The sequence below is a fragment of the Mesoplodon densirostris genome, chromosome 11, assembly GCF_025265405.1.
Source record: "Mesoplodon densirostris isolate mMesDen1 chromosome 11, mMesDen1 primary haplotype, whole genome shotgun sequence".
NCBI lineage: Eukaryota > Metazoa > Chordata > Mammalia > Artiodactyla > Ziphiidae > Mesoplodon > Mesoplodon densirostris.
In genome coordinates, this window is record NC_082671.1 from 105,924,462 (window position 1) to 106,068,640 (window position 144,179).

The 144,179-nt window shown below is 46.5% G+C and overlaps 1 protein-coding gene, 1 long non-coding RNA gene and 3 pseudogenes across 3 annotated transcripts; 4 read left to right on the top strand and 1 right to left on the bottom strand.

Annotated features, from left to right (window-relative positions):
* The first annotated feature begins 35,279 nt into the window (after positions 1-35,279).
* On the top strand, positions 35,280-37,230 carry LOC132499595 (phosphoethanolamine/phosphocholine phosphatase-like; annotated as a pseudogene).
* Positions 37,231-40,158: 2,928 nt separating this feature from the next.
* Positions 40,159-98,032, bottom strand: LOC132498676 (uncharacterized). Of its 2 annotated transcripts, XR_009533787.1 has the most exons (5): positions 97,838-98,032; positions 49,712-49,788; positions 49,059-49,298; positions 42,575-42,709; positions 40,159-40,417 (listed from the first exon to the last, which is right to left on the bottom strand). It is a non-coding gene; the product is annotated as an uncharacterized LOC132498676 (long non-coding RNA). The 2 variants fall into 2 exon arrangements; XR_009533786.1 differs by lacking the exon at positions 42,575-42,709.
* LOC132498674 (probable ATP-dependent RNA helicase DDX28) lies at positions 51,747-53,820 on the top strand (annotated as a pseudogene).
* Positions 56,568-58,719, top strand: LOC132499161 (DPEP2 neighbor protein-like). Its single transcript, XM_060113551.1, has 2 exons — positions 56,568-56,634; positions 57,760-58,719. Exons 1-2 carry the CDS (start codon positions 56,568-56,570, stop codon positions 58,014-58,016), a joined length of 324 nt encoding a protein of 107 aa, XP_059969534.1. The 3' UTR covers positions 58,017-58,719.
* On the top strand, positions 59,899-61,610 carry LOC132499018 (dipeptidase 2-like; annotated as a pseudogene).
* Positions 98,033-144,179: the final 46,147 nt, after the last annotated feature.

Genomic DNA, 144,179 nt, shown 5'->3' on the forward strand with positions numbered 1-144,179 from the left:
TCTTGCTTTGGCTGTTGAGAGCTTTTTCCATTTGCTCCTGTTTTCATTTTACATAATTTTCCTTTTGTGGGTTTTTAAATTTTTGGGTACTTCTTTACTTTCTGATATTTTAAGATTACGCTGCTTCATATATTTACTGTCTCAGTCCTAGCATCAGCCCTTTCTTCAAAGAGCCCTTGTTCCTTTTATTAGAGAAAGGTATTAAAAACTTACATGTGGGAGCTCAATATGCTCAGCTGACAGTACATAGAAATACATGCATGTATCCCAGCCTATGCACATACACATACTTATAAAGATATCCATATGGAACTATGTGTAGGCTAAAGATAGTTTATACCGATGTCTCCAACCGGATCTGTTATGACATGGATATCGTAACCTTTTCCCTTCGTTTGACTGTAACATCCCACTCCAGTGGTAAGAAACCTGGCTTCCACCATTTGTCATTTATGAAATTCAGTGCTTGTTCCTTTCGATTACTGATATAGTTGTTTCAGTACTGTTAGCTACTACCCCTCATGGGAAAGAACTTAGAGTCCACTGTGTATGTATGGCACATTTTGTCTTTGGCCTACAGATTCTGTACATTTCCAAAGTTAACTTAGGTCAGCCCATTTGTCCCACTACCAACAGTGAGTTTTTCCATACATTTCTGAAACAGTTAGATTCTTTGTTACATTGTGTATTCCAGTCTTTGACACTCCCATATCCTAAGTAGCTAAGTTTGAATAGATTGTAAATTACTTGTTGTGTTGTAAAAATCTGTGGGTGTAGACAAATGCATACTTTAGTGGTATTCACCACTAAAGTATCATATGGACTATTTCAACCACATATTCCTTAAACTGTTTACCAGTGTCAGTTTTACCTTTTCTAGAATGTCATATAAATGAGGTCATACAGTGTGTAGCACTTCAGACTGGATTCTATCACTTAGCAATGTACGTGTTAGTTGCATCTATATGTATCTATATATATTTGCATGGGTTGATGATCCATTCCTTTATATCTCTGAATACTATTGCACTGCATGTATATGAGAGGAAAAATAATTTTCCCTCTACACTTCTATGTTCTTTATTGAGATCTCCCTTGTAATGCAAAAGAGACGAGCTGGAGAAAACAATCAGAAGTTTAATATATACCATGCGTACTTCCTGTATACTTGAAAGATACCCAGGAAAACTGAGTCACTCCCTGAAATGGCCCAAGCCATTACCTTAAATGCTAGCTTCTGCTGAGAACAAAAGAAAGATGTTAGGGAATGGAGGAAGCCATTTAAGGGATGTTATTAGTCAAAGCCCAGTAAACAAGGGTATGGTTGTTACACAGATTTACATCCAGGCCTATTTCATTGACAAGCGTTGTTGGTTTTTTTTTAAACATTTATTTATTTGGCTGTACTGGGTCTTAGTTGCAGCCTGTGTAATCTTTAGTGGCGGCATGCGGGCCCTTAATTGCAGCATGTGGGATCTAGTTCCCTGACCAGGGATTGAACCCTGGTCCCCTGCATTGGGAGTGTGGAGTCTTAACCACTGGACCAGGAGGGAAGTCCCAACAAACTTTTCTTGATATTTAGTCATCTTGCAATACCCTTACAAATGGAGATATCCTTAATAAATGGAAATTTACCTCCTAAAAGGGCATTTTCTACTTTATTTATTTATTTATTTATTTATTTGCGGTACGCGGGCCTCTCACTGTTGAGGCCTCTCCCGTTGCGGAGCACAGGCTCCGGACGCGCAGGCTCAGCGGCCATGGCTCATGGGCCCAGCCACTCCGCGGCATGTGGGATCTTCCCACACTAGGGCACGAACCCGTGTCCCCTGCATCGGCAGGCAGACTCTCAACCACTGTGCCACTAGGGAAGAAATCTACTTGGTTTTGAAAGATTCTCCTGGGTCTGCTATTTCTTAAATTAGTCAGTCCAAAATAATCCTTTTGTGAAAAGGGCATATTTTGGGGTGGTGTATTCTGCTCCCCTTGACATGTATGTGCCCTAATTTGCTTATGAATTCATCTACAGAAGGAAATCCTATATTAAGTTTTTAGCCATTATGAATAGAGCTGCTGTGCATTACTTGATGCTAGTTTTGGTTTGAACACAGTTTTTCAAAGCAGTTGTCTAAATACAACAGGTACACTTCTTGGATCCTAAGGTGAGACTTTTTAGATTTGGAAAAAACTGCCAAACTGTCTTCCAAAGTTGGTTGTACATGCATTCCACCAGCATCTTGAGTATATTCTGGTATGCTTATTTACTGCCTGTTTATCTTCCTGGGCTAGGTGTGTGTTTCAATCTTTACTAAATTTTAATGGCGTTGTTGGCATAATTTGAGTACAAATCCTTTATCAGATATGTGTTTTGGAAATAGTTTCTTGCAGTTTGTGGTTTGTCTTCCTGTTTTCTGAATAAGGTCACCAGACCCAAAGTCATGTAGATTATCTTTTTTTTGTCTAGGATTTTTATAGTTTGGTAATTTAAATTTGTCTATGGGCAATTTTGAGTGAATTTTGGTTTAAGTTGTAAAGTTTCTGTCTACATTCATTTCATTACATATGGTTTGTAATTAATTTCTCCTTAACCAATTTTAGAGAAGATACAGTGAGACACTTGGCTCCATTTCAGTTTGGATTTCCAAACTTAGTATATACAGCAGAACTGCCTTCCGGATGAGGCCTCTGGGTTTGTGAGTGCGGCACTCCCGGCACTTTTCTCACGTCCCACAGGGGGCGCCAAACCCACCTGTCTGACCCTGGGGGCACGGGTGCACCCTGCCCACAGACTTTGCTCTGTGACAAGCAGACGGGAGCTTTGTCTCCTGTCAGGGCTTAGGTTTCTGGAACATGAGGCATTGTCCACACTGACAGGAGCTGGGTTTTCTCAGGAGCCACTGGTGAGGAGACTCCGCAAGAGGAAAAAATGAGCAAGTGTGGAGAATCTTCCTGTGCAACTGACTGGTGGCTGGGTGGGTGCATCTTCAGGGGACTCAGGAGAGAAAGAGTTTAATGTGGAATACTGTGTGCTTTTAGTTAGCTTTATATGCAGTGTAGATGGTGACCACTGTCGTTCTTTGGAGTCCGGTGTCTAGTTTTCCTGGCACTGTTTGTTGATGGCTTTAGGTAGAATAAACATTTTTTTTTACAACTTTATTGGAGTATAATTGCTTTACAATGGTGTGTTAGTTTCTGCTTTATAACAAAGTGAATCGGTAAAACATAAAAATATGTCCCCATATCTCTTCCCTCTTGCGTCTCCCTCCCTCCCACCCTCCCTATCCCACCCCTCTAGGTGGTCACAAAGCACCAAGCTGATCTCCCTGTGCTACGCGGCTGCTTCCCACTAGCTATCTATTTTACGTTTGGTAGTTTATATATGTCCAAGCCACTCTCTCACTTTGTCACAGCTTACCCTTCCCCCTCCCCATATCCTCAAGTCCATTCTCTAGTAGGTCTGTGTCTTTATTCCTGTCTTACGCCTAGGTTCTTCATGACATTTTTTCCCTTAAATTCCATATATATGTGTCAGCATATGGTATTTGTCTTTCTCTTTCGGACTTACTTCACTCTGTATGACAGACTCTAGCTCCATCCACTTCATTATGAATAGCTCAATTTCGTTTCTTTTGGGGGCTGAGTAATATTCCATTGTATATATGTGCCACATCTTCTTTATCCATTCATCTGATGATGGACACTTAGGTTGATTCCATCTCCTGGCTATTGTAAATAGAGCTGCAATGAACATTTTGGTACATGACTCTTTTTGAATTATGGTTTTCTCAGGGTATATGCCCAGTAGTTGGATTGCTGGGTCATATGGTAGTTCTATTTGTAGTTATTTAAGGAACCTCCATACTGCTCACCATAGTGGCTGTGCCAATTCACATTCCCACCAGCAGTGCAAGAGTGTTCCCTTTTCTCCACATCCTCTCCAGCATTTATTGTTCCTAGATTTTTTGATGATGGCCATTCTGACTGGTGTGAGATGATATCTCATTCTAGTTTTGATTTGCATTTCTCTAATCATTAATGATGTTGAGCATTGTTGCATGTGTTTGTTGGCAGTCTTTATATCTTCTTTGGAGAAATGTCTATTTAGGTCTTCTGCCCATTCTTGGATTGGATTGTTTCTTTTTTTGTTAGTGAGCTGCATGAGCTGCTTGTAAATTTTGGAGATTAATCCTTTGTCAGTTGCTTCATTTGCAAATATTTTCTCTCATTCTGAGGGTTGTCTTTTCATCTTGTTCATGGTTTCCTTTGCTGTGCAAAAGCTTTGAAGTTTCATTAGGTCCCATTTGTTTGTTTTTGTTTTTATTTCCATTTCTCTAGGCGGTGGGTCAGAAAGGAGCTTGATGTGATTTATGTCATAGAGTGTTCTGCCTATGTTTTTCCCCTAAGAGTTTGATAGTTTCTGGCCTTACATTTAGGTCTTTAGTCCATTTTGAGGTTATTTTTGTGTATGGTGTTAGGGAGTGATCTAATCTCCTACTTTTACATGTACCTGTCCAGTTTTCCCAGCACCACTTATTGAAGAGGCTGTCCTTTCTCCACTGTACATTCCTGCCACTTTATCAAAGATAAGGTGACCATATGTGCGTGGGTTTGTTATTATAGGTCTTTTCCTTCTCTTGTGTTTCTTGCCTAGAGAAGATCCTTTAGCATTTGTTGTAAAGCTGGTTTGGTGGTGCTGAACTCTCTCAGCTTTTGCTTGTCTGTGAAGGTTTTAATTTCTCCATCCAATCTGAATGAGATCCTTGCTGGGTAGAGTAATCTTGGTTGTAGGTTGTTCTCCTTCATCACTTTAAATATGTCCTGCCAGTCCCTTCTGGCTTGCAGAGTTTCTGCTGAAAGATCAGCTGTTAACCTTATGGGGATTCCCTTGTGTGTTAGTTGTTGTTTTTCCCTTGCTGCTTTTAATATGTTTTCTTTGCATTTAATTTTTGACAGTTTGATTAATATGTGTCTTGGCATGTTTCTCCTTGGCTTTATCCTGTATGGTACTCTCTGTGCTTCCTGGACTTGATTAACTATTTCCTTTCCCACATTAGGGAAGTTTTCAACTATAATCTCTTCAAATAGTTTCTCAGTCCCTTTCTTTTTCTCTTCTTCTTCTGGAACCCCTATAATTCGAATGTTGGTGCGTTTAATGTTGTCCCAGAGGTCTCTGAGACTGTCCTCAGTTCTTTTCATTCTTTTTTCTCTATTCTGCTCTGCAGTAGTTATTTCCACTATTTTATCTTCCAGGTCACTTATCCGTTCTTCTGCCTCAGTTATCCTGCTACTGGTCCCTTCTAGAGTATTTTTAATTTCATTTATTGTGTTGTTCATCGTTGCTTGTTTCATCTTTAGTTCTTCTAGGTCCTTGTTCAATGTTTCTTGCATTTTCTCTATTCTATTTCCAAGATTTTGGATCATCTTTACTATCATTATTCTGAATTCTTTTTCAGGGAGACTGCCTATTTCCTCTTCATTTGTTAGGTCTGGTGGGTTTTCATCTTGCTCCTTCATCTGCTGTGTGTTTTCCTGTCTTCTCATTTTGCTTCTCTTACTGTGTTTGGGGGTCTCCTTTTTGCAGGCTGCAGGTTCGTAGTTCCCGTCGTTTTTGGTGTCTGTCCCCAGTGGCTAAAGTTGGTTCAGTGGGTTGTGTAGGCTTCCTGGTGGAGGGTGCCTGTGTTCTGGTGGATGAGGCTGGATCTTGTCTCTCTGGTGGGCAGGTCCACGTCTGGTGGTGTGTTTTGGGGTGTCTGTGGACTTATTATGATTTTAGGCAGCCTCTCTGCTAATGGGTGGGGTTGTGTTCCTGTCTTGCTAGTTGTTTGGCATAGGGAGTGCAGCACTGTAGCTTGCTGGTCATTGAGATAAGCTGGGTTGTTGGTGTTGAGATGGAGATCTGTGGGAGATTTTCGCCGTTTGATATTACGTGGAGCTCGGAGGTCTCTTTTGGACCAGTGTCCTGAAGTTGGCTCTCCCACCTCAGAGGCACAGCACTGACTCCTGGCTGTAGCACCAAGAGCCTTTCATCCACACGGCTCAGAATAAAAGGGAGAAAAAGTAGAAAGAAAGAAAGAAAGAAAGAGGATAAAAGAAAATAAAGTAAGGTCAAATAAAATAAAGTTATTAAAATAAAGAATTAAGAAAAATCTTTTTAAGTAAAAAAAAACACAAAAACAAACAAACAAAAAAAAAAAAACGGACGGATAGAACCCTAGGACAAATGGTGAAAGCAAAGGTACACAGACATAATCTCACACAGAAGCATACACGTACACACTCACAAAAAGAGGAAAAGGGGAAAAAAATCATAAATCTTGTTCTCAAAGTCCACCTCTTCAATTTGGGACGATTCGTTGTCTATTCAGGTATTCCACAGACGCAGGGTACATCAAGTTGATTGCGGAGCTTTAATCCGCTGCTTCTGAGGCTGCTGGGAGAGATTCCCCTTTGTCTTCTTTGTTCGCACAGCTCCCGGGGCTCAGCTTTGGATTCGGCCCCGCCTCTGCGTGTAGGTCGCCGGAGGACGTCTGTTCTTCGCTCAGACAGGACGGGGTTAAAGGAGCCGCTGATTCGGGGGCTCTGGCTCCCTCAGGCCGCGGGGGAGGGAGGGGCACGGAGGCGGGGCGAGCGTGCGTCGGCGGAGGCCGGCGTGACGTTGCGTCAGCACGAGGCGCGCCCGTGCGTTCTCCCGGGGTTGTGGTCTGTGGAGCCCGGGACCGTGGCCGTGGCGGGTAGCACAGGCTCCCGGGAGGGGAGGTGTGGAGAGTGACCTGCGCTTGCACACGGGCTTCTTGGTGGCGGCAGCAGCAGCCCCAGCGTCCCACGCCCGTCTGTGGGGTCCGCGCTTTCAGCCGCGCCTCGCCCCCGTCTCTGGAGCTCCTCCTTTCAGCAGCGCTTTGAATCCCCTCTCCTCACGCACCAGGAAACAAAGAGGGAAGGAAAAGTCTCTTGCCTCTTCGGCAGCTCCAGACTTTTCCCCGGACTCCCTCCCGGCCAGCCGTGGCGCACTAACTCCCTTCAGGCTGTGTTCACGCCGCCAGCGCTCTGACTGAAGCCCGAGCCTCAGCTCCCAGCCCCGCCCGCCCCGGCGGGTGAGGAGAACAAGCCTCTCGGGCTGGTGAGTGGCGGTCGGCACCGATCCTCTGTGCGGGAATCTCTCTGCTTTGCCCTCCGTACCCCTGTGGCTGCGCTCTCCTCCGTGGCTCCGAAGCTTTCCCCCTCCCCCACCCACAGCCTCCGCCCGCGAAGGGGCTCCTAGTGTGTGGAAACCGTTTCTCCTTCACGGCTCCCTCCCACTGGTGCAGGTCCCGGCCCTATCCTTTTGTCTCTGTTTATTCTGTTTTCTTTTGCCCTACCCAGGTACGTGGGGACTTTCTTTTCTTTCTTTTTTTTTTTTTCGGTACAGGGGCCTCTCACTGTTGTGGCCTCTCCCGTGGCAGAGCACAGGCTCTGGACGCGCAGGCTCAGCGGCCATGGCTCATGGGCCTAGCCGCTCCGCGGCATGTGGGATCTTCCCAGACCGGGGCACGAACCCGTGTCCCCTGCATCGGCAGGCGGACTCTGAACCACTGCGCCACCAGGGAAGCCCCGTGGGGAGTTTCTTGCCTTTTGGGAGGTCTGAGGTCTTCTGCCAGCATTCAGTAGGTGTTCTGTAGGGATGGTTCCCCGTGTAGCTGTATTTCGGATGTATCTGTGGAGAGGAAGGTGATGACCTGCGTGTCTTACTCTTCCGCCACCTTCCCCCTCTCCCAAACATTTTAATAATAGTAATTTTTCTGACGCATGAGCGTGGAATACTGTTTCCTATTGTGTCTTCAGTTTCTTTACCAGTGCTTTATAGTTTTCTGAGTATAGGTCTTTCGTGTCCTTGGTTAAATTTATTGCTAAATAGTTCGTTCTTTTGGATGGAATTGTAAATGGGATTGTTTTCTTAATGTTTTTTGCTGGTGGTTCATTATTAGTGTATAGAAACGAAACTGATTTGTGTATATTGATTGCATATTTTGCAACTTTACTGCATTTATTTTTTAACATATTTTTTGAAGTAATGTGAACCATTGCAATACTAAAATCTCACCGTTTCTGCTGCCCCCCAGGTGATCCACAGGACCCACGACATGGTAGCTACTAATATACTCTTCCCACGGTGCCTCTTAATACCATGCGGACTCCTACAAGGGAAATAAGTATCACAACTTTGGTTGAACGTGGTCTGGGTAAGTCTCGGCCTCTATAAGAAAAATTTGATGTCTGTCTTCTCTGATTTTCTGGCATGATCCTGACATGGTTGTCTAGAAAAGTAATTTACTTTCCAGTAATTTAAAATGTACAGAAAAGTTGCAATAATGGCAAAAAGTACTCACATTTGCCACTTGACACAAAATGCTCAGTGTGTTTTGCCCAAGGCACCAGCACATAACCCCTAAATGAAGAAATCCTGATGTCCACATTATAATTTAATACTCAGCCCCACTTCAACCTTCACCTACTGTCTGAACGGTATGAAAGTGTCTTTTTCCATCCTGATCCAGTTTTCTTTTTCTGGAACCATGACTGAGTTTCTCCGTCATTTGGACAACCTTGATGGATTTGAAGCAGACAAGATGAGTATGGGATCTAGGGGGCCTTTTCTGTATGGCTTTTTTCACTAAGAATGTTTTTAATGTTCATTTTTGTAACAAATATCAGTGCTACACTTTTTTTTTCATTATCATTAAAAATACAAAACACGCCTTTAGCATTTAATTCACTTTATGTATACAGTTTTGTGGTATTAACTACCTTCATTTAGTTGCACAAACAAGTTAACTAACATGTGTACCTCCTGTGTGCATGGCAGATACCCAGGAAATTGAGTAACACCCTGAAATGGCCCAAGACATCACCTTAAATACCGTATTCATCTAAAAGGGAAAAAAAGGAAGGCTATCGTTGTTTCTGTCTACATTCATTTGATCGTATATGGTTTCCAACTGATGTTGTATAACTAGTTGTGGAGAAGTCATGGGATAGGTGGCTTCATTTCAGTTTGAATTTCCAAATTTAGTGGATTCTGCAGGCTTGTCACAAGGTTTACAAACTTCATATTGGGTCAGGACATCCCATGGTGTAACTGGTATTCATGGTTTGTTCAACAGTTAAAGTTCTGTGTGATATGAGTTCATCCTGGAGTAATCCAGGTTAGTTTCTGTTATACATTTGTCCCAGGATGAAAGGACAAGAGAACTAAGACCTAATTTATAAAAGTGCCTTCAAACTAATTGATACTGAAGTATAGTTAACCTACAATGTTGTGTTAATTTCTGCTGCACAGCAAAGTGATTCATACATACGTACATACATATATACATATTTTTCATATTCTTTTCCATTATGGTTCATTACAGGGTATTGAATAGAGTTCCCTGTGCTGTACAGGAAGACCTTAAGTATCCATCCTATATATAATCATTTGCATCTACTAATACCAAACTCCCCATCCATCCCACTCCCCTGTCTTCCCCTTGACAACCACAAGTCTGTTTTCTATATTTGTGAGTCTGTTTTTGTTCTGTAGATAGGTTCATTTGGGTCTCATTTTATAATCCACATATAAGTGATATCATATGGTATTTGTTGTTCTCTGTCTGACTTACTTCACTTTGTATGATAATCTCTAGGTCCATCCATGTAGCTGCAAATGGCATTATCTCATTCTGTTTTATGGCTGAGTAATATTCCGTTGTATATATGTACCACATCTTCTATATCCATTCATCTGCTGAGGGACATTCAGGTTGCTTCCATGTCTTGGCTATTGTGAATAGTGCTGCTGTGAATGCTGGGGTGCATGTATCTTTTCGAATTATAGTTCTGTCTGGGTATGTGCCCAGGAGTGGGATTGCGGGGTCATATGGTAATTCTAGTTTTAGTTTTTGAGGAACCTCCATACTGTTTTCCATAGTGGCTGCATCAGTTTACGTTCCCACCAGTAGTGTAGTAGGGTTCCCTTTTCTCCACACCCCTTCCAGCATTTCTTTCTAGACATTTTAATGATGGCCATTCTGACCACTATGAGGTGATAACTCACTGTAGTTTTGATTTGCGTTCTCTAATAATTAGCGATGTGGAGCATCTTTTCATGTGCCTATTGGCTATCTGTATGTCTTTGGAGAAATGTCTGTTTAGACCTTCTGCTTATTTTTTTATTTTTTTTCCTTTTTTGAGCTGTATGAGCCGTTTGTATATTTTAGAATTAAGACCTTGTTGGTCACATCATTTGCAGGTATTTTCTCCCAAACGGTTAGCACAGGTAGTGGAACAACTGGATACCCACATGCAGAAGAGTAAAGTTGGACCCTTACCTCCCCCCACCCCACATACAAAATCAACACAAAATGGACCAAAGGCCTAGGTGCAGGAGCCAAAATTATAAAACTCGTAGAAGAAAACATGAGAGTAAATCTTCATGATCTTGGATTTGGTCGTGATATCTTAGATCTACCAAAAGCACAAGCAACAAAAGACAAAACAGATGAATTAGACTTCCTCAAAATGAAAAACAGTTGTGTCTAAAAGGAGCAAGGAATAAGATAATCCACCATCCAAAATGGCACAGGATGTTTGCAAACCATGTATCTGATAAAGGACTGTGTGTAGCCCACCGGCCAAGCCCCGGTGGTCCGGTGGAGTGTCTGTGCGGCCCCTCCCGTCCTCGGTGATCAGGGAATTTCAGGCCCCACGGCACCCGAGGGGTGGTCACTGGTCATCCTCGGCACCCTCAAGGAGTGAGTGAGCGCTGGATGGTTTTGAGCCCCGATGCACTCCCATTACTGCCCTCAAAGGCTGAAGCCTTCAGCATGCCTCCAGAAGGACACAGAGTATTTGCAAGTCTTTGAGAGCCAAGAGAAGAGTCTTCACTTTTCTGAAAAGGGCATCTTACTATCTCACAGCATGACCATTTTCAATCTGGCTCTCGGGGTGCCCTCCCACCTTCTTTATTTCTTTGAGAGTGGCCATGGTGGTTTGGGTGAGGAGAGTGAGTGTTTTCTTGTTAGAATTTTAAATCCTGCAAGTAATAGATCATTAGGGGTGGGGGGCATCCAGTGTTTTCCTGCTCATTCTAATAATGTCATTCCTTAGTTTTTATGTGGTAAATAATTTATATTATTTATCAGTAATTTGATTCTTGATATAATCAAATTATTATCAAATTATCCTGAGGGGGATATCCATTTAAAACATGTTGGAGGTAACTCCAAGGGATTTACAACAAACAAGGACACAGAACCCGTTCTCCAGACACTGGCTGAGAGATTCCTACCCTGAGCCGCAGTCCCCTGGAGGGCGGAGTGGCCATGAGTCTCCTCCCACAGGTGAGCCTACACAGGCACATCCCACGTGGGACCACTGCATCGCATAATCTCAGAGTGGCCAATGGCAGGCAGCTGGCCAGAGATGCGGACAAGAGAAAACTGCCCAACAGCCTGGGACAACCCCGGGGTGAGGCCTTAGGAAGGGCCAGTGTGAGAGCCTCAGAGATAACCTGAAGAGAGTTCAGGCTGTTGAGGACATCGTCAGAGATGCACTTAGGGACATCTTCAGGGCCTTAGTTGTGGACAGGATCAGGGCATTATTTAGTGACAGCTTAGACTATAGGGGACAGCATCAGGGCCTAAGTTAGGGACAGTGTCAGTGCTTCAGTTAAGTGAGAACGTGAGAGAGCCTTAGCTCGACACAGTTTGGGCTGTTACTTAGGGATCTCTTCAGGGCCTTAGAGCCAGCATCGTGGCCATAATTAGAACCCGTGTGAGGGCGTTAGGTAGGGCCAAAACTGTGGTGTTAGTTAGGGAAAGAGGTCATTAGTTACAGACAGTGTCAGGGTTTTAGGTGGGGACGGCGGCAAGTCCTTAGTTAAGAAGAGTGTCAGGGCCTCACTTAGGGGCAGCGTCAGGATGTTAGGGAGAGTCGGGACATGAGAATTTCAGATTCTGAGGGAGAGACCGCATCCGGGCCTTAGTTAGGAAGAGGGTCAGGGCCTTGGTGAGGGACAGGGTCAGGACAACGGTGAGGGACATCTAAGACTATTAGGGACATCGTCAAGGCCTTAGACTGGGCCAGCATCAGGGCTGTGGTGTCGACCAGTGTCAGGGCATTAATGAGGGACAGAATGAGGGTGTTAGTTAGGAAAAGAGTCAGGTCATTAGTTACAGACAGTTGTAGGGCCTCAGGTAGAATGGGCATCAAGGCCTCAGTTAGGAAGAGCATCAGGGCCTCAGTTAGGTTCAGCATCAGGACGTTCGTTGGGGCCAGCAACGGGGCCTTAGTTAGGGACAGTGTTGTCAGGCCCTCAGAGGTCACTTGAGGGCCTTCGTAAGAGACAGTTCAGGCCGTTAGTTAGGGACACTTCAGAGACTTTCTTGGGGATATATTCAGGGCCTTAGTAATAGAATCAGGGTGTTATTTTGTCACCGCTTAGGCACTAAGGGACAGCATCAAAGCCTCAGGGAGGGTGTCAGCGTCCTGGGGATAGTGTTAGGGACTTTGTAAGTTATAGCTTAGGCCATTAGCTAGGGACAGTGTCAGGGGCTTATTAAGGGCAGTTTCAGAGACTTCATGAGGGACATCTTCAGGGCCTTAGTTATGGACAGGATCAGGTCCATACTTGGGACCAGTGTCAGGCCGTTATTTAGGGGCAGTGTCAGGGCCTTCTGTAGAAACAGCGTCATCCAGGTGTGAATGTCCATGTTGCCTTGCAAAGATACTTTCTAGGAATTGAAAGCAATGAGGAATGAACAAGTAGCAACAAGGTGCAGGATTTTGCCAAAGAATCATTTTTTTTAACATCTTTATTGGAGTCTAATTGCTTTACAATGGTGTGTTAGTTTCTGCTTTATAACAAAGTGAATCAGTTATACATATACATATGTCCCCATATCTCTTCCCTGTTGCATCTCCCTCCCTCCCACCCTCCCTATCCCACCCCTCTAGGTGGTCACAGAGCACCAAGCTGATCTCCCTGTGCTACGCGGCTGCTTCCCACTAGCTAGCTATTTTACGTTTGGTAGTGTATATATGTCCAAGCCACTCTCTCACTTTGTCACAGCTCACCCTTCCCTCTCCCCATATCCTCAAGTCCATTCTCTAGTAGGTCTGTGTCTTTATTCCTGTCTTAACCCTAGGTTCTTCATGACATTTTTTCCCTTAAATTCCATATATATGTGTCAGCATACGGTATTTGTCTTTCTCTTTGTGACTGACTTCACTCTGTATGACAGACTCTAGCTCCATCCACCTCATTACAAATAGCTCAATTTCGTTTCTTTTTGTGGCTGAGTAATATTCCATTGTATGTATGTGCCCTATCTTCTTTATCCATTCATCCGATGATGGACACTTAGGTGGTTTCCATCTCCGGGCTATTGTAAATAGAGCTGCAGTGAACATTTTGGTACATGACTCTTTTTGAATTATGGTTTTCTCAGGGTATATGCCCAGTAGTTGGATTGCTGGGTCATATGGTAGTTCTATTTGTAGTTTTTTAAGGAACCTCCATACTGTTCGCCATAGTGGCTGTGCCAATTCACATTCCCACCAGCAGTGCAAGAGTGTTCCCTTTTATTCACATCCTCTGCAGCATTTACTGTGTCTAGATTTTTTGATGATGGCCATTCTGACTGGTGTGAGGTGATATCTCTTTCTAGTTTTGATTTGCATTTCTCTAATCATTAATGATGTTGAGCATAGTTTCATGTGTTTGTTGGCAATCCATGTATCTTCTTTGAAGAAATGTCTATTTTGGTCTTTAACTAAGACCGTAATGCTGATCCTACAGAGGCCCTGATGCTGCTCCTAAGTCATGCTTTGACAGTGTCCCCAGCTAATGGCCTGATGCTAGGCCTCACTCAGGCCCTGTCCCTCTCCCTACGTCAGGTTCTGATGCTGTCCCTACCTGAAGCCGTGACACTGGTTCTAAACAAGGCCCCGATATACTCTCAGTAACTAAGATGTTGACACTATACCTGGGTCACTTCCTGACAGTACACCTAGGTCATAGCTTATCCCTGTCTTTAGTTAAAGTCGAGCCTCTTATGGCAACTAAAGCCCTGATGCTGTGCTTTACTCAGGCCCTGAATTTAGCCCCAAGGCCGTGACACTGTCCCTAACTAAGGACTAGATGGTGGTCCAACGTCAGGCCCTGATACTGTCCGTAACAAAGTCCCTAATGCTATGCCTGACTCAGGCCTTGACAGTGTACCTAACAGAAGGCCCTGACGCCAGTCCTAGCCAAGACTCTGCCACTGTCCCTAACAACGGCTCTGATGGTAGTCCTAACCAAGGCCCTGACACTGTCCCTAAGTAGGGCCTGAGACTACGGCTAACTCAGTCTGTGATACGATACCAAGCCAAGGCTCTGATGCTCCTCCTCAGCAAGTCCCTGACACTGCACCTAATACAGACACTGTTCCTAAGAGAGGCACTAATTCCACTCCTAACTAAGGCCCTGACACTGTCCCTCACTAAGGCCCTGACACGACTTCTAACTCAGGCCCTAACTTTATACCTAACGAAGGCTCTGAGGCTAACCCTAACTAAGGCCCTGACAGTGACCCTAATTAAGGCCTTGACACTATTCCTAACTAAGGCCCTGGCCCTAACACTAGCCGTAGCCCTATCCCAAGCCATATCCGTAGCTCTAGCCCTAGCCCTTGCCCCAGCCCCAGCCCCAGCCCAGGTTCCAGCTCCTGCCCCAGCTCCTACAGAGGCCTTTATGCTCCTCCTAGTCCTTGCTCTGACACTGTACTTAACTAAGGCCTTGACTCTACTACTAACTCAGCCCGTGATACTGTCCCTAACTAACGCCCTGACAGTGTCCCTAACTAAGGGCCTGACTCTCCTCCTAACTCTGGCCCTGCCATTATACATAACAAAGGCTCTGACGCTCGTCCTAACCAAGGCTCTAACACTGTCCCTCACTAAGTCCCTGACACTACTTCTAACTCAGGCCGTGATATTATACCTACAGAAGGCTCTGATGCTAATCCTAACTAAGGCCCTTACAGTGACCCTGACTAAGGCCTTGACACTATTCCTAACTAAGGCCCTAGCCCTAGCCCCAGCCCCAGCCCCAGGCCCAGCCCCAGCCCCTGATCCTACAGAGGCCCTTATGCTCCTCCTAGGCCATGCCCTGACACTGTCCTTAACTAAGGACTTGACTCTACTACTAACTCAGGCCGTGATACTGTCCCTAACTAACGCCCTGACAGTGTCCCTAACTAAGGGCCTGACTCTCCTCCTAACTCTGGCCCTGCCATTATACATAACAAAGGCTCTGATGCTCATCCTAACCAAGGTCCTGACACTGTCCCTCACTAAGGCCCTGACACTACTTCTAACTCAGGCCCTGACATTATACCTAAAAAGGCTCTGATGCTAACCCTAACTAAGGCCCTGACAGTGACCCTAACTTAGGCCTTGACACTTTTCGTAACTAAGGCCCTAGCCCTAATTCTAGCCCTAGCCCTGGCCCCGGCCCCTGCCCCTTCCCCTGCCCCTGAAGCTGATCCTACAGAGGCCCTTATGCTCCTCCTAGGTCTTGCCCTAACACTGTCCCTACCAAAGGCCGTGATACTGGTCCTAAAGAAGGCCCAGGTGCTCTCGATAACTAAGGCCTTCAAAGTGTCTCTTGCTCCGTTCCTGACTTTATCCCTAGTCCGTAGTTAATGTCCTGCCTCTTACCCTACCTGAAGCCCTAATGCTGTCCCTTAATAAGGCCCTGACTAGTCATCACTAAGGCCCTGACACTGTTTATTAGTAAGGCCAGGAAGCTGTCCCTAATGCAGGCCCTGCTGCTGGCAATAACTAAAGGCCTAACACTATCCTGAGCTAATATACTGACCCATCTCGAGCCAAGGTCCTGACACTAACCCTAAGTCAGCCCTGATGCTGGCCCTAAATAAAGCCCTGAGTCTGTCCCTAACACAGTCCCTGAAGCTCTCTGTAACTGAGGCCTTGACAATCCACCTAACTCAGGCCCTGATCATGTCTTTAACTAAGACCGTAATGCTGATCCTACAGAGGCCCTGATGCTGCTCCTGAGTCATGCCCTGACAGTGTCCCCAGCTAAGGACCTGATGCTAGGCGTCACTCGGGCCCTGTCGCTCTCCCTACGTCAGGCTGTGACGCTGTCCCTACCGGAAGCCCTGATACTGGTTCTAAAGAAGGCCCCGATATTCTCAGTAATGAAGGTGTTGACACTCTACCTGGGTCATGTCCTGACAGTATACCTAGATCATAACTTATCCCTGTCTTTAGCTAAAGTCGAGCCTCTTATGGCAACTAAAGCCCTGATGCTGTGCTTAACTCTGGCCCTGAATTTAGCCCCAAGGCCGTGATACTGTCCCTAACTAAGGCACTGATATTGTGGCTAAGTAAGGTCGGTACTCTCTTCCTAAGTCTGGCCCTGCAATTATATATAACAAAGGCTCTGACGCTCGTCCTAACCAAGGCCCTGACACTGTCCCTCACTAAGGCCCTGACACTACTTCTAACTCAGGCCCTGACATTATACCTAACGAAGGCTCTGATGCTAACCCTAACTAAGGCCTTGACACTATTCCTAACTAAAGCCCTATCCCTAACCCTAGCCCTAGCCCTCCCCTAGCCGATCGCCATCCCCATCCCAATCCCCATTCTCATCCCCATCCCCATCCCCAGTCCCTGATGCTGATCCTACAGAGGCCCTTATGCTCCTCCTAGGTCTTGCCCTGACACTGTCCCTGCCAAAGGCCGTGATACTGGGCCTAAAGAAGGCCCAGGTGCGTTCGATAACTAAGGCCTTCAAAGTGTCCCTTGCTCCGTTCCTGACTTTATCCCTAGTCCGTAGTTAATGTCCTGCCTCTTACCCTACCTGAAGCCCTAATACTGTGCCTAACTAAGGCCCTGACTAGTCATCACTAAGGCCCTGACACTGTTTGTAAGTAAGGCCTGGAAGGTGTCCCTAATGCAGGCCCTGCTGCCAGCAATAACTAAAGGCCTAACACTATCCTGTGCTAATATACTGACCCATCTCGAACCAAGGTCCTGACACTAACCCTAAGTCAACCCTGAGGCTGGCCCTAAATAAAGCCGTGAGGCTGTCCCTAACACAGGCCCTGAAGCTATCCGTAACTGAGGCCTTGACACTCCACCTAACTGAGGCCCTGATCATGTCTTTAACTAAGACCGTAATGCTGATCCTACTGAGGCCCTGATGCTGCTCCTGAGTCATGCCGTGACAGTGTCCCCAGCTAAGGACCTGATGCTAGGCCTCACTCGGGCCCTGTCGCTCTCCCTACGTCAGGCTGTGACGCTGTCGCTACCTGAAGGGTACCCTGACACTGGTTCTAAAGAAGGCCCCGATATTCTCAGTAACTAATGTGTTGACAGTATACCTGGGTCATGTCCTGACAGTATACCTAGATCATAACTTATCCCTGTCTTTAGCTAAAGTCGAGCCTCTTATGGCAACTAAAGCCCTGATGCTGTGCTTAACTCAGGCCCTGAATTTAGCCCCAAGGCCGTGATACTGTCCCTAACTAAGGCACTGATGTTGTCCCTAAGTAAGCGCGGTACTCTCTTCCTAACTCTGGCCCTGCAATTGTATATAAGAAAGGCTCTGATGCTCGTCCTAACCAAGGCCCTGACACTGTCCCTCACTAAGGCCCTGACATTATACCTAACGAAGGCTCTGATGCTAACCCTAACTAAGGCCCTGACAGTGACCCTGACTAAGGCCTTGACACTATTCCTAAGTAAGCCCCTATCCCCAGCCCCAGTTCCAGCTCCTGCCCCAGCTCCTACAGAGGCCTTTATGCTCCTCCTAGTCCTTGCTCTGACACTGTACTTAACTAAGGACTTGACTCTACTACTAACTCAGCCCGTGATACTGTCCCTAACTAACGCCCTGACAGTTTCCCTCACTAAGGCCCTGACACTACTTCTAACTCAGGCCGTGACATTATACCTAACGAAGGCTCTGATGCTAACCCTAACTAAGGCCCTGACAGTGACCCTGACTAAGGCCTTGACACTATTCCTAACTAAGGCCCTAGTCCTAGCCCCAGCCCCAGGCCCAGCCCCAGCCCCTGATCCTACAGAGGCCCTTATGCTCCTCCTAGGCCATGCCCTGACACTGTCCTTAACTAAGGACTTGACTCTACTACTAACTCAGGCCGTGATACTGTCCCTAACTAACGCCCTGACAGTGTCCCTAACTAAGGGCCTGACTCTCCTCCTAACTCTGGCCCTGCCATTATACATAACAAAGGCTCTGATGCTCATCCTAACCAAGGTCCTGACACTGTCCCTCACTAAGGCCCTGACACTACTTCTAACTCAAGCTCTGACATTATACCTAAAAAGGCTCTGATGCTAACCCTAACTAAGGCCCTGACAGTGACCCTAACTTAGGCCTTGACACTTTTCGTAACTAAGGCCCTAGCCCTAATTCTAGCCCTAGCCCTGGCCCCGGCCCCTGCCCCTTCCCCTGCCCCTGAAGCTGATCTTACAGAGGCCCTTATGCTCCTCCTAGGCCTTGCTCTGCCACTGTCCCTACCGATGGCCTTGACACTCATCGTAAAAAAGGCCCAGGTGCTCTCGATAACTAAGACCTTCAAAGTTTCCCTTGCTCCATTCCTTACTTTATCCCTAGTCTGTAGTTAATGTCCTGCCTTTTACCGTACCTGAAGCCCTAATGCTGTCCCTAACTAAGGCTCTGACTAGTCAGCACTAAGGCCCTGACTCTGTTTGTACTTAAGGCCCGGAACCTGTCCCTAATGCAGACCCTGCAGCTGGCAATAACTAAAGCCCTGACACTATCCTGAGCTAATATACTGACCCATTTCGCACCAAGTTCCTGACACTAACCCTAAGTCAGCCCTTATTCTGGCCCTAAATAATGCTCTGATGCTGTCCCTAACACAGGCCCTGAAGCTATCCGTAACGGAGGCCTTGACACTCCACCTAACTCAGGCCCTGATTATGTCTTTAAGTAAGACCGTAATGCTGATCCTACAGAGGCCCTGATGCTGCTCCTGAGTCATGCCGTGACAGTGTCCCCAGCTGAGGGCCTGATGCTAGGCCTCACTTGGGCCCTGTCGCTCTCCTTACGTCAGGCTCTGACGCTGTCCCTACCTGAAACCCTGACACTGGTTCTAAACAAAGCCCCGATACTCTCAGTAAGTAAGGTGTTGACAGTATACCTGGGTCATTTCCTGACAGTATACCTAGATCATAATTTAACTCTAGCTTATGTTGAGCCTCTGATGGCAACTAAAGCCCTGATGCTGTGCTTACCTCATGCCCTGAATTTAGCCCCAAGTCTGTGACACTGTCCCTAACTAAGGCCTAGAGGCTGGTCCAACATCATGGCGTGATACTGTCCATAACAAAGTCCCTAGTACTATATCTGTCTCAGGCCCTGACAGTGTACCTAACAGAAGGCCCTGACGCAAGTCCTAACCAAGACCCTGACACTGTCCCTAACAAAGGCTCTGATGATAGTCCTAATCAAGGCCGTGACACTGTCCCTACGTAGGCCCTGAGACTACGGCTAACTCAGGCCCTGACACGATAACTAACGAAGGTTCTGATGCTCGTCCTACCTAAGGCCCTGACACTGTCCTAACTTATGCCCTGACACTATACCTAACACAGACCCTGACACTGTTCCTAAGAGAGGCACTGATTTCACTCCTAACTCAGGCCCTGACACTGTCCCTAACTAAGGCCCTGACACTACTCCTAGCTCAGGCCCTGACAGGATACCTAATGAAGGCTCTGATGCTAATCCTAACTAAGTCTCTTACACTAATCCTAACTAAGGCCTTGACAGTATTCCTAACTAAGGCCCTAGCCCTAGCCCCAGCGCTAACCCCAGCCGTAGACCCAGCCAGATCCACTGATCCTACAGAGGCCCTCATGCTTCTCCTAGGCCTTGCCTTGACACTGTCCTTAACTAAGGCCTTGACACTAATACTAACTTTGGTCATGATAGTGTCCCTAACTAAGGCCCTGACAGTGTCCCTAACTAAGGGCGTGACTCTCCTCGTAACTCTGGCTCTGCCATTATACTGAACAAAGGCTGTGATGCTCATCCTAACCAAGGCCCTGACACTGTCCCTCACTAAGGCCCTGACAGGACTTCTACCTCAGTCCCTGACATTATACCTAACGAAGGTTCTGATGCTAACCCTAACTAAGGCCCTGACAGTGACCCTAAGTAAGGCCTTGACACTATTCCTAACTAAGGCCCCAGCCCCAGCCGCAGCCCTAGTCCTTGATCCTACAGAGGCCCTTATGCTCCTCCTAGGCCTTGCCCTGACACTGTGCTTAACCAAGGCCTTTACACTACTACTAACTCAAGCCGTGATACTGTCCCTAACTAAGGCCTTGACAGTGTCGCTAACTAAGGGTCTTTCCTCCTAGCTCTGGCCTTGCCATTATACATAACAAAGGCTCTGGCGCTCCTCCTAACGAAGGCCCTGACACTGTCCCTTACTAAGGCCGTGATACTACTACTAACTCAGGTCCTGAGATTATACCTAACCAAGGATCTGATGCTAACCGTAACTAAGGCCCTGACAGTGTCCCTATCTAAGGGCCTGACTATCCTCCTAACTCTGGTCGTGTCATTATACGTAACAAACGCTCTGATGCTCGTCCTGACCAAGACCCTGAGACTGTCCCTAACTAAGGCCCTGACACTGCTCGTAACTGAGGCCCTGACATTACACCCAACGAAGGCTCTGATGCTAACCCTAACTAAGGCCGTGACAGTGACCCTAACTAAGGCCTTGACACTATTCCTAACTAAGGCCCTGAAGCTACACTTAACTCAGGCCCTGACACTGTCCCTAAATAAGGCCCTGATATTACACCTACAATAGGCCCTGACACTGTTCCTAACAGAGGCACTGATGCTAGTCCTAATTCAGGCCCTGACAGTGTCCATTACAAAGGCCCTGCTGCTGTCAATATCTAAAGTTCTGACAGTATCCTTAGCATATATCCTGTCCCATCTCTTACTAAGTTCCTGAAACTGTCCCTAAGTGAGCCTTGACGCTGTCCCTAAGTGAGACCCTGAGCCTGTCCCTAAGTGAGGTCCTGAGAATGTCTTTAACCAAGACCCTGATGCTGATCCTATAGAGGCCCTCAGGCTCCTCCTAGGCCTTGCCCTGACACTGTCCCTACCGAAGGCTGTGACGCTGGTCCTAAAGAAGGCCCAGGTGCTCTCAGTAACTGAGGCCTTCAAACTGTCCCTTGGTACATTCCTGATTTTATCCCTAGCCCGTAACCTGACTCAGTTCGTAGTTAATGTCCTGCCTCTTACCCTACCTGAAGCCCTAATGCTGTCCCCAACTAAGTCCCTGACTAGTCATCACTAAGGCCCTGACACTGTTTGTAAGTAAGGCCCGGAAGCTGTCTCTAATGCAGGCCCTGCTGCTGGCAATAACTAAAGGCCTGACACTATCCTGAGCTAATATACTGACCCATCTCGAACCAAGGTCCTGACACTATGCCTAAGTCAACCCTGATGCTGGCCCTAAATAAAGCCCTGAGGCTGTCCCTAACACAGGCCCTGAAGCTATCCCTAACTGACGCCTTGACACTCCGCCTAACTCAGGCCCTGACCAAGTGTTTAACTAAGACCATAATTGTGATCCTATAGAGGCCCTGATGCTGCTCCTGAGTCATGACCTGACAGTGTCCCCAGCTAAGGGCCTGATGCTAGGCCTCACTCAGGCCTTGTCGCTCTCCCTACATCAGGCTCTGATGCTGTCCCTACCTGAAGCCCTGACACTGGTTCTAAACAAGGCCCTGATACTCTCAGTAAGTAAGGTGTTGACACTATACCTGGGTCATTTCCTTACACTATACCTAGATCATAATTTAACCCTGACTTTAGGTAAAATCAGGCCTGTTATGGCAAGTAAAGCACTGATGCTGTGCCTAACTCAGGTCCTGAATTTAGCCCCAAGGCTGTGACACTGTTCCTAACTAAGGCCCTGAATAGTCCTGTTAAGGCCCTGACACTGTCTGTAAGTAAGGCCCGGAAGCTGTCCCTCATGTAGGCCCTGCTGACAGTAATAACTAAAGGCCTGACACTATACTGAGCTAATATACTGACCCATGTCTAACCAAGGTCCTGACACTATTCCTAAGTCAGCCCTGATGCTGTCCCCAAATAAAGCCGTGAGGTTGTCGCTAACATAGGCTCTGAAGCTATCCATAACTGAGGCCCTGATGCTCTCCCTAACTCAGGCTCTGATCATGTCTTAAGATCGTAATGCTGATTCTACAGAGGCCCTGATGCTGCTCCTGAGTCATGCCCTGACAGTGTCCCTAGCTAAGGGCCTGACGCTAGGCCTCAGTCATTCTCTGACCGTCTCTCTGTCAGGCTCTGATGCTGTCCCTACCTGAAGCCCTGACACTCGTTCTGAACAAGTCCCTGATACTCTTAGTAACTAAAGTTTGACACTATCCCTAGGTTATTTCCTGATACTATACCTAGACCTTAACCTAACCGTTTCTTTATCTAAAGTTGAGCTTCTTATGCCAACTAAAGCCCTGATGCTGTGCCTAACTGAGGCCCTGACTTTAGTCCCAAGGCCGTGACACTGTCCCTAACTAAGGCCTAGATGCTCATCCTAAGTCAGGGCCTCATACTGTCCCTACCTAGGGCCCTGACACTATTCCTAACTGAGGCCCTGACACAATCCGTAACAAAGTCCTTGACACTACTGCTAACTCAGGCCCTGACAGTGTCCCTAAATAACGCCCTGATACTACTCCTAACTCAGGCCATGACATTGTTCCTAACTAAGGCTCTGATACTACTCTTAACTCAGGCCCTGACATGATACCTAACAAAGACTCTGATGATAGTCCTAACCAAGGCCCTGACACATACTGTCCCTGTCTAAGGCCTTGACATTGCTCCTAACTCAGGCCCTCACATGATTACTAACAAAGGCTCTGTTGCTAGTCCTAACTAAGGACCTGACACTGTCCCCAACTAAGGCCCTGACACTACTCCTAACTCAGGCCTTGACATGATACCTAACAAAGGCTGTGATGCTAGTCCGAACTAAGGCCCAACACTGTCCCTAACTAAAGCCTTGACACTACTCCTAAGTCAAGGGCTTTAGTTAGGTCCTGTTTCAGCACCTTAGTTAGGAATAGCGTCCGAACCTTTGTTAGGTATCGTGTCAGGGCCTAAGTTAGGAGTACTGTCAGGGCCTTAGTTAGGTACAGTGTCAGGGGCTGAGTTAGGAGTACGGTGAAGGCCTTGGTGAGGACAGTGTCAGGGCCTTAGTTAGGACTATTCAGGTCCTTAGGTAGGGACAGAGTTAGGGCTTCAGGTAGGCTAATTATTACTTACTTAATAAGTAAGCCTTGTTAGGTATCAGGTCAGGGCCTAAGTTAGGAGTACTGTCAGGGTCTTAGTTAGGGACAGTGTGAGGGCCTTGGTTAGGACTAGCATCTGAGCCTTTGTTAGGGACAGTGTCAGGGTCTTAGTTAGGACTAACGTCAGGACCTTCTGTTAGGTACACTGTCAGGGCCTGAGTTAGGATTAGTGTTAGGGCCTTTGTTAGGGACAGTATCAGGCCCTGACGTTCGACCAGCATCTAGGCCTTAGTTAGGGACAGTGTCAAGGCCTTGGGACTAAGTCAGGGCCTGAGTTACGCACAGCATCAGGCCTTTAGTTGGCATAAGAGGCTCGACTTTAGCTAAAGACAGGGTTACGTTAAGGTATAGGTATAGTGTCAGGAAATGACCCGGGGATAGTGTGAATACCACAGTTACTGAGAGTATCAGGTCCTTGTTTAGAACCAGTGTCAGGGGTTCAGGTAGGGATCGCCTGGGAGCCTGTCTTAGGGAGAGTGACAGGGCCTGAGTGAGGCCTAGCATCAGGCCCTTAGCTAGGGACACTCTCAGGGCATGACTTAGGAGCAGCATCGGGGCCTTTGTAGGATGAGCATTAGGGTCTTAGTTAAAGACATGATCAGGCCCTGAGTTAGGAGTACGTTCAGGGCCTTAGGTAGGGAGCGTGTCAGGGCCTTAGTTAAGACTAGCATCAGAAGCCTTTGTTAGGTATCGTCTCAGGGCCTGAGTTATGAGTAGTGTCAGGGCCTTAGTTGGGGACAGCATTAGGACTTCAGGTAGGATAAGAGGCAGGACATTAGCTACAGACTGAGGTTACAGGCTAGGCATAACGTCAGGAAATGAGCGAGGGATAGTTTGAAGGCCTTAATTATTCAGATCATCAGGACCTTATTTAGGACCTGCTTCAGGGCCTTATCTAGGGACAGTGTCCACGCAAGGCTTAGGAGTAGCACCAGAACTTCTGTAAGATTCGCATCAGGGTCTTTGTTAAAGACATTATCAGGACCTCTGTTAGGGGCAGCCTCAGGGCCTCTCTTAGGGACAGTTTCAGGAACTTAATAAGAGATTGGTCAGGATATAAGCTTAGGATAGTGTCAGGACTTTCGATATTGACAGCAGCAGGGCCTTTATTAGGGACAGTGTCAGGGCCTGATTTAGGTGTAGTATCAGGGCCTTATTTAGGGACAGTGTCAGGGCCTGAGTTAAGTGTAGCATCAGGGCCTTAGTTAGGAATAGTGTCAAGGCCTTAGTTAGGGTCACCGTCAGTGCCTTCGTTAGGCATCGTGTCAGGGCCTGAGTTATTAGTAGTGTCAAGGCCTTCGTTAAGGACAGTGTCAGGGCCTGAGTTAGGTGTAGCATCAGGGCCTTAGTTAGGAGTAGTGTGAAGGGCTTGGTTAGGGTCAGTGTCAGGGCCTTAGTTAGGAGTAGTGTCAGCGCCTTTGTTTCGGACAGTGACAGGGCCTTGGTTAGAACTAGCGTCAGAGCCTTTGTTAGTTATAATGTCAGGGCAGAGTTAGGAGTAGTGTCAGGGCCTTAGTTAGGGACACGGTCATGGCCTGAGGTAGGTGTAGTGTCAGGGCCTTAGGTAGAGACAGTACCAGGGCCTGAGTTAGTGGTAGTGTCCAGGCCTTAGTTAAGGACAGTGTCAGAGCCTTAGGTACGATTAGCATCAGAGCCTTTGTTAGGTATCGTGTTAGGGCCTGAATTAGGAGTCGCACAAGGCCCTTCATTGGGGACAGTGTTAGGGCCTGAGTTAGGAGTGGCATCAGTGCCTTTGTTAGGAACAGTGTCAGGGCCTTAGTTAGGACTAGCATCAGAGCCTTTGTTAGGAATCGTTTGAGGGCCTGAGTTAGGAGTAGTGTCAGGGCCTTAGTTAGGGACAGTGTCAGTGCCTTAGTTAGGAACATCATCAGAGCCTTTTTTAGGTATCGTGTCATGGCCTGAGTTATTAGTAATGTCAGGCCTTACTTAGGGACAGTGTCATTGCCTTGGTTAGGACTAGCATCAGAGCCTTTGTTAGGGACAGTGTCAGGGTCTTAGTTAGGACTGGGGTCAGGGCCTTCTGTTAGGTAGTGTCAGGGACTGAGTTAGCCATAGTGCTAGGTCCTTAGATAGGGACAGTATCAGGTCCTGACTTTGGACCAGCATCTAGGCCTTAGTTTGGGACAGTGTCAGGGCCTTGGTTAGGAGTAGCATCAGAGCCTTCTGTTAGGTACAGTGTCAGGGCCTGAGTTAGGAATAGTGTTAGGGCCTTTGTTAGGGACAGTATCAGGCCCTGACATTGGACCAGCATCTAGGCCTTAGTTAGGGACAGTGTCATGGCCTTGGGGCTAAATTCAGGGCCTGATTTAGGCACAGCATCAGGGCTTTAGTCGGCATAAGAGGCTCGACTGTAGCTAAAGATAGAGTTAGGTTAATATCTAGGTATAGTGTCAGGAAATGACCTGGGGATAGTGTCAATACCATAGTTACTGAGAGTACCAGGGGCCTTGTTTAGAACCAGTGTCAGGGCTTCAGGTAGGGACAGCGTCAGAGCCTGATGTAAGGAGAGCGACGGCCTGAGTGAGGCCTAACATCAGGCCCTTAGCTAGGGACATTCTCAGGGCATGACTTAGGAGCAGCATTAGGGCCTTTGTAGGATGAGCATTAGGGTCTTTGTTAAAGACATGATCAGGGCCTGAGTTAGTAGTAGGTTCAGGGCCTTAGGTAGGGAGAGTGTCAGGGCCTTAGTTAAGACTAGCATGAGAGCCTTTGTTAGGCATCATGTCAGGGCCTGTGTTATGTGTAGTGTCAGGGTCTTTGTTAGGGACAGTGTCTGACCTGAGTTAGGAGTAGTTTGAAGGCTTTAGTTAGGGCCAGTGTCAGGGCCTGAGTTAGGAGTAGTCAGTGACTTAGTTAGGGACAGCATTAGGGCTTCAGGTAGGATAAGAGGCAGGACATTATCTACAGATCGAGTCAGGTTATGGGCTACGGAAAATGTTAGGAAATGAGCGAGGGATAGTTTGAAGGCCTTAGTTATTCAGAGCATCAGGGCCTTATTTAGGACCTGTGTCAGGGCCTTATCTAGGGAAACTGTCAGGCCAGGCTTAGGAGCAGCACAATTGCCTCTGTAGGATGAGCATCAGGGTCTTTGTTAAAGACATTCTCAGGGCCTGTGTTAGCGACAGCCTCAGGGCCTCACTTAGGGACAGCGTCAAGGCTTGCATCAGGAGAGTTCTAGGACGTTATTAAGACATTTGTTAGAATGTATTCTCAGGATAGTGTCAGGACTTTAGATATTGACGGCAGCAGGGCCTTAGTTAGGGTCAGTGTCAGGGCCTTAGGACTAGCATCAGAGCCTTCAAAGGACTCGTGTGAGGGCCTGTGTTAGGAGTAGTGTCAGTGCTTTAGTTAGGGCCAGTGTCAGGGCCTGAGTTAGGTGTAGTGTCAGGGCCTTAGGACTAGCGTCAGGGCCTTCTGTTACGTACAGTGTCAGACCCTGAGTTAGGAATAGTGTTAGGGCCTTAGTTAGGAACAGTATCAAGCCCTGACCTAGGAGAAGCATCTAGGCCTTAATTAAGGACAGTGTCATGGACTTGGGACTAAATTCAGGGCCTGAGTTAGGCGCAGCATCAGGGCTTTAGTTATCATCAGAGGGAGGACATTAGCTAGTGACAGGGTCAGGTTAACATCTAGGGATCGTGTCACGACGTTAGTTACTGAGAGTACCAGGGCCATTTTTAGAACCAGTGTCAGGGCTTCAGGTAGGGACAGCATGAGAGCCTGACTTAGGGAGAGTGACAGGGCCTGAGTGAGGCCTAGCGTCAGGCCCTTAGCTGGGGACACTGTCAGGTCATGACTTCAGAGCAGCATCAGGGCCTTTGTAGGATCAGTATTAGGGTCTTAGTTAAAGACATGTTCAGGTCCTGAGTTAGGAGCAGGTTCAGGGCCTTAGTTATGGAGAGTGTCAGGGCCTTTGTTAGGCGTAGCATCAGAGCCTTTGTTAGGTATCGTGTCAGGGCCTGAGTTAGGACTAGTCAGGGCCTTAGTTAGGGACAGCATTAGGGCTTCAGGTAGGATCAGAGGCAGGACATTAGCTATGGATCGAGTCAGGTTAAGGGCTAGGGATAATGTCAGTAAATGAGCAAGGGATAGTTTGAGGGCTTTAGTTACTCAGAGCATCAGGGCCTTATTTAGAAGCAGCGTCAGGGCCTTATCGAGGGACAGTGTCCGGGAAAGGCTTAGTCGCACCACAAGTGCCTCTGTGGGATCAGCATCAGGGTGTTGGTTAAAGATAGTATCGGGGTGTCTGTTACGGACAGCCTCGGGGCCTCACTTAGGGACAGCATCAAGGTTCACTTAGGGAGAGTTTCAGGACTTCAGTAAGAGATGGGTCAGGATGTAAGCTTAGGATTGTGTCAGGATATAGGTATTGAGAACAGCAAGTCTTTATATAGGGACAGGGTCAGGGCCTGAGATAGGAGTAGCATCGGTGCTTTTGTTAGGTTAGGGTTAGGGTTATGGATAGAGGTTTTGGGTTAGAGGTTTAGGCTTAGGGTTAGGTGTTAGGGTTAGGGTTAGCGTCAGTGTTAGTTATAGGTAGGGTTAGTTAGGGTTAGGGTTGGGGTAGGGTTAGGTTTAGGGTTAGGGATTAAGGTTTAGGGTTTAGGGTTAGGTTTAGGGTTTTAGGGTTTTAGGCTTTCAGGGCTAGGGTTTAGGGTTAGGGTCAGGGTCAGGGTCAAGACTAGGGTTTTGGGGTTAGGATTTAAGGGTTACAATGAGGGTTAGGGTAAGAGGGTAGGCTTAGGGTTAGCATACAGGTTACAGTACAGGTTAGGGTATGGCTACGGCTCAGGCTTAGGGTTATGTGTTAGGGTACAGGTTAGGCTTAGGGTATGGATTAGGGTTAGGATACAGGTTAGGGTACAGCTTAAGGTTAGGGCATGGGTTAGGGTTGAGGTATGGGTTAGGGTCAGGTTCAGGGTCGGGTTAGGGGTTAGGGGTTAGGGTTAGGGTTAGTGTTAGTGAACAGGTAAGGTTCATGGTAAAGGTGAGTGTTAGGGTAGTGTTAAGGTTAGGTTTAGGGTTAGGGTAAGGTTTAGTGTTAGGGTTACAGGTTAGGGTTAAGGTTAGTGTTAGGGTTAGTGTTAGTGTTGGGTTAGGGTTAGGTTTAGGGTTAGGGGTTAGGGTCAGGTTCAGGGTTAGGGTTAGGTTAGGGTTAGGGTATGGGTTAGGGTATTGTATGCCTTGGTTTTAGGATTCGGGTATGGGTTAGGGTACGGCTACGGGTTAGGGTTAGGGTATGGGTTAGGGTACAGGTTAGGGTATGGGTTAGGGTACGGGCTAGGGCTAGGTTACTGTTTAGGGTGTGGAGCAAGGGTGTCCTGAAGGGAGTGGCTTGGGGCCAGGAGGCGGTGGAGACTGTGTTTCGTGGGAGAGTCTTGCACACCTGTGACATTTCGTTCTCGAGGTCAGCACGGCAGCGCGGATCCACCATCTGCCCATTTTTCTGTTCCTTCTTCGCTCACTCATTCCCTTGCTCATTCGTTCATTGACCCTCCCAATCCGTGACTTGAGCAGTTACTAAGGGTGTACTGTCTGCAGCAAACACAGGATGCAGAGGGTCCGAGAGATCTGGCCATCGGTAAGACTAAGGCCTGCTCAGCGCATCACTCTCAGTGAGCCCGGGAGTGAACTGTGCACCAGGGCAGGGGCTCCAGGGGGACGAGAAGACCATGCAACTGGGGTGCTGCCGCTTCCCGCCTCCTCTCCCTCAGGCTCCCTGGCCTTCCCGCGTCCCTGTGGCACAGCTCTGTGTTTGGTCACCCTTTGTGTGGTAGAGGCCTGGAGGAGATGGTCAATGTCCTCATGGGAGGATCCTGCTGCCCACAGAGCACCTGGGACTCTGAATCCAAGTTCAGCAAGGGGAATACTCTGGAACTTTCTGACCCTCCAGGCACCAGAAGCCTGGGAGCTTGGCTGGGCTCCCATACCCACTTCTTATGCAGTCTCCTTGGATCCCCCATCCCACCACAGTGAGTATCCAGAAGGTGCTTTGTGAGGCCCTTTCCAGTCTGGGCAGCACCAGGGCCCTGGGGCTCTTCCAGGCCCAGAGCATCTCTGAGTATGTTCCAGTGTAGTGAAAAATTGACAGTTTTCACACAGTGTAGAACAAGCCTGGCGGTTATTTGTGGTTTGTGTTGTGTGTGATTTTTTATGGTCTTGGAGAGTCCTATCATTTTTTTTATGCATCAGCACATTTTCCCACAGCACGTGCTTGAGTCCACAGGCTCAGGGGGTATTCCTGGGTTCTCTGGTCAGGAAGGCCCAGTCAGACTGGAGGGGAGACTGACCACACCCAAGGCCTGGTCCTTGTCAGGCAGAGGGCAGGAGATAGTCCAGTTGAGGCAGGATTGAGGCTCATTCCAGGAGGGTCATCTTGATTGTGGTCTAAAGAGATGCTGCTGCTTCTGGGAATATTTTTTTTCTAGAGGAGAAAAACAGAGATGTTGTATAGAGCATGACTTGGACTAACAGGCAAAGGCAAGTCCGTGCAGGCCTGCGAGAGGGGGATCATGTCTCCCAGATCTTCATGGACTGTAGACCCAGCACCTCCGCAATCAGCCCCAGGTGGAGCAGCATTAAGACATAGAAGTGGGGCCTCCCTGGTGGCGCAAGTGGTTGAGAGTCCGCCTGCCGATGCAGGGGATACGGGTTCGTGCCCCGGTCTGGGAGGATCCCATATGCCGCGGAGCGGCTGGGCCCGTGAGCCATGGCCGCTGAGCCTGCGCGTCCGGAGCCTGTGCTCCGCAACGGGGGAGGCCACAACAGTGAGAGGCCCGCATACCGCAAAAAAAAAAAAAAAAGACATAGAAGTGGACTTGGGTCAGACTGCAGCTTTGTGATTGTGCACAGAGACGACTGACTGTTTCCCAACTCCAGGGTTCTAGAACTGGGGCCTCTGGAGGGCATAGGCATTCAGGAATATGGTGAAGTGCTTATGGAAGAGTAGATAGCAAAATGTAAGCCTCAGCCCAGAGCAAGATACCATGCAAGATAACACAAGACCTCCTGTCAGGAAGTAGCACCGACATGACCTGCAACTGACACTGAGACTTGCTTCTCCCACGAGTGGCTGGGGCAGCGGAAGGCTCGGCTGGGGCAGCGGAAGGCTCGGCTGAGGCAGCTGAGCAGGCTGGGTCTGTACCCCATGACTGGGCAGGGCAGAGCGTGCTTGAGCCTTCAACGAGCCTCTGTGACAGGTGCAGGGCTGTGACCATCTTTATTTCCCAGGGACCATCCGCTGTCTCCTCGTTCTTGGGGAGGCTGAAACAAAAACAAACTTTGTGAAATTTCCTGAGCTTTTGTGTGTATGTGTGTGTATTACGTGAGTGTGCACAAGCACGTGCATGTGTGTGCTGTCTGTGCACAGGTCTGTGTACATCCGAGTGCATGTGAGTGTTTATGTGCAGGCAGGCACATGTGTGTATGCACGTGTTTTTGCATGCGCAGCACGTGTGATTGTGTGACTGCAGTCCATCTTTTCGTGTGTGTGTACATGTGTGTGAATGCCGGTATGCTTGGGCGTGTACGTGCACGTGTGTGTGTACACATGCGTGCTCTGGGGGGATGAGGAAGGCATGGAGTTGTTGCTTTCTGGTGCCGCCTTCCCCCACCCTCCCTTTTGTTGTTGCCTCAGCACTTTGTGGTGAAGTGTAGAGACTCAAAAGGAGGACCACTACCCGCTACCGTCAGTGATCTGCCTGCTCATCCTCATGGTCATCCATCTGTCCAGTAAACATCCCTGAGCGTGTGCCATGTGCTGGGGCCTGGGGTCCACAGTGAAGCAGGCGCATGCTCTCAGCTCTGCTCAGCCCAGCCAGGCGCGGGGCAGAGAAGCTGCAGGCCAGGCGTGTCTGCGGAGGGAGAGGTTACCTCTGGCTGGTGGGTCAGCGGAGGTGGCAGCTGAGCTGAACTGAAGGAGTGGGATGGACGGAGCTCGCTCTAGAGGAGGGTGGGGGCAGGGGGCAGGGGAAGGGGCTGGGTGCCTGGCTCGCGGGGAGGACGCATCGCAGAGGGGCTGCAAGGGTGGCCAGACAGCTAGCTTTGACTTCGTTTTATAGACAGAGAGAACAGTTTTGGAACGAAAGTGACAGGATCAAGCCCACACATTTCCTCTGGTGGTGGCTGAGGGGTTTGATGGCAGAAGAGAGGAGATGGGCCGAGGAACAGGGGTGACAGTGGGGGCTGTGCCTCTGCCAGGCTTCCAGCCTCTTTGTGGTGGTCCCTTGGGTCCACAAGGTTAGCACACACCTTGTGTGAGGCCAGAATGGGGCTTCCTCTTCATTCCCTCTTTCTCAGAAGTAAATGCAACACAGTTTGGAGTTGGTGAGACTGAGGGGGCCATCTTGCAGGAAAGGCAAGCATCAGCGTTGGCTGGGGTGCCTACCCGGGGTCAAGGGGGAACCCTTAGCCAGACCCGCAGACCCCAGGGAAGGACACAGTGTGCTCAGAGAGGCAGGGATAGTCAGGAGAGCCAGGTGTGCAGAGAAGGCTCGGCCAAGGGGGCCCTGGGGGCTCAGGCACTCAGGGAGTGAGGGGAGGGGTGGCCAGACAGCCGTGAATGAGGCCCAGGGGTCGACGGGATCGTGCTGTGTACAGGGTGGACACACAGGGCCCGAGGCTGTTCTGTAGGGAACGTCTCCCGGCTGCAGTGGGCTCTGGAAATTGTCTGCGGGTTGCCATGCCTCCTGGGGCTCTCTGGCCCAGGCCCTAGCCGGGAGCTGCCTGTCCAGCCTACCCCAGCTCCACCTCCAGACTGCGCAAGGCTGGGCGGGCGGGATGGGCTCCTCGTGTCTCAGTTGCCATGACCTGTGACGTTTCCTTTCCAGTTGCCAGATTCATTATAAGGATATATGTACAGTTTGTTACGTTGTTTTGTGCCACCCGTTGGCTTAGGGAAGACCTGCCCTAGTAGGTTGGCCTGCAAGGTGTGCTACTTCAGAGCCTCCATCTGACATACTCTTCCCTGTCCAAAATGCAAACACAGCACACACTCCCTGCCTGGTTTGGGAATGATGACACCTCACCTCTCACCCCTCCTACCCTGTCCTGCCCACACTCCAACCTCAAGGACACTTCGGTTCCCCATCTGACTCCCGACCCCTCCAGCTGGCTGGGGACAGGCAGCCTCATGAGACAGTGTGCACAAAGCTTTCTGGCCGGGCTGTGAGGATGGGGACCAGGTTCCACCTGTGCCAATGAAGTAGGCGTCTCACCTGGATTTGTCTCCGGGCTGTTGAAGGTGGACTGAAGGTCAGACAGTCCAGAGGCCAAGGGCCCCAGAGGAGGGGGGTGTGGCGCAGGTAGACCAGGAGCAGCTGCCCCTCTGGTCAGCAGAGTCCAACAACCCAGGGCTTTCTGGTTCCTTGGGGGAGGAGAGGGCAGAGGCAGTGGGGGCCCAAAGACAGGTCCTGCTTCACCTCTGGATGGAGCCACTCAGCTGAGCCCAGGTTTTGAGGAATTACAGTTAAAGGATGCAGGCTAGAGGGTCAGGTTAGATGGTCTGAGTCAGGGTCAGGGTAAGGGTTAGGAGTTTACAGGTCAAGGTCGAGTATCTAGGGGCTAGGGGTTAGGAGCCTTAGGGTTTAGGATTAGAGATGAGGAGGTTAGGGTTAGGGAGGGAACAGTAGAGATTTGGGCGTTAGGGTTAGTGGGTTAGTGTTAAGCACAACTGGCCCACAGCCCCCCTAACCCCACACCTATGAGTCCTGTAGGATGGACAGGACTTGCCCGGGGTCACTCACGAGTGGGGGTTCACCTGGGCCGCTGGTTATCTACTCCCATCCTGGAACCTGAGAGCAGAAGAACGAAACGTCTGCTCTGGTCACTGACTGTTTCAAATCCAACTCAACCTCAGTCAATGGCTGTTAGGGCCTCAGAAGCCCACAGGGCTCCCTCCTACCATCTGAACTGGAGAGAGTAGTGCTGGCCCCACTTGGCCTGGGCAGCCCGGGTCCAGCAGAGGCCTGACTGAGCTCACTCCATGGTCATGTTATGAATTTATACAGAACTTGGTGCGGTGACCTACCAGCCCCCAGGTGCTGCCTCCTGAGGGCTGCTGGGGCCCTCCTGGGACTGCAGGCATCTTTTGTCCCATCTGAGTGGGCATCAATAGACATCAAGTCTCAGGACAGCCCTTGACCTCTGACCATCCAGGCAGTCATCTGTGGTCCTCCAGCTCAGGCCAGTCTGGTCCCTGTCAAGCCCCTGTGGCCAATTACTGAGCTGACCTTGCTGCTGGGCAATTGAACAGCTACCTGGGTAGCACAGACAGCCCTTTGGGATGTTTCAGTTACTAACATGCATGTGGTTGAGAAAAGGGCCTCCCCCTCACAGGCTCATAGCCTGCCCAGCGAGTTGATAACCATCTAAACATTTGATGTGTCCCTGACACAACAACCATACAGCAGACCACGGCCTTGCAATCCTTTGGGCTTCCAGCTGTAACAAACTTCTGATATTCATACTCATTAAGAGTCAGAGATATGGGAGCAACTGGGCCACCCAGTGGACAGTTTCACACTGAGGCTGCATGGTCTTGGAGAGCCACGTGCACCCATGTGGTCTCTGAAAGCTGCCAATGATGGATTCCATGATATGGCATAATCCTTGAGCCTCCCACTGCTTCATTGAGCAAGAATTTCCTAACTACCATAGCATTTAGTCTCTGCTCTTCGTAAAGGAGGGAGGAGACTGGATAAATGAGCAGTATTGTTCTTGGGGGATGGGTGAGTCATGTGGCCAGGGGGCAGGTGTGACTCCTGGGCTCCCACCACCAGAGACATCAAGGAGGGCTGTGCCTTTTGCAAGAGGAAGAGGTTCTTACTGTTGTGGACGGACAGCAAGAGCACTGGATGGGTGGCTGCAGCCCCTGACCCTAAATCAGCCCCTTCCTTCCTTGGCCTTCAGATCCCATAGCTGTGCAGTGGGCCATCAGTGATGTGGAATCTGCCGCTTTCCCCAATCCAGCATCTGTTCTCATGCCAAAGTCCAGAACCTCAGCTTTTCTTTGGGAACTTCTTACCTGTTTCCAGTCCAAACAGTTCCAGAGGGCTGATGCTATGTTCCACCCACCTTGAAGATGGGCATATGATCCACATTTAGCCAATCCCATGTTCCATCCTATGGGTGCTCTGATGGGTACAAGGACGATGCTATGATCCAAACCAGGCCAATGACGTTTATTTTATTTTATTTTTTGGCCATACTGTGTACGCGGGATTTTAGTTCCCTGACCAAGGATCGAACCTGTGCCCCTTACATTGGGAGCTCAGAGTCTTAACCACTGGACCACCAGGGAAGTCCCATCCCCCTCATTTTCAAAACTGCTATGGATTTAAAGCACATAAGATGGTTGTGATATGAGTGGGCTTTTCAGTATGACTTCTTTGACTTAGAATGTTTTCAATGTTTATCCATGTTGTAACATGTATTATCAGTGTTTCATTCATTTTTTTTATTGTGGTTAAAAATACATAACATGGGGATGGGGGGCAAGTGGAGGGAACGGCCCAGATGCACAGCATTCATGGACCCTCTGGACTGGAGGGATTCGTGAGAGCTGGAGCCCAGAAATCCGGGAACGGATAAGACACAGCGTCCCCTCCAATTCCCGTGAGCACCCCTTGCTCCATCCTGCACCCAAATACCTCAGCTAGGCCCTCTCCCCACTCTTGACACTCCAGACTCAGCCGGGACAGACCTCCGCAGCCGCCGCTCCCCACCCTGCAGGAGAAGCTCAGAGGTCCTGTCCCCCTTTCCTCTGAGGGACTCTTTTTGGTGACCACAAAAGGATTGGGTCGCTCAGGACAAAGCTGGTAGAGGAGAGCAGGATGGCTGTGCCCGGCACGCCACGCTTCCTCCTGACCTTCGACTTGGACGAGACTATCGTGGACGAAAACAGCGACGACTCCGTCGTGCGCATGCCGCGGCGGGCCAGCGGCTGCCTGAGAGCCTGCGTGCCACCTAGCACGAGGGCTTCTACAACGAGTACATGCAGCACGTCTTCCAGTACCTGGGCGAGCAGGGCGTGCGGCCGCGGGACTTGCACGCCATCTACGAGGCCATCCCCCTGTCGCCCGGCACGGGCGAGCTGCTGCAGTTTGTGGCCAAGCAGGGCGCCTGCTTTGAGGTTATTCTCATCTCAGACGCCAACACCTTTGGCGTGGAGAGTGCGCTGCGCGCCGCCGGCCACCACGGCCTGTTCTGCCGCATCTTCAGCAACCCGTCGAGTCCCGGCCCTTGGGGGCTGCTGGCGCTGCGGCCCTTCCACGCGCACAGCTGCGCTCGCTGCCCCGCCAACATGTGCCAGCACAAGGTGCTCAGCGACTACCTGCGCGAGCGGGCCCACGACGGCGTGCCCTTCGAGCACCTTTTCTACGTGAGCGACGGCGCCAACGACTTCTGCCCCACGGGGCTGCTGGCAGGCGGCGACGTGGCCTTCCCGCTCCACCACTACCCCATGCACCGCCTTATGCAGGAGGCGCAGAAGGCCGAGCCCAGCTCCTTCCCCGCCAGGGTGGTGCCCTGGGAAACCTCCACCGAAGTGTGCCTACACCTGCATCAGGTGCTGAGGATGTGGCCTGCAGGGGCCACCCGGGCGGGGAGGGGGTGGGGCGGTGGGGGTTGGGAAAGAGAAAGCTAGTTTTATTATTCCCTTTCCCTTTCGTTTTGGTATATCCCTCCAGGATTTCCCGGAATCCCAGGTTGGTCCATTTGGGGACTGGCGGAGGGAGTTGGGAGCTGTCCCCATCTGTGCAGTTAACCGAGCTCAGCTGCCACCCCCAGTTCCACTGCAAGCGAATTCTGGAGTCTGGCCGCAGCAGCGTGGCGCGCATATCTGAGCAGGCAGCAGTGTTTCCACAAACCTTGTCCTCTCAGTTGGGAGGACGGGGTTCCCTGTCAGGGTCGAGAAGGAACATGTCCCGCCACGTTGTGGTTAACTGTTGCCTTGGGCTGCATGGCCTACCTCCTCCAGTCTTCTGTCCAGAGGATCCAGGCCCTGAAATGTTTCCCCCCCCTCCCCCGCACTGGACTCCCCACGGAGAGAGGTGGTGCTCCCTGCCGAAGGTCCGAGGCCTAGATCTTGCTTTACCTACTGTGACTCTACACCACACTCCTTGCCTCCCCCCGGCCACCCTGTTAGCATCCCCAGAGGATAAAAAGCTAGAGGGAACGGTCACCTCCTGTTGGTGGAAAGAGGTAGCACACTGTCCCGGGGCTCGGGTCTGGCCAGCCAGGGACCTCACAGAGCCCGAAGATGTCTCGCACCCCAGCCTCGTCTATGCAGCAAGAAAGCAGGGACTTAACCAAAGTCGCCCCACTGGCTGGGCCTTTTGAGTCCCCCTCCTCCCATATGGAACAGAAAGCCATGATGCTTTAAAGCAGAGCCAGTGGAAACCCAAGGCCTATCTCCCTCTTCTGGAGTTTCAGAGCTGTAAAGGAGGTAAAGGGGCGGAGGTGAGCGAGACATCTCACGCTGCCGTCTGGGGGATGAGGGCGAGGTGAGCTCTGCTCTCAGAGAGCCCCACCTAAGTGAGGGAGCTGGTCCCCACTCTTGGAGGAGTGCCCAGCCTGGGGAACCAAGACTGAATACATAACAAAGCAGGCAACAGGCAAAAGAGCAGGGTGCAGCCCACCTTCGCAGAGGGGCACAGGGGTCTAGTGTGGAGAGCTCAATGAGCACCGAGGAAATGGGAGATATTGCTGCTTAGGGCTGGCAGAGGAGGCTCAATGAGCGGGAGTCTTACAAGTGGGTTGCTTTTCAGTCCCTCGGCCCGCTAGCCCTGCAGGGCAATCATCAGGAGGTCATCAGAATTTTATTCAAAGTTGGCACTTGCAGCTGGAGACCCGGTCTTGCATGGCGTAAGGGTCCCCTGTGGGTAAGGTCACCAAACTCCTTGGCTTCCAGTTCTTTCCTGTCTCCAGCAGGCCTCTGGGTACCTCATCTGTCTTTACCAGGACCCCTTCCCACTGAAATGGGGGGAAGGAACAGACACAGCTCACAGCCCAGGAGGCGTGCCGGTCTGGTCCAGTCTTGACTGGAGCAGGCTTTGGTGTGGGACTCAAGAGGCTCACTCAAGGCGGTGCTTGGGTCAGCATCCCAGAGATCCCAGGCTGTCGGCAGCTGGGCTGCGCATAGTTCCCGGGGAAGAATCCAGACCCCTCTGAGCTGATGCCCTCACACCAGCCACTGGAGTAGCGGCGGGTGATGCAGATAATGGTGCCCTCAGAGAAGGAAAGTTCATTGCCCTTCTGGCGGGTGTATGGGTACAGTGTCATTACTGCAGGGCGGGAGGAGAGGGGTGCCATGAGATGTTCCTCCTGCCCCGCCATAGGAATGCTTGTGCCCACATACTGGACTCTAGGGGGCAATGTGGGGAGTGGGGCAGGAGATGCCTTCTTCAAAGCCCCAGGACTCCTCCCCAGCTGAGCTAATATTCAGTATCAGGCCAGCTGCTTCCCTCCTCTGTGGGGGTGCAGTGGGGTGGAATAAAAGGCTCCACAAGGGTGACAAAGGCCATCCCCTCCATTCCAAGAAACTTCAGTGTTTGAGAGCAGGGCCCCAGGATCTACCCATGTTTTGTAATCTGCTTTCAGCCCCCGTTCATCCTGGTCTTCCCACAGTGTCTCTGGCAGGTGCTGGAGGTATTGCTCAGTAGATGCTCTAGTAGGTGTTCAGTAAATACAGTAACATTGAATAGTGTAGACTTGGTCGAGTGAGCCTTGGGCAAGTCACTTAGTTTAACCTCTCAGGCTCAGCTTCGTCTGTTAAATGGGAGTGTGAAGATCCTAGGAGGTTAAGTAAAAGTGAGAAAATGGATGAGAAGCTTCGACTCTGGGGTCTGGTATAAAGCAGGGGCTAAATTATGTTAAAACCCCCCACATAACATAACATTTACCATTTAAATCATTTTGAGCATACAGTTCTATGGCATTAACAACATTCACGTTGTTGTACAAATAGTCTCAGCATCCACCTCCGGAAGTTATTCATTTTCCCTATGGAAAATTGTGCATCAGTTTCTCTAAATTTTTGCCAACATTTGTTATTTTTAGCTTTCTTGATTGTAGGCGTTTTAGTGTGTGGAGGGGTCGGCGTTGTGGTGTTAACTTGCATTTCATCACGACTAATGACGATTAACATCTCTTCATGTGCTTGCTGACCATTTGTATGTCTTATCTGGAGAAGGGTCTTTTGAAGTCCTTTTTCCATTTAAAACATTGGGTTGTTTGCCGAGTCCCGCCAAGTGCTCCTCCTGGCGGCGTTGGTGTCGATGAGTCCAGCCTGGAGCGGTCTCCGCGCTGCAGGGGCCCGCGCCCCGGGGCATCGCTAGCTGCCTCTCAGGAGAGGAGACGCCCGCCCCCCGGCGCCCGTGCCTGGAGCGCCGAGATCGTGCTGCGCCGCGCGGACGCGGCGCCGCCGGGGCGGGTCTTGCTCGGCATTGGCTGCGGCTCACCTGAGCGCGGCGGCGGTCTGCGCGCCTCTCCCGGAAGAGAGTGTCCCGGAAGTGGGCGTCCCGGCCAGAGCGCACCTGGCGCGGGGCCTCCTTGGGGCTCCTCGCCGTCGGCGCCACGCGAGCCGGCGGGGGTCTAGAGGGCCAGCGCCCGGCGGCTGGGAATGAGCCGTCCCGTGGGTCCCAGGCACCCCAGCGGCATCCGAGCGCGGAGCGAAGGGAGTCTAGGGAGCCAGCGCCCGGCGGCTGGGAACGACCCGTCCCGTGGGTGCCTGGCACCCCAGCGGCATCCGAGCGCGGAGCGGAGGGCTGCGGACCACAGGTAAGGGGACAGGGGTTGGTGGGGGTGGGTGGAGGAAGGAACGAGGAATTACACCAGAGCTGTTTGGTACAGGGGCAGAAACAGAAAACTCAGACGTACCACTGCAGAGGCCATGGGAGTTAAGTTGTAAATGCTGCTGGCTTTCAGTAGCCTGCAGCCATTCTCTTCCTGTAGCTGATGGGATACAAAGGTCTACTGGGTTCTTTGCACGGGATAGTCTTGTTTTGCAGAAATTCAGCTCAGAGCCATCCTTGATGTGTAAGTGTAAGGTCGGATCTTAACAAACGGCATCGCGAAACAGAGGAACGCTTCAAGTGAGCTTTATTAGGGGGCGCTACCGGGCGAGGTTCACTGGTCCGAGAGAAAGGGGCCAGAGAAGTCGCCCCCGGGCGAGGGCTGGGCAAGACTTTATAGGGGAAGAAGGGAAAGGGGTGTGGTGAATCTGGGAGGGCGCGGGATATTCCTTATCTGGTGGTCTCTTGGGGTGTCGTGGCACTATCTGGTGCCTGTTCCATCAGTCTTGGGACCGCTAGTCCCGTCCCTCGAAAGGAGGGAAGGCTGGGCTGGGTGGAAAGCCCCCAGATCAGTTCCTGGAACTGGGTGGTCCGGAATGTCTCCAGGTCAGTTTCTGGAACGGGGTGGTCCGGAGAGTTTCGGTCTGATGCAACCTGTGAATCTGATTGCGTTCCCCTGCCTCGGGCCAGTTGGCCTTACGTCCCGACATCTTTGGTGTAATGGGGCGGCGTTCCGATCTCTGGCTACTTCATGCTGAATGGGGGCGTCGAAAGGGAAGTCGGGCGACCAGAGGTCCGAGGCTTAGGGCAGACCAGTGGGGGTTTCTGTAGGAAGCAAGGTGTAAGGACCGAGGAACATTTGGTTTGTGGCCACCCGAGAGACTTCCTCCATGCGCCGGCGAAGGAACCTAAGAAAACGGGGCAAACATGAGCAAGATACAGATGAGAAGGGGCCTCAGATTGGTGTTAGCCAGGTATAGAGGGTGGATCGCCACCAATCGGGAATTGGGGAGGCGGACTGTTGGTGTTTGCGTTGGAGTTCTTCTCTTAAGCGATGGAGGGCGTTTACAGCAGCATTCCTCCTGTAGGAAGAGGCAGGTACCTCCTTTGTCGGCCGTCAGGAGATCCAGGGCTCATCGATTCTGGAGAGCGACTCGGGCTATGGAGGTGATTTGGCACTGGAGAGAGGAGATGGAGGCGGCGGAGCCTTCAATGGCTAGCTGGAGTTTATGTTCTAAGTCGCGAGATGTTGAAACACTATGTGTTAGAGCTCCCCCCCCGCACCCCCCCCCCCCCGAGGCCTGCAGCGACCAGGGAGGAGGCGAGAGAGATGCCTGCGACCAGAGAAAGAAAGATAGCTCTTTTTTGTCGGGTAAAGGGCGGCGTGGTTAGCGAGGAAAATTCGGCTTGGCTATACAGTGTGAGTTGTGGGACGAGAGTAACGGGGATACATGGGAAGGGGGAGGAAGAATTGATCTCTTTTGTGAGGGAACCATTGCACCACAAAAACATGCCTGGTGGTGCTTCAATTGATGTGTTTACCGTGAGGGATGTGTTGCAAAGAAACCCAGTATGAGGTAGATTTGGGCGGCTGCCGTAACAGATGGTGAGATTTTTTTGAATCAAGGAATATGGGGACTTTTAATGGGGAAAAAGGTGGGTTTTGGGATGTGTAGGAAGTAGAATTGAAGGGCTGGTCGAGTGGGACAGCAGCCAAGGGTGGACGGCCAAGCGAGGCACATAGAAAGCAGTCGGAGATGTTACCTATTCCTGTGTGGTTGAGTATCTGTAGTGTTTGTTTGGTCAGTTCGGCTGCTGCTGCTAGGGCTCAAAGGCATGGTTGCCATCCCCGAATGGTTGGGTGTAGCTGTTTGGAGAGGTAAGCCACGGGGCGGTAGGAAGGCTCTACAGGCTGGGCAAGGAGTCCAGTGGCTATTCCGGCCCGTTCATCCACAAAAAGGTGAAAAGGTCGGTTTGGGTTGGGCAGAGAAAGGGGAGGAGAAGATATCAGAGCGTTACGGAGGGTGAGAAAGGCCTGTCGAACGGCGGAAGGAGAGGTGAGGAGTCCTTGAGGGGTTTCCTTAGCGGCTAGATATAAGGGTTTAGCGAGGAGAGCAAAGTTAGGGATCCAGTGTCGGAAAAAACCTATAAGGCCCAAAAAGGAGAGAATTTGTTCCGCTGTTTCCGGAGGCTGGAGTTCACGGATAATCCGGGTGTGATCGGCTGTTAGATCTTTTGTGGTAGGGGTAAGATGGAGCCCCAGGTAGGTTACAGAAGATACAGATAACTGAACCTTGGCTGGGGAGACCCGATAACCGCGAGAGCCAAGGTAATTGAGGAGATCTGCAGTATGTTGTCTTGAGAGGCTGAGAGATGGGCTACAAAAGAGGAGGTCATCTACATATTGAAGGAGTGTGCTGGGGGTACCGGAGCAGGAAGTGAGGTCCTGTGCCAGCGCCTGACCGAAGAAGTGAGGACTGTCGCAGAAGTCCTGGGGAAGAACCGTCCAGGTGAGCTGACTGGAAGTATGAGTATGCGGATCCGTCCAGGTAAAGGCGAAGAGGAAATAGGAGTCGGGATGTAGGGGGATAGTGAAAAGGGCATCTTTGAGATCCAGAACCCTAAACTGGGTTGTGGACGGGGGGATATGGGAGAGCAAGGTGTATGGGTTTGGTACTACTGGGTGCAGAGGAATTATGGCCTCATTGATTAGTCGGAGGTCCTGGACCAGGCGATAATCCTCAGAGGCCTTGCGGACAGGCAGGATGGGGGTGTTTCAGGGAGAGTCAGTGGGGATAAGGAGTCCCTGGCTTAGGAGTCTGGTGATAATAGGTTGTAGGCCCCTAAGGTGAGTCTCAGAGATGGGAAATTGGGGCCTTGATGGAAATTTGGAGGGGTCCTTTAGGCGGATGAGGACGGGGGAATGGTGTGTTGCTATTATGGGCTTAGAAGTATCCCAGACTTGGGGATTGATGGGGTTGGTGTGATTGGAAGAGGGGGATAGGAGGGGGAGGGTTCTAGAGACAGGCCGAGAAGAGGAAGCAGGAGTTGGGAGGAGGGGACCTTAGCGTCAGGTCTAACCAGCTGGAGGGAGGCCCCTAAGTGGAAAAGGACATCTCGGCCTAGCAAGGGAACTGGGCAGGATGGTATCACTAAGAAGGAATGAGTAAAAGGGAGTTCTTCGATATGACATGGGAGTGGACCGGTCTGGAGTGGGAAGGATGGTTTGCCATCAATACCCATGACCGAGATCTGGGAAGGAATAACTGGCTCGGAATAAGTAGGCAGGACCGAATAGGTAGCCCCCGTGTCCACCAGAGATGAGATGGACTTACCCGCTACCTGTAGCGTTACCCTGGGCTCGGCGAGGGTGATGGGGGTCTTCGAGTCCGGGTGCCGTCAGTCGTCAGCCAATCCCAGCAGTTCGAGTGGTAATGCCATTGGGTCGGCCTGCCCCCCACGTGGAGACGCTGAGGGAGGGCCAGTCGTAAGGCAATCACTCTAACAGTGGCCCGTTAACCCGCAGCTGGGACAGGGCTTAGAAGGAGGTCGGGGATTGGGACATTGGCGAGCCCAGTGGCCTTCTTTTCTGCATTTGAAGCAGGCCCCCGGCGGGGTTGCCTTTTGCGGACCCCATGGATGCTGTGATACATGGGAGATGGCCGGCCTTAGGGCGGCTACAAGAGGTTGGGTTTGGAGGGCCACCTTCTGGTGCATCCGAGCCTGTCAGCTGGATCCTGCCAAATCCTCACGGCCATTGTAGACTTTAAAGGCCATCTTTACCAGATCTCAAATAGGGGTTTGAGGGCCATCTTCTGCCCGTTTTAATTTCTTTCGGATGTCCGGGGCTGATTGGGTGATAAAATGGGTGGCTAGGACCGCTGCCCCTGTCGGGGTGTCGGGATCCAGCTGGGTGTAGAAAGTTAAGGCCGCTGTAAGGCGATTGAGAAAGATAGCTGGATTTTCGTTAGGTTCTTGGATTATCTCTTTAGTTTTTCAAAATTGACTACCTTATGAGCAGCAGCCTGCATGCCAGCCAGGAGGCACTGGATCATGAGGTCGTGTTTATGACGGCCATCTTGGCCATCCTGATAAGTCCAGCCTGGATTGGTACCAGGTACAGCAGTCACTCCGACAGGCATGGAGTTGTCGGTAAGGTGAACCTGATCTGCATGGTTTCGGGCAGCAGTTTGAATTCTCTTTCCCTCTCATCAGGGGTCAGAGTAGAAGATAGGATCACAGAGATATCATACCAGGTTAGATCGTAAGCTTGAGAGAGGTAGCGAAATTATTTGATGTAGCGGGAAGAGTCGGCCGAAAAGGAGCCTAATCGCGTTTCTATTTGAGAGAGAACTTGGAGGGAAAAGGGAACATGAACTCTAACTAATCCTTCCGCTCCTTCTACCTCCCTCAGAGGGCAGAGGAGATTTGGATCTTGGGAGTCGTGAGAGCGTGTATGTGCACTAATTGGCGAAGCAAGGGGCGAGGGAGGAGAAACCGTTGAGGGAGGCGGGGGAGCAGTTGGATGGGCCGGAGCGGCTGCGGGATGAGGAGGGACCGCTTCAGGGTTGGGTGGAGGCTGGAGAGGAGCTCTAGAGGGGGGAGAGGCGAGAGATTCGGGTGGGTCGCCTAGTGGAGAGGAGTCATCATCAAAGGAAATTAGGGGCTTGGATGTAGGAGATGTCTGTTTGGCAAGAAAGATCTGGGAAGTGGAACAATCGACGTAGAGGGAGGGGCGGGAGCGTAAATACCAGAAGGCCTGAACATAGGGGACCTCGGATCATTTGCCCATCCTGCGGCAGTAATTATCTAGATCACGGAGAATGTTAAAATTGAAAGTCCCTTCAGGAGGCCATTTGGATTGATTGTCTAGAGGATATTGTGGCCTGGCCACAGTGGAATAGAAAATAAGCCGTCGGCAACGGAGAACTTGGGAGAAACCGAGGGCTGTAAAATTGGCTAGGAGACACCCCAGGGGTGTCTTAGAATCTGGTTTCGATTCTGAGGTTCCCATGACCCCCAGTCTGTCCCTGAGTGAATGGAGAAGGAGAGAGGCGTGCCTGGTCTCAGTCTCCAATTCACGGCAGGTCGGAGGGCAGTCAGGTGATTGGGACGTCTCCACAGTTCCATAGACCTCACTTGCTATATGGTCGGTCTTTTGATATATGTATTTAATAGGTATTTGTACACGTATGGTAACCCTAATCTTAATTTTTCCATTCACCCCACCTATCCTTTTAGATAAGCATACTTCTAAGTCTGTGAGTGTCTTTCTCTGTGGAAATATGTTCATTTGTGTTAGTTATTAGTTAACACCTATAAGTGATATCATAGGATATAGGTTTTTGCTTTCTGACTTACCTCATGTTCTGTGATTATCTCCAAGCTCATCTATGGTGCCTCAAATAGCAGTGTTTCATTGTTTTCCATGGCTAATATTCTGTTGTATAAATAGACCACTTCTTCTTTATCTGTTCATCTGTTGATGGACCTTTGGTTGCTTCACTGTCTTGGCTATTGTGAATAGCTATTGTGAATAAGGCTGCAGTGCAGATTTTGCAGCCCGGGTCTTCTCGATTCAGGTCTCAGGTGAGAGGCCCAGTGGTGTGACTGCTGGATTGAATGGTACCTCAATTTTTATTTTAATTGCAGCTCCCTTCTGTTCTCATTATTGGCTGTTACCACTTTACATCTCACCAGAAGCTAGAGGGTACAGTGTTCTCTAAAACCCCTTCAATATTTATTGTTTGTAGTCTTTTTGCTGATGGCCAGTTGACTGGTGTGAGTTGAAACCTTTTTGTAGATTAGATTTGCACGAGTCTAATAATTACTGAGGTTGAGCTTTTATCCATTTTCCTTTTTTTAAAAGAGAGTGAGCCAAATTTACCTCTTCATATTATTTTCTTGAAAAATTTGCAGTTTTGAATTTTTTTGGCCATTCCCTACCTCTGCACAGTTGTTTAGGGCAGGTGTCCTTTACAGCCCTGAGTCCTTCTGAATGTTAAGGGACCATTAGCGGTGGGTTTAAAGCCGCTCTTGTGGGAAACGGCCACAAGGCGGCAGCATTTCTACATTTCCAACTCTGAGTTTTTGGGCAACAGAGCTTTCCTGGAAATTGTGTTAGTAAGCAGCAAATTAGAGTGGAATGTGCCAGCGCAAAGCCCCAAGAGCATATATATCCTAAATTGTTGTTTGCTTTTTAAATTTAATTTTTATTAATTATCAGAGCAAATTTGATAAAAATGTAGATTCTCCTAGGTGTACAGTCTCTGGTTCATCCTATCAATGTATCTGTCTATTCCTCTTTGGATCCTTTCCCGTGTATGTTATTATAGAGTGTTGAGTAGACCTCTCTTCGTATTCCATAGGTATTGTGTGATTATATATTTCATATGTATTAGTACATGTCTGTTAACCCCCATATCCTAATTCATACATTCCTTACACCTTTCCATTTGGTTAAACATAATTTGGTTTTCTGAATCTATGTGTGTCCTTCTCTTGGAAATTATTTCATGGGTATCAATTAGGTAACACCTATAAGTGATGTCATAGGATGTCTGTCTTTCGGTTTCTTTCTTACTTCATGTTGGGTGATTATCTGTAGATCCTTATATGGTGGTGCCAACGGCACTGTTCCATGCTTTTTCATGGCTAATATTCCATTGTGTACATGGACGACTTCTTCTTGGTGCATTTTTCTGTTGATGGATATTTTGGTTTCTTCCAGGTCTTGGGATGGTACATGTTGCTGCAGTGCAGGATTGCCAGCCTGTGTCTTTTTGATTCTGGTCTAATCAGGTGATAACCCCATGAGTGGTCCTACAAGATCACATGGTAGCTCCATTTTTACCCCTAAACGCACCTCCAATCTGGTCTCACTACTGGCTGTTACCAGGTTTCATCCCACCAGCAGCTAAAGGGTACACAGTTCTCTAAAACCCCTTCAGCATTTATTCTTTTAGACTTTTTTTGCTGATAATCATTCTGACGGCTGTGAGGTGAACGTTTTCGTACACTGGACTTGCATGGCTTTATTAATTCCTGATGTTCAGCCCTTTTCCGTTCCCATTTTTTTAACAAAAAAAGAAAGGAAAAGAAACAGAAGCCAAATGTGCATAAATTATGCCTCTTGAAAGTGTCGGTTTGAAATATGGACGTCTTTTGAATTTTTGGTCTATATATGACCCCAGGATTTGTTTTCAGGGCAGGTGTCATTTACAGGCCTGCAATTATTTTGAATATCAACTGACCATTAGCGCTGGGATTAAAGCTGCTGTTGTGTGAAACGGCCACAAGGTGGCAGCAGTTCGCCTTTACCAAATCTTGTTACTAGGGCAACAGAGCCTCAATGGAAGTCGTGTTCTAGGTTATAACTTAGAATGGAATGTGCCAGGAAAAAGCCCCTTAAATTTATGTCTCACTACTTCTTGTTCGTTGTTTTTATTTAATTTTTATTTTTTATCACAGCAAGTTTGATTACAGGGTTTGGCTTGTTCTAGGTGTGCAAGATGTGGTTCTTTTACACATAAACATATGTCTATTCTTCCTGGGATCCTTATCCCATGTACGTTATGACAGAATGTTGAATAGTCTTCTCTTAGTATTCTGTAGGTCTTTGGTGATTATATATTTCACCTGTGGTTGTATACGTCTGTTAACCCCAATATCCTAATGTATCCAATCCTCACACCTTTCCATTGGTGAACCATAAATTTGTTTAATGAATCTGATAGCCCTTCTCTGTGGGAATATCTTCACTGGTATCAATTTTTAGGTAACACCTGTAAGTGATATCATACGATATGTGTCTTTCTCTTTCTGACTTACTCCAGGTTGTGTGATTACATCTAGAATCATCTACGGTGCTGCACAGGGCAATGTGTCCTTTTTTTCCTTGGCTAATATTTTGTCTGTACTTGTACCAGTTCTTCTTTGTCCACTCATCTGTTGATGGACTTTTTGGTTACTTCCATATCTTGGCTATTGTAATACTGTGCAGTGCACATTTGCCTTCCTGTGCCTTTCCAATTCTGTCTTCTTTGGTTATAGGTCCAGGAATGGGCCTGCTGAATGATATTGTAGCTCAACGTGTACCTTTTAAAGGCATCTCCATTCTGTTCTCATTAGTGGATCTTTCAAGGGTACGTCCAACTGAAAGTTGAGGTTATGCATTTCTCCACAAACACTTCAGCATTTATTGTTTATAGGTTTCTTGCTGATGGTTATTCTGAGGTGTACCAGCTGAAACCTCTTTGTAGCTGAATTTGCGTGTGTCTCATAATCTGTGGAAATTAAGCTTTAAGGCATGTCCATTTTATTTTTCAAACTGTGATTACAGCTTAGCTCTTCAAAGTGTTTTCTTAAAGTATGAGTCACATTTTGAAATTTTTTGGCCATTACCTCCCTCAAGGCATTTTGTGGGCAGGTCTCATTTACAGCCATGCAGTACTTGTTCACATGAAGTGACCATTAGCACAGGTTTTAAGCTGCTTTTGCAGGTAACGGCCAGAGGGTGGCAGCCTTTCTAAGTTCCCCACGCTGGTACTAGGGAAACAGACCTTCCTGCCAGTGGTGTTCCTCGGTTATAAATTAGAGAGGAATGTGCCCGGATAAACCCCCAAATGCTTACGTCTCCTTACTTATGTTTGTTTTTAAATTTAATTTATACTTTTTATTGGAGTAATATTCCATTGTGTACATGGACCACTGCTTCTTGGTGCACTCCTCTGTTGATGGACATTTTCGTTGCTTCCAAGTGTTGGCTATGGTAAGTATTGCTGGAGTGCAGAATTGCCAGTCTGTGAGGTTTTGATTCTCATTTTCTCAGGTGACAGGTCCAGCAGTGGGTATGATTGATTGCCTGGTAGTGCAATGTTTCCCTTTTCCAAGCACCTCCATTGTGTTTTCATTAGTGGCTCTTACCACGTCCCCCTTAGAACGGAGGGTACGCACTTCTCCAAAATCGCTTCAGCATTTATTGCTTGCAGCATTTTTGCTAATGGCCATTCTGACTGCTGTGAGCTGATAGGTTTTTGTAATTTGGGTTTGCGTGTCTTTACAAATACCTAAAATTCATCATTTTTCCAAGCCGTTTTTGTTTGTTTAAAAAAAAGGAGAACAAAGTGTGCATACAATATACCTCTTGAAATTGTCTTCTTGGAAGGTTGCCCTCTTTTGAATTTCCTATTCGGTTTTCGACCCCAGAAATTTTTTGGTGGACAGGTGCCATTACAGAACTGCACGTTTGGTGAATAGTCAGTGACCATTAGCAGTGGGTTTAAAGCTGCTGTTGTGTGAAACGGTCACAAGGAGGCAGCATTTCTCCATTCCCCAATCTGGGTAGTAGGGCAGGAGAGCCTTTCTGGAAGTCGTGTTCCTAGGTTGTCAATTAGAATGGAATGTGCCAGGAGAAACCCCCATACGTTTATGTCTCATTACTTCTTGTTGGTTGTCTTAATTTTTGTAATCGGGGTAATTATTAGAATACTGTTTGTCCTAGCTATACACAATCTGGATCATTTGTACATTATATATGTCTATTCGTATACAGATCCTCTTCCCATGCAAAATATTAGTGTTCCGTAGACCTCCCTTGCTATATGGTCGGTCTTTGTGACACATGTATATAATATGTATTGGTATACATAACACTGATCTTCATTTATCCATTCCTCCCACCTTTCCTTTTAGATAAGTATAGTTTTTTCCTACATCTGTGAGTGTCCTTCTCTGTGGAAATATTTTCCTGTGGGTCAGTTATTAGATAACACCTATAAGTAATATCAGAGGATATAGGTCTTTTGATTTCCAACTTACCTCATGTTCCATGATTATCTCTAGGCTCATCTGTGGTGCCTCAAAGAGCAGTAATTCATTGTTCTCCATGGTGAATATTCCATTGTGTACATGGACCTCTTCTTCTTTATCCATTCACCTGTTGATGGACATTTTGGTTGCTTCACCATCTTGGCTATTGTGAATAAGGCTGCAGTGCAACTGATACAGCCTGTGTCTTCCCGATTCTGGACTTCTCAGGTGAGAGGCCTAGCAGTGGGCCTGCAGGGTCGAATGGAAAACGTAGGGAGTAACCAGGCAAAGTCAGTTACCATGGCAGCCCTGGGAAAAACATTACCAAGTGACACTAACACTCCCAGGAGCCTACATTTGTTTCCACAATAAGTAAACCTTTCTCATTTCTAAAGTACTATACTGTGAAATATGCATCTCAGTCACAACTAGAGGTTACTCAGTGTCTGCTGTGAGTGGGAGGAAAACAGAAGGGCCTTACACAGTACCTAAAGCAATGACAAGAAGAAACTAGGGGCCACGGGCAGAGACACACAGGCTCAGACAGGCTTCTTTCCCTATGACATTCGAAGATCACGTTGTAAGGGCTCAAGCACGGGAAAGCAGCCACTACCCAGCTACCCTGTCTCAAATATTTGGAGACAGTCAATGCAAATACATACCTATGTATTATTCTTTTCTGATCATTCTTTCAGTGTAGCCCTTCTGGCTTTGTGCAAAGCGATTCTTTGTTTTGTACCTGAAAAATGAGTGGCACATGTAAATGGATGAAACATGTCACAGCAGACATCCAACGAGCACTTCAGCTAACGAACGAGGAGCTCCGAGTTCTGGGAAAGAATCGTAAAAGTAGTGTAGAATCACAATATCTTAGAGCATCCTTTATATCAACTCCCCTCTATCATATCACCAATCAGTGGTCATCAGCCTATACATGAACTTTGCAGTGACAGAAAACCCAGCACTGTCTAGACAGGTCTAGGCACTTCTAGTTGCTACAGCAGTCTATATCAAATTCAGAATCTGGCTCCCTGTCACGCATCAGTCCCAGTCTGCCTTCTGCAATGGTACACCCCATGGCACACCTCATCTCTTTTCCATCTGGCCCATTTCCCAAACACATGAGGACAATTTTGTTTTTCCTAAAGCTCTCTTCTCCCACGTCACCCTCCTAAATCACTCCTTCCTGTGTTTATGACTTTAAGGAGCCCCCAAGGTTTTCTCATCCCAAGGCCATGACAAGCAATGGCATCAGTGTGCCTGCTACAGATTCTGGGAAAAGGGCAGGGCCACACAAGGGTCTGGCAAATGTGACTGACTACCTGAAGTGAGAGTACATGTGACAACCTCAGCCTCTCTTCAGTCCTCAGCCTCTATCCAAGGTTTCTCCATAGCACACTATTGACATTTTGGGCCAGATAATTCTTTTGGGGTGGTGGGGAGGGCTGTCCTATGCCTTGTACGGTATGTAGTAGCATCCTGGCCACTACCCACTAGATGTCTGCAGCACCGCCCCACCCCACCCCGGATGTGACAAAGAAAAATGTCTCCAGCCATTGTCAAACGTTCTGGAGGACGGGTGAGGGCAAAATCACCCTCACTCAAGAGCCACTGCTCTTTCCAATGACTCTGTTCACCCATGAGGACTCAAAACCCTCTCCTCTGCTGGCTTAGCATTCAACTCTCCAGAACGTCTACCGTGTATCAAAATGCTATTTGAAATTGGATAGTATTTCTCTCTATAACGGTATCTGATGAAAGTAAAACTCTTTCGCCAGATGTTAAGAACCTCCCAGGTGATTAATCCACGTTTACCTTATCTCCTACCCAAGACACTGGAAATTACAGAAATGATCGGACACCCATTTTCGGTATCCGTTCAGGAAGTACCTGTTGCCTAAGGCTTTTTGGCAACCTGACCAACTGAATTAAAGTAAAATATTCTGCCTGACCGTGGCTTTGTGGGACAGGCCACAAACCTGTAGCAGGACCCTCCTCGCTGCTATTTACGGAATTGAGGTATCTGACTGGAAAGCCGGTGGAGATGAACTACCCAAGAAAGCAGTGGGTTCAGGATGAGAATTTGGAAAGGGTGACAAGGGAGGGGAGAATGAACCTCAGCTGAAAAGAAAGGGGAAAAGTACCAAGAGATGAGTTCTCTTGACTGAAGAGAAGATACGCTGAAAGCCATCAGCTTGCCCTCGGGGCCCTCAGCTCTCTGGGGAGCTCTAAGGGAAGGGTGAGCCTGGACCTACGACTCCGGACTCCTGGTCTTGGCCCCCAGGCCTGACCATTCACTCAGACTCTCAATAAATACTTGTATTCAGAGACCTTACACGGGGACCACATCTGGGAAAACATCGCCGCACCCTCATCATAAGTCACAGGGGGAGACCCGAACTGGCCAAGCCATGACAGGAGCTGTGAGGGCGACAAAAGAGCACGGCAGGGATCGGACATCGGATCGCCAGAAGCCCTCCGCCCTCCTGGTTCATGATGCCAGGGCCCCATCGCCGCGTACCGCCGGACCCCGGTCTTGCCTCCGTCGCGCACCCTTCCCCAAGGTTGGCGGTGGTCTGGTGTCACCATCCCCGGTTCGGACCTACAGACCTCGCCGCTGCGGAGCTCTACATATCCCGCTCCTTCCACGCAGTTCGCCGATTTCCCGACCACTACTGAGCCGCGCCAGCCACCGTCCGCGAGGCCTTGGCGCGCCTGTGACGTCACTGTCGTGCGCCTCTCCCGCAACAAGGGGTGTATGGCTCTCGCACGGCGGCTGCGGCTGTTGTCGCTCGCGGCTCGGTTGCTTCTGGTGCATTGCTGGGACCTGACGGTCCGCGGTACCAACGAGCCGCTGCCCGTGGTGCTCTCCCGCGGGCTCTACAGCGGCAGCAGGAAGAGCGGCATAGCGGCCAGCGTAGTCCCCCCGCGGCCGAAGCTGGCGCGTCCTGGGCTGACGCTGATGTCAGCGTGGCGACCCGAGTTGAACCAGCCGGCTCACCCCTCACGCTGGGCTCTTGGAACCCGCTCCACTCTCTTCGTTCGGCTGGAGGAATCGGCGCACCCACGCGGGCCATTTCTCCATCGAGTGCGCGCAACATGAGGCTCCAGCGCTGCGGAACCTTTCGCCCAAGGGCAGCTGCACTGAAGTGTGTCTGGAGCTCCCCGTTCTGAGCGCAGTACAAGAGGCTGCTCCCGAAGTTGTTCGGCCCACAAACGTGCAGTCGAGTACCATTCCCCCACTTCTTCGCGGCCGCCACATTCTCTGCGCCGCAGAAACCGGCAGTGGCAAAACTCTCAGCTACATGCTACCTCTCCTTCAACGGCTGTTGGGCCAGCCAAGCCTGGACCCCTGTCGTATCCCTGCTCCTCAAGGCCTGGTTCTTGTGCCTTCTCGAGAATTAGCCGAACTGGTGCGTGCCGTGGCCCAGGCCTTGGGCAGCTCCTTGGACCTCCAGGTGCGGGAGTTAGGGGGAGGCCATGGCATGAGGAGGATCCGGCTGCAACTGTCCAAACAACCTCCAGCAGATATTCTGGTGGCCACTCTGGGGACTCTGTGGAAGGCCCTGAAAACTCAACTGATCAGCCTGGAGCAGCTCTCCTTCTTGGTGTTGGATGATGCAGACATGTTGTTGGATGAAATCTTCCTGGAACTGGTGGATTACATCTTGGAGGGGAGCCATATAGCAGAAGGCCCAGCTGACTTAAAAGACCCCTTCAATCCCAAAGCTCAGTTAGTGCGGGTGGGGGCCACATTTCCCGAAGGTGTAGGCCACCTGCTGAGTAAAGTTGCCAGCTTAGACTCTCTAACCCCCGTTACCAGTGACAAGCTCCACTGCATCATGCCTCATGTCAGACAGACATTCATGAGGCTGAAGGGAACAGAGAAGGTGACTGGGTTGGTACAGATCCTTAGGCAGCATGACAGAGCATATAGGACTGGCGCCCCAGGAACTGTTCTGGTGTTCTGTAATTGCTAAAGCACTGTGAACTGGCTGGGGTATATATTCTGGATGACCACAAAATCCAACACTTAAGACTGCAGGGACAAATGCCAGCCTCAATGAGAGCAAGCATCTTCCAGTCCTTCCAGAAGGGCTCCCGAGACATTCTTCTCTGCACAGACATCGCCTCTCAGGGCCTGGACAGCACCCAGGTGGAGCTAGTCATCAATTATGATTTCCCCCTTACCCTGCAAGACTACATCCACAGAGCAGGGAGGGTGGGCCGGGTGGGGATCGAGGTGCCAGTCACTGTCATCAGCTTTGTGACCCATCCCTGGGACGTGAGCCTGGCTCAGAAGATTGAACTGGCAGCTCGCCAGAGGAGAAGCCTTCTAGGACTGGGGTCCTCAGTGAGAGAGCCTTTGCACCAGCAAACCTTATTGCAGCAGGCTTATATATGATGCCATAACAGGGACCTTTCCCTCTGTGCTGGATGGGTGAGCACACTTGTCAGTAGGGTGCTCTGGGCTGCCTAGTCACCTTCTGAAGACCCGGGCTGCTGTCTGGCTTCAAAAGGTAAGTTGCTGGCCAACACTTGAGGGTGAACTACTGAGCTTGGCTCTCTGCAGTCTTTCACATGAAGAATAATGTCGATCTTGGCTCTGTATTATGTCATGGTTTCTAACAATAAGCGATGTTTCTATGGGTGCCCCTTAATAACAGTTTCCACTGGGGCAGAATTCAGTAGACCCTGAGAAGACGCACACTCCAAACTACCACACTTAGGACGAAGGCTCTTTCAATGGATGTTTTAGTTTAAATTTTGTTTCCTGCCCCCAAACATCCATCAAGCTTCCAAGAGAAGGAAAAGGGGATGTGACTAGCAATAAAGAGAAATTTTCTTCACAACAATGGCCATGGCAAGCTTAGGCACTTTTGGTGAAATCTCTCTGGGAAGTACTGGCAGAGGAATAAAAGGCAAACTGACACAGAAATATTGCTTGGTGTGCATTTCCAGGCTCTGCCTTCTTTCTCATCTCTTGGTGGCAGGTGGAGGAAGAGAAGAAAAGGTTAAACTTTTTTATAAACCAGCAGAGTAAGCTTATAACATCCTCTCACTATCTCTGCATAGGTTCTAGTCTCTGCAGCATTATATAAGCTTTGCCCAAAGTAACGAACTGTTGAAAGTCAAATGTAATACTTCACCAAACAACTTAAAAATGCTTGCGCACTGGAAAGGGTTACGTTGCAGAGAACACAAATGGACCCAGAGCAACCTTTGCCGAAAGAGAATATTGTGCTAAATGTACAGTCATAGCTCTTTTCCATATGAAGAAACAGTCAGAAGGATAAAAGAACTTGGTCAAAATCACACAAGTCAGTAGGAAAGAATCTGGTTTGTCTGTCCTCAGGGTTGTGTTCTTTAACCACCAGGCTAGCTTTTCTCAAATCTGATTCCTGCATAGAATAACTATACACCTCTGCTTGCCTTGAATATTCCCTGTTTATACGTATGCCTGCTGCAGTTTTTAATATTGCCCACTTTGACTCCCAAAATCAACCGAGAATACACAATAATTTGGTCTCTCTATCCATGGACCACTGTGGTGGGACTGCCCAGGAAGCTTATTAAAAGTGCAGCTTCCACGGGGCTTCCCTGGTGGCGCAGTGGTTGAGAGTCCGCCTGCCGATGCAGGGGACACAGGTTCGTGCCCCGGTCCGGGAAGATCCCACATGCCGCGGAGCGGCTGGGCCCGTGAGCCATGGCTGCTGAGCCTGCGCGCCCGGAGCCTGTGCTCTGCAACGGGAGAGGCCACAACAGTGAGAGGCTCACGTAATGCAAAAAAAAAAAAAAAAAGTGCAGCTTCCTGAGCCCTACTCCAGATCTAGATAAGTTTTCTGAGGGTTGGCTCAAGAATCCAGGTACAAGGCCTTTTAAGTGGTTTGGTGGAACCCCCCAGGTGATTCTCTCGCTCTCTTAAGTTAATAAACCGTTTATTCTGCCTCCCCCAGATGCCCAGCCAGGTCCTGTTAAGGTAGGAGTCCCCACACCACATCAGAGAGATGCTCCCAGCCAAGTAATCTCTGGAGCCTTGGAGATTCTGAATGGTCTCATGCTGGCCCACCTGCCGTGACAAACCTTCGCCAGAGCAAGCATTCCCCTTCACATTTTACCTTCTACCACTCCAAAAGGCAGTCTGCTCCAATGAGGCCTGACTTCGTCTGTCCTAACGGGCACCCACTGATTCAAGCAGTTTAGGGATAGAAGGTGCTGTGATTCTCAACCAGGGTGGCCCAACCTCTAAAAGGGTAGTCCAAGCAGTCTCTACCTCCTGGGCACATCCCCTCTGCAACAGCCCCAGTAAACGAAGGTCCCATCTTTGCTTTTTCAAGGTCGGCAACAGGGAGTCCCCTCCTAAAGAAGGTTCTCTCTCATTGCCACACTGTCAAAAGCTGCCCCAAATGTGGTTCCTTCCTGTGGGCCGGATCAGGCTAAGGGCAGAGTTGTCTCTTTCCTTCTCTGAGTCGGACCAAGTTGTCTTACTAACCCCTCTTCACAGTGTTGACCATGATTTTCACGGGGGCTGCCGCTGAGCCTTTATCTCTTCCTTTCATGGTGGAGAGAAAGAGGATTATAATGATTTTTACTTCTAGGGGAGAGGGGAGTGTAATGATTATGTTGTCATTTTGTATTATGTCCTTTTGTCATGAATTTGTTTTGAATTTCATATTAAAATGGGCCCACCATTCCCACTTTGTGAGGTCATTCAGCACCCTCATTTTGCACCTTTAACATCTCTCTCAGTATCACTTGGAAATGTTTGAAACGGCATGAGCTCGTCCTCACATTCCTATGAGCTGTAAATCCGAAGCCCCGACACGAACGTAACCATTGAGCAGAACCCCTCTCCGCTAGCTGTGTAACACTGGGTAGGCTCCTTAACATCTTGGTTTTTCTAAGCCCTCAGGTGTAAAAATGTGAGGGTTCTATGAATTTATATTTGGGGCAGGACAAGGTCGAGAAGAGTGTGTCTTTGCTTGTATTCTTCCAAACTGGAATGTCTTCCCTCTCTTCCCCATGGGTCCAAATCTCACTTGTCCTTCAGGCCCACTGCCAAGGAGCCTTCCCTGATTCCCCAGTCCACACAAGTCTCTGCCTCTTAGGGTCAGTGCCCTACAACCTAGCTGTCTCTTAACGTTAATCTTGCCTCTCAAGCCAATTTCAGAATGTGGGTCTCTCTTGCCCTCCTGGGGCCCCTGGGGCTGTACCAGCCCACCTGCACGCCCCACGTGGGGTGTCTACTAGACTAGGGCATGGGTGGGGAAGCCCAGGTGTGAGGGACCAGGCAGAGTACCTCTGCCTCCACCCTGCTCTCCTCCACAAAACTGCCCCTCCTCCTGAAGCCTGACCGCAAGTCACAGGTTCCTTATTATGACCTCACTGGGTAGTGATGACCTCACAGGCCTTCTCACAGTTTCCATGGCAGCATAACTATGGAAATGTGCTGCCCTCAGAGAAACTTCCCTACCAGTTCTCCACCAGATACCAATCTCTTTGGTTGTCTGAGAGAGAATGTCTGACCGGATCGTCTATATTTACTCAAACCTGTGCTCTGTTCCCTGGCTGGACAGTGCAGCAGGTACACCGAGACCGGGCATCTGTAGAAGAGGCATGGTGTACACACAACCTCACCTGGCTGCCACATGTTCCTGTGGGGCTTGCCCACTACATAAACCTCAGCACTTTCCCAGCTGTAAGTAATACCAGTGACCTGGGACACCTTCAGGGTCCCACAGTGCTCACTGCTGAGGACACGTGAAAGGTCATCCCTGAACTAGTGTTCAGGAAGCTTCTGATCTTTATAAATGTTGCCTTCCGCTTTGGGCTACAGGATGCTTCCATTCAGACCCTTTCCTGATTGGCCTCTTAGCAAAAGACAAGCGCATTTTTGTTGGCAGACGGTAAACGGAGCAGTTTGAGGAAGAGGGCCACTCTTGAACCGCACCTTCAAACCCAGGCACCTCTGTGCTGTCATGTACACATCTATATCGGTCCCCTCAGACACATCCCATACTGAGCTGCTGAGTACTAGGGGAGAGGGTGGTGCCATATTCATGGGAATACCGGAAGAACCAAGGGGGGTGATGAAGTGCTAGTGAGACTGGAGGGCTGAGCAGATGGTGTCCCAGGAGGCTGGGTGGATGTGAGCCTACACTTGGTACCCAGAACCCGGTTCTGAGTCTCCTGATCACTCTGCCTCAGTATTTGGCCTTGTTCTAATCTAGATAAAAGTATCAGAGGGCTAGAGTTCAGTGTGGTTGTAACAGGCATTATAAATGGGGCCCAAGAGGGGTTGCCAAAGTGGGAGGGGTCCTTAACCAATTTATATTAGATTATCTTTTTCCAAAACTTGAAAGACGTTTCCATTAAAGCCTCAGAAGTGACACACTGCAAGAAATGTTTTCTCTGTTGTGGAAGGGAGAGATGGAGAGGATCATGATTGCAATTTCTTTCGGGGTCTACTGTTTTCCCTGGCAACGGTGAAGAGACTACCTCACCTGACGCAGCCGTAGGCTCTAGGAATTGCTTTTGCGGCCAGTGTCCCTTCTCTAGGGACTCATAGAGGTGATGGGCCAAGTCTGTGTTTTGGATGTCAAGTAGATTAAAGGTCTTCAGCCACAAACTGGGAGAGACATGAGAGAGGGAAATTCTGGCAGGAGACTGTACAGCAGAAGTGACTGATCAGTTCTGATTTTCTTTGCAGCAGCTGTGGCTCCCCTTTCTCCTCCTACACCTGGCCACTACCATGTCCTCAACCGAGGGTGTGGAGAAACGCAGGTGGGCCGGCATGGGGAGACATACTGCCTGGTTGGTGGCTACCGGGCCTACGGGGATGCTCCTTTGGCCATGCCAGCAAAGGCGGAAGCCGAGAAGCCAGTCCCCAGATGTGCTCCCGAGAGAAAGCACGCTCCGGAAGAGTCGGACGAAGATCTCGGTTGCTCCAGACCCAAAATCCGGTGATTGTAGCATGGTGCCAGGAGGCGGACTCCACAGAATCTTGCTGGCTGAACCATTCTGAAGACAGGGCAATGGTTTAACTGCCTAAGACAGCGAATGCCTCTTCCTGCAGTGACCCCTCCCGCCCCCCCCACTGCCCACTACCACAGATTAGAACCTGCGTCGTTCTGTCTGAGCCTTCCTCAGCCAGGAGCCTCCCTGCACACTAAATGGCCATAAGCCAGGAGCCTCAGAAAGTGAGGTTTGAAATGAGAGTCTGCCCTGAACATCCCAGGGCGGAAGCTGGCCTGGAAGAAAACCTGGCATTCCTCTGCTCAATCCTCACGGGCCCCTTTGTGAGCTGGAGAAAGTGAAGTCTGCACTCTGCGAGCCGAGGAGGATGCAGGAGCAGATACAGGGTGCAGAGAAGCCTTAGCAGTCTACCACATGGGCTCCTGCCCTGAGCCATCGTCAGCGGCCACCACCACAAACCAGTGGGGAGCTGGGCTTTTTGAAACTGAAAGCAGCAATCTGTGGCTTCCCAAAGAGCCTCCTGCCTGGGGTCTCAGGAGGCAGGATAGAGAGGCCCAGGAAGCCCTGCTCCCTGAAGCAAGAACAGGATGGAGAGTCAAGCAGCACGCACCCCGCCCCGAGGTTCACATGCTCCTTTATTGCCAGGCCTTTCCGTCCCCAGTGGCGTCCCTTACTGCTCAATAAAATGCTTTTCTGTAACAGATTTCTAGGGTCGCCAATGCTCAGACTTAGGTCACTACCCCTGTGCTAGGCACTCCTGCCACCTGGGAAAGATTCCAAAGGTGGAACAGCTCCAGGGGGTGCCAGGGATCAGAGCAAAAACTTGAGAGGCTGGGGATGCAGGAGTTTGGGCACAGTCCCTAAATCATCTCAGTGGTTGAGCTGCTGTGAGAAGGCACATCCCCAGTGTGCGTGTGTGTGTGTGTGTGTGTGTGTGTGTGTGTGTTGGGGGGAGGGGGTCCCTAGAGGAGGCAGCTAGCGGGAGGGCCTGAGGCTGGAGATGGGGAATGGCGTGCGGCCTCTGAGCAAGCACAGGCACTTAGCCCTTGAGGTTTCTGGGAAAGCTAGAGCCACAAGGGCCACGAGATAAGGCAAGTGTAGCAGCAGAGCCCAGGTGCCAGGTCTTTCTTCAGAACCTACACTTCTCCACGAGGCCGGGCCTTCCACGCTGAGGTAGGAGGGATCCTGGCCAGAAGGTCAGCCAGCAGCTCTGGGACGAAGGTTGCTGCGGCGGGGGCTCTTCTGCCATGGAAGCGACTTCATTTCCTTCCACACAAATAGCCTGCTGACTGGGTTCCTGCTCTGTTGAGTAAAAGGGTCGTTGACTCTCCCCAGAAGGTTGTTCAGTTCACATCCCAAAAGTCCCTCTATTCAGGCCCTGGGGAGGTATAGCAGCTCCTGAGGGCGCTCTCCTGAGGCTGGCTGACAGAAGTGGGGGAGGTTCCTGATAGTTCCCAGGTGCTGGTTCGAGTCCCCAGAGAATGGTCATGCAGGTTGAGGAGTCAAGTAGGAGGAGAGAGAAGGTTGGGGGCAGAGGGCCCCTTCCTGAATCCAGAGCTCACATGGTTACCCCCCCCCATTTCCAGAAACTATCTCTTCCCCCACACCAGCCCCCATGGCCCAGTACCGGGAAACCGGGAGCCCAGAGCACTTGTGGCCACAGAGACCCTCGCACGCAGCCCTCGGGGTGGGCGGGGCCGGCTGCAGGCAGATGGGGACGAGATGTGCTCCCGGGAGGCCACGGGCTGCAGGTGGCCCTCTGAGAGAAGCACCCCAGCTTGGACAGGAAGGTTAGAGGCGGGGGAGAGCAACCTAGGGCGCCCCCTCGGAGCAGTGGGTGTGGGAAGAGGGGCGGGGGCGGAGGGAACCCGCGATGGGAGGCGAGTGGGCTCTCAGCAGAGGCCAGCTTAGCCCGCGGGAGCTGCCTCTGAGCAGGGGGCGGGAGGGCAGTGCCGCCCTGTGGCTGCCGGGCTTCCCGGATCCGGATCGTGGCTCTCCGCACACGGGTCGCAGGGTCCTGTGACTCTGTATCCCCTCCCTCACCCCGCCCCCCTCGCGAGGCCGCGCCGCTGGGTGGGCTGTGTCGACGGGCAGAACCCCATCGCCCGCCCCTCTCAGACCCGCCTCTGCCCGCCTGCCTTGCCCTGCGCAGCTTGCGGCCCGGGGGCCTCGAAGGTCCCCGTGCACGCAGCCAGTGGCCTCTGCTGTGCCTGCTGCTCCTGCTGGGTCTGCTGCTGTGACCGGTAACCCTCCTGCAGACCACGCTGGGCACCTCCAGCACCCCAAGTCCGCGGGAGCGCACGCGGGCCCTGATGCGGGACTTCCCGCTTGTGGAAGGGTGGCTGCACTGTGTGCGGGCTGCTGGGGGCCGGTGGGGGCCTAGCCTGGCCCTGGGCAGGGGAGGAGGTCCGGAGCATGTAGCGCTAGTGGGGAGGCTCCCTCACACCACCCCTGGATGTCCTCTCCATCATCTATGGATGCCCTTCCCCTTCTCTGTCATCCCCTCCCTGGTGGGAAACCCTCAGCCCAGGCCTCAGCTGCTCCTAGTATAGTCTGTGTGACAGTGTGAGGTGGGGGACCCCCAGGCTGGCCCAGGCCAGGCAATGTGTCCTGCCCGATCCCAAGACCTAAGGAGCCCACTCATTTGCCTTGACCTCCCTCCAGCCACAACAACATGCCCCTGGTCCTGAGGCAGTTTTACCACAATGGGCTATAGCATGTTAATCTGCGCAATTTCAGCCATGGCTAGACCAGCTTGGACAGGCTGAAAGATGGTCTCGTGGGTGGCCAGGTACCAAAGGGACACACAAGGTGCCACCATGGCTGCTGGGGAATGTGGGGCAGTTTGGGGGCCACAGAGACCACAGGTTAGTCACATTGGAACGAAGTTACCATAGTGACCTAGAAAGTGCCATGCCATGGATGCTGGGGGCTACAGGGGTCACAGTGAGCCCACCTGACGGGCTTCCAAGTACCACAAAAAAAGCAACGCATTACATGTGACTTCTGGGCACAGTAAGTGCTGTGCCAGCTGAGGAGGCTATGAGAAGCCCAAGGAATTCCAAAGCCCAAACTAAGCCCTGGCCTTCCCTCAGTTCTGGTCAGCCTACGTCCCATGCCAGACCCACGAACGGGATGCTGTGCGCCTCACCCTGGAACAAATTGACCTCATCCGCCTCATGTGTGCCTCCTATTCTGAGCTGGAACTTGTGACCTCAGTTAAAGGTAGACGGAGGACTTCCCTGGTAGTCTAAAGGTTAAGACTCCACGCTTCCACTGCAGGGGGGTCGGGTTTGATCCCCGGTGGGGAAACTAAGAGCCCTCATGCTGCGTGGCACGGCCAAAAAAAAAGGTAAACAGACTGGTGGTAGTGGGTGTTAGGGACTTCAGTAAGCTACCCCTGCCTCTGAAAATGATCATCTGACCTACGTGCCCCCAGCTCTCAAAAATACCCGGAAGTTGGCTTGCCTTACTGGTGTGGAGGGCGGCCACTCACTGGACAGTAGCCTCTCCATCTTGCGTACCTTCTATGCGCTGGGTGTGCGCTACGTGACACTCACCCACACCTGCTACATGCCCTGGTGAGCACCTGAATATATTCAGGAAAAAACGCATTCGCCCTTTTTGGCCAACCAAACAAGGGGGCAATGCAAATCAACACTGCAAAGAAGTCTCACTAGGCATAGGTCAAAAGGGCCATGCTGAAAAAGTGTAAAAACCAGAAATGCAGGGCAAGTCAAGGAGAAAAGGGAGCTTTTTTATGGTGATGGGTGTGATATAAATTGCCAACGGCCACTCCCGAAAATTGTATGGTGTTTCCTAAAACATCTAAAAAACAGAGCTACAGAGCACAGGGCACTTCCACTCATGGGCTTATATCTTGAGAAAACCAAAAATCGACGGGACACAGGCACCCCAAATTTTAGGGCTGCTGTGTCCACAAAATCCTCGACTCGGGTACACCTTAAGTATCTCATGAAAGAGAAAAATGGATAAACAAGTTGTGGTACTTAGGTACAATGGAATATCACTCAGCCATGAAATCAATGTCCTAAGGCTAGTAGCAGCATAATGAATGGATTTAGGTACGATGATTCTAAGAGAAATACGTCACACAGATAAAGAAACTTATCATAAGATATCAGTTATAGACGGAATGTAAAAATCGCTACATGAACTAAATTACAAAACAGAACAGAGTCACACATTTAGAAAACACACTTATGGCTGCTTAAGGGGAAAGGTGAGGTGGGGTGATGCATAAAACAATACTTTGAAATTAGCACAGATACCGTTCCATCAACCAAATATGTAATAGAGACGACCTACTCATTGCTCAGTGAACTGGACTCAACACACCTTATTCACCACAGAAGAATATATCCGCGTAGTAAGAATCTTAAAAAGTATTTATTGATATTTCTCGGTAAGTGAATATAGTGGGTGTAAAGGGGCACAAACACAGCACTGAAAATCAGCTAAATCCCATTATAAATACAAATTACAAAAAAAAAGCAAAGATAGTGAAAGAGAGAGAAATTCTTACAAAATTCGTTCAGTGGCTGTGATGCAACCTGGATTGACCACATCTAGACCCACAGCTGGAAGAGACATAAGGCTGGACACTCTTGGGGGCGACCGGATTGGTGAGGTTGCGTGAGCAAATGCAGACCCTTTAAAGTAATACTGCGTGCTACCCATTCCATGGGTCAGAAATCTCCAGGTTCAAGGGAATCTTCCTACAGCTAAAACATGCATGGGAAACCCAGAGGATGGTACACCATATGATCAGGAAACGTTTCTAAAACGCACTTCATTTTTCATCTCGTGATACTCGGGTTCGCCATTCCAGCTGCTTTACCAACAATCTCCCCACTTGGAGAACAAGCACCTTTAACCTCCTGTTTTGTACAGTTTGCAGTTTGTCCAGAGGTTGAACGGGTAGAGGGGGAACCAATGAGAGATCAGCTCTAGGTGTTTGGACAGACACATGTCACTCTAATTTCCAATCAGGAAGAAGAATTAACCAAAGGCTCTGCCTGCCCCCCGGAACCAGAATAGGGCCTGAAGCAATCCTGCGGTTTGGAGGCCAGCTCCCAAAAAGGCGAGTTGAAAAATGGATCTCAGAGGCACTAAAATTCACAAACCTGCAGGATAATAAATGATAACTTTCGTACCTTATTGAGGTAAGGCAATGAAGAGGATTTGAAAACAAGGCAGAATTGCAGGAAACCGTTTTCAAGAGGTAGATCAGAGTCGCCTTTAAAGCATATGAAAAGCGGCAGAACTTCGACAATGATGCAGTTGGCCAAAAAGGGTGTACGTTTTTTTTTCCTGAATATATTCAGGAAAAAACGCGTAGGCCCTTTTTGGCCAACCAAGCAAGTGGGCAATGCAAATCAGCACTACAAAGAAGTCTCACTTCGCATCGTTCAAAAGGGGTTTTACCATGTTTGAAATTCCAATATTTTAGCCTGACACGTTTTTGGATTTTAGAAAAAAAAATATTTTAAATGAGACAAAAAATCTTTTTTATGACCCAAAAAGACAGCAATAGTTTTATATTTTTATCTATTTCACTTGCACACAAAAGTCTCATGGGGTTTTGTAAAGCAGTCCTGTTGGATGCTGTGCATGGTGCAAATATGGATTAAAGCTTTGGAATCTTAAGCTTCACTCACCTGAAACTTTTAAATTAGGATGCAAGCAATCCTTTCCAACATTTGAACAGAGAAAGACACTGTCTTTATTTTATTTGTCAGGTAATTAATATGTCTTTTGCCCCAAGGAGGGAAACACCTGGCACTTCTATCAATGTGTTGTACAAAAATCTTTGAACACAGAGTGCAAGCAGAGGCTGATACAAGATGTGAAAGAAAAAAAAAAAAGAGAGAGACCCCTGTGGCATTTTCTCCTAACTTATTGCAATCTCCCATTTAAAATGTGGGAATAATCAATCTTCTGAGGAAAAAGGCCCAAGGAAGCTTTTTGCTTTTGTGGAATAATGCAATGCCTAAAGATTTCATGAGGCAAGAAGAATTAATGAGAATGACCATGAGAAATCAAGAAAAGTCAGATCCATGGATGAAGTGATGTTTACCTCTGTGAATCAATGAGAAGTAGGAGCAAATGAAAAGAAAGCTGAATACAACATTTCCTGAATAAATGTAACCTTTCAGCTGTCATAGACAAATTAATGCTCACTATGATACAACATATTTAGTTCAGAAAGTGAACTTAAATTTAAAGCTTAACAATTAGATTTATTGAAGAAACGAAAACATATTTGTGGTCTAGAATATATAATGTGTTCTGCAACAGATAAGAAGATTACATAAATAAATAGAAATAAGACTAAATAGAGGAAAATAACAAATTAGATGTTATTAACATTAAAAACTGACACTCATCTAAAGAGGAGACAGAAAGAGAGAAGAAATTATATCAAGTATATATTTAAAACTCCTAAATAAGAAGTCTTCAGATGTTAAAAAAAAAAAAAAGTCTTCAATAAGAAGATAATGTAATAGCAAAGATGGGAAAAATATACCAAAAGATATTTCAAGAAAGAGAGTACAGAACGTTAAGTAAACATATCAAAAGATGCTTGGCTTCTTAGTAGTCAATTAAATGCAAAAAAGTCATACCTGGAATTATCACTCACCAACCAGAAAGTTCAAATGAAAATGACAGGTATTATCAAGTTTGACAAGAATGTGTGTAATCCTTGAATCTCATTCACTGCTGCTGAGGATGAAAAATCATACAAATGTTTTGAAAATATTTAGAAATATCTAAAAAGATAAACAGATGAAAGCTATGAGTCAAAAATTTTACTACTACATGTATATTGAATAATTTATACACATACCACCAAAGCTCAAGTTCTAGTATGTATATATCAGTGCAATCCTCAATAGACCCAAACTGAAAATCACTCATATTGTAATACATTTTGGAAAAAATTAATTAATAGTTAAATATTTACACTATGGAATCCTATACAACAGTGTCAGTGCATGACAACAACAGGCAACCATATAGGCGTATTCATAAACAACATAAAATAAAAAAGCCCAATCCAAAAGTGATTTTACTGTGCCATTACATTTATATAAAATACAAAATACAGGTAAAGTGATCTTTTTGTTAGATACCAGAACAATATTAAACCTTAAGGGGAGTCACTAGAATTGGACAAGGGGGGCTCTGAGTATCTGGCAATTTTCTGTGTCTGTATCTAGAAGCTATGTATAGAGTGTATGCAGATTCTGAATTTTCTGAAATTTGTCATTTCCTTACAAACCATGCATATTTTTAGTTGTTTTTTATACATAACAAAAAGTAAAAATGATAGACTAGGGAAGGTAATTATATTAGCACTTTAATATCCATGCTTTTCAAGGTGGAAGTGAAAGGTATTAAATACCTGACATTGTGATTACTTCTTAAAAGTAAGGTGAAAATTTCAGATTAATAAATAAGACATACTTCTTCATATATCATCCTCAAAGAGGAGGGGTAGAAAGGAGTATTTTTTTTTATTTAATATAGAACAGTTAAGATAGAAAATAATGAAAACAGACTAGGTTTAAAAAAGAGCACACTGGACTTCCCTGGTAGCTCAGTGGGTAAGAATTTGCCTGCCAATGCAGGGGACAGGGGTTCAATCCCTGGTCTGGGAAGATCCCACAGGCTGTAGAGCAACTAAGCCCGTGTGCCACGACTACCTGGCCTGCGTTCTAGAGCCTGCAGGCAACAACTACTGAGCCTGCATGACACAACTACTGAAGTCCATGCACCTAGAGCCCATACTCCACAAGAAGAGAAACCACAGCAAGGAGAAACCCATGCACCACAACGATGAGTAGCCCCTGCTCGACACAACTAGAGAAACCCTGTGCAGCATCGAAGACCCAACACAACCATAAATAAATAAAATTAAGTATTGTGACTTGTGAGATGACTCACTCATGTGGCTGTAAGTAAGAGGCCTCAGCTCCTTGCCACATGAATCTCTCCTTAGGGCTGCTTGAGTGTCCTCATGACATGGCAGCTGGCTTACCCTAGGATGAGTGATCTAGCAGAAACCAAAGCAGAAGCTCCAATATCTTTTATACCTTTGGAAGCTGCACTTTGTCATTTCTGCAATGTCTTATTAGTTAAAACATCAGCCCTTTCCAACTGTGAGGAGGCACACAGGTGCATGATGACTAGGAGATAATTAGGGTATGATTAGGGCCTTCTTGGAGGCTGGCTACCAAGGTGGCTGACTCACCGAACACTGAATTTTGTTTTCTTCACTGATGGAGAGAAAATGGTGAGTGAATCTCATTGGTGTTCTTTGAGATGTACCAAAGCTAGCTCTTGCTCTCACCCCCAGCTGTGTGGCTAAGAGGGTCTTGGTGCTCCAGCCGGGTGTCAGGCCTGTGCCTCTGAGTTGGGAGAGCAGAGTTCAGAATATTGGTCTACCAGAGACCTTGGGCACCTTATAATATCAAAACAGCGAAAGCCTCCCAGAGATATCCATCTCAATGCTAAGACCCAGCTCCACTCAAAGACCAGTAAGATCCCGTGCTGGAAATCCAATGCCAAACAACTAGCAAGACAGGAATGCAGGCCCACCAATTATCAGAGAGGCTGCCTAAAATCATAATAGGTCACAGACACCCCAAAACACAACACCGGATGCAGACCTGCCCAACAGAAAGACAAGATCCAGACAAACCCACCAGAACACAGGCACCAGTCCTCTCCACCAGAAAGCATACACAACCCACTGAACCAACCTTAGCCACTGGGGGCAGACACCAAAAACAACAGGAACTACAAATCTTCAGCCTGCGTAAAGGAGACCCCAAACACTGTCCACAAAGCCAAATGAGAAGACAGAGAAACACAGAGCAGATGAAGGAACAAGGTAAAAACCCACCAGACCAAACAAATGTAGAGGAAATAGGCAGTCTACCTGAAAAAGAATTCAGAGTAATGATACTAAATATTATCCCAAATCTTGGAACTGGAATGGAGAATATACAAGACAAGTTTAACAAGGACCTAGAAGAACTAAAGAGCAAACAAACAATGATGAACAACACAGTAAATGGAATTAAAAATTTTCTAGAAGGAAACAATAGCAGAATAACTGAGGCAGAAGAATGGATAAATGACCTGGAAGATAAAATAGTGGAAATAACTACCACAGAGCAGAATAAAGAAAAAAGAATGAAAGAATTGAGGACAATCTGAGACACTTCTGGGACAATGTTAAACACACCAACATTCGAATATAGGGGTCACAGAAGTAGAAGAGAAAAAGAAAGAGACAGAGAAAATATTTGAAGAGATTATAGTTGAAAACTTGGCTAATATGTGAAAGGAAATCGTTAATCAAGTCCAGGAAGTGCAGAGAGTCCCATACAAGATACACCCAAGGAGAAACATGCCAAAACATATATTAATCAAACTATCAAAAATTAAATGCAAAGAAATAATATTAAAAGCAGCAAGGGAAAAACAACAAATAACATACAAGGGAATCCCCATAAGGTTAACAGCTGATCTTTCAGCAGAAACTCTGCAAGCCAGAAGGGACAGGCAGGACATATTTAAAGTGAAGAAAGGGGAAAAGCTACAACCAAGATTACTCTACCCGCAAGGATCTCATTCAGATTCGACAGAGAAATTAAAACCTTTACAGACAAGCAAAATCTAAGAGAATGCAGCACCACCAAACCAGCTTTACAACTAATGCTAAAGGAACTTCTCTAGGCAGGAAACACAAGAGAAGGAAAAGACGTACAATAACAAACCCAAAACAATTAAGAAAATGGTAATAAGAACATACATATCAATAATTACCTTAAATGTAAATGGATTAAATGCTCCAACCAAAAGACATAGACTGGCTGAATGGATCTGAAAACACGACCAGTATATATGCGGTCTACAAGAGACCCACTTCAGACCTAGGGACACATACAGACTGAAAGTGAGGGGATGGAATAAAATATTCCATGCAAATGGAAATCAGAAGAAAGCTAGAGTAGCAATTTTCATATCAGAAAAAAGAGACTTTAAAATAAAGACTATTACAGGAGACAAAGAAGGGCACTGCATAATCATCAAGGGATCAACCTAAGAAGAAGACATAACAATTGTACATATTTATGTACCCAATACAGGAGCACCTCCATACATAAGGAAAAGGCTAACAGCCATAAAAGGGGAAATTGAAGGTAACACAATCGTAGTACGGGACTTTAACACCCCTCTTTCACCAATGAACAGATCGTCCAAAATGAAAATAAATAAGGAAACACAAGCTTTAAATGATACATTAAACAAAATGGACTTAATTGATATTTATAGGACATTCCATCCAAAAAGAACAGAATACACTCTTTCTCAAGTGTTTGAGGAACATTCTTCAGGATAGATCATATCTTGGGTCACAAATCAAGCATTGGTAAATTTAAGAAAATTGAAATTATATCATGTATCTTTTCCAACAACGCTATCAGAATAGATATCAATTACAGGAAAAAATCTGTAAAAGAATACAACCACATGGACGCTAAACAATACACTACTTTATAACCAAGAGATCACTGAAGAAATCAAAGAGGAAATTAAAAAATACCTAGAAACAAATGGCAATGAAAACATGATGACCCCAAACCTATGGGATGCAGCAAAAGCAGTTCTAAGAGGGAAGTTTATAGCAATACAATCCTGCCTCAAGAAACAAGAAACATCTCAAATAAACAAGCTAAACTTACACCTAAAGCAATTAGAGAAAGAAAGAAAGAAAAAAAACCCAAAGTCAACAGAGGAAAGAAATCGTAACGGTCAGATCAGAAATAAATGAAAAAGAAATGAAGGAAACAACAGCAAAGATAAAAAAAACTAAAAGCTGATTCTTTGAGAAGATAAACAAAAGTGATAAAACCATTAGCCAGAGTCATCAAGAATAAAAGGGAGAAGACTCAAATCAATAAAATTACAAATGAAAAAGGAGAAGTAACAACTGACACTGCAGAAATACAAAGGATTATGAGAGGTTACTGCAAGCCACTATATGCCAGTAAAATGGACAACCTGGAAGAAATGGACAAATTCTTAGAAAAGCACAAACTTCCAAGACTGAACCAGGAAGAAATAGAAACTATAAACAAACCAATCCGAAGCACTGAAATTGAGACTGTCATTAAAATCTTCCAACAAACAAAAGCCCAGGACCAGATGGCTTCAAAGGCAAATTCTATCAAATATTTAGAGAAGAGTTAACACCTAACCTTCTCAAACTCTTCCAAAATATAGCAGAGGGAGGAACTCTCCCAAACTTATTCTATGAGACCACCATCTCCCTGATACCAAAACCAGACAAAGATGTCACAAATAATGAAAACTACAGGCCAATATTACTGATGAACATACATGCAAAAATTCTCAGCAAAATACTAGCAAAAAGAATCCAACAGCACATTAAAAGGATCATACACCATAATCAAGCTGGGTTTATCCCAGTGATGCAAGGATTCTTCAATACATGCAAATCAATGTGATACACCATATGAAAAAAACCTGAAGGATAAAAACCATATGATCATCTCAATACATGCAGAAAATGCTTTCGACAATATTAAACAGCCATTTATGATAAACCTCTAGAAAGTAGGCATAGAGGGAACTTTCCTCAACATAGTAAAGGCCATATATGACAAACCCACAGTTATCATTGTTCTCAATGGTGAAAAAGTGAAACCATTTCCACTAAGATCAGGAACAAGACAACATTGCCCACTCTCACCACTATTATTCAACACACTTTTGGAATTTTTACCTACAACAATCAGATAAGAAAAAGAAATAAAAGGAATACAACTCGGAAAAGAAGAAGTTAAGCTGTCGCTGTTTGCCACTAGATGACATGATATTATATAGAGAGAATCCTAAAGGTGCTACCAGAAACCTACTAGAGTTAATCAATGAAGTTTGTAAGGCTGCAGGATACAAAATTAATGTACAGATATCCCTTTCATTCCCATACACTAAAGATGAAAAGTCTGAAAGAGAAATTAAGGAAACACTCCCATTTACCCATGCACCAAAAGGAATAAAATACCTAGGAACAAACCTACCTAAGGAGACAAAAGACTTTTACTCAGAAAACTATAAGACACTGATGAAATAAATCAAAGATGACACAAACAGGTGGAGAGATATACCATGTTCTTGGATTGGAAGAATCAACACTGTGAAATGACTATACTACACAAAGCAATCTACAGATTCAATGCAATCCCTATCAAAATACCAATGGCATTTTTCAGAAAACTGCAACAAAATATTTCCCAATTTGTATGGAAACACAAAAGACCCCGAACAGACAAAGCAATCTTGAGAAGAAAAACAGAGCTGGAGTAATCAGAATCCCTGACTTCAGACTATACTACAAAGCTACAGTAATCAACACAGTATGGTACTGGCACAAAGACAGAAATATATATCAATGGAACAGGAGAGAAAGCCCAGAGATAAACCCAGACACATATGGTCACCTTATTTTTGATAAAGGAGGCAAGAATATAGAATGGAGAAATCACGGCCTCTTCAATAAGTGGTGCTGGGAAAACTGGACAGCTACAGGTAAAAGAATTAAATTAAAAGACTCCCTAACACCATACACAAAAATAAACTCAAAATGGATAAAAGACTTAATGTAAAGCCAGACACTATAAAATTCTTAGAGGAACACATAGGCAGAACACTCTATGACATCAATCACAGCAAGATCCTTTTTGACCCACCTCCTAGAGAAATGGAAATAAAAATAAAAATAAAAACATGGGACCTAATGAGACTTAAAAGCTTTTGCACAGCAAAGGAAAACGTAAACAAGATGAAAAGACAACCCCTAGAATGGGAGAAAATCTTTGCCAATGAAGCAACTGATAAAGGATTAATCTCCAAACTTTACAAGCACCCCCTGCAGCTCAATATCAAAGAAACAAACAAGCCAGTCCATAAATGGGCAGAAGACCTATTAGACATTTCTCCAAAGAAGATATACAGATTGCCAGGAAACACATGAAAGAATGCTCAACATCACTGATCATTAGAGAATTGCAAATCAAAATTACAATGAGGTATCATCCCACACAGGTAAGAATGGCCATCAATCAAAAAATCTACAAACAATAAATGCTGCAGAGGTGTGGAGAAAAGGGAACCCTCTTGCACCGTTGGTGGAAATGTAAATTGATACACAGACACTATGGAGAACAGTATGGAGGTTCCTTAAAAAACTAAAAATAGAGCTACCATATGACACAGCAATCCCACTACTGGGCATATACCTGGAGAAAACCATAATTCAAAAAGAACCATGTTCCACAATGTTCATTGCAACTCTATTTGCAATAGCCAGGACATGGAAGCAACCTAAGTGTCCATCAACTGATGAATGGATAAAAAAGATTTTGCGCATCTTCAATATAAAATGGAATATTATCAGCCATAAAAATAAATGAAATTGAGTTATTTATAGTGAGGCGGATGGACCTAGAGTCTGTCATACAGAGTGAAGTAAGTGAGAAAGACAAAAACAAATACTGTATGCTAACACATATATATGGAATCTAAAAAAAGAAAAAAATGGTTGGGAAGAAACTACGGGCAGGACAGGAATACAGACGCAGATGTAGAGAATGGACTTGAGGACATGGGGAGGGGGAAGGGTAAGTCGGCACGAAGTGAGAGAGTGGCATTAACTTATATATACTACCAAATGTAAAATAGATAGCTAGTAGGAAACAGCTGCATAGCATGGGGAGATCAGCTCAGTGCTTTGTGACCACTTAGAGGGGTGGGAAACGGAGGGTGGGAGGGAGATGCAAGAGGGAGGAGAAATTGGGATATATTTATATGTATAGCTGATTCACTTTGTTATACAGCAGAAACTAACACACCACTGTAAAGCAATTATAGTCCAATAAAGATGCTAAAAATAAATAAATAAATGAATAATTTATACCTCCCCCAAATTAAGTCTTTATAAAAATAAATAAATAGGGCTTCCCTGGTGGCGCAGTGGTTGAGAGTCCGCCTGCCGATGCAGGGGACGCGGGTTCGTGCCCCGGCCTGGGAAGATCCCACATGCCGCGGAGTGGCTAGGCCCGTGAGCCATGGCTGCTGAGCCTGCACGTCTGGAGCCTGTGCTCCGCAACGGGAGAGGCCACAACAGTGAGAAGCCCGCGTATCGCAAAAAATAAATAAATAAATAAATAAATAAATAAATAAATAAATAAATAAGGGTACTCAATAACATGGTAACTCTAAACCTAAGTATTTTCAATACTACAGCAAAGGTAAATGGATTAATGTCTCCTATTAAACTGTAATTTTTTATATTATGTGCAACTAAAATTTTTTCCCAATATACAGGTAAAATAAAATAATTACTTTAGAAAGGTGAAAACATTCCATGTATTTAAAAACAGTAAAATGATAAGCATATGATATGCATCTTAGATAGTGTTTAATTTCAGAACAATTTGTCATTATTGTAACTAGTACTATTATCCCAATTTCTTAAAAATATTTCAATACTTTTTCTATTTGAAAAAATACTTTAATATTTTTTCTTTGCTCTTTTGTGGTCTAATACATGGTATTTAGCTGCTAACATAACTTAAAAATATATGTTGTTTTTTACAGCCAAACAAAACTGAATCAAGAAGAAATAGATAACTTGAACAGACTGATCACTACAAGCAAAATAGAAACTGTAATGTACAAAAACTCCCTACCAACAAAAATCCAGGATCAGATGGTTTCACCGGCAAATTCTACCAAATATACAAAGCAAAACTTAAACTGATTCTTCTCAAGCTCTTCGAAAAGATTGAAGATTAAGGAATACATCCAATGACATTCTATGAAGCCACCATCACCCTGATATCAAAACCAGATGGTGGGGGGGACTTCCCTGGTGGCACAGTGGTTAAGAATCCATCTGCCAATGCAGGGGACATAGTTTCAAGCCCTGGTCCGGGAAGATCTCACATGCCGTGGAGCAACTAAGCCTGTGTGCCACAACTACTGAGCCTGTGATCTACAGCCCACTAGCCATAACTACTGAGCCTGATAGACACAACTACTGAAGCCCGCGCACCTAGAGCCCATGCTCTGCAAAAAAGAAGCCAGTGCAGTGAACAGCCCGCACACCACAACGAAGAGTAACCCATACTTGCCACAACTAGAGAGAGCCCGTTCACAGCAACAAACACCCAATGCATCCAAAAATAAAGAAAGAAAGAAATTTACTGAAAAATAAAAAAACACAGATGGGGACTTTTCTGCTGGTCCTGCAGTTAAGATTTTGCCTTCCAGTGCAGGGGGTGTGGGTTCAATGCCTAGTGGTGGAGCTAAGATCCCACATGCCTCACAAATAAGAAACCAAAACATAAAACAGAAGCAATACTGTAACAAATTCAATAAAGACTTAAAAAAAACAACACAGAGAAAGACACTAGCAAAAAAGAAAATTGCAGGCCAATATCTCTGATAAATATGGATGCAAAAATTCTCAACTGAATATTAGAAAACCGAATCTGACAGCACATAAGAGGATCATACACCATGATCGAATTTGATTCACCCCCGTGTCACAAAGTTGTTTCAACATATGCCAATCAATCAACATGATACACTCCATCAACAAAGGAAAAACACAAATGATCATCTCAATAGATGCCGAAAAAGCATTTGAGAAACTTCAACATCCATTCATGATAAAAACGCTTACCAAAATGGGTATAAAGGAAACATATCTCAACATAATAAAAGCTATTTATGACAAACCCACAGCCAATATAATACTCAATGCTCATGACAAAATATCAAAGAAGCACGGAAAAGTGATGGAGGAGATGGAGAAACTTCTCAGTGTGCAGGTGCAGGATCAACATCAGCGCTAAATCCTGCTCAGCTTATGGTGATTCAAGAGAAAGCTAAAAGCCTTTATGAAGACTTGAAGAAGAAACATGGGAAAGAATCAGAGGGCATATTTTTTAATGCCAGCCATGGCTGGTTTCATCGGTTCAAGAGTAGAGCCAACCTCAACAAGGTAAAAGTAAGTGGAGAGGTAGCAGGTGCAGATAGGGTAGCTGTCCAGGAACTTCCTGAAACACTTTGAGAAATTATTGATAATGGTGTGCATTTACCCAACCAGGTGTTTAATGTGGATTAGACACAACTGTACTGGAAGAGAATGCCAGACTGAAGTTACATCAGTAAGAAGGAAAAGTTGATGCCGGGCTGTAAAGCAGCAACAGATAGGCTAACTGTTGTTTGGTGGCAATTCTTCCAGTGATATGAAGCTGAAGCCTCTCTTAGTTCATCATTCAGAGAACCCAAGAACCCTTAAAAACATAGCCAATGACTCTCTTCCTATTGTGTGGAAGTGTAACCCCAAATCCTGGATTACACAGGCCACGTTCCAGGACTGGTTTTGCCAACACTTTATCCCAGATGTAGAGAAATATTGCTCGGAGAAGGACGTCCCAGAAAAACATTCTTTTGCTGCTTGACAATGCTCTGGGCCACGCCCCTTTCATGGATGACTTTTCCCAACGTCAAAGTAGTGCATCTGTCACCGAATACTGCATTGCTCATCCATCCTATGGACCAGGAAGTTATAGCGACTTTCAAGAAATATTATTTATGTCACACTTTTTGTCAGGCAGTAAAGGTAAGTGAGAAATCAGGAAGAACCTAGGGACAATTTTGGAAGGACTATAACATCTACAAGGCCATAAAAAACATTGACTTTGCATGGTGTGAGTGTATGTTGGTCACCATGAATGGGGTTTGGAAGAACCTTTGCCCACAGTTTGTTCATGATGTTTGTGGACTTGAGAAGGCAGATCAGAAGTCTGAAGAGGTCTTCAGCAACGTAGTGACCCTCAGCGAGAAGCTGGAGCTAGATCTGCAAGAGGACGATTTCACTGAACTCCTTGCTGTGCAACATGAGGAGCTTACTGATGGAATTGGAGGCGCAGAGAAAGGATGAAGAGGGACAGGAGGAAGAAGAAGTAACTGAAGAACTGAAGAGATTCACGACACAGAAAATGCCAAGGGCATCTTCTAAATTTGAGGAGGCACTGTTAGTTTTGGAGGCACAGGGCTCGAACCTACAATGGTACCCAAAGGTGGCAGCAGCCGTTCAGAACGCAAACCAGTTCTACCATGTCATCATCTATGATGAGAAGAAACGAGCTACAACCCAGACATCAATGGATCATTTTTTCAAGAGGGTAGATAGAATTAAATCCAGCAAGGAACCAGAACCTGTGTCATCAATGTCAGGCATGAGTGAAATTGGAGCTTGCCCCCTGTCTCCCACTGCTGATAATCCTTCACCTCTACCATCTCCCACCTCCTCTCCCTCCTCCAATCAGTAACTCTTCTCGCCTGTTCCCTCGTTGCCAGCCCCAGTATCCCAGCTGTTGTACTGTATTACTGTACTTTTCAAGTCACTGTACTGTAAGACTAAAAATGTCTTCTTTGTTTTTGTGTTTGTTTCTTATATACTGTTTGTGTGAAAAGTATTATAAACCTATTATGGTACAATACCATATAGCCGACTGTGTAACCTGGGTACCTCGGCTAACTTTGTTGGACTTACAAACAAATTGGACTTACAAACGCACTCTTGGAACAGAACTTGTTCATACATAGCGGACTTACAGTAAAAGCAAAAAAGAAACAGGAACTAATGAAACTTATAAGCTTTTGCACAGCAAAGGAAACCATAATCAAAATGAAAATACAACCTATGGGCTGGGAGAAAATATTAGCAAATGATGAGACTGACAACGGCTTAATTTACAAACTATACAAACAGCTCCTACAACTCAATAACAATATAACAAATAACTCAATGGAAAAATGGGTAGAAGACCTAAATAAACATTTCTCTAAAGAAGACATACAGATAGCCAATAGGCACATGAAAAGATGCTCATCATCACTAATTATTAGAGAAATGCAAATCCAAATTACAATGAGGTATCACTTCACACTGATCAGAATGGCCATCATTAAAAAAAATCTACAATTAACAAATGCTGGATGGGGTATGGAGAAAAGGGAACCCTTCAGCACTGTTGGTGGCCATGTAAGTTGGTGCAGCCACTATGGAAAACAGTATGGAGGTTCCTCAAAAAAACTATAAAGAGAGTTGCCATATGATCTAGCAATCCCACTTCTGGACATATATCTAGACAAAATTATAATTCAAAAAAATATATAAAACCCTATGTTCATAGACGCACTATTTATAATAGCCAAGACATGGAAACAACCTAAATGTTCATTAAAAAATGAATGTATAAAGAAAGTGTGGTATACGTATACAATAGATATTACTCAGACATAAAAAAGAATGAAATAATGCCATTTGCAGCAACATGGATGGACATAGAGATAATGATACTAACTGAGGTAAGTCATAAGGAGAAAGACAAATACCATATAATATCACTTACATGTGGAATCGAAAACAGGACACAAATGAACATGTCAGCAAAACAGAAACAAACACACAGATATAGAAAACAGAGTTGTGGTTGCCAAGGAGAGAGTGATGGAAAGATTGGGAGTTTTGGAATAGCAGAAGCAAACTATTCTACATAGGATGGACAAGCCACAAAGACCTACTGTACAGCAGGGGAAACTATATTCAGTATCCTGTGATAAACCATAATGGAAAAGAATATATATATATATGACTGAATCACTTTGCTGCACAGCAGAAATTAATACAATAATGTATAAAGGCTGCAGAGGGTGTGGAGAAAAGGGAACCCTCCTGCACTGTTGGTGGGAATGTAAACTGATACAGCCACTATGGAGAACAATATGGAGGTTCCTTAAAAGCTAAAAATAGAACTACTATATGACCCAGCAATCCCACTACTGAGCATATACCCGGAGAAAACCATAATTCAAAAAGATACATGTATCACAATATTTACTGTAGCACTATTTACAAGAGCCAGGACATAGAACCAACCTAAATGTCCATCGACAGAGGAATACAGAAAGAAGATATGGCCTATATATATAATGGAGTATTACTCAGCCATAAAAAGGAATAAAATTGAGTTATTTGTAGTGAGGTGGTTGGACCTAGAGTCTGTCATACAGAGTGAAGTACGTCAGAAAGAAAAAAACAAATACTGTATGTGAACACATATATATGGAATTCAGAAAAATGGTACTGACAAACCTAGTGACAGGGCAGGAATAAAGACACAGATGTAGAGAATGGACTTCAGGACACAGGGCTGAAGGGGAGACAGGGACGTAGTGAGAGAGTAGCACTGACATATATACACTACCAAATGTAAAAGAGCTAGTGGTAAGCTGCCGCATAGCACAGGGAGATCAGCTCGGTGCTTTATGTCCCCCACAGGGGTGGGATAGGGAGTCTGGGAGGGAGCTTCAAGACGGGGGGATATGGGGATATATGTATACATATAGGTGATTCACTTTGTTGTAAAGCAGAAACTAATACAGTGTTATAAAGCAATTATACTCTAATAAACATGTATTTTAAAATACCACAACGTTGTAAATCAACTACACTAGAAAATATTTCTTAAGTGAAAAAGATTTTTTGAATGTATGTTTTATTGTGTGTGGGTACCACAGGTTCAATATATATGAATTATGTCAAATTGATTACATTGTTTTTCAAAATAAAGAATTTTTGATATTCTACATCAGCTGCATAATATAAATGCAGAAAAACTGTATTATTTTTTTCTAAAGCTCAGAAATACCCATTTTGCTCATTCAGTATACTATAAACCACTAACTGTTAAAAAGGGATTCATGGCCTCTTTCTTCCAAAGAAATATTTCTGCACTCACACAAGTTTAATAGAATGTTCCACCATGAACTGGCTTCCCACCTTAGAGACACGAGATTTACTTCCTGAAATCTCTTTCTTGCAAAAATGTCCAATTAGCATCCTAGCATTACAGAAAAGAAATGCTTTTTGCCAGATCTCAAATTACATACAACTTTATCACGACATCATGTATGTTTTTTTTCCACACACACAGACTGCATTTTATTTTTACAAGAGAAAAATCAACTGACACCAAACATTGTAAATGGATGACCACAGCAAAAGCAACAATGAATGTAATTACCAAACATGAAACACACTCATACTATTGTCAATATTGACATTCATTCCAGGAATCCTCCACAGCTCCTTTATTTCGCAGTGAAAGACACCATGTTTTTTTTTGTTTTTTTTTTTGTTTTTTTTTTGCAGTACGCGGGCCTATCAGTGTTGTGGGCTCTCCCATTGTGGAGCATAGGCTCCGGACGTGCAGGCTCAGCGGCCATGGCTCACGGGCCTAGCCGCTTCGTGGCATGTGGGATCTTCCCGGACCGGGGCACGAACCCGTGTCCCCTGCATAGGCAGGCAGACTCTCAACCACTGCACCACCAGGGAAGCCTGACGTCATATATATTTAAATTATCAGCACTCACCTGAGATCTTCAAAAATCAACAAAAACATAATTTTGTGCTCTCTTTCATTTATTCTGGTTCTAAGTGGTCATTTCTAAACGAAAGTATTTAAGTATGTTAACGTCATCTTATAACATCATATTTCAAATGACTACCGTCTCTCCAAAGATGCAATATGAGGAACTCATAATTAGGCTCTCCAAAGTTTTACTCTTTGAATCTGTATTACACTTCTGCTGAACTTCACACTGTTCATTATTCTCTGAGAATATTCTTTTTCTTGTATGCCCATCTCACATGCTCTTTCATTTCATGAAGTTTTTTCCTATAATTTTATGCCTAGTTTATTTCTGAGAAAATGCATTATTCCAGATTGATAATTATAGACACAAAGACTTCTATATAATTCCCTGAGAGTTTCAAAAACTCCTTCTTTTTTTTTTAAATCCCTAGATTCTGAAGCTCTCCACAAAGCATTACTAAAATTGCATTTACATAGTATCTACATATTAATCACACATTAATGCATTTACAATTGTATTATGCTTTATTGCTAATTTTGGAGCATAAACGTAGCTGTCTTATTTACCACCCTCTTGGAAATCACTTTAATATTTGCACTTAGGACTTGAAAGAGAATGGATAAATAAAAACCTGAAGAATATGCAAATACAATTTATATATTGCTCGTAAAATTAGGTGATTATCTAACCTTTATCCAGAAAAAAGAAGAGCCCACATACTCTGCAGTCATGATACTCGAGAATGTGTGGTCTTCCAGCAGGAAAACATGCAGTAATCCACGTGGCAGAGTTTACCTGTGACCAGCTGGGGTTAGTGTCCTATGCATTCCTTACATGCAACATATCAGGAGTGGCCAAACTGAATTTGTCAGTTGTGGCAATAAGTATAATGAAGATTTGTAGCAGGTCATGCTCATATATGCAGCACAGGTACAATCAACATTTTGCTCAATTCTGGTAGATCTAAATCTGTATCTGTTACCTTGTCTTTAACGAGGAAATGTCAGAACTGACTTACCCAAAAAAAGTGTTTTGTTTGTTTGTTTGTTTTAATTACAGTCACGGTGAGTAAGACATAGCTCAGAACAACTAATGTGACTTAGTGATTCTCTCATCAGGAAATGCAGTTTCTACTTCCCTGTTTATTCTCCACATCTTGTAGTAAGTTAAGTTTCAGTGAAAGATAAATCTACAGGGTGAAAAGAAAAGAAAACTTACATGTGTTGATAAGATCATTCTGACAGGTTTTACCACGTATGTCAGTGTTTCTGGTGATGGACACAAGCTAGAGCTCCCTACTCTGACATTTTCACTGATGTCATTCCCCTTGATCCTCAATTTGAAAGTGGATAAAAATGTTTTCCATGTTTTCTTCTTTAAGAAATTAAATAAAGAATGCTGTCTAGACATGATCCTCTAATGACTTTCAGTCAGTGGTCATCAAGAGAAGAAAAGCACAGAATCTCATCCCCACAGAAGGGTGACATTCAGTCAGGTAAGAAAATTCTCCCCAAAATCAGAGCTTCATCTTTAACATTCAATCAAAGGCTTTCACAGGTTCTTCATACTCTGCACTCAGCCTTACTATATGGGATTGGCTCTGAGAATCTCACACCAGATGACTGACAAACATGTCATAGTACACTGATCTGGGACCAGATCCTGCCTCTCTTAATGATCTCCCGCAGGGACATTGCAATATTCTAGGATATTTCCTGGAGCCCTCTACTCTATACAGGTACACTTCCAAGTAGAAACAGAAGCTTTGATTCTCACTGGGACCCCTGCTCTGTCCAACCAACCTCTCTAGAAATATGATGTTCTAATCTCTCCTGATTAGAACATTGCACGGTCTCTCACTGTGCTAATTTAGTAAAGGTAAAAGAGAAACAAGAAAGAGCAAACTATGCAGGGAGCAATATATAAGATTCCTTTACTTAATGTATTTATCTGATATACACAAATATTGAGAAATATAGATTCATTTCATAATGGTCAAGAAAAGAGGAGGAGGAACCTCCATGCCAACAGTATATATAAATTGGAATCAATCCTGCATAAGCTCCAGCTAAAGCTTAGCTACGAGGTACTAACTCTTCTCATAAAGCAGCAATAGTTCTCCATTATTTGAAGCACACTGAGGACTCAGACAGCTGGACGCTGAGGGTGTAGTCTCCTCACTCGAATTCTGTACCTGCATCACAGAGCAATGAAATATTCCCAAAGAATTATTAAGGATGAGGTGGGGAGCCGAAATAAAAAAGATGAAACCACAGTCTGCCCTACCATCCGTTCTGCTGGATATTACCACCATCTTGGCCCAGTATGACCTTCCCACTTTTCTCTGGGCCTCCCTACTTCCCACCTCCATCCTCTCATTATATCTTACCTACACTTGGAAGCGACTCTAGTTTTTCCACTGATCTTCATCAACAAGCAATCCAAATAGCAACTGTGTATATAACTCCTTAGAAACCTCAGGTATGACTCAGTAATACATGACCTTCGAAGTCAAAAGTTTTCCTAATTCCCTTTATTATTATTTTTTCCAATTTCCATGTACTTACACTCTCAGGACCTCCACTGTCCTCAGGTTCGTCTTCCCTGCAAAATCTGTCAACTTAGACATAGACTTAAGTACCACCCTCTAATTATCTCCTAGGGAATCCAGTTTTTAAAAAAGCCTCAGCAAGCCTTATGGACTTTAGTAAAGACTCTTAAAGATAACCCAGGGGAGATAGCAGTACACCCACAGATATCTATTTAATACACCCTCAGAGGAATTTTTTTTCTTTTGTATAAAGTCTCTTCTGTCCAATGAAGACTCTCAGCTCTTCTTCTCCAACATATGCAGTGTCTCACCCTTCTGATTACTCTCTGCTGTATCCCAGGGCCACTCCCTTTCCTGATATTACATTCTTTCCCAATTTTGTATGTTAGTAACATCAAATAACATAAAGTATAACATGTTAATTATTATAAAGTGCACCGTTCAGTGATCTTAAATACATTCATATTATTGGGCGATCAACATCGCCATTTATCTTTCTAATTCTTTTCTACATTTTAAAACTGTAACTCTATATCCTTTAAACATAACTTTCCTTTTTGTTCCATAACCACCTGAAAAGCATCATTGCCCTCCCAATTTCTATGGTCTTGACTACACTAAGTACCCCATATAATTGAAATAAGTAGTTGCATTGTTATGACTCACTAAAAGTCACAAAAATGGCATATTTGGTAGCTACATTTCCTCAGGATTCATCCATGTTGTAGCATATTCCTAGATGTTTTCCTTCTTAACACTGAACAATATTGTATTATATGGGTATACCACACTTTGCTTATCCAGGAACTAGTGGATGAACATTTAGGTTGCTTTCATATTTTAGCTACTGTGATTATTACTGCTCTATACACTGGAGTACAAATATTACTTTAAGACCCCGATTTCAATTCCTTTGGGTATACCTCATAGTAAAAATTTCCTGGATCATGTAGTAATTCTATTTTTCAATATCTGAAAAATTGCCATACTCTTTTGCAAAGCAGCTGTATCATTCTACATTCCCACTGACAGAGCACAAAGCTTCCAACTCCCTCACATCCTCACCAATACTTGTTTTCTGCTTGTGTATGTGTGTGTGTGCTTGTGTGTGTATGCATGCACACAAATATATAAACATGCATTTAATGATATGGAGCATCTATTCAAGTGCTTAGTCATTTGTACATCTCTTTGAAGAACCATCTATTCAAGTCTTTTATCCATTTTTGAATCAGGGTGTTTGCTTCTTGTTGAGTTGTAGGAGTTCTCTGTATATTCTGAATAGAAATCTCTTGTCAGATAGATGGCTTTCAAATATTTTCTCCCATCTTGTGGGTTGCCATTTTATTCTGTTTACATTCCTTTGATACACATTTTTTTAAATATGTACTGCAAATTGTTTATTTTTTTGTTAGCTGTACCTTTGTTGTTCCTTCGTTTCATATTGAGGAAATCACTGCCAAATACAATGTCATGAAGCTCTTCTCCTGTGTCTTCTTCTAAGACTTTTTATTTTATTAGGTCTTATATTTAGTTTTTTGATATGTTTTCATTAATTTTTGCATATGATGTTAGGTAAGGGTCCATCTTCCTTCTTTTGCATGTTGACAACAAGACTTCTCAGCATCATTTGTTGAAAATACTATCCTTTCTACTTTGAAAAGACTTGGCAACTTGTCAAAACCCATTTGGCCATATATCAGGGTTTATTTCTGGGTGTTCTATTCTATTCTATTGGTCTTGAATAAGGGAAAAAATAGTATAACCTATCCAGGTTGATGAAGAACATAAAGAAAGACCAGGACTGAGAATTAGGAGGGCAATATAAAAAAGCAGGGAGTAAAAGACAGTGTGAGAGAAGATCTTGTACTTGCAAGTTCATGGAAATATGATCATGTTAAATCACTAAACGCCTGACTTTGAACAATACCGTAAATGTGCTAGCAAGAAACGTAACACTTACCCATCTCTGGGAAATACAGTATGGGCAAAAAGATAAACTACACACAAATATATTAAAAAGGGAAGGGCTTTCATGGTGTGAGAATATTGTGGGATTTGAAATACAATTTACTTCTGTTCTACCATTGTCTCTAAAATTTATCAAAGTGTATATACAAGCAATTCCAATTCTGGTCATGTGCTTGACAGGTTTAATATGAACTTCAGCAGACCAGTAAATGTACATTCATAGTAGGACTGTTCCCTAATCCAAAAAACAAAACACAAAAACTGGAAAGACTAGAGTTCACTTTGTCAACACACATACAGATGCAGCGATGGTTAACGGTCCAAAAAAAGAAGGTGAGCATGGGTGCAAGAGGTTAATCCCCAGGCTGGTGTGGGGTGCAGGGTTTGAGGGTAACACAGGTAGAAAAGGCTTTTGTCCTATCCTTGATTTTTGAGGTATGGAAATTCACAGGTCACTACCTTCATTTCAAAATGAATGAATGCACTATTCAATTTTTTTTTAAAACAGGAGAAGTAAACATGAGTGATAATAAATTTTAAACTGTTGCTAGTCAAATAAGATACTAAGAAAAATTAAATCATATGATTTAAGAATGAAGTGGAGAGATTGCCTAAGATGGTAGCATTCAAAGACCCAGAGCTTGATGCCTCTCATGGGCACACCAAAGTCACAACTGTTTACAGAACAGCAATTGATGAAAAAGGCCGGGACCTACCATAAAAGATGTTTTAGAGCTAAAGATATAAGGAAGGCACCCCGGCAAGACAGGAAGGAAGGGCAAAATCTCAACAGAGTCAAGACCCATCCCCCCAGGTGGGTGGCCCACAGATGGGAGAATAATTACAATTTCTGAGGTGCACCCAGGTGGCAAGGGGTATGAACCCAACATCAGGCTCCCAAGCCCAGGGACCCTGTGCTGGAAAGAAGGGTTTGTAGAAAGTTGGGCTTTGAAGACCAGTGGTGCTTATTTTCCGGAGAGCCAGAGGGTTGTGGGAAATAGAGATTCCACACTTAAAAGATGCTCACAGGGCTTCCCTGGTGGCTCAGTGGTTGAGAGTCCACCTGCTGATGCAGGGGACACAGGATCGTACCCCGTTCCGGGAGGATCCCACATGCCGCGGGGCGGCTGGGCCCGTGAGCCATGGCCGCTGAGCCTGCACGTCCGGAGCCTGTGCTCCGCAACGGGAGAGGCCACAGCAGTGAGAGGCCCGCATACTGCAAAAAAAAAAAAAAAATGCTCACAAAATCCCACATGACCCGAGAATCAGAACGGAAGCAGTCATTTGAACGGATCCTGGGTCACACCTGCCTCCTGGTCTTGGAGAGTCTCCCAGAGAGTCCAGAGGCAACTACAGCACAGCCTCAGGGACATAGACACTGGCAGCAGCCACTTGGGGGAGCTCCTTCTACCTCGTGGCCACTGGTACCAGCAAGCATAATTTCAGAGTCCTCCCTCTATCTTTTTAGCCTCAGGGTCTAGCCCTACCCATTTCCACCAGACTATAGATGCAAGTACTAGGATGCTGCAGGCCAAGCAACTGACTGAGCAGGGGCATAGCCCCATCCACCAGCAAACAGGCTGCTTTCAGACCCTCTCAATGCACAGCTGCCGCTGGGCATGGGCCCAGCTACCAAAAGCCCCAGGACCAGCCTCCACACCTAAGTGGAGAGGCACCAGCCCCAGAGTCCTCGGCCCCTCTGACAAGTGAGCCTGCTCTGGCCTTGGAATCAGTCTCACCGGCGGCAGGTGATTACTGCACAGGGACTGGATGGAGCTTGGACCTACCGAACAGCAAATCTGCTCTAGCAGTGGGATCAGCCTCATACACCAACAGGTACACACCAGCTCCAGGAATACCACAGCCCAGCAGCCTGTGTGACCAGAACACTCACTTGCAGGCCAGAAGCAGCCATGGACTCACTTGCATCTTGACCCTGCCCATCAGAATGACAGCACAAGATTAGGGATACCCCAGACCCTGCAGATAGCTGTGTCAGGAACAGTGATCCAACACCAACTCTGAGACTCCTGGGCCCTGCAGCCAGAACTCAGGACCTGTGTCTTCCTCCCAGTAGCCAGCATCACCCCAGTGACTGGGCACTAGCCCTGATATCACCTGGACTGCAATTCTACCCATAAGTGAACCAGCACTAGATTTGGTGTCCCACAGAGTCGTGCAGCCAACTGCCTTATGATTTAGCCTCACCAAGCAGCACAGACAGCTTCCATACAAGGCAGAGTCTGTCAAACAAGCCGTCTGGGGGCAGCCAAGCCTACCAGACCACCCACAGCAGTCAGCCCACCACAATAGAAGAGCCCAAGTAGCCCACATAGGGGGTACACCTAGAACATATAGTTCTAGTGACCAGGGGACAGTGGGCTTCTGGGACACATAGGACCTCTCCTACAAAAGGCCACTTCTAGAAGGTCAGGAAATGTAACGAACCTACTACATACACAGCAATAAAAACAGCAAGTTAAGAAAAATGAGGTGACACTGAAACACGATCCAAATGAAGGAACAAGGTAAGAGCTCAGAAGAGGATCTACGTGAAGTGGAGGTAGCCAACCTCCTCAACAAGTAGTTCAAGGTAATGACTACAAAGATGACCAAAGAACTCAGAAGAGGATCTACGTGAAGTGGAGGTAGCCAACCTCCTCAACAAGTAGTTCAAGGTAATGACTACAAAGATGATCAAAGAACTCAGAAGAGGATCTACGTGAAGTGGAGGTAGCCAACCTCCTCAACAGAGAGTTCAAGGTAATGACTACAAAGATGACCAAAGAACTCAGAAGAGGATCTACGTGAAGTGGAGGTAGCCAACCTCCTCAACAAGTAGTTCAAGGTAATGACTACAGAGATGATCAAAGAACTCAGGAGAGGATCTACGTGAAGTGGAGGTAGCCACTCTCCTCAACAAATAGTTCAAGGTAATGACTACAAAGATGACCAAAGAACTCAGGAGAAGATCTACGTGAAGTGGAGGTAGCCAATCTCCTCAAAAAGTAGTTCAAGGTAATGACTACAGAGATGATCAAAGAACTCAGAAGAGGATCTACGTGAAGTGGAGGTAGCCAACCTCCTCAAAAAGTAGTTCAAGGTAATGACTACAGAGATGACCAAAGAACTCAGGAGAAGATCTACGTGAAGTGGAGGTAGCCAATCTCCTCAACAAGTAGTTCGAGGTAATGACTACAAAGATGATCAAAGAACTCAGAAGAGGATCTACGTGAAGTGGAGGCAGCCAACCTCCTCAAAAAGTAGTTCAAGGTAATGACTACAAAGATGACCAAAGAACTCAGAAGAGGATCTACGTGAAGTGGAGGCAGCCAATCTCCTCAAAAAATACTTCAAGGTAATGACTATAAAGATGATCAAAGAACTCAGAAGAGGATCTACGTGAAGTGGAGGTAGCCAACCTCCTCAAAAAGTAGTTCAAGGTAATGACTACAAAGATGATCAAAGAACTCAGGAGAAGATCTACGTGAAGTGGAGGTAGCCAATCTCCTCAACAGAGAGTTCAAGGTAATGACTAGAAAGATGACCAAAGAACTCAGGAGAAGATCTACGTGAAGTGGAGGTAGCCAATCTCCTCAAAAAGTAGTTCAAGGTAATGACTACAAAGATGATCAAAGAACTCAGAAGAGGATCTACGTGAAGTGGAGGTAGCCACTCTCCTCAACAAATAGTTCAAGGTAATGACTAGAAAGATGACCAAAGAACTCAGGAGAAGATCTACGTGAAGTGGAGGTAGCCAATCTCCTCAAAAAGTAGTTCAAGGTAATGACTACAAAGATGATCAAAGAACTCAGAAGAGGATCTACGTGAAGTGGAGGTAGCCACTCTCCTCAACAAATAGTTCAAGGTAATGACTACAAAGATGACCAAAGAACTCAGGAGAAGATCTACGTGAAGTGGAGGTAGCCAATCTCCTCAAAAAGTAGTTCAAGGTAATGACTACAGAGATGATCAAAGAACTCAGAAGAGGATCTACGTGAAGTGGAGGTAGCCAACCTCCTCAAAAAGTAGTTCAAGGTAATGACTACAGAGATGACCAAAGAACTCAGGAGAAGATCTACGTGAAGTGGAGGTAGCCAATCTCCTCAACAAGTAGTTCTAGGTAATGACTACAAAGATGATCAAAGAACTCAGAAGAGGATCTACGTGAAGTGGAGGCAGCCAACCTCCTCAAAAAGTAGTTCAAGGTAATGACTACAAAGATGACCAAAGAACTCAGAAGAGGATCTACGTGAAGTGGAGGCAGCCAATCTCCTCAAAAAATACTTCAAGGTAATGACTATAAAGATGATCAAAGAACTCAGAAGAGGATCTACGTGAAGTGGAGGTAGCCAACCTCCTCAAAAAGTAGTTCAAGGTAATGACTACAAAGATGATCAAAGAACTCAGGAGAAGATCTACGTGAAGTGGAGGCAGCCAATCTCCTCAAAAAGTAGTTCAAGGTAATGACTACAAAGATGATCAAAGAGCTCAGAAGAGGATCTACGTGAAGTGGAGGTAGCCAACCTCCTCAACAAGTAGTTCAAGGTAATGACTACAAAGATGATCAAAGAACTCAGAAGAGGATCTACGTGAAGTGGAGGTAGCCAATCTCCTCAACAAGTAGTTCAAGGTAATGACTACAGAGATGATCAAAGAACTCAGAAGAGGATCTACGTGAAGTGGAGGTAGCCAACCTCCTCAAAAAGTAGTTCAAGGTAATGACTACAAAGATGATCAAAGAACTCAGAAGAGGATCTACGTGAAGTGGAGGTAGCCAATCTCCTCAAAAAGTAGTTCAAGGTAATGACTACAAAGATGACCAAAGAACTCAGGAGAAGAATGGACGACCAGAGCAAGAAGGTAGAATTTTTTTAAAAAGAGTTAGAGCACTAAAGAACAACAAAACAGAGATGAGGAATACAATAACTGAAATGAAAAATACACTAAAAGGAAACTACTGTAGACTAAATGACACAGAGGAATGAATCAGAAAACTGAAGGACAGAGTACTGGCAATCACTGAAGATGAACTGTAAAACAATAGATTAAAATGAAATGAAGAAAGTTGAAGAGACATGTGAAACATCGGGTGTACTAATATTTGCATTATACTGGTCCCAGAAGCAAAAAGGAAAGAGAAAGCAGTGTAGAGCATACCTGAAGACCTAAGAGCTGAAAACTTCCATAACCTGGGAAAGAAAACAGACATCCAAGTCCAGTAAACACAGTAATGCCAAAACAGGATCAACCCAAAGAGGACCACACCAAGACTCATTGTAATTAAAATGGCAAAAAAATAAAGATAAAAAGACACTATTAAAAGGAGCAAAGGAAAAGCAACAAGTTACAAACGTGCGAACTTGCATTAAGTTATCAGCTGACTTTTCAGGATAACCTCTGCATGCCAGAAGGGAGTGGCATGGTATATTTAAAGTCATGAAAGGGAAAAGCTTATAACCAAAAATACTCTACCCAGCAAGGCTCTCCTTCAGATTTGATGGTGAGGTCTAAAGTTTTACAGAGAAGCAAAACTAAAAGAGCACAGCATCGCCAAACCAGCTTTATGAGAAATCTTAAAGGGGCTTTTCTCAGTGAAAAAGAAAAGCCCATGACTGAAACATAAAAATTAGAAAAGGAAACTTACTAACGGAAAAACCTCATTGGATAAGGCAAATATTCAACAAAGGCAGTAAATCAACCATGTACACAGCTAATAGGAAGGATGAAAGAAAACAGTAATAAAATCATCTATATTCACAATAAGAAGTTAAGGGGGCCTCCCTGGTGGCGCAAGTGGTTGGGAGTCCGCCTGCCGATGCAGGGGATACGGGTTCGTGCCCCGGTCTGGGAGGATCCCATATGCCGCGGGGCGGCTGGGCCCGTGGGCCATGGCCGCTGAGCCTGCGCGTCCGGAGCCTGTGCTCCTCAACGGGGGAGGCCACAGCAGTGAGAGGCCCGCATACCGCAAAAAAAAAAAAAAAAAAAAAAAAAGAAGTTAAGGGACACACAAACAAGTAGATGTAAAATATAAGGTCAAATTCAGTAACTGTGGGGGAGCAGAGTAACAATGCAGGGTTGTTAGTGTCCATGTGAAACTAAGAGCTCAGCAACTTAAATAATCACACACACAGACACACACACACACACACTCACACAACTGAAAGAAATTCAAACATCATATTAAAGATAGTCCTCACATCACAGATGAATAAAAGGGGAAGAAAGGAACAGTGAAGAAATTAAAGAGGGATTCTAAAAATACCCAAGAGAAATGAAAATGAACACACAGTGATCCAAAATCTATGGGACACAGCCAACGCAGTTCACAGGGGGAAGTTATAGTGATACAAGCTTATTCCTAGGAAACAAGAAAAATATAAAATAAACAACCTAACATTACACCTGAAGGAATTAGAAAAAGAAGAAAAAAACAAAACTCAAAGCTGTCAGAAAGAAAAAAATTAAGAAAACAATCACACTAAAAATAATAAGATAGCTAAGAACAAACACACCTAAGCAGGTAAAAGACATGTACTCAGAAATGTATCAGCCATTGGTGAAAGAAGTTGAAGGCAACAGAAAAAGATGAGAAAATATAGCAGGTGCATGGACTGGAAGAATTAATACTGTTAAAATAACCATACTGCCAAAGACAATCTACAGATTTAATGCAATCCCTATCAGAATACCAAAGCATTTTCATAGAACTTGAAAAAGTAATTTTAAAATTTGTATAGAAACACAAAGACCCCAAATAGCCAAACAATCTTGAGAAAGAACAGAGCTGGAGGCATCAGGCACCTTTACTTCAGATTATACTGCAAAGCGACAGTAATCAAAGAGCATCGGACCGGAGCAAAAACAGACACAAAGATCACTGGAATAGAATAGAGATCCCAGAAATAAGCCCACACACGTATATTTAATTGATTTGTGACAAAGCAGGCAATATGGAGAAAGAACTGTCTCTTCAATAAGTGGTACTAGGAAAACTGGTCAGCTACATGGAAAAGAATAAAATTAAGAGTATTTTAGCACACCGTATATAAAATTAACTCAAAACTGAATAAAGACCTAAATGTAGGGCCATAAAACCCCAAGAGGAAAATACAGAACATTCTTCAACATAAATGATAGCAACAGTTTTGCGTTCAGTCTACTAAGGCAAATGAAACAAAAGCAAAAATAAACAAATGGGACTTCACTAAACTTAAAAGATTTTGCACAGCAAAGGAAACCAAAGACAAAATGAAAAGACAACCTGCTGAAGGAGAGACAATATTTGCACATGATAAGAGGTTAACACCAAAAAGATGACCAACCAAGGGTTCATATCTAACCTACAGAAACAGCACATACAACTCAATATCAGAACTGCACCCAAAATATTTTTTTAAAAAATGAGAAGACCTAAATAGACATTTTTCCAAGGAAAAAATACAGATAGACAGCCAGAATGCACAAAGATGCTAAACATAGCTAATCGGCAATAAAATGCAAATCAAAACTATGAGATATATCACCTCAGTCTTGTCAGAATGGCTGTCATCAAAAAGGTCACAAATAACAAAGGTTAGTGAGGATGTGGCGAAAGGGAAACTCTTGTAAACTCTTGATGTGAATGTGAAGTAGTGCAGCTACTGTGGAAAGAAGAATGGAGGTTCCACAAAAAACTAAAAATAGAACTACCATAATATCCAGCAATTTCCCTCTTGGGTATATCAGAAGAAAACAAAAACACTATTTAAAAAAAAAAATAACTGCACACCAATGTTCATAACAGTGTTATTTGCCATAGCCAAGATATAGAGTCAAACTAAGTGTTCATCAATAGGTTAGGGGATAAAAAAATGATATTTATGATGACTTCAGCAAAAAAGGAAATGTTGCTATTTGCAAGAACATGGATGGACTTGGAGGGTATTATGTTTAGTAAAATAAGCCGCAGAGAAAACAAGCCTGGTAGGTTATCACTTACACGTGGCATCTAAAACATTGAATACAACAACAACAACAATGAAACAGACTCACAGATTAAAGAACAGACTAGTGGTTACCAGCAGGGAGAGACAGGGTGGAGGAGCAAAATAGTGGTAGAAGATTCTGAGGAAGAATCCACTATGTATCAAATCAATAATCTACAGTGACGTTCTGTATAGCATGGGGAATAGAGCCACTCTTTTATAATAAGTATAAATGGAGAAGAACCTAAACATTTATGAATCACTATGTTGTACCTCTGAAACTAATATAATAATGTAAATTAACTATAGATCAATAAAATATAAAGTAAGAAACAATAAAGGAGAGACAGATTATTAGATAGAAATCAATTAAATAAACACAAGTTTTGGAAATCAAGGAATTAAAAAACAACATGTAAGACAACATTGGCCTTTAAAGTGTACGATCTATTCATTTAAAAGAAATCATTTAAGTGGCGAAAAATGGTACCCATTCTCACAATTTTGTATATCTAGGATAAATTATTATCTACAAAAATATGTTACAAATATTCACTCAAAAAGAAAGAGAAAATTTGGATTAACCCATTTTAGTATACAAATTTAATATCAAAGTCTCTATGTAACATTGATGTGAATAAGTTCTGTTAGCCACTTCTAGTTTCTTTGTGATGTAAAATCTTTTAAAGCATAAAAATCAACCTTTCTACATCATTCCATTAGACATACATAGAAGTTAAAAGAAATGAGAAGACAGAAAAATCAACCAGGAAGGTGAATTTACTGAGAAACAGCAATTCGTTCTCCCTCCTCCTTTGCTTTTCCTCCTTTTCCAGGTCTCTTTCGGTTCCAATCAAGAGAAGTCTTGAGAATTCTGAGAATATTTCTTTGAGGGCTTCAAACCACCATACCTATGTCCTCTGCCACAACTACACACACGGGAACAAAAATAAACCTCTGCTATCTACTCATGTAGGAGAGGTTCATGCAAAATAAACTCCTACATGGAAACCAACAGGTGAGTTTTCTACCTGTTCTTTATAATGTCCTTCCATTATAGTAAATCCCACACATTATGAGGCAGAAGGGGTTATGTGAGCTCTTCCTTGAAGTCAAAAACCTTGCATTCATTTCAAGTACTTGGTGATCATAGGGTACAGCCAGGGAAGGTGCCATTACCCTCGGGGGGCGGGGGCGGTGAATGGGCTTCCGCAACCATGCACCTCCTGATGAACAGATTCTGAAGAAACAAAGGGCGGTCACCCCGCAGCCAGCCTGTCAGACTGTCGGGCCACTGGGCAACCCCACCAGTCTGGAAGTGCCCCATAAGTTGCTCAAAGCAAAACTCTGCCCCCCCGTGAAGCCAGGCAATTTGGGCCAGAGAGTCAGAGGAGACCGGTAATCAACTCCTCCTCTCTGCTCACCTCCTTGGGGTTACAGCAACCCCATCTCCAAACCCAACTCTGATCCTGGAGTGCCAAGGTGGGAGCACAGGTGGGCTCTGCCGGTGCTTCAGCGCCTTCTGGGAAGCCCCCTAGTTTGAATATGATTTGAGTTTGATCCTGAGAAACCATCAGAACTTCCCACCAGAGATAAATGAGGAGTTTCTGGCCTTTATTAGTGCGCACGGTGAGCCCTGTTGTCCTGGCTGTACTTGCCAACCCCCCTATTTTACGCACCTATGTTTATCCACCTTCCTCCCTGTGAGTACCTTTGACTAACCCTGAGCTCAGACTCCTGACCTATTACAGTGACTTTTTCAGTCTTTCTTTAAAAATGTACAGGTAGGGGTTCTCTGGTGGCGCAGTGGTTGAGAGTCCGCCTGCAATGCGGGGGACACAGGTTCATGCCCCAGTACGGGAGGATCCCACATGCCGAGGAGTGGCTAGGCCCATGAGCCATGGCCGCTGAGCCTGTGCAGCCGGAGCCTGTGCTCCACGACGGGAGAAACCACAACAGTGAGCGGCCCAAGTACCACAAAAAAAAAAAAAAAAAAAAAAAAAAAAGACAGGTAATAAAATGAATTTAACCTAGAAGCAGCAGCTCAGTAAGGGAAATAAAATCATTAGAAGTTATCTAATCACAGCCACAGCCATCCAGGGCCCTGTCTTATCTGCTGGGGCATAAGAATGGGACCTTCCTAAACTTGAAGGGCATCCAATCAGATAAGTTGATTACGCTCACCTCTGGCTCTTGGAGGGACTGCTAGGCAGTCTACCCAGTGTATACTGACTGCAAAACACGGTCATGGGTTTGAAACACCTATGCTCCAGGAAAGATTTTTGCGGTGCATGGGGAAGGTTTCTTTTTGACATCAAGCAAAAAATAAGTCACCAAGCCCTTTGAGCACAGGGCTTCTTAAGAGGGAAGTAGAAGGAAGGAATGGGCAGAAAACATGATCTCCTCGGAAGTGCAGGGCGTTTTTCCAAAAGAGTAGGATTTAGTCTCAGTTTAAGGAGAACACCTTTAAATAGCTGGGACAGCTCCAAACTGCAGTTTAGGGAACGAGTGCTCCAAAAGAACAGTGCTTTACAAGTCCTGGCCAGGCAGCAAGAGGATGAAGAGTTGGTTTTGCATAGTTCTGAACGCAGGAGTAAAGAAACCGAGGCATCCCTGACTAAAAGGGCCTGAGATCCTATGGCATCAGTGGGTCAGTCAGTTGCAGGGGGCAGGGGGTGTGGGGGGCGATATTTCTCTCTCAACGTCTCCCAGGGCAGCCACCCCTCCCAACCCCACCCCCCTACTCCCTTCACCCTTCCTCCCTCCACTGTCGGGTCCCCAGGGACAGCACTTCTTAAGCTGGAGCGCTCAAGCACCATCTCTGCAGTCTGGATTCTTCCTGGAGCCTGGCAAGTTCTGGGACAGGAAGCCAGGTCTGCAAGGCCGCTGGGGTGCAGTCAGCCCTGGAGGTCTGGAGGGGAAATGGAGCCCTGAAGCCCACCCACGTCCTTGAAGCCGAGGGAGGAACACATCCTTCTAACAGTACTTCTCAGGGGTCAGCATGCTCCCCACCCGACGGTGATCCATACTCACTTGAGGCAACAAGGACTGCCCCTAACTGGCCCCCTCGATTGCGCCTTAAGGGTCCTCGCACATGTGTCATAGCGCAGGCCCTGGATCTCTTTAGTCAGCCTAGGCCAGTGCTGCCGGGGTCCCTCCAGTCCCATCCCCCAGCCCTTCCCTCTGGGACTGTATCTAATAGAAGAAAGAGCACAGAGGAATTGGCTAAATCAAGGGACCTGGGAGCCTGGGTATGAGTTTGAAGACCGAGAACCTAAGGCACAATTACATATTATTGGAGACTCTTGTGGGGTGTGTGGGGTGAGGTTAGGAGGCTGAGAGGCTGAGTCGACCTGGTGAGTCCAGCCCCAGGACACCACACAGCCCCGTCCCCCCTTCCCTGCCATCAGACAAGGGGTGCCGCAACTCCAGCCGGGACTCTGCACTTCCCTCTCCCTGATTCTCCTCCAGAAGAGCAGGTGGTCCCGCTCTGAGGGCAGCGGCAAGACAACGGACCAAGTCCCCCCGCACTAAGGCGCTACTGGAAGCTCTTCCTGCACAGCAGTGCTGGCTTGGAGCAAACCCGAGCACCGCCAAAGTTGGTCTCGTCCTGCAGCGGAGGGACGCAAGGTTTAAGCCAGCTGCCCTGGCTTTAAAGCAATCAGCCCCCCCTTTAAGTCAGGTGACCCGACTTTACATCACTGTGTGCCCCTCAAGCCTGCAACTTCAAATGTTGGGAACTTCACTTTGATCCCAGCACCTCACATAGCTGAATGCACACTAGTCACCCCCAAGCCTGGCTTAGAGGCAGGATATAAGGTAAGGGGATGGGCGTGTACTCATGGTGATGAGGGTGTACTTCATGTACCAGAAGGGTCTAGGCACTCTGGGGTACAGCTAGCAGTGCACGATACAGCATCTCCCTGGCAAAGCTGGTGAGGCCCAGGGAGAGCAGACACACCCATGCGTGCAGAGGTTCCAGAACGGGAGCTGGGGCACAGCCAGCCAGGAGGGTGTGAAAGTGGAGGATCTGAGCCTTTTGTGAAAGGCAGACACAGAGAATAGATGAGAAACAAAGACCAGATGAAATATGGATTTGAAAAACACACCCTGCTCTTGAAGTTGGGGTGGGGGGGCACCCCAGACTTGAGACTTCTTACTCCCCAGTACCTAGTGCTTTGGCCTTTGCCCAATTACTTATAAAATTTACTGATAATATCTAACCCATAGAATACTGCATTTGTAGTGGTATTGCATGTTAATGTTTCTGTAGTGGAAAAATCTTTTCTACAAGAAACATGTACACTATCTGAAATCAACTAAAACCCCTCTTTATAAAGTACTATATTGGACTTCCCTGGTGGCGCAGTGGTTAAGAATATGCCTGCCAACGCAGGGGACATGGGTTCGAGCCCTGGTCAGGGAAGATCTCACATGCTGCGGAGCAGTTATGCCCATGCGCCACAACTAGTGAACCTGCAGGCCACAACTACTGAAGCCCGTGGGCCTAGAGCCGGTGTTCCACAACAAGCGCAGCAAGAGAAGCCACTGCAATGAGAAGCCCGCGCACCACAACAAAGAGTAGCCCCCGCTCGCCGCACCTGGAGAAAGCCCGCGCACAGCAACGAAGACCCAACACAGCCAAAAATTAATTAATTAATTAATTAATTTTAAAAAGTACTATATCCTTCTATACATCTTCTCTGGGAAGCACAGAGATGGCGTGGGAGAGTGAGAAAGACCAATATTTAGTGCACATCTCTCATGCAGGTGCTCTGCTGGCTCAGATACATTTATCCCCACTTTACAAAGGAGGAAATAAGCTCAGAGAGGTTTAGTAATGTTCCCAAAGCCAAACAGCTATTGAGTGGCAGAACCAAGATCTGAACCAAGTCTGTTACCTCCAAAGCCTAAGTCCTCATCACAACAAAACTCAATTAATATTTACATTTATCGAATTACATTGCAGCCTGGGGAGTTCTTGGCACAATCCTGAATAAGAGTGAGAAAGAAAAAAATAGCATTGTTCCTACAGTCAACCAAAATTTTTGGAGCAGCGGCTAGATGCCTGGTCCTTTTTGGGGTTCAGCAGTGATCACGACAGGAAAAGTCGTGCTTTCATGAACCATGTAGTGGGGAGGAGAGACGGGTGCAACTTGGGTGAGGGATTTCACCTTGCTGGGCCTCTGTTTTCTCATCTGGAAAATGGGATGGGTGTTCCTCATTTTCTGGGATTGTCCGGCTGGACATTCTCTGATTCCATAAGAAGCATTTGTTTTCCTGTTTCTTTAAAATTCATTCAAGCCATGAGCCGTGATGCATGTTGTTAGCTGCTCCCCAAATCACTCTTCCCCACCCTTTTCCTGTGATCAGGTCTTTCCCGAAACATGACTCACAATCAGTCAAGTCACAGAACCTAAGGGGCACCCAGCAGAAAAATTCCAACCCTTGCTTCTCAGGAGCTCTGTGGTCTACCTGCCAGGTAAACTTAACTCACCTGGGACAAGGTGGCCATCCCTGGTTTCACATCAACATGATCTCAGGCACAAACCTCCTTTTTTTCCATTTGGTCTTTAAGTTACTTGTTGAAACAACTGTACAAATATGACAAAGGTATAAAATCAGGCATCTTCTGCCCCCAGTGCCTACTAATACATGATGTTCTGCCACTTTAACGATAAAGATAGAACATTTCAACATTCTGCTGCCCTCATTATTTGTCATTTTTGTTGATATTTCTATTGAATACATCTTTCAATATTTTAACAATGGAACGTTTATTTAGGTTGCTCCAGACCCAGCCTTTAGTGGTAAGGGATTTGTTGTCATATTTCAATTATGTTTCCTTTAAAAACCATGATCCTATTTAAATGGATTAAGTCAGTTCTACAGGCATTGATCTTATGATATTCATGAAATGAATCCATAGAGGGCAGTGGTACAAGTTGATCGCACTTGAGAACCTCTAGTAGCACAGTTAAGTGTAAATATTATCTATGTGTAAACCAAAGTACATGCCGAGTGAGATTCTCCTACCCTTTTCACTCTGTGCCCCTCAAGCCTGTGAGAAATGGAATATTTCTTGCCATCTCAGTAAACAAAGGATATCACAGTCATCAGCCCTTGCAGCCCTCCAGTGTGAGCCGCGAGCCCTGAGGATGTCAGGATATGCAAATACAGAATGCAGGCCCCAGAGCGCTGAGGTGCATATGAAAGGAAGGAATTCAGGGAGCCCAGACTCTGGCATCTCCGCAAACAAAGAAAAGCGCTGCATTCCTCACGTTGGGAGAGCCGGTTTTCCTTAGTTAACAATCACCTGCTGATGGTCCCCATTACCTGCGCCAGTGCCCTGCCCTATCCCCTCCCCCCGGTACTTTAGCTCAGGGAGAAAGGAGGGCAGAGGGACTCCGCTGAATAAGAGGCCTGCGAGCCTCGGGAGGAGTTTTTAGCCGCCTTCCCCGCAGTCGGGGGGAGGCGCGCTGACGCTGCAGCCGGGCCCTGCGCCTCCCTTGCCCCGTTTCCCCTCAGGACACTCAGGCCGACCCCCTCCCCACGCCCCCCAGGCCCCGCGAGCCAGGCCGAGGGTAGGGGCGAGAGGAGGGACCGAAGTTCCCGGGACCAGACGCTGGGGGCCGCCCTTTCTGCACAGCAGCGGCGGGTGGCAGCGAACCCCTGCCCCTCAGAAGCTGGTCTTGCCCTGCCGCCAGGGCACCGTACCAGGCGGAGGGTCGGCGCCCACTTACCCGGCCCGCCGTCCGCACGACTGCCGCGGCTTCAGCCTCCGGGGCCCCTCCAGAGCCTGCAGCGTCAGTGAGGCCGCCCTCGCCGCGGGCTCCGGGGCAGTTCCGTGAAGGCGGAGGGAAGAGACCCCGAGCCGGGAGCTCCAGCTCTGCGGAAACGCGGGCTCCGTTCTGGGCGCAGCGGGTGGGACCGCTCTGCCCCGAGGCCTTCTGGGAGGGACGGAGGCGCCGGGGGAGGGAGCCGCCAGGAGCGCAGGGCCCCGTCGGGGGTCCTGGAGGGGCGGCCCGGCCTGAGGGCCCCGCCCACTGTGACCGCAGCCCAGGCATTTTTCCTGGAGTCCTACACTACAAAGTTAGAAAGATACACGGTCTATAGTAAATATTCACAAATGATTGTTGCTGCTGTGCTTACTATCCTATTAAAGGTGTAAAATCCATAAAACACTTTAAGTTCAAAATTAAATATGAATTTTTACCTTTCTAATTATGTCTCTGCTATTCACAATTGTCGTTAATGAATCAGAGACTGTGGCATCACTAGTTAAAAGTGAGCTTGTTAAAAAAATAGAACTCAGGCCCACCGGACCTACTGAATCACAATCTGAACTTTTACAATCTCCCCAGTGTACTTGTGTACCCATGAATAGTTGAAAGGTACATTTCTACCTCGACACGTCTTTTCTGTCTGAGAAATACACACATTTTATCCAATTCGATATAAATAAAACACTCAAAAATGCATATGCCTGTGTTGAAACCATCATTTTATCATTTCTTTTCCAGATAAGTATAGTCTCTATACTGGTTTTGTGGATCACATGCCACACTCTTTTCTTGTAGTTAGAAATAAGACAGAGAAACTTACTTTGTAAAAAAAAAAAAATATATATATATATATATATATATATATATTAGTGGGTAATTGAAGACACTCTTCTAAATTAAAACCAGTTCTCTTAACTTGCTCTTTTCTTCTTGGGTCACATTATGAACTCTTCCCGTGGCCACACGGTATGTGTACTTTTAATTTCAGGGACTGCTGACATTCCAGGATATGGCCATAGTTTTCTCTCAAGAGGACAGGCAATGCCTGGACCAAGATCAGTGGGAACTGTCCAGGTATGTGATGTTAGACAAGTATAGGAACCTGCTCTCCTCGGGTGAGGATACCTTCCTTCCAGAATTCCTTATCCAACCACAGGGTTTAGAGTCCTTCATTTGTAGAATGTCTCCTGGAATCTTCTGCTTCCTAAAATAGGGTTCCAGATTGCAACGTTTCAGGAAAGATTGGGAGTTTGTGGGTATAATTTATCTTATTCTTTTAACATTGCAGCCTCCCTCAGCCGCATAGCACAGGGAGACCAGATCGGTGCTTTGTGACCACCTAGAGGGGTGGGATAGGGAAGGTGGGAGGCAGGGAGATGCAAGAGGGAAGAAATATGGGAACATATGCTTATGTATAACTGACTCACTTTGTTATAAAGCAGAAAATAACACATCATTGTAAAGGAATTATACTCCAATAAAGATGTTAAAAAATAATAAAAATAATAAAATAAAATTGCAGCCACCCTTTTAATATACTTTGTAACTGCTTGGGCTATGTCTATATGAACTGTGTACTATATGCTTCTGTTACAGTCCTTACAATATTTTATTGTCTTATTTTCTGTAACAATTCTCCATGGATTCTTTGGGCTTAAGGTATACTAAAAGGGAGACTGCGATTCTGGGACTTCCCTGTTGATGAAGTGGTTAAGAATTCGCCTGCCAATGCAGGGGACACGGGTTCGATCCCTGGTCTGGGAAGATCCCACTTGCCACAGAGCAACTAAGCCAGTGGGCTACAACTACTGAGCCTGTGTGCCACAACTACTGAAGCTGGTGCGCCTTGGGCCCGCGTGCCATTTATTTTTTGGAGAAGCAACCACCTCTGAGTGATCAAAATTTAGACCAACTAGTCAAAATGCTTTATCACCTGTTCTTCTAAAACACTGATCAACAGAACAAGTTTTACTAGGGGTAACAGTGTAATTGTATTCTGGAGTTCATAGCGGCAATATGGTTTATGACCTTGATGCTGGATCATGACATTTCAATGGTATAACTGCTTTTAATTGTTCAATGATTAAAGTCTCACGTGATCTGAGTTCAGACTGGAGTCATCCTGGTTGCTTTCTGTCTATTGCAGATTTCTGCCAGTAGGAAAGGACAAGAGCATTACGGCTTACTTTACAAAATGTCTGGAAACTAAATGATGATATAATCTACATTGAATTAATTTATACATACCCTACTGTAGAACCATGTTTGTTAAGGTGGCAGAGCCCGGTAATTATGTAAAACTGAAACCTTTATCTGCACTGGTTCAAGTCCTCTTCGTAAGAATATGTTTATAATCAACATTCTATCACAAATGACCCAATTTAATTCACCATAGCATTCCTCATATTAATTAAATGGAAAATCCTAGGCTATATAAAAATCCAGAAAGGGCCAACAATCCTCAGCCCCCATGGATGATTACAAACCATTGCTGAGGCATACAAATTACTTATTAAAGAACCACTATGTCCATCAACATCATCAATTTATATATTATTGCCCCAATGCTAGCCTTGACCCTGGCTCTCAAAACATGAATTCCTCTTCCCATATCTTACCCACTAATTAATATAAATGTTGGCATATTATTTATATTAGCCATATCACACCTAGCCATTTATTCCATTCTCAGATCTGGATGAGCTTCACATTCAAAATACTCACTCACTGGAGCCCTAGGGACAGTAGCACACACAACCTCATATGAAGTAATGTAGCAGTTATTCTATTCTCAGTCTTACTGATAAATGGATCATTTACACTTTCAACAGTAATTATTACACGAGAACGCCTATGACTAGTTTTCTCCTGACCCCTACCCAGAATTTGATTATCTCCGCAGTAGCAGAAATCCAATGAAGCCCCACTTGATTTAACAGAAGTAGAATCAAAACCTATATATGTCTTCAATGTAGAAAATGTAGCAGGCCCATTCACCCCGTCCTTCCTAGAGAATATGTTAATTTCCTTATAATAAACGTTTCCACAACAATCTATTTTTAGGAGCATTCGACAATCCTTAGGTGCCAGAATTATAGATTCTTTCATCTTGTGAATATAGTTTTTTTTTAAAAAATAATTTTTTATAGTTTTACTGCCTTTAAACAAAATGTACTCCATTGCTGTGGAATATTCCTTCATAGGAGCGTGCATGGTTCATTTCTGCATCTGCTTGTGATGGTCTTCAGGTTCTTTCAGGTTTGGCTCCTGTGGCTGCAGAGTCCATGTCCGTGTGTCCTGGTGCAGGGCTGGAGGGGTTGTGTTCAGCTGGGAGGAACACTGTGGGTCTGTGTGCATGGACTTCGCTCTCTGAGGCCCGACTGTTTCAGAAGTGGTTGCACCCCACGCTGCGCACCAGGCTTTCCATTGCTCCACATCCTGCTGATATTTGATACTGTGTCTTCATGTCTGCCATTCTGGTAGGTGTGTGCACAGTAGTTTTCTTACGGTTTTAATCCCTCGGTTGTTAGTGAAGTTGTGCATCTTGTGTTATTCACGGACTACTTCCTTTTTTTTTTTTTTAAAGTTTTAAAAATTGTGGTCCAATACACAAAACATAAACTTTACTATCTTAACCGTTTTTAAGTGCACATTTCAGGGTCCAGAAGTAATTTGCACTGTTGTGCAAACCTGAGCGCCATCGTCCTCCAGAATTTTTTCATCCTGCAAAATTGAAACAGTCCCCATTAAACACTCAGTCGCCATTGTCCCTCCCTCAGCCCCTGGCACTCACCATCCTACTTTCTGTCTCTATGTTTCCGACTGCTCTAGGGGCCTTGTATGAATGGATCAAGCACTGTTTGTTTGTTTGTGTCTAGCTTACATCACTGAGCATTAATGCCCTCAAGGTTCATCCCTGCTGCAGCCTGTGTCAGAATTGCCTTCCCTTTTAGGCTGAACAACATTCCCTTGTATTGATGGACCATGTTTTTCTTCTCCATTCATCCATTAGTGGACACATGTACTATCTACATTCATTTCTCCTGTCATATTTGTGGAATAACGTCAGAAAGTCCTATGAATCAAAAGTCATTTGCCATTAACTTTTTCCTTAAACTTTTTATTGTGAAAAACATCAAAGCTAAGAAAAGGGAAAAATACATGTCAGCTTCACTTGTGTTCAGGACTTAATGCTTTACGGACTCACTTTATGGATTCACTTTATTCCCTGTGTGTGTGCTATGTACATGTGTGTGCATGTGCCTGTTTGCATACCTATGCTGTGCATGTGCATAGGTATGTGCACTTGCACAGGTTACTTAGTGTGCACTTGCTCACGTTAGTGTGTGCATGGGCATATGCGTGCATGTGTGTTCATATGCTAATGTGTGAATATATTTGTGCTGTGCACCTACATATGTTTGTGTGTGTGCTGTGCCCGCCTGTGTGCACAACTGTGTGTTTGCTGGAACCACTTGCAGATATATCCACACGCAGCTGCTCTAACAATCCTGCATAGCCACGTAAAGGTCACAGATCTCAGGGATTTAAATGGATGGAGCAGGATGTCCTGACACAGAGTCTGTCTTCCAATGACTGTCATGGTCTCAGTAACATCCTTCACACCTTCTTTAAGCCCCATTCAGGGTCCAGTTTAGACCCCCATTACATTCAGTCACCTGCCCCAGGTCCCCTAAAGCTACAATGTCACAGTTGGAGAGCCCGGTCAAGGCTGGGGATGCCCCTCCTGTTGGCCTGGCCTCCAGGCCCTGCACTTGGCTCCTGTGTTCCCATCTCTCAGCCAGGCCCCGACTTGGATGGGGCCACCACCTCTTTCCTCACAGTGTCCCATCGCCCAGTCAAGGGGGTTCATTCTCCCAAAGTCAGCATCAGGAGGGGGGGCGTGACAGTCCCCACTGGGTCTCCTTCATGTGAGACCTTGTCCTTTTGAAAGAGCAGGCGCCCTGCCCTCGGGGGTGGGGGCTGGGGGGTGACATGCGGCCCACGATGGGCAGACGGGTCATCAGGTGGGGCGAGCCAGTGTGCAAGGAGTTCCGCGGTGGGTTCTCCTCTCCAGCAGCTTCTGTGCCCCTACCTCTCCCCGTGACTCCCCTCGAAGACAGCGCGGTGCCCGGGACGGGAGCCATGGGAGCCGTCAGCCACCGCCCCCTCTACATACACCCACACGCACACGCACACACACACGCACATGCACATGCACATGCACACGCTGCAGGGAAGCAGGACCTGAGTGCAGGTATCCAGCGGCCCTGAGCGCCCCTCCCGGAATCGGCCAGTGGAATGGACACACTGGATCTCCCGGCCCGGACCATGCAGGACTGTCCTGCCTGGGCTTCCAGTGCGGCCGCCTCCTTCTGGAAGCCTGGGAGGCTGGAATCAGGCCACTTCTTGTCTGTCCTGGCAGCAGACGGGGCTGCACTCTCAGAAGTTCATGGCTCACCCATGGATCCTGACCATCAGGTGGCCAGAGATATTGGTAACATTTTGGTTTTGCCTGTTGCAATGTTTAATGACAAAGATTTTGTTCAGTTTCCTGATGTGGGTGTCCAAAGATGAGAGACCCATGTGTGTGATCTGTACCTCCTATGAGATCAGCCCTAAGCTAGTTTAAACATGGTCAAGTTCTGTCTACACGGTAGATTTAGACCTCTGCATGTCCTTTCTACTGATTATGTTCAGAGCTGACCACGTGTTGTCTATAAGAAGAAGATTTAGGCCTGACCATGTTCTGTGTACGCTAGGACTATGGGAACCTGGGTAGAAACCCGGCCTGGCCTCAGGACTGGGAAGCTCCGTGCCTGCATCTGAAGGTGAGTGCTTAAATGTCAGGGGTCTGGAACTGAGGTGGGCTTCTCTAAGTAACAGCCTCTCTTCTGAGTGTGGTTACTTGGTCCTCCCAAGGGTCAGTGCTGTGGTCGGGGCCTTAGTCTTAATCCCTGTAAGGTTCACCTTCCCTGGGGCTCGTGGAGAATCCACAGGAGGGCTACCTGGCAATAATTCCAATTCACTAGCATGTGCATGGTGCGTAGGGAGGCAGGTTTAGCTGGTGAATTGATCGCAGGGCATGCAGATCGGGCAAAAGCCCGATGGGTAACAGCTGAGGCTGCTGCTGAGCTCTCCTTCCATTCTACCGTCCCTACTCAGAAGCGTCCAGAGCTGCCCCTCTGCTTTCAGCCCTGCTGTCCTGTGAATTATCTCAACAAGCATGTGAGACAAGAAAGTACTGAGCCTGCCAGAACCAAGTAGTGTGTTCAACTTTAGCATGAAAGCTTTAAAAACAGGTAAAATCAACAGAATCAAACTGAAAAGAGGAGGACTTCTCTGGTACAAGTGTGGGGAGAGGAGACCCACCTGCCACATTTTCCCATCCCAGGAGGCCCCAGGAACACAGCTTGTTTCCACATGAGGGGATCCACCAGCAGAGCCATGGTGTCCTGACCAAGGGGACATGTCACCCCAGGTGCAGGGTCTGGGGAGGTGAGGTCACCCTGGAGACTGTGCACGTGTGACCCCAGTTGGGGGAGTCTGGGGAGGGCGGTTCACCCTGGGACTATGGACATGTGACTCAGGTGGAGAGGTTTGGGTAGGTGGGGTCACCTGTTGAGAGAGAACGTGTGACTTTAGGTGCAGGGTCTAGGGAGGTGGGGTCACCGTGGTGAGTGTGGACGTGCGACCCCAGGTAAAGGCTGTGGGGACTGTGTGGCTCTCACCACATCTGCATGGGTCAGAATCACATGTACAGGGAGAGCCCATATGTGCTCTTTGCCTGCAGTGTGTCTTTTCCCCTTTGAGACTTCCAACCTCTGCATTAAGGGTGTTGACCTGATTAACCTGTGGTACCTTTTCTTCTCTTAGTCTTCTCACATTCATGTGAGGTCAGGCATGTTTGAGTGGGTTGCTGCTCTGTGTTCTGGTGAGTGACAATGCTTGGTGGTATCATATTAATAATATATCATATCATATGTCTAATCTATGGGGGTCACCACTGCCTGGGTCCCCCTGGACAGAGGTCAGGTGAGCACAGACTAGCCCCCCCTAAGAATGGTCTCCCATGTGCCATGTGAGGGTACCGTGATGGCCCCTAAGGTAGGGGACTGTGTCTGGGCCTCCAACATCTGTGATGAAGGGGAGTTGAAATGGAATCACAGTGAACAAGACACTATTTTAAGAATTTATTTTAAGTGAAATAAAACACACGTCACATACCCTTTACCATCTTCACCATTTTAAGTGCACGTTTCTGAGGCATCAGATCTATTCACTTTCTCGTGGAGCCATCACCACCATTCCTAGAACTTTTCATCTTGCAAAACCAAAATTCCACAACCACGAACGTCTCACTCCCCATTCTCTCCCACTGCCCCTGGCACCGATATCCACTTCAGTCCCTGAGTTGTGGACTCCAGGGCACCCACTGGAGTGGAACCCTGCAGTTTTTGCCGAGGGGTCACTTTGGAAGAGCTGACTTTCAGCCTGAAGCTCTGCCTGTTTGCATCTGAAGAATCTGCATTTAAGGAGAGGGTGTATGAGGAAGGGGCTGTATGAGGGACAAAGGTGTCTGGGGTGCAGATGAGCCAGGACCTGACCAGCTGCCTGTTGGGTCCTCTGGATCCATCTCTTGGTCTGTGCCTCATCTGCATCATCACTGTTCCCACTGGCACACCTGGGGTGTTGTTGTCTGAGTGAGATTCCCCTGGTGCCCCTGCTCTCCTCCTCTCCTCCTGCTGGTTGGGGAGGAAACTGCTTGCTGTGGGGTCTCTACTCCTGAGGCACGAAGGACCCAGCAGCGTGGACCTGCAGAGTGTGGGTGTGGCCCCAAGAGCAGGGGACCCACATAGGACACAGCATTGGGGCGTGACAAGTGCTGGGGCTGCCTCATCACCGACAGGGAATGTTGCCAAGATCCTGCTCGGGAGGGCGTGGTGGGTGGCCTGGGACCCCAGAGGCCCCATTCCTATCCTGGAGCTTGGAGGGTGCATCCCCATGGGCTCCAGATTCACCCCATATCTCAGCCATATCCCTCTGTCCTGTCTTTGACCTCAGGAAAACGACCTCTACTGATCATTGTCCACAACATAGGCCTGGTCCTGTCGGTATTAGGATTCTTTAATTTAGGCGTCCTGGGAGAGCAGCTCTTTTTAGGCCTGAGAAGGAACAGCTCAGGAGTGTACAACAATTTCAGATGAAACTAATCTTCAATGACTATCTCTATAGTGCTAGGTTGTTGACTTCTATTAATCACTGTTCTCCTGGTTTTAGCTCTGATGTGGGGATTACAGAGCAGTCAACATTTAAATCTTCATAATCTGTGTATTTGTAGCATCAGTATCATTACTGACCCACAGTTTTTATGCTTTGGGAAGAGTTATTGATTTCATGTATCATGTAAAGGATTCACAATGATGATAGAGCAGCTAAGATTACAATAATGGCTGGTAAAATGTTCAAATTTTCTCTACCTGTGCATCTATTGTACATATATGAGTTAGTTTAATTGTCAATATTAGTGAAATACTATAGAGGACTAGAGAACTTCTTTTAAAAATCACTATTAATGTGTGTGATGAAAATGTAAAAGTTCTTCCATAATCGGTGATGTTGTATCTTGAGAGCCTAGATGAAATTGATATGCCTTCGTGATATACACTATTTTAGCCTATGATTTAACTTTGAAAATTTTACATCACTTTTTACTTTTATCTCATTTATTGAGAAAGGCATAATTGTTATGCTGTTGGCTTCAAACTGCTTGAAAAGGACTTGAGTCCTACCTTATTTTACATTTACATAGGTAGGACTTCAAATATAGGATATGGTGGAGGGCATCCGTGCAACCATTCTAGGTTAGGAGCAGCAGTTTCCACTGCTGAGACTTCTCGTTTGGACACAAATGGTTTTCACAGTATGAAGATTATTAGCATTACTGCTGCTACTGAGACGAATGAGCCTAAAGACAAAATATTTCATGTTGTGTGTGCCTCAGAGGAATGTAGTAACCTCCCTGAGAGGCCAAGAAAGTGCTGCAGGAAGTCATATTTACTACTACAAATATACCTGTGAAGTGAGTTTTGCTACTGCTGAGTTAACTGTGTAACCTGAGAATAGTGGGAATCAGTGTAGGAAGCCTCCTATAATAGTGAAGACTGCTCCCATGGACACTACGTCATGGAAGTGTGCTACTACATAGTATGTATCCTGGAGGACAATGTCCGGGGATGAGTTGGCTAAGATGATTCCTGTCAAACCACCTACTGTAAAAAGGAAAATAAAGCCTAAAACTCATAATAGAGTGGGATCTCATATAATATTACCTCCGTGAAGAGTTGCTAATCAGGGACTTCCCTGGTGATGCGGTGGTAAAGAATTGGCCTGCCAATATAGGTGAAACGGGTTTGATCCCCGGTCCAGGAAGATTCCACATGCCACGGAGCAAAAAGCCCGTGCGCCACAACTACTGAGCCTGCCCTCTAGAGCCCGTGAGCCACAACTACTGAAGGCCACACGTCTAGAGCCTGTGCTCTGCAACAAGAGAAGCCACCGCCATGAGAAGCCTGCGCATGGCGGCGAAGAGTAGCTCCCGCTCACCGCAACGAGAGAAAGCCGGTGTGCAGCAACGAAGACCCAACGCAGCCAAAAATTAAAAAATTAAAAAATTAAATAAAGAGTTTCTAATCGGCTAGATACTTTTACTCCTGTAGGGATAGAAGTAATTATGGTAGCTGATGCAAAGTATGCTACTGAGTCGACAGCTATCCTTATGGTAAATATAAGATGGGCCCACAAGAGAAATCCTAAAAGGCCAGTGGACATGACTCATAATATTCCCAAACAGCTGAAAGGCAGTTTTTGTCCTAAGTTGTATGTAATGATATGTGAAATTATAACAAACCCTGGTAGGCCATGAATACACACTTCAGGGTGACCAAAGAATCAAACTAGGTGTTGCTATAGGATTCGGTTTCCTCCTTCAGGGTCAAAGAATGTAGTGTTGAGATTTCTATCTCTTAACAGTGTGGCAATTCTGGCTGCTTGGACTGAGAGTGGTAATTATAGTAATATGGCTATAGTTAGGGAAGAGTAAACAAATACTGGTGTTTGGTATTGGGATTTGACTGCTGGTTTTGGATTAAAGACTATAGTAATACAAGAAATAGCACGAAGAATTGAAGAGACACCTGCTAAAGGTAAGGAGGAAATGGTTAGGTCGACAGAGGCTCCTGCGTGGGCCAGATTGCAGGCTAGAGCTGAATATACAGTTCCACTTTTACCAGAACCAGCTTCTACTATTGGTAATATGAGTAGGAGTAAGAATGGTGGGGGAAGTAGTCAAAAGTTTACATGATTTATTTGGGGAAATGCTACCTCAGGTGTCCCAGTTATTAGTGGCCCAAGTCAGTTTCTGAACCCTGCAGTATAATGGGTACAACTATAAAGAAAATTATTACAAGTGCAGGGACTGTTATGACTACGTTAAAGATTTGGGCATTTCCAAGTAGCGCTCCAGGTTAGCAGCTCAGCCAGGATTAATATACTCAAGGCGCTGCCTGCTACTCCAGCTCAAGCACCAAATAGTAAGTATAAAACACCGATATCTTTGTGATTTGTTGAAAATAATCAGCAGTGTATGAACAGAGGTAAAATGACTTGAGCTCGCATTAGACTGTAAACGTAAAGACAGAGATGGAGCCCTCTGCTCTTGTCCCGTTTCGCTGTGGATCTAGATGGGGTCAATGCAGGTTTCATCACAGCCCCTGAACGAATTTTGTAACAGTTTCTCCTTGGTTTTTTTTTTTTTTTGTAATTTATTTTTATAATGGGGTATAGCTGATTTTCAATGCTGTCTTTCTTGCTGCTGCACATCCACTTGATTCACTTACAGAGAGACATCCATAAATTCTTTTTCAGATTCTTACCAGTCGTATATATTCTTTTATGGTGACTAGAGTGTGCCCAGTCTAGTTTTTTGAGCTATAGAGTAGGTCTTGTCGATTACCTATTTGGTCTTTGGAACCCTATCTGTGCTAATTTCAACCCTCTGGTTTATGCCTCACCCCACCCCACCTTTCCCCTTTAGCAGCCTTAAGTTTGTTTTCTAAATGTGTGACTCTCTTTTGTAATTTAGTTCATGTGTAGCCATTTTTAGATTCCACCTATAAGTGATATCTTATGCTAAGTGTCTTTTTGTGTCTGACTTATGTCACTTAGAATGATTGTACCTAAGTTCACCTGAGTTGCTGCAACTGGCCTTATTTCATAGATCTCATGGCTGAGTAATATTCCATTGTACATAAGTACCATATCTTCTTTATCCATTTTTTCCTTCCAAGGACATTTATATTGTTTCTAAGTCGAGGCTCCTGCAAAAGGGCTGCACTAATAGTTGAAGTGCCTGTGTCCTATGGATTTATGGTTCTCCCGAGGTATACACCCAGGAGTGGAAGTGCTGTATGCTCTGTAGCTCTATTTTTTAAAATTAATTAATTTTCTTGGCCTGTGTTGGGTCTTTGTTATTGCACGTGGGCTTTCTGTAGTTGCAGCAAGTTGGGGCTACTCTTCGTTGAAGTGCATGGGCTTCTCATTTCAGTGGCTTCTCTTCTTGCAGAGCATGGGCTCTAGGCTTCAGGCTTCAGTAGTTGTGGCTCACGGGCTCTAGAGCACAGGCTCAGTAGTTGTGGTGCACGGGCTTAGTTGCTCCACAGCATGTGTTATCTTTCTGGACCAGGGCTCGAACCCATGTCCTCTGCATTGGCAGTTGGATTCTTAACCACCGCGCCACCAGGCAAGTCCCTATAGCTCTGTCTGTATTTCTGGCATGGTATGACATGGCTGTTTTGATAAGTACTTTATTTTCTAGTAAATTTCAAGTGTATAAAAAACTTTAAATAGAAGTATAAAGTTTTCCACATTCACAAAATACTCCAGTTTGTTTTACTCTGTGAGAGTAGGAGGGCCACTCTCCCAGGGAAAGAGCACATAACCCCCAAATGAGGAATAATTATGGTTTCCACATTATAATCCTATCTACAGACCTGCTTTAACTTTCACCAGCTGCCCCAGCTTTGTGGAAATGTATTTTTCTATTCGAATCCAGTTTTCTTTTCTTGGAACCATCACTGGGGCTTTTCCTCACTTAAAAAACCTTGCTGGGTTTAAAGTGTACAAGATGAGCATGATCTGGGTGGTTTTTCTGTATGGCTTCTTTCACTTAGGATGTTTTCAGTGTTTATCCACATTGTAACATTGATCATTATTTCATTCATTTTTTTCCATTGTGATTAAAAACACATAACATTTACCATTTAAATCATTTTTTAAAAGCTTTTTAAAAAATTATTTTATTTTATTTTCTATTTTTTGGCTGTGTTGGGTCTTTGTTGCTGCACGCAGGCTTTCTCTAGTTGCGGCGAGCGGGGCTACTCTTTGTTGCTGTGTGCAGGCTTCTCATTGCAGTGGCTTCTCTTGTTACAGAGCACGGGCTCTAGGCGCACAGGTTTCTGTAGTTGTGGCACGAGGGCTCAGTAGCTGTGGCTCACGGGCTTAGTTGCTCTGCGGCATGTGGGATCTTCCAGGACCAGCGCTTGATCTCGTGTCCCCTGCATTGGCAGGCAGATTCTTAACCACTGTGCCATGGGGAAAGCCCCATTTAAACCATTTGTAAGTACACAGTTCTGTGGCATTAACTACATTCACATTGTTGTAAAAATATCCTCACCATCCATCTCCAGAGCTTTATTTTCCCCATGTGAAACCGTAACCATTAAACACGAATTCATCTCAACCCCTGGCAACCTTATTCTACTTTGTCTTTGAGTTTGACTTATCTGGATACCTCATACTAGTGGAATCATAGAACGTTTGTCCTTTTTGTGTCTGGCTGGTTTCACTTAGCATAATGACTTCAAGGTTCATCCACATTGTAGCATGTGTGAGAATTACCTTAGTTTTAAAGGTTGACTCATATTCCATTGTGTATATACTACACTGTACTTATCCATTCATCTGTTGAAGGATGTGTTGTGTTGCTTCCACCTTTTGGCTATTGTGAATAATGTTGCTATGAATATGGGGTACAAATGTCTGTTCCAGCCCTTGCTTTCTAATATTCTGGGTGTACACCCTGGAGTGGAATCAAGGGATCACATCCATGTTTTTTAGGCGCCACCATACAGTTTTCCACAGCGGCTGTATAATTTTACTTTATTCCTTTATATGACAGAATAATGTAGCTTATCAATCTACCTTATTTTGCTTATCCGTTTACCTGCTGATGGACATTTAAATCTTTTCTACCCTGGGCTATTGTGAACAGTGCTGCTATGAATAATTGGTGTACAAGTTTTGGTTTGAATGCCTGTTTTCCATTTTTTTGGTATATATCTAGGAGTGGAGTTGTTGAACCACATGGTAATTATGTTTTATATTTTTCAGTAAATGCTAAAGTTTTGTACACATAGACTGCACCATTGTGCATCTCCACAAGTAATTTTTAAGGGTTCCAATTTCTCTGCGTTGTTGCCAACCTTTGTTATTTTTATTTATATATTTTAAAATTGATTTTAAAGTTTATTTTTATTCTAGTGTGTGTGAAGGGGCATCACACTGTGGCTTTCATTTGCATTTTCATCACGACTACTGACGTTTGACATATTTCCATGTCCTTGTTGACTGTTTGTATGTCTTGCCTGGAGAGCAGTCCATGCAGCCATTTGTCTGTTTCAAAAATGTTATTGTCTTTTTGTTGATGAGTTGGAAAAGTCCTGGGTATATTCTAGGTAAAGAGTCTTATCAGATATAGAATGTGCCAATATTGCCTTCCATTCTGTGGTCTGTCTTTTTACTTTCTGGATAGCCTCTTTTGATGCACAAAGGTTTGTAATTTTGAGGAAATCCAATTTATCTATTTTTTTCTTTCATTTCTTATGCTTTACTGTCAAATCTAAGAAACCATTGCTAAATTCATGGTCAGGAAGATTTAATTCCTTGGTTTATTTGAGAGTTCATACAGTCATCTCTCGGTACCCACTAGGCCAGGCTTTAGGCCTAGGTTTGAGTCAGTGTGAGGGTTCAGGGGTCACGGTTTAGAGTTAGGGGTCATTGTTGGAGTGTCCTGGTAGGGGGCTGTGGCTAAAGGGTCGGGGGTTAGAGTTTAGGGGTCAGGGGCAAGGGTCTAGGGGTCTGGGGCTAGGGTTGTTAGGGGGTTACGGTTAGAGGTTAGGGTTCTTAGGGTAAAGGTTAGAATTAGGTTTAAGAACAATTGGCCCTCATTGCCCTCCCCTCTCTTTCTCTGTGAAGCCTCCAGAATGGATAGGACTTGCCCAGGGTCAAACAGGAGTCAGGGAGCTGAGGTCAATAACTGGTTTTCTGGCCTCCCTTCCCCCAGTCCTGGGCTCTGAGAGAAGAATGAAATGTCTGTTCTTGTCTCGGACTGTTTCTTATCCAAGTCAACCTCTGTCAAGGATTGGGGAGGGTGTCAGAAGTCATGCATGGTTTCCTTCTGCCCTCCTACCTGGGAAGGGTGATGCTGGCCCTACTCTGTCTGGGCAGCCCCAGGTTCCAGCACAGCCAAGACAGGAGGGCACTCAGCGGACATGTGTGGATTTATACAGTGCAGTGACCTGCCAGCCCCCAGATGCTTAAGGGCTGGTAGGGCCCTCCTGGCCCTGGAGGCATCCTTTGTTCCATCAGAGTGGGCATGAATAGATGATCAAGTCTCAGGCAGGACAGCCTTTGACCTCTGACTATCCAGGCAGGCATCTGTGGTCCTCTAGCTCAGTCCAGCCTGGGCAGTGTCAGGCCCTCATGTACAGTTACAGAGCTGACCATGATGCTGGGCAATTCAAGAGCTACCTGGACAGTGTAGACATTCCTTTGAGAAGTTTCAACTACCAACATGCAGGTGGCTGAGAAAAAGGCCTCCCGCTCACAGCCTCATAGGCTGCCAAGAGAAGTAATAATCCTCTAAACATTGGAGTGTGTCCCTGACACAACACCCATACAGCAGACCATGGCCCTGCAATCCTTTGTCCTTTCAGTCGTTAGAAACTTTTGACATGCATATTCATTAAGAATCAAAGATATGGGAGCACCTGGACCTCCCAGTGGGAGGTTTACACTGACACTGCCATTTTCTTGGAGAGTCATATGCATCCATGTGGCCTCTGGAAGCCTGCCAATTATGGGTTCCATGGCATGGAATAATTCTTGAGCCTCCCGTTACTTCATTGCACAAGAGTTTCCTTACCACCCTGGCATTTGGTTTCTTCCCTTAGAAAAGGAGAGAGAAGAAACTGGAAAAGGAGCAGTATTGTTTTTCAGGGATGGGTAGTTAATATGGCCAGGGAGATGGCATAACTCACGGGCTCCCACATCTCAGGGGCAGGAATGAGGCCTGTGTGTGTTCTGAGGGCACATGGGCTGTTCTGGGCCAGCCTCTGAGATGTGAGGACCTGATGCCCAAGGAAAGAGACTTGAGTTTACCACCACCAATGATCCTGACTTTTCAGCAAGTGAAAGAACTTCTTTCAGTCTTGGGAGGGACAGTAAGAGCACTGGATGAGTAGCTGCAGCCCCTGACCCTAAGTGAACCCCTTTCTTCCTTTTGTGTCAGATTCTGTGCTGTGCAGTGAGCTGTCATTGACTTAGAATCTGTTGCTTTCTCCCAGCGAACATCTGTTCTCAGGCCCGAGTGCCTCAGTTTTCCTTTGGGAATTACATCTCACCTGCTTCCAGTCCAAACAGTTGCAGAAGGATGACCCCATGTTCCATCCAGCTCGAAGATGGGTTTACAGCCCATATCTAGCCAGTCCCATTTTCCATCTTCTGGTGATGGGTCAAGGATGAGAATGCAACCCAAGCCAGATCAAAGGCATTTAAAACCATGACTTTCTTGGAATCCAAGAAAAGGAGAAACTCTTTCTCGGAAAATGGATGGTGAGTGGTTGTCAGCCTAGAACTGCTGTTGGCCCAAGGGCAGTGAGAGAGCCTGTGCCTGTGAATGGGGTCCCCCAAAGGCACTGAGTAGGACAAAGGTTTGGAGAGAAGCAAGGTCACACTGAGACAGTGTGAGCCGCTGGACCTGCCAGGTCCAAACCCATTCTTCAACTTGTCACTTGCAAGTATTAATGTATTTCTACCCTTACAATAAATACTAATTTATTTTACTTCCGTAAGTGTGTCCAGTCGCTGGGAAAAGAAAAAGTCCTGGTTGATACATCTGAGTCAATAATCCCTGATCCTTCCTCAGGTGTCCTCACTGGGAAGGCGTGGCTGGGGGAGGTGAAGACACTGGGTGCGGTCATAGACTAGGGGAGCTGCCAGACATCTCTGTCCCTGCTCCTTCCCTGTCCTGGGAGAGGGAAAGCCTGGAACAGTGATAGGATAACCAGTAGGGGAAGAGGTTCCTCAGTGATTAGTTGGCCTTTTTGTGTTTTCCTTAATTTAGGGACCATTTTGGTAATGTGTTTTTACAAAGAAATCCCCCTTTTCCTCTAGGTTTCCAGTTTGTTGCAGTAGGTTTCTCTTATTTGATGTTTACTTTTTCCTGTCTAATTTTCTACAGAATCATCACAAATAATGAACAAATATTGATACTTTAGTATTAACTGAAGTCCTTATTCACGTTCCTTTGTTATACCTTTCCTTGTTCCAGGGTCTCAAAGGACATGGGGTCATCATGTCTGTTTAGTCTCTTCTGGGCTCTGACAGTTGCTCAGACTCTCCTTGTTTCCATGATCTTGACAGTGTGGAGGAGGACTGGTCAGGTATTGTATAGACTGCCGGGCACTGGGATTTGCTTGGTGTTTTTGTCGTGGTTAGACTTGGCTTTGAAAAAGCAGATCACAGAGGTGAAGTGCTTCCACTTCACTATATATCAAGAGGACAGGCTCTTAAGGAAACTTCTCACTTATATTCTTAACTTTGGTCACCTAGCTGAAGTAGTGTTTGTCAAGTTTTCCCACAGGTTAATTTTTTTCCCATGTCCATCCTGTATGTCTTATTTAGGAGGAAGTCATAATGCAGAAGCCACACTTGAGGAGAGAGGGGTTAGCTTCACATCCTTGATGGACAGCTGAGTGTCTATATGAATTGTTTAGAAGCTTTGTGCATAGGAGATTTCTATTTAACACCATTCATCGAAAACTATGTAATTTATTTTTACCAGTTTGGACACGTGAATGATTATTGTAAACTTATGGTTATAATCCAGCACTACATTATTAGACTGCTTAGTTCATTCTTGCTTTGGCTGTTGAGAGCTTTTTCCATTTGCTCCTGTTTTCATTTTACATAATTTTTCTTTTCTGGGTTTTTAATATTTTGGGTACTTCTTTACTTTCTGATATTTTAAGATTATGAGGGACTTCCCTGGTGGTGTAGTGGTTAAGAATCCACCTGCCAATGCAGGGGACATGGGTTCGAGCCCTGGTCCGGGATGATCCCACATGCTGCAGAGCAGCTGAGCCCATGTGCCACAGCTACTGAAAAATGGAAATTTTTGACACATATATATGGAATTTAAGAAAAAAATGTCATGAAGAACATAGGGGTAAGACAGGAATAAAGACACAGACCTACTAGAGCATGGACTTGAGGATATGGGGAGGGGGAAGGGTAAGCTGTGACAAAGTGAAAGAGCGGCATGGACATATATACACTACCAAACGTAAGGTAGATAGCTAGTGGGAAGCAGCCGCATAGCACAGGGAGATCAGCTCGGTTCTTTGTGACCTCCTGGAGGGGTGGGATAGGGAGGGTGGGAGGGAGACGCAAAAGGGAGGGGATATGGGAACATATGTATATGTATAACTGATTAAATTTGTAAAATAAAAAAAAATACTAAAAAAAAAAAAAAAGATTATGCTGCTTCATATATTTACTGTCTCAGTCCTAGCATCAGCCCTTTCTTCAAAGAGCCCTTGTTCCTTTTATTAAAGAATGGTATTAAAAACTTACATGTGGGAGCTCAATATGCTCAGCTGACAGTACATAGAAATATATGCATGTATCCCAGCCTATGCACATACACATACTTATAAAGATATCCATATGAAACTATGTGTAGGCTAAAGATAGTTTATACCGATGTCTCCAACCGCATCTGTTATGACATGGATATCGTAACCTTTTCCCTTTGTTTGACTGTAACATCCCACTCCAGTGGTAAGAAACCTGGCTTCCACCATTTGTCATTTATGAAATTCAGTGCTTGTTCCATTCGATTACTGATATAGTAGTTTCAGTACTGTTAGCTACTACACCTCATGGGAAAGAACTTAGAGTCCACTGTGTATGTATGGCACATTTTGTCTTTGGCCTACAGATTCTGTACATTTCCAAAGTTAACTTAGGTCAGCCCATTTGTCCCACTACCAACAGTGAGTTTTTCCATACATTTCTGAAACAGTTAGATTCTTTGTTACATTCTGTATTCCAGTCTTTGACACTCTCATATCCTAAGTAGCTAAGTTTGAATAGATTGTAAATTACTTGTTGTGTTGTAAAAATCTGTAGGTGTAGACAAATGCATAGTGACAGGTATTCACCACTAAAGTATCATATGGACTATTTCAACCACATATTCCTTAAACTGTTTACCATTGTCAGTTTTACCTTTTCTAGAATGTCATATAAATGAGGTCATACAGTGTGTAGCACTTCAGACTGGATTCTTTCACTTAGCAATGTAAGTGTTAGTTGCATCTATATCTATCTATATATATTTGCATGGGTTGATGATCCATTCCTTTATATCTCTGAATACTATTGCACTGCATGTATATGAGAGGAAAAATAATTTTCCCTCTACACTTCTATGTTCTTTATTGAGATCTCCCTTGTAATGAAAAAGAGATGAACTGGAGAAAACAATCAGAAGTTTAATATATACCATGCGTACCTCCTGTATACTTGAAAGATACCCAGGAAAACTGAGTCACTCCCTGAAATGGCCCAAGCCATTACCTTAAATGCTAGCTTCTGCTGAGAACAAAAGAAAGATGTTAGGGAATGGAGGAAGCCATTTAAGGGATGTTATTAGTCAAAGCCCAGTAAACAAGGGTATGGTTGTTACACAGATTTACATCCAGGCCTATTTCATTGACAAGCGTTGTTTTTTTTCTTTTAAACATTTATTTATTTGGCTGCACTGGGTCTTAGTTGCAGCCTGTGTAATCTTTAGTGGCGGCATGCGGGCCCTTAATTGCAGCATGTGGGATCTAGTTCCCTGACCAGGGATTGAACCCTGGTCCCCTGCATTGGGAGTGTGGAGTCTTAACCACTGGACCAGCAGGGAAGTCCCAACAAACTTTTCTTGATATTTAGTCATCTTTCAATACCCTTACAAATGGAGATATCCTTAATAAATGGAAATTTACCTCCTAAAATGGCATTTTCTACTTTATTTATTTATTTATTTATTTATTTGCGGGCCTCTCACTGTTGAGGCCTCTCCCGTTGCGGAGCACAGGCTCCGGATGCGCAGGCTCAGCGGCCATGGCTCATGGGCCCAGCCACTCCGTGGCATGTGGGATCTTCCCGGACTAGGGCACGAACCCGTGTCCCCTGCATCGGCAGGCAGACTCTCAACCACTGTGCCACTAGGGAAGAAATCTACTTGGTTTTGAAAGATTCTCCTGGGTCTGCTATTTCTTAAATTAATCAGTCCAAAATAATCCTTTTTTCAAATGGGTATATTTTGGGGTGGTGTATTCTGCTCCACTTGACATGTATGTGCCCTAATTTGCTTATGAATTCATCTACAGAAGGACATCCTATATCTTAAGTTTTTAGCCATTATGAATAGAACTGCTGTGCATTACTTGATGCTAGTTTTGGTTTGAACACAGTTTTTCAAAGCAGTTGTCTAAATACAAGAGGTACACTTCTTGGATCCTAAGGTGAGACTTTTTAGATTTGGAAAAAACTGCCAAACTGTTTTCCAAAGTTGGTTGTACATGCATTCCACCAGCATCTTGAGTATATTCTTGTATGCTTATTTACTGCCTGTTTATCTTCCTGGGCTAGGTGTGTGTTTCAATCTTTAGTAAATTTTAATGGCGTTGTTGGCATAATTTGAGTACAAATCCTTTATCAGATATGTGTTTTGGAAATAGTTTCTTGCAGTTTGTGGCTTGTCTTCCTGTTTTCTGAATAAGGTCACCAGACCCAAAGTCATGTAGATTATCTTTTTTTTGTCTAGGATTTTTATAGTTTGGTAATTTAAATTTGTCTATGGGCAATTTTGAGTGAATTTTGGTTTAAGTTGTAATGTTTGTATCTACATTCATTTCATTACATATGGTTTGTAATTAATTGCTCCTTAACCAATTTTGGAGAAGATACAGTGAGACACTTGGCTCCATTTCAGTTTGGATTTCAAAACTTAGTATATATAGCAGAACTGCCTTCCGGATGAGGCCTCTGGGTTTGTGAGTGCGGCACTCCCGGCACTTTTCTCACATCCCACAGGGGGCGCCAAACCCACCTGTCTGACCCTGGGGGCACAGGTGCACCCTGCCCACAGACTTTGCTCCGTGACAAGCAGACAGGAGCTTTGTCTCCCGTCAGGGCTTAGGTTTCTGGAACATGAGGCATTGTCCACACTGACAGGAGCTGGGTTTTCTCAGGAGCCACTGGTGAGGAGACTCCGCAAGAGTAAAAAATGAGCAAGTGTGGAGAATCTTCCTGTGCAACTGACTGGTGGCTGGGTGGGTGCATCTTCAGGGGACTCAGGAGAGAAAGAGTTTAATGTGGAATACTGTGTGCTTTTAGTTAGCTTTATATGCAGTGTAGATGGTGACCACTGTCGTTCTTTGGGTCCGGTGTCTAGTTTTCCTGGCACTGTTTGTTGATGGCTTTAGGTAGAATAAACATTTTTTTTACAACTTTATTGGAGTATAATTGCTTTACAATGGTGTGTTAGTTTCTGCTTTATAACAAAGTGAATCGGTAAAACATATACATATGTTCCCGTATCTCTTCCCTCTTGCATCTCCCTCCCTCCAACCCTCCCTATCCCACCCTTCTAGGTGGTCACAAAGCACCAAGCTGATCTCCCTGTGCTACGCGGCTGCTTCCCACTAGCTATCTATTTTACGTTTGGTAGTGTATATATGTCCAAGCCACTCTCTCACTTTGTCACAGCTTACCCTTCCCCCTCCCCATATCCTCAAGTCCATTCTCTAGTAGGTCTGTGTCTTTATTCCTGTCTTAACCCTAGGTTCTTCATGACATTTTTTTTCTTAAATTCCATATATATGTGTCAGCATACGGTATTTGTCTTTCTCTTTCGGACTGACTTCACTCTGTATGACAGACTCTAGCTCCATCCACCTCATTACAAATAGCTCAATTTCGTTTCTTTTTGTGGCTGAGTAATATTCCATTGTATATATGTGCCACGTCTTCTTTATCCATTCATCCGATGATGGACACTTAGGTGGTTTCCATCTCTGGGCTATTGTAAATAGAGCTGCAGTGAACATTTTGGTACATGACTCTTTTTGAATTATGGTTTTCTCAGGGTATATGCCCAGTAGTTGGATTGCTGGGTCATATGGTAGTTCTATTTGTACTTTTTTAAGGAACCTCCATACTGTTCGCCATAGTGGCTGTGCCAATTCACATTCCCACCAGCAGTGCAAGAGTGTTCCCTTCTCTCCCCATCCTCTGCAGCATTTACTCTTTGTAGATTGTTTGATGATGGCCATTCTGACTGGTGTGAGGTGATATCTCTTTCTAGTTTTGATTTGCATTTCTCTAATCATTAATGATGTTGAGCATTGTTTCATGTGTTTGTTGGCAATCTGTATATCTTCTTTGGAGAAATGTCTATTTAGGTCTTCTGCCCATTCTTGGGTTGGGTTGTTTGTTTTTTGGTTATTGAGCTGCATGAGCTGCTTGTACAAAATTTTGGAGATTAATCCTTTGTCAGTTGCTTCATTTGCAAATATTTTCTCTCATTCTGAGGGTTGTCTTTTCATCTTGTTCATGGTTTCCTTTGCTGTGCAAAAGCTTTGAAGTTTCATTAGGTCCCATTTGTTTGTTTTTGTTTTTATTTCCATTTCTCTAGGTGGTGGGTCAGAAAGGATCTTGATGTGATTTATGTCATAGAGTGTTCTCCCTATGTTTTTCCCCTAAGAGTTTGATAGTGTCTGGCCTTACATTTAGGTCTTTAGTCCATTTTGAGCTTATTTTTGTGTATGGTGTTAGGGAGTGATCTAATCTCCTACTTTTACATGTACCTATCCAGTTTTCCCAGCACCACTTATTGAAGAGGCTGTCCTTTCTCCACTGTACATTTCTGCCACTTTATCAGAGATAAGGTGACCATATGTGCGTGGGTTTGTTATTATAGGTCTTTTCCCTCTCTTGTGTTTCTTGCCTAGAGAAGATCCTTTAGCATTTGTTGTAAAGCTGGTTTGGTGGTGCTGAACTCCCTCAGCTTTTGCTTGTCTGTGAAGGTTTTAATTTCTCCATCCAATCTGAATGAGATCCTTGCTGGGTAAAGTAATCTTGGTTGTAGGATGTTCTCCTTCATCACTTTAAATATGTCCTGCCAGTCCCTTCTGGCTTGTAGAGTTTCTGCTGAAAGATCAACTGTTAACCTTATGGGGATTCCCTTGTGTGTTATTTGTTGTTTTTCCCTTGCTGCTTTTAATATGTTTTCTTTGCATGTAATTTTTGACAGTTTGATTAATATGTGTCTTGGCATGTTTCTCCTTGGCTTTATCCTGTATGGTACTCTCTGTGCTTCCTGGACTTGATTAACTATTTCCTTTCCCATATTAGGGAAGTTTTCAACTATAATCTCTTCAAATAGTTTCTCAGTCCCTTTCTTTTTCTCTTCTTCTTCTGGAATGCCTATAATTCGAATGTTGGTGCGTTTAATGTTGTCCCAGAGGTCTCTGAGACTGTCCTCAGTTCTTTTCATTCTTTTTTCTCTATTCTGCTCTGCAGTAGTTATTTCCACTATTTTATCTTCCAGGTCACTTATCCGTTCTTCTGCCTCAGTTATTCTGCTATTGATCCCTTCTAGAGTATTTTTAATTTCATTTATTGTGTTGTTCATCGTTGCTTGTTTCATCTTTAGTTCTTCTAGGTCCTTGTTAAATGTTTCTTGCATTTTCTCTATTCTATTTCCAAGATTTGGGATCATCTTTACTATCATTATTCTGAATTCTTTTTCAGGGAGACTGTCTATTTCCTCTTCATTTGTTAGGTCTGGTGGGTTTTCATCTTGCTCCTTCATCTGCTGTGTGTTTTTCTGTCTTCTCATTTTGCTTCTCTTACTGTGTTTGGGGGTCTCCTTTTTGCAGGCTGCAGGTTCGTAGTTCCCGTGGTTTTTGGTGTCTGTCCCCAGTGGGTAAAGTTGGTTCAGTGGGTTGTGTAGGCTTCCTGGTGGAGGGTGCCTGTGTTCTGGTGGATGAGGCTGGATCTTGTCTCTCTGGTGGGCAGGTCCACGCCTGGTGGTGTGTTTTGGGGTGTCTGTGGACTTATTATGATTTTAGGCAGCCTCTCTGCTAATGGGTGGGGTTGTGTTCCTGTCTTGCTAGTTGTTTGGCATAGGGAGTGCAGCACTGTAGCTTGCTGGTCATTGAGAGAAGCTTGGTTGTTGGTGTTGAGATGGAGATCTCTGGGAGATTTTTGCCGTTTGATATTACGTGGAGCTCGGAGGTCTCTTTTGGACCCGTGTCCTGAAGTTGGCTCTCCCACCTCAGAGGCACAGCACTGACTCCTGGCTGCAGCACCAAGAGCCTTTCATCCACACGGCTCAGAATAAAAGGGAGAAAAAGTAGAAAGAAAGAAAGAGGATAAAAGAAAATAAAGTAAGGTCAAATAAAATAAAGTTATTAAAATAAAGAATTATTAAGAAAAAAATTTTTAAGTAAGAAAAACAAAACCCCCCAAAAACGGGCGGATAGAACCCTAGGACAAATGGTGAAAGCAAAGGTATACAGACAAAATCTCACACAGAAGCATACACGTACACACTCACAAAAAGAGGGAAAGGGGAAAAAAATCATAAATCTTGCTCTCAAAGTCCACCTCCTCAATTTGGGATGATTCGTTGTCTATTCAGGTATTCCACAGACGCAGGGTACATCAAGTTGATAGCGGAGCTTTAATCCGCTGCTTCTGAGGCTGCTGGGAGAGATTCCCCTTTCTCTTCTTCGTTCGCACAGCTCCCGGGGCTCAGCTTTGGATTCAGCCCCGCCTCTGCGTGTGGGTCGCCGGAGGACGTCTGTTCTTCGCTCAGACAGGACGGGGTTAAAGGAGCCGCTGATTCGGGTGCTCTGGCTCCCTCAGGCCGCGGGGGAGGGAGGGGCACGGAGGCGGGGCGAGCGTGCGTCGGCGGAGGCCGGCGTGACGTTGCGTCAGCACGAGGCGCGCCCGTGCTTTCTCCCGGGGATGTGGTCTGTGGAGCCCGGGGCCGTGGCGGTGGCGGGCAGCACAGGCTCCCGGGAGGGGAGGTGTGGAGAGTGACCTGCGCTCGCACAGGGGCTTCTTGGTGGCGGCAGCAGCAGCCCCAGCGTCCCACGCCCGTCTGTGGGGTCCGCGCTTTCAGGCGCGCCTCGCGCCCGTCTCTGGAGCTCCTCCTTTCAGCAGCGCTCTGAATCCCCTCTCCTCACGCACCAGGAAACAAAGAGGGAAGGAAAAGTCTCTTGCCTCTTCGGCAGCTCCAGACTTTTCCCCGGACTCCCTCCCGGCCGGCCGTGGCGCACTAACTCCCGTCAGGCTGTGTTCACGCCGCCAGTGCGCTCTGACTGAAGCCCGAGCCTCAGCTCCCAGCCCCGCCCGCCCCGGCGGGTGAGGAGAAAAGCCTCTCAGGCTGGTGAGTGGCGGTCGGCACCGGTCCTCTGTGCGGGAATCTCTCTGCTTTGCCCTCCGTACCCCTGTGGCTGCGGTCTCCTCCGCGGCTCCGAAGCTTTCCCCCTCCGCCACCCGCAGCCTCCGCCCGCGAAGGGGCTCCTAGTGTGTGGAAACCGTTTCTCCTTCACGGCTCCCTCCCACTGGTGCAGGTCCCGGCCCTATCCTTTCATCTCTGTTTATTCTGTTTTCTTTTGCCCTACCCAGGTATGTGGGGAGTTTCTTTTCTTTTCTTTTTTTTTTCCGGTACACGGGCCTCTCACTGTTGTGGCCTCTCCCGTTGCGGAGCACAGGCTCCGGACGCGCAGGCTCAGCGGCCATGGCTCACGGGCCTAGCCGCTCCGCGGCATGTGGGATCTTCCCGGCCCGGGGCACGAACCCGTGTCCCCTGCATCGGCAGGCAGACTCTGAACCACTGCGCCACCAGGGAAGCCCCGTGGGGAGTTTCTTGCCTTTTGGGAGGTCTGAGGTCTTCTGCCAGCGTTCAGTAGGTGTTCTGTAGGAGTGGTTCCACGTGTAGCTGTATTTCTGATGTATCTGTGGAGAGGAAGGTGATCTGCGTGTCGTACTCTTCCGCCACCTTCCCCCTCTCCCTAACATTTTAATAATAGTAATTTTTCTGACGCATGAGCATGGAATATTGTTTCCTATTGTGCCTTCAGTTTCTTTACCAGTGCTTTATAGTTTTCTGAGTATAGGTCTTTCGTGTCCTTGGTTAAATTTATTGCTAAATAGTTCGTTCTTTTGGATGGAATTGTGAATGGGATTGTTTTCTTAATGTTTCTTGCTGGTGGTTCATTATTAGTGTATAGAAACGAAACTGATTTGTGTATATTGAGTGCATATTTTGCAACTTTACTGCATTTATTTTTTAACATAGTTTTTGAAGTAATGTGAACAATTGCAATACTAAAATCTCACCGTTTCTACTGCCCCCCCAGGTGATCCACAGGACCCACGACATGGTAGCTACTAATACACTCTTCCCACGGTGCCTCTTAATACCGTGCGGACTCCTACAAGGGAAATAAGTATCACAACTTTGGTTGAACGTGGTCTGGGTAAGTCTTGGCCTCTATAAGAAAAATTTGATGTCTGTCTTCTCTGATTTTCTGGCATGATACTGACATGGTTGTCTAGAAAAGTAATTTACTTTCCAGTAATTTAAAATGTATAGAAAAGTTGCAATGATGGCAAAAAGTACTCACATTTGCCACTTGACACAAAATGCTCAGTGTGTTTTTGCCCATGGCACCAGCACATAACCCCTAAATGAAGAAATCCTGATGTCCACATTATAATTTAATACTCAGCCCCACTTCAACCTTCACCTACTGTCTGAACGGTATGAAAGTGTCTTTTTCCATCCTGATCCAGTTTTCTTTTTCTGGAACCATGACTGAGTTTCTCCGTCATTTGGACAACCTTGATGGATTTGAAGCAGACAAGATGAGCATGGGATCTAGGGGGCCTTTTCTGTATGGCTCTTTTCACTAAGAATGTTTTTAACGTTCATTTTTGTAACAAATATCAGCGCTACACTTTTTTTTCCATTGTCATTAAAAATACAAAACACGCCTTTAGCATTTAATTCACTTTCTGTATACAGTTTTGTGGTATTAACTACCTTCATTTAGTTGCACAAACAAGTTAACTAACATGTGTACCTCCTGTGTGCATGGCAGATACCCAGGAAATTGAGTAACACCCTGAAACGGCCCAAGACATCACCTTAAATACCGTATTCATCTGAAAGGGAAAAAAAGGAAGGCTATCGTTGTTTCTGTCTACATTCATTTGATTGTATATGGTTTCCAATTGATGTTGTATAACTAGTTGTGGAGAAGTCATGGGATAGGTGGCTTCATTTCAGTTTGAATTTCCAAATTTAGTGGATTCTGCAGGCTTGTTACAAGGTTTACAAACTTCATATTGGGTCAGGACATCCCCTGGTGTAACTGGTATTCACGGTTTGTTCAACAGTTAAAGTTCTGTGTGATATGAGTTCATCCGGGAGTAATCCAGGTTAGTTTCTGTTACACATTTGTCCCAGGATGAAAGGACAAGAGAACTAAGACCTAATGTATAAATGTGCCTTCAAACTAATGGATACTGAAGTATAGTTAACCTACAATGTTGTGTTAATTTCTGCTGCACAGCAAAGTGATTCATGTATACGTACATACATATATACATACTTTTCATATTCTTTTCCATTATGGTTCATTACAGGGTATTGAATACAGTTCCCTGTGCTGTACAGGAAGACCTTATGTATCCATCCTATATCTAATAACTTGCATCTACTAATACCAAACTCCCAATCCATCCCTCTCCCCTGTCTTCTCCTTGACAACCACAAGTCTGTTTTCTATATTTGCGAGTCTGTTTTTGTTCTGTAGGTAGGTTCATTTGGGTCTCATTTTTTAATCCACATATAAGTGATATCATATGGTATTTGTTGTTGTCTGTCTGACTGACTTCACTTTGTATGATAATCTCTAGGTCCATCCATGTAGCTGCAAATGGCATTATTTCATTCTGTTTTATGGCTGAGTAATATTCCGTTGTATATATGTACCACATCTTCTATATCCATTCCTCTGCTGAGGGACATTCAGGTTGCTTCCATGTCTTGGCTATTGTGAATAGTGCTGCTGTGAATGCTGGGGTGCATGTATCTTTTCGAATTATAGTTTTGTCTGGATATGTGCCCAGGAGTGGGATTGCTGGGTCATATGGTAATTGTAGTTTTAGTTTCTGAGGAACCTCCATACTGTTTTCCATAGTGGCTGCATCAATTTACATTCCCACCAGTAGTGTAGTAGGGTTCCCTTTTCTCCACACCCCTTCCAGCATTTCTTTCTAGACATTTTAATGATGGCCATTCTGACCACTATGAGGTGATAACTCACTGTAGTTTTGATTTGCGTTCTCTAATAATTAGCGATGTGGAGCATCTTTTCATGTGCCTATTGGCTATTTGTATGTCTTTGGAGAAATGTCTGTTTAGACCTTCTGCTTATTTTTTGACCTTTTTTTTCCTTTTTTGAGCTGTATGAGCCGTTTGTATATTTTAGAATTAAGACCTTGTTGGTCGCATCATTTGCAGGTATTTTCTCCCAAACAGTTAGCACAGGTAGCGGAACAACTGGATACCCACATGCAGAAGAGTAAAGTTGGACCCTTACCTCCCCCCACCCCATATGCAAAATCAACACAAAATGGACCAAAGGCCTAGGTGCAAGAGCCAAAATTATAAAACTCGTAGAAGAAAACATGAGAGTAGATCTTCATGACCTTGGATTTGGTCATGATATCTTAGATCTACCGAAAGCACAAGCAACAAAAGACAAAATAGATGAATTAGACTTCCTCAGAATGAAAAGGAGTTGTGTATAAAAGGAGCAAGGAATAAGATAATCCACCATCCAAAATGGCACAGGATGTTTGCAAACCACGTATCTGATAAAGGACTGTATGTAGCCCACCGGCCAAGTCCCCGGTGGTCCAGTGGAGTGTCTGTGCGGCCCCTCCCGTCCTCGGTGATCAGGGAATTTCAGGCCCCACGGCACCCGAGGGGTGGTCACTGGTCATCCTCGGCACCCTCAAGGAGTGAGTGAGTGCTGGATGGTTTTGAGCCCCGATGCACTCCCATTACTGCCCTCAAAGGCTGAAGCCTTCAGCCTGCCTCCAGAAGGACACAGAGTATTTGCAAGTCTTTGAGAGCCAAGAGAACAGTCTTCACTTTTCTGAAAAGGGCATCTTACTGTCTCACAGCAGGACCATTTTCAATCTGGCTCTCGGGGTGCCCTCCCACCTTCTTTATTTGTCTGAGAGTGGCCATGGTGGTTTGGCTGTCCCCAGTCCCCACAGCAGGTGACAAGGCCAGTGGGGCCAGATCCTGGTGGCCCTTAGCTTCGTTGGAGATTAACCCAGACTCTCGGCCTGCGATTGAACGGGGATGCCCCTGCGTCTCCCCATCACCGATTCTCATCTCCTCCTCTGTCTCTTTTCCTCTTGCTTTTCAGTCTCAGATTTACCTGATGGTCACCACTCACAGCTCCCGCAGAGCCCAGAGATTTCTCCTTGAAGGAAAGGTTCTGGAAAACCAGAGGGATAAATAAAGGATGCAGCTGCTTTCCGCCTTGTGCTGACGCCCAAGAGGGTGAGGAGAGTGAGTGTTTTCTCATTAGAATTTTAAATCCTGCAAGTAATAGATCATTGGGGGTGGGGGGCATCCAGTGTTTTCCTGCTCTTTCTAGTAATGTCATTCCTGAGTTTTTATGTGGTAAATAATTTATATTATTTATCAGTAATTTGATTATTGATATAATCAAATTATTATCAAATTATCCTGAGGGGGATATCCATTTAAAACATGTTAGAGGTAACTCCAAGGGATTTACAACAAACAAGGACACAGAACCCGTTCTCCAGACACTGGCTGAGAGATTCCTACCCTGAGCCGCAGTCCCCTGGAGGGCGGAGTGGCCATGAGTCTCCTCCCACAGGTGAGCCTACACAGGCACATCCCACGTGGGACCACTGCATCGCAGAACCTTAAGAGTGGCCAGTGGCAGGCAGCTGGCCAGAGATGCGGACAAGTGAGAACTGCCCAGCAGCCTGGGACAACCCCGGGGTAAGGCCTTAGGAAGGGCCAGTGTCAGAGCCTCAGAGATGACCTGAAGAGCGTTCAGGCTGTTGAGGACATCGTCAGAGATGCCCTTAGGGACATCTTCAGGGCCTTAGTTGTGGACAGGATCAGGGCATTATTTAGTGACAGCTGAGACTATAGGGGACAGCATCAGGGCCTAAGTGAGGGACAGTGTCCGTGCTTCAGTTAGAGAGAACGTGAGAGCCTTAGCTCGACACAGTTCGGGCTGTTACTTAGGGATCTCTTCAGGGCCTTAGAGCCAGCATCGTGGCCATAATTAGAACCAGTGTGAGGGCGTTAGGTAGGGCCAAAACTGTGGTGTTCGTTAGGGAAAGAGGTCATTAGTTACAGACAGTGTCAGGGTTTTAGGGGAGGACGGCGGCAAGTCCTTAGCTAAGAAGAATGTCAGGGCCTCACTTAGGGGCAGCGTCAGGATGTTAGGGAGAGTCGGGACATGAGAATTTCAGATTCTGAGGTAGAGACAGCATCTGGGCCTTAGGAAGAGGGTCAGGGCCTCGGTGAGGGACAGGGTCAGGACAACAGTGAGGGACATCTAAGACTATTAGGGACATCGTCAAGGCCTTAGACTGGGCCAGCATCAGGGCTGTGGTGTCGACCAGTGTCAGGGCATTAATGAGGGACAGAATGAGGGTGTTAGTTAGGAAAAGAGTCAGGTCATTAGTTACAGACAGTTGTAGGGCCTCAGGTAGAATGGGCATCAAGGCCTCAGTTAGGAAGAGCATCAGGGCCTCAGTTAGGTTCAGCATCAGGACGTTCGTTGGGGCCAGCAACGGGGCCTTAGTTAGGGACAGTGTTGTCAGGCCCTCAGAGGTCACTTGAGGGCCTTCGTAAGAGACAGTTCAGGCCGTTAGTTAGGGACACTTCAGAGACTTTCTTGGGGATATATTCAGGGCCTTAGTAATAGAATCAGGGTGTTATTTTGTCACCGCTTAGGCACTAAGGGACAGCATCAAAGCCTCAGGGAGGGTGTCAGCGTCCTGGGGATAGTGTTAGGGACTTTGTAAGTTATAGCTTAGGCCATTAGCTAGGGACAGTGTCAGGGGCTTATTAAGGGCAGTGTCAGAGACTTCATGAGGGACATCTTCAGGGCCTTAGTTATGGACAGGATCAGGTCCATACTTGGGACCAGTGTCAGGCCGTTACTTAGGGGCAGTGTCAGGGCCTTCTGTAGAAACAGCGTCATCCAGGTGTGAATGTCCATGTTGCCTTGCAAAGATGCTTTCTAGGAATTGAAAGCAATGAGGAATGAACAAGAAGCAACAAGGTGCAGGATTTTGCCAAAGAGTCATTTTTTTTAACATCTTTATTGGAATCTAATTGCTTTACAATGGTGTGTTAGTTTCTGCTTTATAACAGAGTGAATCAGTTATACATATACATATGTCCCCATATCTCTTCCCTCTTGCGTCTCCCTCCCTCCCACCCTCCCTATCCCACCCCTCTAGGTGGTCACAGAGCACCAAGCTGATCTCCTTGTGCTACGCGGCTGCTTCCCACTAGCTATCTATTTTACGTTTGGTAGTGTATATATGTCCAAGCCACTCTCTCACTTTGTCACAGCTTACCCTTCCCCCTCCCCATATCCTCAAGTCCATTCTCTAGTAGGTCTGTGTCTTTATTCCTGTCTTAACCCTAGGTTCTTCATGACATTTTTTATCTTAAATTCCATATATATGTGTCAGCATACGGTATTTGTCTTTCTCTTTCTGACTTACTTCACTCTGTATGACAGACTCTAGGTCCATCCACCTCATTACGAATAGCTCAATTTCGTTTCTTTTTGTGGCTGAGTAATATTCCATTGTATATATGTGCCACGTCTTCTTTATCCATTCATCCGATGATGGACACTTAGGTTGTTTCCATCTCCGGGCTATTGTAAATAGAGCTGCAGTGAACATTTTGGTACATGACTCTTTTTGAATTATGGTTTTCTCAGGGTATATGCCCAGTAGTTGGACTGCTGGGTCATATGGTAGTTCGATTTGTAGTTTTTTAAGGAACCTCCATACTGTTCGCCATAGTGGCTGTGCCAATTCACATTCCCACCAGCAGTGCAAGAGTGTTCCCTTTTCTCCACATCCTCTGCAGCATTTACTGTGTCTAGATTTTTTGATGATGGCCATTCTGACTGGTGTGAGGTGATATCTCATTGTAGTTTTGATTTGCATTTCTCTAATCATTAATGATGTTGAGCATTGTTTCATGTGTTTGTTGGCAATCTGTATATCTTCTTTGGAGAAATGTCTCTTTAGGTCTTCTGCCCATTTTTGGATTGGGTTGTTTGTTTTTTTGTTATTGAGCTGCATGAGCTGCTTGTAAATTTTGGAGATTAATCCTTTGTCAGTTGCTTCATTGGCAAATATTTTCTCCCATTCTGAGGGTTGTCTTTTCATCGTGTTTATGGTTTCCTTTGCTGTGCAAAAGCCTTGAAGTTTCATTCAGTCCCATTTGTTTGTTTTTGTTTTTATTTCCATTTCCCTAGGGGGTGGGTCAGACAGGATCTTGAGGTGATTTATGTCATAGAGTGTTCTGCCTATGTTTTTCCCCTAAGAGTTTGATAGTTTCTGGCCTTACCTTTAGGTCTTTAGTCCATTTTGAGCTTATTTTTGTGTATGGTGTTAGGGAGTGATCTAATCTCCTACTTTTACATGTACCTGTCCAGTTTTCCCAGCACCACTTATTGAAGAGGCTGTCCTTTCTCCACTGTACATTCCTGCCACTTTATCAAAGATAAGGTGACCATATGTGCGTGGGTCTGTTATTATAGGTCTTTTCCCTCTCTTGTGTTTCTTGCCTAGAGAAGATCCTTTAGCATTTGTTGTAAAGCTGGTTTGGTGGTGCTGAACTCTCTCAGCTTTTGCTTGTCTGTGAAGGTTTTAATTTCTCCATCCAATCTGAATGAGATCCTTGCTGGGTAGAGTAATCTTGGTTGTAGGTTGTTCTCCTTCATCACTTTAAATATGTCCTGCCAGTCCCTTCTGGCTTGCAGAGTTTCTGCTGAAAGATCAGCTGTTAACCTTATGGGGATTCCCTTGTGTGTTATGTGTTGTTTTTCCCTTGGTGCTTTTAATATGTTTTCTTTGCATGTAATTTTTGACAGTTTGATTAATATGTGTCTTGGCATGTTTCTCCTTGGCTTTATCCTGTATGGTACTCTCTGTGCTTCCTGGACTTGATTAACTATTTCCTTTCCCATATTAGGGAAGTTTTCAACTATAATCTCTTCAAATAGTTTCTCAGTCCCTTTCTTTTTCTCTTCTTCTTCTGGAATGCCTATAATTCGAATGTTGGTGCGTTTAATGTTGTCCCAGAGGTCTCTGAGACTGTCCTCAGTTCTTTTCATTCTTTTTTCTCTATTCTGCTCTGCAGTAGTTATTTCCACTATTTTATCTTCCAGGTCACTTATCCGTTCTTCTGCCTCAGTTATTCTGCTATTGATCCCTTCTAGAGTATTTTTAATTTCATTTATTGTGTTGTTCATCGTTGCTTGTTTCATCTTTAGTTCTTCTAGGTCCTTGTTCAATGTTTCTTGCATTTTCTCTATTCTATTTCCAAGATTTGGGATCATCTTTACTATCATTATTCTGAATTCTTTTTCAGGGAGACTGCCTATTTCCTCTTCATTTGTTAGGTCTGGTGGGTTTTCATCTTGCTCCTTCATCTGCTGTGTGTTTTTCTGTCTTCTCAATTTGCTTCTCTTACTGTGTTTGGGGGTCTCCTTTTTGCAGGCTGCAGGTTCGTAGTTCCCGTGGTTTTTGGTGTCTGTCCCCAGTGGCTAAAGTTGGTTCAGTGGGTTGTGTAGGCTTCCTGGTGGAGGGTGCCTGTGTTCTGGTGGATGAGGCTGGATCTTGTCTTTCTGGTGGGCAGGTCCATGTCTGGTGGTGTGTTTTGGGGTGTCTGTGGACTTATTATGATTTTAGGCAGCCTCTCTGCTAATGGGTGGGGTTGTGTTCCTGTCTTGCTAGTTGTTTGGCACAGGGAGTCCAGCACTGTAGCTTGCTGGTCATTGAGATAAGCTGGGTTGTTGGTGTTGAGATGGAGATCTCTGGGAGATTTTCGCCGTTGGATATTACGTGGAGCTCGGAAGTCTCTTTTGGACACGTGTCCTGAAGTTGGCTCTCCCACCTCAGAGGCACAGCACTGACTCCTGGCTGTAGCACCAAGAGCCTTTCATCCACACGGCTCAGAATAAAAGGGAGAAAAAGTAGAAAGAAAGAAAGAAAGAAAAGAAAGAAAGAAAGACTATAAAAGAAAATAAAGTAAGGTCAAATAAAATAAAGTTATTAAAATAAAGAATTATTAAGAAAAAAAATTTTTAAGTAAAACAAAAACCAAAAAAAAAAAAAAAAAAAACGGATGGTTAGAACCCTAGGACAAATGGTGAAAGCAAAGCTATACAGACAAAATCTCACACAGAAGCATACACGTACACACTCACAAAAAGTGGAAAAGGGGAAAAAAAATAAATAAATCTTGCTCTCAAAGTCCACCTCCTCAATTTGGGATGATTCGTTGTCTATTCAGGTATTCCACAGATGCAGGGTACATCAAGTTGATTGCGGAGCTTTAATCCGCTGCTTTTGAGGCTGCTGGGAGAGATTCCCCTTTGTCTCCTTTGTTCGCACAGCTCCCGGGGCTCAGCTTTGGATTCGGCCCCGCCTCTGCGTGTAGGTCGCCGGAGGACGTCTGTTCTTCGCTCAGACAGGACGGGGTTAAAGGAGCCGCTGATTCGGGTGCTCTGGCTCCCTCAGGCCGCGGGGGAGGGAGGGGCACGGAGGCGGGGCGAGCGTGCGTCGGCGGAGGCCGGCGTGACGTTGCGTCAGCACGAGGCGCGCCCGTGCGTTCTCCCGGGGATGTGGTCTGTGGAGCCCGGGACCGTGGCGGTGGTGGGCAGCACAGGCTCCCGGGAGGAGAGGTGTGGAGAGTGACCTGCGCTCGCACAGGGGCTTCTTGGTGGCGGCAGCAGCAGCCCCAGCGTCCCACGCCCGTCTGTGGGGTCCGCGCTTTCAGGCACGCCTCGCGCCCGTCTCTGGAGCTCCTCCTTTCAGCAGCGCTCTGAATCCCCTCTCCTCACGCACCAGGAAACAAAGAGGGAAGGAAAAGTCTCTTGCCTCTTCGGCAGCTCCAGACTTTTCCCCGGACTCCCTCCCGGCCGGCCGTGGCGCACTAACTCCCTTCAGGCTGTGTTCACGCCGCCAGTGCGCTCTGACTGAAGCCCGAGCCTCAGCTCCCAGCCCCGCCCGCCCCGGCGGGTGAGGAGAAAAGCCTCTCGGGCTGGTGAGTGGCGGTCGGCACCGGTCCTCTGTGCGGGAATCTCTCTGCTTTGCCCTCCGTACCCCTGTGGCTGCGGTCTCCTCCGCGGCCCCGAAGCTTTCCCCCTCCGCCACCCGCAGTCTCCGCCCGCGAAGGGGCTCCTAGTGTGTGGAAACCGTTTCTCCTTCACGGCTCCCTCCCACTGGTGCAGGTCCCGGCCCTATCCTTTCGTCTCTCTTTATTCTGTTTTCTTTTGCCCTACCCAGGTATGTGGGGAGTTTCTTTTCTTTTCTTTCTTTTTTTCGGTACACGGGCCTCTCACTGTTGTGGCCTCTCCCGTTGCGGAGCACAGGCTCCGGACGCGCAGGCTCAGCGGCCATGGCTCACGGGCCTAGCCGCTCCGCGGCATGTGGGATCTTCCCGGCCCGGGGCACGAACCCGTGTCCCCTGCATCGGCAGGCGGACTCTGAACCACTGCGCCACCAGGGAAGCCCCGTGGGGAGTTTCTTGCCTTTTGGGAGGTCTGAGGTCTTCTGCCAGCGTTCAGTAGGTGTTCTGTAGGGGTGGTTCCACGTGTAGCTGTATTTCTGATGTATCTGTGGAGAGGAAGGGGATCTGCGAGTCGTACTCTTCCGCCACCTTCCCCCTCTCCCAAACATTTTAATAATAGTAATTTTTCTGACGCATGAGCATGGAATATTGTTTCCTATTGTGTCTTCAGTTTCTTTACCAGTGCTTTATATTTTTCTGAGTATAGGTCTTTCGTGTCCTTGGTTAAATTTATTGCTAAATAGTTCGTTCTTTTGGATGGAATTGTAAATGGGATTGTTTTCTTTCTTTTTTTTTTTTTTTCTTTTTGCGGTATGTGGGCCTCTCACTGTTGTGGCCTCTCCCGTTGCGGAGCACAGGCTCCGGATGCGCAGGCCCAGCGGCCATGGCTCACGGGCCCAGCCGCTCCGCGGCATATGGGATCCTCCCAGATCGGGGCACGAACCCGTATCCCCTGCATCGGCAGGCGGTCTCTTAACCATTGCGCCACCAGGGAGGCCCGGGATTGTTTTCTTAATGTTTCTTGCTGGTGGTTCATTATTAGTGTATAGAAACGAAACTGATTTGTGTATATTGAGTGCATATTTTGCAACTTTACTGCATTTATTTTTTAACATATTTTTTGAAGTAATGTGAACAATTGCAATACTAAAATCTCACCATTTCTACTGCCCCCCCAGGTGATCCACAGGACCCACGACATGGTAGCTACTAATACACTCTTCCCACGGTGCCTCTTAATACCGTGCGGACTCCTACAAGGGAAATAAGTATCACAAGTTTGGTTGAACGTGGTCTGGGTAAGTCTTGGCCTCTATAAGAAAAATTTGATGTCTGTCTTCTCTGATTTTCTGGCATGATCCTGACATGGTTGTCTAGAAAAGTAATTTACTTTCCAGTAATTTAAAATGTACAGAAAAGTTGCAATAATGGCAAAAAGTACTCACATTTACCCCTTGACACAAAATGCTCAGTGTGTTTTGCCCAAGGCACCAGCACATAACCCCTAAATGAAGAAATCCTGATGTCCACATTATAATTTAATACTCAGCCCCACTTCAACCTTCACCTACTGTCCGAACGGTATGAAAATGTCTTTTTCCATCCTGATCCAGTTTTCTTTTTCTGGAACCATGACTGAGTTTCTCCCTCATTTGGGCAACCTTGATGGCTTTGAAGCAGACAAGATGAGTATGGGATCTAGGGGGCCTTTTCTGTATGGCTTTTTTCACTAAGAATGTTTTTAACGTTCATTTTTGTAACAAATATCAGCGCTACAGTTTTTTTTTCATTGTCATTAAAAATACAAAACACGACTTTAGCATTTAATTCACTTTATGTATACAGTTTTGTGGTATTAACTACCTTCATTTAGTTGCACAAACAAGTTAACTAACGTGTACCTCCTGTGTGCATGGCAGATACCCAGGAAATTGAGTAACACCCTGAAACGGCCCAAGACATCACCTTAAATACCGTATTCATCTGAAAGGGAAAAAAAGGAAGGCTATAGTTGTTTCTGTCTACATTCATTTGATTGTATATGGTTTCCAATTGATGTTGTATAACTAGTTGTGGAGAAGTCATGGGACAGGTGGCTTCATTTCAGTTTGAATTTCCAAATTTAGTGGATTCTGCAGGCTTGTTACAAGGTTTACAAGCTTCATATTGGATCAGGACATCCCCTGGTGTAACTGGTATTCACGGTTTGTTCAACAGTTAAAGGTCTGTGTGATATGAGTTCATCCGGGAGTAATCCAGGTTAGTTTCTGTTATACATTTGTCCCAGGATGAAAGGACAAGAGAACTAAGACCTAATTTATAAAAGTGCTTTCAAACTAATTGATACTGAAGTATAGTTAACCTACAATGTTGTGTTAATTTCTGCTTCACAGCAAAGTGATTCATATATACGTACATACATATGTACATACTTTTCATATTCTTTTCCATTATGGTTCATTACAGGGTATTGAATACAGTTCCCTGTGCTGTACAGGAAGACCTTATGTATCCATCCTATATATAATAATTTGCACCTACTAATACCAAACTCCCAATCCATCCCTCTCCCCTGTCTTCCCCTTGACAACCACAAGTCTGTTTTGTATATTTGTGAGTCTGTTTTTGTTCTGTAGATAGGTTCATTTGGGTCTCATTTTATAATCCACATATAAGTGATATCATATGGTATTTGTTGTTGTCTGTCTGACTGACTTCACTTTGTATGATAATCTCTAGGTCCATCCATGTAGCTGCAAATGGCATTATTTCATTCTGTTTTATGGCTGAGTAATATTCCGTTGTATATATGTACCACATCTTCTATATCCATTCCTCTGCTGAGGGACATTCAGGTTGCTTCCATGTCTTGGCTATTGTGAATAGTGCTGCTGTGAATGCTGGGGTGCATGTATCTTTTCGAATTATAGTTTTGTCTGGATATGTGCCCAGGAGTGGGATTGCTGGGTCATATGGTAATTGTAGTTTTAGTTTCTGAGGAACCTCCATACTGTTTTCCATAGTGGCTGCATCAATTTACATTCCCACCAGTAGTGTAGTAGGGTTCCCTTTTCTCCACACCCCTTCCAGCATTTCTTTCTAGACATTTTAATGATGGCCATTCTGACCACTATGAGGTGATAACTCACTGTAGTTTTGATTTGCGTTCTCTAATAATTAGCGATGTGGAGCATCTTTTCATGTGCCTATTGGCTATTTGTATGTCTTTGGAGAAATGTCTGTTTAGACCTTCTGCTTATTTTTTGACCTTTTTTTTTCCTTTTTTGAGCTGTATGAGCCGTTTGTATATTTTAGAATTAAGACCTTGTTGGTCGCATCATTTGCAGGTATTTTCTCCCAAACAGTTAGCACAGGTAGCGGAACAACTGGATACCCACATGCAGAAGAGTAAAGTTGGACCCTTACCTCCCCCCACCCCATATGCAAAATCAACACAAAATGGACCAAAAGGGCCTCCCTGGTGGCGCAGTGGTTAAGAGTCCGCCTGCCGATGCAGGGGATACGGGTTCGTGCCCCGGTCTGGGAGGATCCCATATGCCGCGGAGCGGCTGGGCCCGTGAGCCATGGCCGCTGGGCCTGCGCGTCCGGAGCCTGTGCTCCGCAACGGGAGAGGCCACAACAGTAAGAGGCCCGCATACCACAAAAAGAAAAGGAAAAAAAAAAAAAAAAAAATGGACCAAAGGCCTAGGTGCAAGAGCCAAAATTATAAAACTCGTAGAAGAAAACATGAGAGTAGATCTTCATGACCTTGGATTTGGTCATGATATCTTAGATCTACCGAAAGCACAAGCAACAAAAGACAAAATAGATGAATTAGACTTCCTCAGAATGAAAAGGAGTTGTGTATAAAAGGAGCAAGGAATAAGATAATCCACCATCCAAAATGGCACAGGATGTTTGCAAACCACGTATCTGATAAAGGACTGTATGTAGCCCACCGGCCAAGCCCCCGGTGGTCCAGTGGAGTGTCTGTGCGGCCCCTCCCGTCCTCGGTGATCAGGGAATTTCAGGCCCCACGGCACCCGAGGGGTGGTCACTGGTCATCCTCGGCACCCTCAAGGAGTGAGTGAGTGCTGGATGGTTTTGAGCCCCGATGCACTCCCATTACTGCCCTCAAAGGCTGAAGCCTTCAGCCTGCCTCCAGAAGGACACAGAGTATTTGCAAGTCTTTGAGAGCCAAGAGAACAGTCTTCACTTTTCTGAAAAGGGCATCTTACTGTCTCACAGCAGGACCATTTTCAATCTGGCTCTCGGGGTGCCCTCCCACCTTCTTTATTTGTCTGAGAGTGGCCATGGTGGTTTGGCTGTCCCCAGTCCCCACAGCAGGTGACAAGGCCAGTGGGGCCAGATCCTGGTGGCCCTTAGCTTCGTTGGAGATTAACCCAGACTCTCGGCCTGCGATTGAACGGGGATGCCCCTGCGTCTCCCCATCACCGATTCTCATCTCCTCCTCTGTCTCTTTTCCTCTTGCTTTTCAGTCTCAGATTTACCTGATGGTCACCACTCATAGCTCCTGCACAGCTCAGAGATTTCTCCTTGAAGGAATGGTTCTGGAAAATCAGAGGGATAAATAAAGGATGCAGCTGCTTTCCGCCTTGTGCTGACGCCCAAGAGGGTAAGGAGAGTGAGTGTTTTCTCATTAGAATTTTAAATCCTCCAAGTAATAGATCATTAATGGAGGCATCATTGGGGGGGGCATTACCCCAAGAGGGTGAGGAGAGTGAGTGTTTTCTCATTAGAATTTTAAATCCTCCAAGTAATAGATCATTGGGGGTGGGGGTCATCCAGTGTTTTCCTGCTCATTCTAATAATGTCATTCCTGAATTTTTATGTGGTAAATAATTTAAATTATAAATATGTTGAGGGGGATATCCATTTAAAAAATGTTAGAGGTAACTTCAAGGGATTTACAACAAACAAGGACACAGAAACCGTTTTCCAGACACTGGCTGAGAGATTCCTACCCTGAGCCGCCGTCCCCTGGAGGGCGGAGTGGCCATGACTCTCCTCCCACAGGTGAGTCTACACAGGCACATCCCACGTGGGATCACTGCATCGCTGAATCTTAAGAGTGACCAATGGCAGGCAGCTGGCTAGAGATGCGGATAAGAGAAAACTGCCCAGCAGCCTGGGACTACCCCGGGGTGAGGCCTTAGGAAGGGCCAGTGTCAGATCCTCAGAGATAACTTGAAGAGAGTTCAGGCTGTTAAGGACATCGTCAGAGTTGCACTTAGGGACATATTCAGGGCCTTAGTTATGGACAGGATCAGGGCATTATTTAGTGACAGCTTAGACTATAAGGGACAGCATCAGGGCCTGATACTGTCTGTAACAAAGTCCCTAACACTATTCTTGACTCAGGCCCTGAAAGTGTACCTAACAGAAGGCCCTGATGCCAGTCTTAACCAAGGCCATGACACTGTCCCTAAGTAGGGCCTGAGGCTACGGCTAACTCAGGCCGTGACACGATACCTAACCAAGGCTCTGATGCTAGTCCTAAGTAAGGGTGTGACAGTGTCCCTAACTAAGGGCCTGACTCTCGTCCCAGCTCTGTCCCTGCAATTATACATAAGAAAGGCTCTGACTCTCGTACTAGCTGAGGCCTTGACACTGTCCCTCACTAAGGCTCTGACACTACTTCTAACTCAGGCTGTGAAATTAATCCTAATGAAGTCTCTGATGCTAACCCTAACTAAGGCCTTGACAGTGTTCCTTAGTAATGCCTTGACACTATTCCTATCTAAGGCCATAGCCGTAGCCCTAGCCCTAGCCCTAGCCCCAACCCCAGCCCCAGCCCCAGCCCCCGATCCTACAGAGGCCTTGATGCTCCTCCTAGGCCTTGCCCTGACACTGGTTAACTAAGGCGTTGACACTACTACTAACTCAGGCTTTGATACTGTCTGTAACTAAGGGCCTGACTCTCCTCATAACTGTGTCCTTGCCATTATACATAACAAAGGCTCTGATGCTCATCCTAACCAAGGCCCTGACACTGTCCCTCACTACGGCCCTGGCACTACTTCTAGCTCATGCCCTGACATTTTACATAATGAAGCCTCTGATGCTAACCGTAACTAAGGCCCTGACAGTGACCCTAACTAAGGCCTTGACACTATTCCTAACTAAGGCCGTAGCCCTAGCCCTAACCCCAGCCCCAGCCACAGCGCTAGCCCCAGCTCCAGCTCCAGCCAAAGCCCCAGCGCCAGCCCCAGCCCCGGCCCATAATGCGGATCCTGCAGAGGCCCTTGTGCTCCTCATAGGCCTGGCCCAGACACTGTCCTTAACTAAGGCCTTGACACTATTCGTAACTAAGGGCCTAGCCCTAACCATAGCCCCAGCCCCAGCCCAAGGCCTAGCTCCAGTCTGAGCCCCAGCCCCAGCCCTAGCCCTAGTCCCAGCCCTAGCCCTAGCCCCAGCACCAGGTGCATCCCCAAGCCTAGCCCCAGCTGTAGCCCCAGGCCTAGCCCCAGCCCCAGCCCCAGCCCCAGCCCCAGATGCTTATCCTACAGAGGCCCTTATGCTACTCCTAGGCCTTGCCCTGACACTGTCCTTAACTCAGGCCTTGACACTACTACTAACTCAGGCCCTGTCATTATACCTAACGAAAGCTGTGATGCTAAACCTAACTAAGGCCCTGACAGTGACACTAACTAAGGCCTTGACACTATTCCTAACGAAGGGCCTAGCCCTAGGCCTAGCCCCCGCCCCCGCCCTAGCCCTATCTCCAGCCGAAGCCCCATCCCCAGCAACAGCCCCAGCCCTACCAACAGCCCCAGCCCTAGCCCCTGCCCCTGAAGGTGATCCTACGGAAGCCATTAATGATCCTCCTAGGCCTTGCTCTGACAATGTCTGTAACTAAGGCTTTGATACTATTTCTAACTGAGGCTCCAGCCCCAGCCCCAGTCCCAGCCCCAGGCCCTGCTCCTGACCTTACAGAGGCCTTTATGCTCCTCCTAGGCCTTGCCCTGACACTGTCCTTAACTCAGGCCTTGACACTACTACTAACTCTGTCCCTGACACTGTCTGTAACTAATGACCTGACGGTGTCCCTAACTAAGGGCCTGACTCTCCTGCTAAGTCTGGCTCTGCCAGTATACATAAAAAAGGCTATCATGCTCGTCCTAACCAAGGCCCTGACAATGTCCCTCACTAAGGCCCTGACACTACTTCTAACTCAGACCCTGATATTATACCTAACGAAGGCTCTGATGCTAACCCAAACTAAGGCCCTGACAGTGACCCTAAGTAAGGCCCTAGCCCTATCTCTATCCATAGCCCCGCCCCCCCCAGCCCCAGCCCTACCCCCAGCCCCAGCCCCAGCCCCAGTCCCTGTCCCAGCCCCAGTCCCAGCCACAGCCTCAGCCCCAGTCCCGGCCCCAGCCCCAGCCCCGGCCCCAGCCCCAGCCCCGGCCCCAGCCCCAGCCCCAGCCCCAGCCCCAGCCCCAGCCCCAGCCCCAGCCCCAGCCCTAGCCCTAGCCTTAGCCACAGCCCCAGCCCCAGCGCTAGCCCCAGCCCCAGCACCAGCCCAAGCCCTAGCCCCAGCCCCAGCCCTAGCCACAGCCCTAGGCCCAACCCCAGCCCCTGATGCTAATCCTACAGAGGCCGTTATGCTCCTCCTAGGCCTTGCCCTGACACTGTCCTTAACTCAGGCCTTGACACTACTACTAACTCAGGCCGTGATACCGTCCCTAACTAAGGCCGTGACACTTACACTAACTAAAGCCTTGACACTTTTCCTAACAAAGGGCCTAGCCCTAGCCTTAGCCCCAGCCCCAGCCCTAGCCCCAGCCCTAGCCCAATTCCCAGCCCCAGCCCCAGCCCCAGCCCCAGCTCCAACCCCAGCCCCAGCCTCTGATGCTTATCCTACAAAGACCCTTATGCTACTCCTAGGCCTTGCCCTGACACTGTCCTTAACTCAGGCCTTGACACTACTACTAACTCAGGCCATGATACTGTCCCAAAGTACGGCCCTGACAGTGTCCCTAACTAAGGGCCTGACTCTCCTCCTAACTCTGGCCCTGCCATTATACATAAAAAAGGCTCTGATGCTCGTCGTAATCGAGGGCCTGACACTGTCCCTCACTAAGGCCCTGACACTACTTCTAACTCAGGGCCACATTATACCTAACGAAGGCTCTGATGCTAACCCTAACTATGGCCCTGACAGTGACCCTAACTAAGGCCTTGACACTATTCCTAACTATGGGCCGAGCCCTAGCCCCAGCCCCAGCCCCAGCCCCAGCCCCAGCCCAAGATGCAGGCCCAGCCCCAGCCCCATCCCCAGTCCCAGCCCGAACCCCAGCCTCTGATGATTATCCTAAAAAGGCCCTTATGCTCCTCCTAGGTCTTGCCCTGACAGTGTCCTTAACTCAGGCCTTGACACTACTACTAACTCAGGCCGTGATACTGTCCCTAAATAAGGCCCTGACAATGTCCGTAACTAAGGGCCTAACTCTCCTCCTAACACTGGCCCTGCAATTATACATAAAAAAGTTTCTGATGCTCGTCCTAATCGAGGGCCTGGCACTGTCCCTCACTACGGCCCTGACACGAATTCTAACTCATGGCCACATTATACCTAAAGAAGGCTCTGATGGTAACCCTAACTATGGCCCTGACAGTGACCCTAACTAAGGCCTTGACACTTCTTAACTAAGGGCCTAGCCGTAGCCGTAGCCCGAGCCCGAGCCGGAGCCCCAGCCCCAGCCCTAGCCCCAGTCCCAGCCCTAGCTCTATCCCCAGCCACCGACCCAGTCCGAGCCCCTGCCCCAGGCCCAACTCTAGCCCCTGATGCTGATCCTACAGAGGCCCTTCTGCTCCTCCTAGGCTTTGCCCTGACACTGTCTTAACTCAGGCCTTGACACTACTACAAACTCAGGCCGTGATACTGTCCCTAACTAAGGCCCTGACAGTGACACTAACTAAAGCCTTGAAACTTTTCCTAACAAAGGGCCTAGCCCTAGCCCTAGCCCCAGCCCCAGCCCGAGCCCCAGCTCCAGCCCCAGCCCGAGCCCCAGCCGTAGCCCCAGCCCTAGGCCCAGTCCCAGCCCCAGCCCCAGCCCCAGCCCCAGCCCCAGCCCCAGCCCCAGCCCTAGCCCTAGCCCCAGTCCCAGCCCCAGCCCTAGCCTTAGACAGAGCCCCAGCCCCAGCCCTAGCCCCAGCCTCAGCCCCACCCACAGCCCCTGATGCTGATCCTACAGAGGCCCTTATGCTCCTCCTATGCCTTGCCCTGACACTGACCTTATCTTAGGCCTTGACACTACTACTAACTCAGGCGCTGTCATTATACCTAACGAAAGCTCTGATGCTAAACCTAACTAAGGCCCTGACAGTGACACTAACTAAGGCCTTGACACTATTCCTAACTAAGGCCCCAGCCCTAGCCCGACCCCTAGCCCCAGCTCCAGCCGTAGCCCAAGCCCCAGCCCCAGCCCTAGCCCCAGCCGCAGACGCAGTCCCAGTCCTAGCCCGAACCCCAACCCCAGCCCCTGCCCCTGCCCCAGCCCCAGCCCCTGATGCTGATCCTATAGAGGCCCTTATGATCCTCCTAGGCCTTCCTCTGACAATGTGGTAACTAAGGCCTTGACACTATTTTTAACTAAGGCCCCAGGTCCAGCCCCAGCCGCAGCCCCATCCCCTGATGCTGATCGTATAGAGGCCTTTGTGCTCCTCCTAGGCCTTGCCCTGACACTGTCCTTAAGTAAGGCCTAGACCCTATTCCTAACTAAGGGCCTAGCCCTAAACCTAGTCCCAGCCCCAGCGCCAGCCCTAGCCCCAGCCCTAGCCCCAGCCCCAGCCCTAGGCCTGGTCCCAGACCCAGCCCTAGCCTTAGCCTCAGCCTCAGCTCCAGCCCCAGCCCCATCCCTAGCCCCAGCCCCAGCCACAGACCTAGACCTAGCCCCAGCCCCAGCCCCAGCCCCAACCCCAGCCCCAGCCATAGTCTCAGCCCTAGGCCCAACCCCAGCCCCTGATGCTGATCCTACAGAGGCCCTTATGCTCCTCCTAGGCCTTGCCCTGACACTGTCCTTAACTCAGGCCTTGACACTACTACTAGCTCAGGCTGTGATACTGTCCGTAACTAAGGCCCTGACAGTGTCCCTAACTAAGGGCCTGACTTTCCTCCTAACTCTGGCCCTGCCATTATACATAAAAAAGGCTCTGTCGCTCATCCTAATCGAGGGCCTGGCACTGTCCCTCACTAAGGCCCTGACACTAATTCTAACTCAGGGCCACATTATACCTAACGAAGGCTCTGATGCTAACCCTAAGTAAGGCCCTGACAGTGACCCTAACTAAGGCCTTCACACTATTCCTAACTAAGGGTGTAGCCCCAACCCTATCCCTAGCCTCAGCCTCAGCCCCAGCCCCAGCCCTAGCCCATGATGCTGATCCTATAGAGGCCCTTATGATCCTCCTAGGCCTTCCCCTGACAATGTGGTAACTAAGGCCTTGACACTATTTCTAACAACGGCCCCAGGCCCAGCCCCAGCCGCAGCCCCAGTTCCTGATGCTGATCCTATAGAGGCCTTTATGCTCCTCCTAGGCCTTGCCTTGACACTGTCCTTAAGTAAGGCCTTGACCCTATTCCTAACTAAGGGCCTAGCCCTAAACCTAGCCCCAGCCCCAGCGCCAGCCCTAGCCCCAGCCCCAGCCCCAGCCCCAGCCCTAGCCCCAGCCCCAGCCCTAGGCCCAACCCCAGCCCCTGATGCTGATCCTACAGAGGCCCTTATGCTCCTCCTAGGCCTTGCCCTGACACTGTCCTTAACTCAGGCCTTGACACTAATTCTAACTCAGGGCCACATTATACCGAACGAAGGCTCTGATGCTAACCCTAAGTAAAGCCCTGACAGTGACCCTAACTAAGGCCTTCACACTATTCCTAACTAAGGGCGTAGTCCTAGCCCTAGCCCTAGCCGCAGCTCCAGCCCCTAACCCTGATCCTACAGAGGCCCTTATGCTCCTCGTAGGCCTTTCCCTGACACTGTCCTTAAGTAAGGCCTTGACACTATTTCTAATTAAGGCCCCAGGCCCAGCGCCAGCCCCAGCGCAGCCCCAGCCCCTGGCCCAGCCCCAGCCCTAGCTCCAGTCCCAGCCCCAGTCCCAGCCGTAGCCCTAGCCCCAGCCCCAGCCCCAGCCCCAGCCCCAGCCCCGTCCTAGCCCCAGCCCCAGGCCCAACCCCAGCACCTGATGCTCATCCTACAGAGGCTCTTATGCTCCTCCTAGGCCTTGCCCTGACACTGTCCTTAACTCAGGCCTTGACACTACTACTAACTCAGGCCGTGATACTGTCCGTAACTAAGGCCCTGACAGTGTCCCTAACTAAGGGTCTGACACTTCTCCTAACTCTGGCCCTGCCATTATACATAAAAAAGGCTCTGACGCTCGTCCTAATCGAGGGCCTGACAC

What these genes read in the sequence shown, in the direction of transcription:
- LOC132499161 (XM_060113551.1), top strand. Translation starts at nt 56,568, where the DNA reads ATGTCTGACCGGATCGTCTATATTTACTCAAACCTGTGCTCTGTTCCC. An exon ending in CTGGCTGGACAGTGCAGCAG is followed by an intron (nt 56,635 to 57,759) that starts GTACACCGAGAC and finishes TTTTCTTTGCAG; the next exon opens with CAGCTGTGGCTCCCCTTTCT.